Raw genomic sequence first — 144179 nt, 5'->3', positions numbered from 1 at the left:
AGGGGGTCAAATGGGATTGACTTATTTACCTTAGCAAAGGCATAGATTTAAAGTAATTGGTAGCAGGATCAGAGGGGTCATGAGGAAACCTTTCACACAGACAGTTGATAGGAACCCAGAACACTGCCTGAAAGACAGAGAGGCATAAAACTCACCATATTTAAAAAGTACTATGTCTACATGAAGAGCTGTGACCTGCAAAGCTAGGTGGGATTAGGCTGGGTAGCTCTTTGATTTTTTGATTTCTATATTGTGTTTGATATAGATTATGCATCGTAATAGATAATGTATTATTGTGTTGCTATATTTTAAAATGTTGGCAATAAAGCAATAGTAGTTAAAAGGAAACAGAAAAACAATAGAAATACAAATAGAATTTGAACAACAATGAAATGCTATACTGAAACCTTTAATATAATAGAGGATAGTGGCAAATGTGAGCTAAAATATCATTTACATGTACTGTAAACATTTCAGGATGGCGTACAACTAACAAGAGCTATCAAAGTACGAGCATATTTCAAAACATTGCATTTGTGGCACTAATAAGACTTCATTTTATTACACAGAAGTTCATTTGGCCACTTTGGAACCATTCTTCTGGTTCAATTGGTGAAAAATTGAACAAACCATAAAACACTTGTTAAATTGGATCACAAAACTGCATCACTAAATTTTCACAAGGCTACTTTAGGGAAAGACAGTTTGCAAAGAAGGGGAGTCTGGGGGGCATACAATTTTAAGTGCTATCATCAGTGAAGAAGTTGCATTGGATGGCTTGGTAATGCAAAACATTTGCTAAGACTGTGCAAAAGGGGCAGCACGATAGCACAGTGGTTAGCACTGCTGCCCTACAACACCAGGGACCTGTGTTCGTTTCCCATTTTGGGTGACTGTATGTGTGGAGTTTGCACATTCTCCCAGTAACTGTGTGGGTTTCCTCCAGGTGCTCTGACCTGGATAAGGTGCTCCTTCAGAGAGTCAGTGCAGACTCGATGGGCCCACTGGCCTCTCTGCACTGTAGGGATTCTATGTGCAAAATACTAATGCAGATATTTTTGATATTGAATGGAAAAGTGATTGCTGATGTACGTGGGTGGAAAAAGACAACATTGGGATGTATGATGGAGAGTAATGAAGAGCTGGGAAACTGCATTTAGGTGATCAGGAAAAAAGATTAGTGGGACAAGGTGCAAACAATGGCACGGCAATGGTGGGAGGGGATTTCAAGATCCGGATCTAATGGTCATGGCAAGTTGATGATGGGGTGCAATGTTTGCAGAGTTAGGCAAGAAGTTTTAGAAAGTCATAGCTTGAAATGGTTAGGTGTGGTGGCTTGGAAGAATCAGACTTGTTAAATTCTGGTACGAGTTGAATTATAGATTAATTAGAAATTCCTAACACTGAAAATTACTTCAGCATTCCACAAAGCAAACACACTAATTGATTTTTTCCCCCCCAGTCTTTCACAGTTATAGATAAAAATTGAAGAAATTGCTAATATTTTAGAAGTTTATTTATTAGTCACAAGGATGGCTTACATTAAGCCATGAAGTTACTGTGAAATCCCCCGAGTCGCCACACTCCAATGCCTGTTTGGGTCAATGCACCTAATCAGCACATCTTTTAGACTGTGGGAGGAAACCCACGCAGACACAGAAGATGTGCAAACTCCACACAGACAGTAATCCAAACTGGAGATCAAACCCTGGTCCCTGGCGCTATGAGGCAGGAGTGCTAACCACTGTACCACCCAAGACTGTCATCTTAATTCTGCAACAAAGTATTCAAGAACAAGTGTAATAGACCACTTGAAAATAGACAATTAGATAGTCAAAGGAAAAGCAGTACTGTCATTGCGGAAAGCATGTTTCCTTATGATGTTGCAACAGAAATAACATGCTAGCATTTACAAATGCTGAAAAACTGATACCTGCCAAATAAATCTGCCTCTCCACCAATATTACCCCCGCTCTCCTCCAAATGGGATTCCAGTTTGAATACCTACCCTATATAAGTATTTCTGTTGCCCTTGTTATTGTGCTTCACGCTTTGGGAATGTGAAGAAATTCCAGTCTATGGGCACTATGCTGACCGGAACCTACTCTTCTTGTTCTTAATCTCATGGCTGCGCCCAAGCCGTCTCTAACCAGAAGCTCTAAAGCATAAAACATTGAAACAAGGACCAACTCAGATATCAACAAATGTACAGATTTCTTCCTTTATAGTCTGTAGAGATTATAGAGCAATTCTGTACATAATAGTCTTAGGTACTTTTAATTCTTCCTGTTATAACCCAAATGTTTTTGGTGCTGCTGTTTCATTTGATGGAGTCAATTTTGCTACTTACCCTTTGAGCTTATACAGCTCCCCATCAATAGCTGTAAAAACAAATACATGTAACTTGTTGCCACAAATGCTCAAAGCTGAGGCAGTCATTAAGAATGTCAAAAATTAGCCTTATACTGGAGGAAGTCTGAATAAGCCATCCCTGTTCAGGTACATGAGATGCAAGTGACTATTTTAAAGGAATCACCGAAGAAAATGTAAAACAAACACTTACAAAATGATAAGCAAAAACTTTACAGAATTAAGAACGATTGGTAACTTATACACGGAAATCAGGGAGAAGTTTCACACAAGGAATCAAAATGACCACCGCTTCAAAAACACCATCTTTGCTTGCATCACAAGTAGCAAATCAAGTCTAATGAACTGAGGGACATCATTCAATTTTTGTTCAATTACGTTCAAATGAAATACACCACTCTAATGACAATAAGTAAATGGATCCCAGGGGAGTTAGGAGACTACAATTCAAACAGTTTTGATGACTGAATAATTTACAGAGCTTGGCAGATCTTGGCAATGCACAAAAAATGATAATTTCTAGTAAAATCTGAGTTCCAAAAACATAATGGGGTTGAAAATCTGCTGGGTGCCATTTTTAGTACATGAACTAAGAGTCCATGATTATTATTTTAAGCAATGAACTGGATTTAAAATTAACAAGAATTTTACACAAGTATGCTAAGCAGCATTTGAAGTTCAATGATTTAAAACACTGTCATTGACTTCATTTATCATCTTCCAGTCACAACTCAATGGAGTTTGTTTTAAACCATTCTGAGCGCAGCCTCCTATTCTCCATCAATTCAAACTTCACACCTAGGCTGTTACCTCTGATCTTGACAATGCCAATATTTTCATTATGAGTATTCCATCTTTCAGTCTGCATAAATCTAAGCTTATCCAAAGCTCTGTTGCTCAAATCAAAATTAGCAAAATCACCCATCACTACTGTACTTGCAGGGCCAATTTGGTAATACCTTGATTTAAAAGTTCTCAACTATTTTCAAAAGCCTCCATGGCCTCACCATCCTACTTCTGCAACTTGTTCCAATCCTACAATCCAACAGGATTTCTGCATTTTTCCAATTCTGGTCTATTGCCCACCTCCAGTTTTAGTTGCTCCATCACCTGCAACCATGCCTTTGGCTGGCTAGGTGCTAAACTCTGGAATTCTCTCCACCTTTCCCCTCTCCTTATCATTTGAGCAAATATCTTCATATGTAAATAATGTCAGATTTTGTTTGATAATACCTCAACACAGCACGCCTTAGGATTACTTTGTATGTTAAAGCTGCAACATAAATACAAGTTATTGCTTTTAAACACTTCCATCATGATGAGGAACATAAACATTCCAAGTTGAGTAGAGCACAAAGTTATCTCCTGAAGCATTTTTCTAATAATGCATCTCAGTTCCAATATCAGGACAGCAGCATCACTTTAGGAATATATCATTTAAGTTCCTTATATTATATTAGCCTGCGTGAATGACAATTAATGCTAAATTGAGAGCAGATGCATGCATGGATGGAACACACTACTATTAGTCACGATCCTTACATCTAGCAGAAAGGATAATTTAATTCCATCTAACTTAATTTCTACACAGTGCAACATTCTAAAGGTGGAAACACTACCTTGTAATGTCCCATATTTTACTCTGTCTCTTAAATTATTCACTTTAACCTGGTAGATTTTTAATCAATTCAATACAAAACAGGAAAGTGCAATGTACTGGGAATAAAACAATTACCAGGATGAGAAAATACAAAGTAAGGTTTCTCTTTCCAGTGCTTGACTGGAAATCTAAATATTATTCTCCCATCCCAAGTTCAAGTCAGTAGATGGGTAAAGACACCAAAAATAGTACAATAATTATTTCCATTATTAGGGAGGGGAAGGATGTTAGGTAGGAAAAAATATAAAAATTAAACACAAAAGTGAAGTTGACAAATGTCTGATGGTGAAGAGAATTCTACATAATACAACAGCTAAATATTTACCTCATTTTCCACACGCCATGCTGCTGCTCTGGACTTAGGCTGCCAATTCTGAAACATATATGGTAGGTGGTCTTAAATTTTCCAAAAACGATTCTTCATTCAGGAAAAGCGTACAAACTGGACAGAATGGCCTACTGCAATATTTAGTGTGCATCAGAGTGTCAAGCACATCAAATTGCTGCTGGAGTTATTTTTTGGGGTGGTTGTGAGATAAAACAGAACATTAGTTTACCCCAGAGATAGGTTGTTGGCCTTATCCCAAATTCTGGAGCCAGGACATTTGCATCCTAATGCACACCTGCACACCAACGACACTACAAGCTGGGTGCCCACTTTAGAGGTCAGGGAGCAGGGACAGCAATGGGATGAAGGTGATGGAGGAATGAAGAAAAAAAATAACTGAAATGAAGTTTCACTGCCAATCTCAGATGTCAAAATAGTTAAATATCTGGATGACTTCACTTAGGCCAGTTTCCAGAAATTAATCAGCTCCTCTCAAAAAGAAATCTCCCTCCCAAAAGTCCCTAGCAATACCAGATACAGAGGAATAATTTGCAGCCATACTGCTAAGAGCACAAATGATGGAAAATTATTAGATAACACATTTGTCTCATTTGAATGGTTAACTTGAACTCAAATTTTGACAAGTGAAACCAAGCTCAATTGTGTTTCACCCCAATTGAAAAGATTTTCTTCCATTTATGGGAAAATACAGAATACCAAGAAATCTTTCACCTGACTAATATTGGAAATAAATTTAAGGATAATCATTTTAAGTAATATCCCATTATATGCCTGTAAAAAAATGAATTGTCTTAAGTTTAACATTTCAATAGCACATTAAGCAAGAATCCCATCACAAGGAAAACATAATTGAATACATAAGTATGTGCCTTTCAGGACATCTACACAGTGAAGTGCAGATTTGTTTTTTTGGTTAGAAATGTATGACTTTCAAGTTGGTGATTATGCTTTGAAATTTCAAAACATGTTGAAAAGCAGGAATATCTAGAAAGACAGTAACTAAAAGAAATAAATTACAACAAAGAGTTCTCAGATGGAAGTATTAACGTCTGTGCATCCATTACTTTAAAAATCAATAACACCACTCACTTGTGACGACTGCTGCTATGGTGGTGTTTTGAGAGCTCTTTCTCTGGCAGTGAAGTTGAAGACGAGGAAGAGTGTGAGCCCAAGTTCTTTCTCTGTTCCTTTGTTTTCTGCAGAACGCGCTTATATGAAAGTGTACAGAGCCAACAGAGCAGTTTTCCATCAACCTACAAGACAAAATAAAACAGAGAAGTTAAAATCTCGGCAAAGAGGCTGAGAGAATTGTTTATTTGATTTGCATTATTCTGATTTAGAAGATACAATTTCTTAGATATCGCTTACCTGCCCCTACATTCAAACCTTATTAGTTCAATACACTTGCTGAATAATTTCCTATACTTAAAATACATTTTCTTAATCAGTTTTTATATGACATGCAGATTTTTCTGTAATTACACACAGATGTTGGATCTTTATAGTTTTTTTTCTTGTTACCAAGTTACCTCACCTTTGCAGTTCTCCCACACCAATGAGATGCTGCTATTTTTTCCAGACAGAAAAATAAAGAAAAAAACCTCCAAAATTATTCTCAGGAATGAACGAACTACAGATGTGTTAGGGATTATTCACTGATTTTAAGATTCCATGCGCACGTAATGACCCAAAATAAATCAATGGTCATACATCTCTTAGTAATTATTTCAATTGTCCATTAAAATAGCATAAGCAGCAGATACTAAACAGCTGAAAATAAAGCAACCTTGTAATATATAGTACCTGTCACAGGATGCAGTGTACTTTCAGGTCAATCGTTACAACCAGCTGCAATACCCTTCCTTAACCTTCTTCCTAAGTCATTTGGCAAAGCTTTCAAACTTCAAGGCGAACCCAAATGGCGGCGGTATTGGAAGGTAGGAACGCGAATGGCTAAACTAAAACTAAAAATATATATTACATAAAATAAATACCGGGGGATGGGGGGATTAAAGGTAACCCAATCTTAGGATTTGGTAAATTTATGATCCATCATTTTGATGGCATCAAAACCCAGGTGATTAAATTACAGCTGTACAACTTACTCCCAGATATATGTTACACTATAGATTTCGATTTTCTCCATTAAACCCAAATCTAATGAAAAATCAAGAAACAACTTAATTATCAGATGGAATATGAAATGATCAAAATTAATCAATAGACTGCAAATAGACATGAAAAGTGACTGAACTGCAGTAACAATGCATTTTACACTTTGACAAGTCCAGTTGCAATAATGTTAAAAATATTAAGAGTGACCAGATATAAAATTTAAACTACACAACACTTACAAAAAGATGCTTGGGATATTTCTTTATCATGAAGTCACATAGCTACCATGTGTATATTTAGCACTGTTTGATCTACCATGCTGTTATATACATTTCTATGTAGCAGCCAACTAAAAGCAGAAATTATATTTTAATTATAACTAATGTTGGGTGATTTTTCAGTCGTATTTTTAAAATCACTTCAGTTATCTTGTGCAAGAAATAGCACATTTTATTTAAACGCAATAAAAGTCAGAAAAAAAACTGGATGAATGCAATACTATGGAAACAGAAATACTTAAGAAGCAATGTACTATATGCCTTTTGTGGTTTAACATTCTACGTCCCAATCAGTTTTCATATGAGACTAACTTCAAAAAAATCAAATTCTAAAACAGAAGTTGACTTCAATGCTAAATAAAAAATTTTTGCTCACTTCCGTTACCTTTCGCCGACTCTCATCTTTTCGATCAAAGGCACACTGCTGTTTGCACTGCTCACATGTTTGAGGAGGTCCATACTTCTTTTCTGAATTTGTACAACGTTGACATTTGGTGCCAATGAAGGCTGCTATAATGTTGCAATATTGACAGGGTTTGGGCTGTAAGCATAAAAAAAAGCAGTTATTCAAATTATCTTACAGCATTGATAATTCATCTGTTCTTAATGTTGGGGATGCAATATTATTAGTAGATCCAATTAAGAGGTATTGATTTGGTCCTCTTAGAACCACAGCACAGCAAATGAAAGAATCAACTTGTCACCCTTATTTCACAAAATGCATTTTATCCTGAAGTGTTTTTCAAGCTCTTGCTCGGATTTAAAGACAGAGAGACACTAATTTTCCTTACCAGAGGAATTAAAAACATTGAATGATTAAGAAAATCTAAGTGTCAAATATTCATCCACACTTACATATTTAATATTTCAATAACTTAAAATTGTTTATGACAAGTAAAATTGTTCATGTAACTTTGGAACTTGCTGAATTTATAATAATTTGCTTTATAATTTCATTTAAAAAAGTGAAACAAGGCATGCCAGTGGTACAGGAAGTAAATTTAGTTCCTGCTGAACTAGTTAAGCAAGATGAGAAGGAAAAATCCCATTTTGAATTCCCTGATTTATCCAGTCATCAGGCTATAAGTGATGTGTGAAGACTATAACCAGCCTTTCCATCACAGACAGAAGATTCCTTGCCAGAAATTATATGAGGGACCAATGGAGGTTGGAGAGGGAAAGGAAGAAACAGATCCAAACTCAATCACCATGTTCAGGATAGAACTACCTAATAACTTTTGGGGCCTGAAATATAGAACATGCAATTTAAGAATTTATATTTGATACCCTGTGAAAGATATTGTGGGAACGCATAGCTTTGATACAAATCATTTCCAAAATTGCAGTTTTATTAATAGGTCACTTCCAGTGAAAAATGACGCTTCCATCTTTCTAGAGGAATTTCATCCCCTTACTGTCCAGACAATAATCCAATAGCCCCAGAATTGAAGGGTACATATGGCTATGGTAAGAAAATAAGTAAGTGATTGTTGCCAAAGCAGTGGTAAAGAAACAGGCAACAATGCGGTTGGAATAAAAAATAATTAGCGTGCAAGGAGCCCACAAAATAGAAAAGTCACCCAACCAGGATGGAATGCATCTGTGGTTAGTCAAGGATTACAACTGAGGGTGCCCTGGCCACCATCTTCCAATCCTCCTTGGTTACGAGGCAGTGCCACAGAATGAGGGGATAGTTACACATCTGTACAGAAAAAAGGGGCCAGTGTAATGTTACTGTAAGGAAAATCTATCAAAGGCCATGTGCTGACAAAATTAACAGGCATTTGGAAAAGTATGGGCTAATTAAATGAAAGACGGCATGGATTTGTTAAAGGCAAATCAAGTTCAGTAACTTGATTTGAGTTTTTTGATGAAGTAATGGAGGATAATTCACAGTAACTTCACTGCAGTGTGAACACAAGCCTACTGGTGACTAATAAATAAGCTTTACTAATGTGGCTGATGTAATTATACGCTTTGTTTTGAAATTCCTTCCTTAAACCCCTCTACCTTGCTTTCCTCCCTTAAGGCATTCCTCAAAGCCTATATCAGAACGAAAGTAAAATTGAAATGCTTTGCAGTTGTGTGTAGAAACCTGAAATTTGATGAATTCACTCCAATTTGCAAAATTTCCTGAGTAGTAAATGAATCATTCAAGTCTGATAACTTCATGCGATTGTGTTTTTAATAACAACTTGTAATTATATTAATATTTATATTAGGTCATCTTCCTACATCGTGTTGAAATTTTATAATGCTCCTGTGAAGGCCCTTGATATGCTTTGCATGTTAAATGTACTATACAAACAACTATGGTCAAGTAAAGAGCGACTTGAGTGATTCAATTATTGCCAAATTTTACAAATTAGAACAAACTTATCAAATTTCAGGTTTCCACTCAAGCTAAAAAACATTTATTTTGCTTACTAAGAAAATATGGCTTTTGTATACGTAGACATATTGGTCCAAATTTTAAAGTCAGCATCCAGCAAACAGCACTTTCCATTCATTACACTTACAGCTGCCAGACTTTTCATGGGCAACTTAGTGTCAACAGTTGTCTGAAACAGCATAGTGTCCACTATGGGAAATCTGGAACTGATGTAATAAAGCTTGGCGGGAAGCAAGGCAAAGAGATATCATTTTCCTGATTTCCACAATAACTGCACGAGGACACAGATGTTTCTGTCCGATTTACCCCATAATAACAAATCAGCATTAATAGCCTTGTTGTTATTTTACCATAAAATCTACATTATCATGCATTTCCAAATACAATAATGTTACTCAAGTGATTTCATAGAGAGGATATGAAGCATAGTAAAAGAACATTTATTCAGCCCAATCATTTAATGCCAGTATTTGTGTTTTACTCAAGCCTCCTTTTGTCTTCTTTCACCTGAATCTACTAGTTCAATGCCTTTTCCCATTATGCTGGTCTACCCTCTCCTTAAATGAGTCCATACCATTTGCTTCAACTACTCCAAAAGGCAGCCAGTTTCACTTTCACACTTCCAGCAAGGTAAAAATTGATTTCTTATGCTGGGTGCTAGTTTATTCCCACCCCCCACAAGCAAATCACTTTTTCCTGTATCTATTTTACCAACGTTTGACAATATTAAAGATCTTTAATAGGTCACGCCTCAATCTTCTCTCCAAGAGGGAAAAGATCCAGCCTGTTCATTATCTCCTGATAGGTAGCCCCTGCGTTTCAGGTATCACCCTAGTGCAGAGATGTACCCTCTCCAACGCCTCAATATCATTTATACTATGGCAACCAGGATTGTATGCAGTACAACTGGTGTGGTCTAACCAAGATTAGATGCAATTTTTCCACATCTTTGCTGTTCAGTTCTATCCTGGTTTTTTAAAAAAAAATTGTTGACCTGCATCACTACTTTTAGCGACTTAATCATTTCTGCTTCCAGACTGCTTTGCGCCTCTACGCCATTTAGATTCTTGCTATCTAAAGTTTACACAACCTACTGATTTTTCTTGCCAAAATGTAATACCTCACATTCAAGTTGAAATTTATTTGCCAAATAAATGCACATTCTAAAAGTTTGTAAGTATTTTCTTGCAATTTATTGCAGTCCTCCTCACTACACACTTAGTATCCTCAATGAGTGTCATCCACAAGTTTAGATAGCATTTTTGACTCCAAAGTCTAACGCTATTACAAATTCTAAACATTAGTTGTTCTAATGTTGATCCTGCCCATCCTCTTACCTTCCTTCACTCCAGGTAATACTGCTTACTCCATCTCACTGCTCTCTATCTGCCAGCTGGCTATCGATTCTATGACTTGCCCCAAACTCTGCATTCTCTGACTTTATTTGAGAATCTGTTGTAGCTGCTAACAAAGACCGCATTTGGAGTACTGCGTCCAGTTCTGGTCACCTTACTACTGGAAGGACGTGGAGACCCTGGAGAGAGTGCAGTGGAGGTTTACCAGGATGCTGCCTGGTATGGAAGGACTGGGTTATGAGGAAAGATTGGGTAAACTGGGGCTCTTTTCCTTAGAAAGACGGAGATTAAGGGCGGAATCTGATAGAGGTGTATAAAATAATGAAGGGTATAGATAGAGTAAACAGTGGCAGGCTTTTTCCTAGATTGGAGACAAACATCACAAGGGGCCACGAGCTTAAGGTGAGGGGGGAGAAGTATAATTTGGATGCTAGAGGGAGGTTTTTCATACAGAGGTTTGTGGGGGTATGGAATGCACTACCAAATAAGGTGGTGGAGGCAGGCACGCTGGACTTGTTTAAGGTTTACTTAGATAGGCACATGAGCGAAACAGGGATGGAGGATTATAGGAGACGGTTTTAAATAAGGGTCAGAGCCTCGGGACGTTCCTGGAAATCTAATGCTACGTGTTGATGTTTTGTCTCTTTTACTCTGCAGATGCGTCGGTCCACCTTGTTGTCTAACGAGGGGCATGCACATGGTGGGTCGTGCGTGGGCTGCTCTTGAATGTTTCGAGAGTGGCCTAGTACTTTGCGTCATTTGTGTATGCTTAAAACTGGACCAGCAGATGGGTACCACAACAGCTCAGTGACTATCACTGCTAGCTGTGCAGATACACGGATTTGGGCCAGTGTCTGTGGGAGTTTGCGCATTCTCCCTGTGGTTGCGTGGGTTTCCTCCGGGTGCTCCGGTTTCCTCCCACACCCCAAAGATGTGCTCTTAGCCTGAATGGTGTAACAAATTGTCCCTAAATTATTCTCCCCTGAATCTGGTTTCCAATGGGGGTACCATAAGCATAGATACGGGTCAAGGGAGGTGTGGGAAAAATGCATTGTTAAGATGGCAGCACGGGCTCATTGGGCCGAAGGGCCTGTATCCTGTGCTGTGTTGTTCTTTGTAAAGGCCTTTTGAGCATTTGGATAAATTACATCTACAGCATTATCTCCGTTTACCACCTTTTCAAAATATTCAATGAAGTTGATCAAGCAAAAATTACCCTTTAGAAATCCATGCTGATTATTCATGATCATATTTTTGGTTTCTAATGTTCTTCTATTTTTTCCTTTAGTAGCAATCCCATTGTTTTCCTATCACTGACATTAAATTGACAATCTGGTTTCCAAAATATGCTCAATCACCCTTACATACAAGAGAAACATGAGCTATCCACCAGTCTTCAGGCATTACATGGGAGGGTTCACAAGTGTCAAGTGTGGAATTGCCTAGCATCTGTGCCACATATAGATAATGAAACAGATATGACACATAGCATAGCACCATTGGATTCTAAACTCCAAGACCTATTAGTTTGCAAATATTACTATGAAGTGTTTTAAACTGACAACTTACATGATGTAATCTTAAATAAATAATGTGATCTTACCACTGAAGCAGCACGGCAGCAGTGGTTAGCACTGCTGCTTCACAATGCCAGGGACCCGGGTTCGATTCCCAGCTTGGGTCACTGTCTGTGTGGAGTTTGCACATTCTCCCTGTGTCTGTGTGGGTTTCCTCCAGGTGCTCCGGTTTCCCCCCACATTCTGAAAGACATCTGGTTAGGTGCATTGACTCCAACAGGTACCGGACTATGGCAACTAGGGGAAGTTCACAGCAACTTCATTGCAGTGTTAATGTAAGCCTACTTGGTGACTAATAAACAAACTTTAAAAAAACTTTAAAGATTCCTGACAATATTCCTTTTTTCTTTGCAGGAACAGAGCGCACATAATGCCGAGATATCACAGTCCTGTCGAAGTGCAGCAAAGCTGGTATTTCTGACTCCACCAGAGGTGGTAGTTTTGGAGTTGGCCAGCAACGAATGAGGCAAGACTATGGCCCAGGGTGGTGAGATTCCACGGGCCCATAACTATGTGTGGGAGAGGGGAATTGTGAACGAGTGTTGTTGTGCATTCATGTTATTGCTGGTGTTTCCTCACTAGCAGCTTTGTAGTGGAACGGGACACTTTGAGACTGATCACATGACGTCACTGATGATTTCATCGGCCATTTGTGCAGACAAACAAGCAGTCTAGTTTAGCTGCAGTAGTGTTAATATTCTTTCAATAAAGCTGTTTGTTTAAACCTTAGAGACCTGCAGCCCACCTTTTAAAACTATCACAGTTGTGGGGAGGGACCACTGATGGGATTGACTTTGGTGTCTTGCAGTGTTTGGAGAAGAATTTGTCTCAATTTTAAAGAGGTTGAGGGCAAGACCCTGGTTAGCATTTTCCATGGTGAGAGAAGAGGAAGCATGGATCTCTGAAATCAGCTCAAAATGATGGTGCCCTTCATAATTCTTGTTTCTTTCACCACAGTTGAAACCACAGCACCAACCCGGAGGGGCCCATATTAATTTCCTAGGAGGAGGAAGCCTCAAAGGGTGCACCACATCCTTGGCAACACTTCGCTGGTATGCATGAGCCAGTTAAAGGGTACGTCAAATGGTGCCAGCACGTAACAGTTATAAGACCAGCTATCAGAAGTTGAGTGTTGCAGGCCTGTGGCACGTGCAGGAGTACTAAAGCTGTCGAGACCCAGGCTGATGGGCCTCTGTACTTCAGGCGACAAACTGACAATGCAAGACTAATGGATATGTATTGGAAAAGACAGTAGTCCATCCAGACCATGTATACTCTGATCACCCTCTCCTCAGAGCACAGATGCAGTACAATGCTGGGTAGATATTCTAGAGAAATTCTATTAGTTCACATCTGCTTCAATTATTATTCAATTTCAGAAAATGTAATTGACTTATTTCAGAAACATTTTATGGTATTATCAAAAGGCAATAAAGTCTTTCATACTCCCCAGGGAATTGAGTGTGTGTGTTCATCCTGCTGAGTGGAATATGAAAGTGTGGGTATAACAGCAATTTGGGCAGTTTTCTTATTGCCTGGAGAGGGGTTTCAATTGTTTTCAAATCTAGCCAGTAAAAGAAAAAAATAGCAATTGTATCTTTGAAAAGCACATCCTCAAAGTGCATGTGCGAAAATCACACCATATTTTTTTTTTACTCAGAATGGGTTAAGTACAATAAATCTCTATCTTTGTTAAACTCAAGAAAACCTTCCCGATAATCTCTTTTATGATCATAGCATGTAAACAGTTAAACACCCACTGAATTGGCAAGGCTATCCTTTTCACAAAAAACCTGTTACAGTCAAACAAAGGAATGGAAAAAGAGGAAAGTCATTTGACCATCTCCTTCAGCCAATCGTAACACTATTAAATGGTGGTGTTCTATCTACTTGCAGATCTGGCTTCATTTGTGTGGTGTGCATTTGTATTAATCAACAGTTATCAAGAGAGTTTTTGTTCATGCAAGTCCCTCTGAACGACCTCATCCTGGGTCTCTGTTGGTACATGCACAGCCTATCTTGATGTTGAAGTGAAAGGGATATTAAAAAAAAATGGTGAGGCAAAGATGGTTCATGTTTGACGCACGACAGGCCACAACAAAGATGAGACAGGCTGCACAGCTCAATGATGGCCTTGGTAGATGTACATCCTTCGTTATATCACATCTCAGCTTCTGTCGCAAATTTCTCACCAAGTCCTAAGCCATCTCTTCAGTGGATATCCCTTGTCTCCAAGAAACCAACCATCCAATGACTCTGGTGAATAGAGCATCTGTACCATTTGGAAGTGCCCAAAGTCATAAAGGCTGCCAGGATGATGGGCACACACCTGTGAAATCTTTTGAAAATGGTCACACACAAGTCCCATACTTTCTGATTTGGACAGATCTCTGTCCTGTAATTCAAAAGGTAGGCCACCTTCTCCCTGGAGAGACGCAGTTAGTCTGCACTCTAAGGGCACAATTCCCCCTTTGCCTGTAGTCTTTTTGTAGGATAGTGTTTTGTACTTCATTTGACTAGCTGCTGTTGTTATCTATTTTATGCTGCACTTTATACATCAGCAGGTCCCTCACTTGCCTGGACTGCAGGACGCACCTCTCCTTGGACAGGTAGCCACATCTCATTTCCTCCTCCAGAATGCAAATTCCCCATGGAGACAGCAATCTCCAGTTCCTCTGCCTGGGTCCTCGCCCTCCATGATATTCCCCATTCTAGGCTTCCTTCCCTCTCATTCACTCCTTATTTTAAAGCCAGCCTAAAAGAATGAAGAAATAAACTCTACTAACAGTCAAACGCAACAAACGTCAGCAGATTTTGCAGCTATGGTGCTGTATGCAGTCCTTTGTATTTGCCTTTGTGCCACTTCCTCACACTTGGTATAAATTGCTCCCATTTTCCCCATGTGACTACCAAAAAATGGGATGAACATTAAAATTGCAGCCAACTGCTTCTTTAACAAGCGCAGTAACTTGCCAATTCTGCTCCTCCTTGAAGTATGAAGTTAAATCCAGCACTGATTGGGAGATAATCCATAAATTAAGTTTAAAAAAAATGTAATAACATGTTACCTGTACTTAGTTCTCATTTCCCGGGGTTTACTTTGAAAAAGAAACTAATTGATATAGAGGAAATCTATTTTGCAGTATCACCAAGCAATCCAACCACTAGTTTAGTTTGCTTAAGATGAAGTAGAAACATTAATCTTTAGTATAAACAATTTCCCTCCCTTACCCTATTTTATCAAAGCAACTTTTCAATACCTCCATCAGCATAAAGCTGATGGAAATGAAATTTATCTATACTCTTTAGTTGGTAAAATTGTTCTACGATTATCACAAGCTACTCTTGCTGAGCAGTACATTTAACTCTCTCATTTATGTCTTCAGGTTGTGTGAAAGGACTAGATAAATTAAAGCAAAACAAAAGAAATTTGAAACGAAGCTGGGCAAAAAATTAGTTACAGCTTGTCTAACCTGCTCAAACTCAAAAATTGGATTTTAAAATAACCACAGTGCTGCCCCACCTAAATCATTTACAAAGAGAGACTTCACTGATACTGAAATATTAATAATTGTACCAACATAAATTATATGTAATTTTTTTCAAAATCTTGGCTGTTTTCTTAGCTATTAAAATATCACATAAAAGGCCGTTTTAACTTACTGTTCCAAACTGCTTCACATTCTGTGCACATTTCTTGCATATTGTGTTGGTTTTGCTGCACAAAATAAGAAACCCATAATTCAGAGACGGTCAAGACTTCAAAAGATCACAAAATCAAATGGAAGCATGTCTTTATGACTGTACCTTTCTTGTTGGAATTCAGTTCTGCAGTATGTACACTTGACTACTGGATGCGCTATCCGGCACTCCTGTGTGTAAGGAAAACAAGACAGTCAGACAAATATAACAGATTTAAAAGCTCATTACCCACACAGTTCCTGGCCAAAAGATGCAACAGAATGAAAGTGCTATTTAATAAAGAAACCTGTTTAAAAAATGTTAATGTCTAAATAAAAACAATATACTTATACAGCACCTTTAACATAATGAAACATTTGAAGCACTTGCATCATAAAACAACTTACGAGACTGAGTAACCAAGGACTTAGGAGATCAGATGACCAAAAGCTTGTTTAAAGATGCAGATTTTATGTAGTACGTTAAATGAGGAAAGCAAGGTACAACCATGGACAGGCAATTTTGGAGCCTAGACAACTGAATGGTGGAATAATAATGATTGAGAACGCACAAGAGGCCAGAATTACAGGAGCACAGATATCGAGGATTGTGAAGTAGGAGGAGATTAGAGTGAAATGCCAAGGCCAAGACCACGGAGGAATTTGGGAACAAGGTCAAGAATTTTAAAATCAAGACATTGCTTGACCTGGAGCCACTGTAGATCAGCATGCAAAATGGTGATAGGGGAAGGTGACTGGCTGAGAGTTAAGACTCAGGCAGCAGATCTTTTGAATGACTTGAGGATTATGGACGGCAGAATATAGGGGACCAACCTGGAATGCACTGGAACAGTCTAGAGGTAATGGAGGCACGAATGACAGTTTCAGTAGCAGCTGAGTTGAGAGGGGACCAAGTCCAGCAATATTAATGATGTGAAATGGGCAGTATTATACATGCCATGAATAAGATCAAATGCAATATCAAGGTTGTCGATAGAGTGGTCTAATACAGGGAGAGGGATAGAATAAGTACGTAGAAGAAAAACATCAAGAAATGTTATTGTTCATGAAAATGGACAAATGACTCAATCAACTGTATTATCCTCCATCATCAGGTGTAGCGGACATTCTGTCCAAGTTCATTACTTTCTATTTGTCACACCAATACAGTACAGTTTGAAAAAGCAGTAACCTTGAAATAAGCAGACTATCCAGGAATATGCTGAATGATATGATACTGTACCTTATTAATGCACTAAATTAGAATTACTAGATAAACATAAACTACAAAGTAACAATTTAATTGAAAAAACAATTTAACAGAATTTGAAGTAACTTTGAATTGCAGATTGCTTAAATTGGAAATATGTTATGTTTTTCATACCAACATTGTAATATAATTAAGCAGACCAACTGGTAGCAAACTCATCAAGAAGTACCACAATCAAGTGGATCAAAAGATAACTTGGCACCTTTCATAAAAAGAGCCATACTTCAATAAGTTATTACAAAATTTCCTGTTCAAGCAGGAGTCACTGAACTGACCTAGTAAAATCATTTATCAATTTAAAACTAAAATAGGGGCTCCCAAACTGCAGATCACAATCCCCAAAGGGGCCACAAGCTCCCTCACTGCCATACACTGACTTTGGAGAGAACTGTCCAATCTGGAAGTCCTGATAGGACAGCCTTGGAACCACAGGACCAAGGCTGCAAAGCAGGCAGTGAGACCAAAGCATCCTTTAACACCAGGAATAACTTTTAACGGTGAGTTTTCAGTGGACCCAGGATGATTTTGTACTGACTTGGCAGTGGCAGAAACTGGCATGTGTAATTCAGACACTGAGTATGGGGGGGAAAAACAGGAGTGGTGACTTCAAATTTGGCCATATTTCTGCTCCTTGCTGCACACTCTTACAGGTTCCTTATCCCAGGATAGTGACTGCTTCACAGGCAACAGCAACTAGACCAAAAAAGGAAGGGGAGGGATATGCACGTGTTTGTTCTTGTCTGCATGGGGGAGGCAAAGTACGTAAGTGCTTCAAAAAGCAGTTCAAAGATATTTACAAGACTAATACCAGAAATTGATGGGTTATCTTATGAGAAAAGATTGGCGTTTAGAAGATTAAAAGCAATTTGATTGAAACCTTTAAGATCCTGAGGGGTCTTGACACAGTGGATGCAGAAAGGATGATTCCACTTGTTGGAGAATCTAAACTTAAATTTTGGGGTTGGGGGGGATGTTCACTGTTTAAAGTAAGACAGATGAGGAGAATTTTTATTGGACCTCTTTCTCAAACTTCCGTGGAAGCAGAGTCTTTGAATATTTTCAAGGTGGAGCTGGACAGATTCTTGACTAACAAGAAGGTGAAAGTTATCAGGGTAGACAGGAATGTGTTGTTGAGCTTACAATCAGGTCACCCATGGTCTAACTGAGAGGCCAAGTGGCGTACTCCTGCTCCTAATTCATGTATGTCTCCGAGGCGTATCCTTCAAAAGAGGACAGTGATGGACAAGTAAATATTTTGTGCTTTTGAGCCTGATGCTGTTAAAATATCTTGAAGCATCATCAAGCTTTCTTTGGAAAAGAATATGGAAATTGGAATGTTAAATACTTTAGATCTACAAATCTGAACAATTCATCAAGTTCTCAAAAGCAAAAGTAAAACAATGACACATAGTCTAATACAATGAAATTGAAAATTAAGATTGAAAACACCAAGGATCAAAGGATTTTTTTTTAATGGCGAAGTGAAAGCTGATAAAGCTGCTAAAATAAATGAGCTGGTAACGAAGACAGATTAAAAGAAAAATGACAAAAAGGGCATTTGATTTGAAAATAATATAGCAAATTATGATCCAAACACCTAGAACACACAGCAGAAGTAAAAAGGATATTGAATGTATACTTGAAAAGGAAACGTTTTTCCGAGGCTCTTTGAAAGGGCAGGAAATTAAGCCTAAACGGGTTAACATTTCAAAGAGCCTGCTCAAGCACAATAGCCCAAAAAGGTCTCATCTGGATTCGGAATTAGGGGAACGATCATTTAGACCAATGATCCAGATATCTGAATTTAAACAGCATAAATAGTTTCCTCCTGTCATAACATTTCAGATTTTTCAGTGCACGATACTGTCAGAAACTTCAATACTTGAGCAATTTAGATAGAACATTCAATGTCATGATTCTTCAGATCGCTTGAAGAGTTCATTTGAAATTCTGAATGAGCAACTACTACATGAAGTCCAGCTCTTCAATTGGAGCTTTTTTTCCTCTGGAGGGAAGCAGCATAATAGCTATTCGGTTAGTAGGCTTGTACACGTCTAATGTTAATCAATGGCTGAAGTGACAACAGGACACCGGTGGGGAAAGAGTACCATTAAAACTTTTGAAGCCGGGCCGAATCTCTTCCAAATGCGGTATGTAGAGGAAATGACTCAGTTGGAGGTATCGTCGGTCCAAAACACAACATTTTCCTCCCCTCTGTTTTTCATTCCGGCAACAATTTATTATCCGTGCGCCTTCCGTGTTGAGCAACGCCTGTTGGATGAGAAACAGAGTGGATTGGCAGCACCGAGCGCCCTCCCTTGTCCTTTGCCGGATTTTGGGAGCTGATTAACCTGGGCACAAATCACCACAAAAGAGGGCAGTAACTGATTCTGGGTGGGTGGGGGGAGTTGATGTCTATTACGAACCTTACACAGTTGCTGGCCCTGAGAGAGATCCTCGAACGGGTATCGCTGGTGGCATTTCGTACAAGCGTAAAGCGCGGCCATTATTTCAAATACCAATCAATAGCCGCCCGCCGTCAGGCTTCAATCCCTCGCTTGGATTCTTCACACAGATTGAGGGAAATTGAAAAAAAACTGCGGGCTTCTTGAGGAACAGGAGAATTAAGATTTTTTTTAAAAAAAACAAAAACGACGGTAATCAAAATAAAAAAAAGTGAAGGATCTGACCTCCCGGCGTCACACCGCATCGACGGGCGACATCGGAACCAGACGCAGCCCGACCGTTTAACCAATAGGAATGCGCCATAGGGCGATGTGCCATGAGGCTCGCGCCAATCGGAGACCGGCTTCATCGGCGCGCGGCTGCCAATGGAGGGTGACGGTTAGAGGCGGCGGCGCGCGCGGACAAACCCGGATTTGAAAAGGCAGCTCCAGAGCACGTGATGTTTGTACTGCCAGGCCGGGAGGGCGGGGTAAAGGAATGCGCTTCAGCTGTCACTATTGTGATCGCAGTGAACTCCCACAGCACTCTGACTAAACCCGAGGCCAGCCACAGCACATTGAAGGACACAATTAGCGTTCACCTCTTCCAATTGGACCATTAACCGTTCCTGTCAAGTGACGGCTGTCAATCAGCCGGATCCGCCAATGAGGTGACCCAGGAGCCGGCTGGCGGCCTCCGCCCCGCCTGTTGTTGTCTCCCTTGCCTGCCCCGCCCGCTCGAGCTGTCGCAAATGGGGCCACTCGGGTTGGGGCCTCGCCTCTGATGTTTCTTCTCTATCCGCTGCTGTGCTTCCCCATTCCGGCCCCTTGAGCAACTCCCTCCTATAGAACTGCGTTCAGGCGCCCCGACATGGAAGCTGATTCCCAGAATGGAAGGGTGAGGCTCTCATTCATTGTACCGAGTATGTGCGAGATGTGCCTGACTTCAGCGCACTGAGGAAAGGGCTGAGAGGAGGCACTTCACTAGCTGAGTGCGCGCCTACACTTTCTGGTAGAGTGTGCTCATGTTTTAATATTGTAAGCTCTTCGCTGCATTTCTTGGAACTAAACCGTGTGAGATTCTGATTTTAATGAACCGCTCAGTCTGTTTTACAATTTCTGAAACGTTCTTAAAGGCTGCCTGTTTCTATCTGTTTAATTCTTAGCGAATTGATAAATTTCAATAACCGCACATCTTCCCCTTTATGATGCACTTGACTATGAAATTTACTATAATTTGAGTGTGGATGGAATATTTTTTCTTTTGGAATTGTAATATTGATTGCGCAGTACTATAAAATGAGGGAATATGCAGATTACGTCGTGCAAAGTTTTTGGAAATGCTGTACTTTAATTATGCAAACGTGACTTCGTGGTAATCCTAGAGAGTCATTAGATTAGGGTTTAGGGCCCGTTTCGAGACTTGAGCACATAATTTGGGTTTGTATTCCAGTTGTGGTTGAGGGAATTGTTACATTGCTTTCAGAAGATGGTTTGAATTTGTTCACCTGTTTAGGTGGATGTAAAGGATTACAGGATTATCCTCAATTAATTTTTGGACGTGAACACTCCTTTTGCATGCTTTGTCTAACGGGCCATGTATCGAAAATTAACTACTTTGTGTAGTGATACCTATGGAGCAGCTATAAATTGTAATCGAGCAGAATACTTCAGATGCTGGAAATCTTGAATTAAAACATAATAACGTTAAAATACTCAGGTGTGGCATCATCCAAGGAGAAAAAACAAATTTATTGTTTCAGCTCAATGACCTGGAAGACTTAAACTAAAAGAATCTGTGAACGAAGGAAAGATGGAGAATGGAATAAAATACAAGGTCTGACAGGGTGAAAGAAAGGAGAGATTTAATGAGACGAATTCATTCATTTGTGTTTTACCCAAAGGCAAGTTCTTGGCTCATGCTTCATCCTGAGCCCTTTTTCTTGGACGTTTATCACTGATTTGCTATTTCCTTCTCTTGGCAAATAGATATGTCTGCACCTTTCCTCAACTGGAAGAAGAATCAAACGATTCTGGTTTTATTCAGAATCGCATGCTAGCTATCTGGTCAGCTGAACTAGCTCTGCCCAGCCATGAGATAAGTAGTGCAAAGAAACAAAAAGATGTTTCAAGGAGGTGTAAATGGCAGAATTGTTCAGAAACAAAATAGGCAGAGGTCATAATCTGAAATTGTTGAATGAACTCAAATGTTGAGTCTGAAAGGGTGTAAAGAGCCTAATTAAAAGGTGATGTTCTTGGTTTCAACTTTGAGCTTCATTAGAATATTTTTGGAGGCGAAGGACAGAGCCCAAAGTGGGAGCAAGCCACAGAATTTTAAATGACTGGTTAGTGGAAGTTTGGGCTGTTTATGGACTAACAGCAAGTCTAATAGCATCTGTGGAGAGAGAATAGATAAAGTTAAAGTTTATTAGTCACAAATAGGTTTACATTCACACCGCAGTGAAATTACTGTGAAAATCCTCTAGTCGACACATTGCAGCATCTGTTTGGGTACACTGAGGGAGAATTTAGCATGGCCAACTCAGCTAACCTGCACATCTTTTGGATTGTGGGAGGAAACCGGAGCACCCAGAAGAAAGCAGCGTAGACATAGAATGTGCAAACTCCACGCATACAGTGATCTAACCCAGGGCCCTGACGCTGAGAGGTAACAGTGTTGACCACTATGCCGCCTTAAATAACTGTGCCCAATGTAGGACTCAAACTCACGATCCAGATATTGAATTGCATGTTCTACCGACTGAGCTAGCCAGGCGCAAACAAGGTTTTGTCTGGGTGACCCTTTTGTCAGAACTCTCTGATGCTGTAAAACCTGCTGAGATTTTCCAGCTTTTTTTTTGTTTCAAATTCCAGCATACACAGTAATTTGCTTTTTAGATCAGACCATATTGTGAGAAGCTAAAACAGCATGCTAAATTGAAAAATATTATCTTAGAATGTTGCAGTGCAGGAGGAGGCCATTCAGCCCATTTGAGTCTGCACTGACCACAATCCCATCCAGGCCCTATCTCCTTGTATTTATTCTAGCTAGTCCCCCAGACACTAGGGGGCAATTTAGCATGGCCAATCAACTTAACCCACACATCTTTGGACTGTTTCCCTCGTGTCTGCGTGGGTTTCCTCCGGGTACTCCAGTTTCCCCTCCCACAGTCCAAAGATGTGTGGGCTAGGTTGATTGGCCATGCTAAGAAATTGCCCCTTAGTATCGCGGGATTAGTGGGTATAATATGTAGGCGTATGGGGCTAGGGCCTGGGTGAGATTGTTTGTTTGATGCAGACTTGATGGGCCGAAGGGCCTCTTTCTGCACTGTAGGGTTCTATGATTCTATGAAACTGGAGGAAACTCCACACAATGACCCAACGTGGGAATTGAACCTGGGTTCCCAATGCTGTGAAGCAGTAGTGCTAACCACTGAGCTACTTGTACGGTGGCAATCTGGGAGGAATATTTGGGGCTTAGGGCAATGAGAGAGAGCTGGTAAAAAGGGATGTGTTAGCATCTCTGGGGTGGTGTTGATGTACTGAATGTACAATTATGTAAATTCACAATAGCTTCAATTTTCCTTTTACGGTCTTTTCATTTAATCTGGACAACACAGGCTTGGAGCTTGTGAAAGAGGTTTGAATGTGGAAATGGCAGGAATTGTTTATTGTGTGGGGAGTATAGAAGGTGAGTTGGGGGGATTCATTGTTTTGGGAGGTAGAGTGATAGGTGAGGACAAAAATATCTGAAGTAGAGCCGATGTGTCTGAAGGCCTTGCTGACCATGGTAGGGAGAATCCTCAGCTGAGGAAAAGGAAAAACACATTGGAAGCACTGGTGTAGAAGGTTGCCATCATAATGGGTATGGTAGTGTAATCTGTATTTTGCCTGTGGCTTTTAAATTGATTGCATTAACATTAAGATGTACAATTTCCATAATCTACAAGATAGAGAGCAACTAAAGCCTACTGAACATAATATAAGAACATAACACAAGAAGTAGGAGCAGGAGTAGGCCATCTAGCCCTTCGAGCCTGCCCTGCCATTCAGTAAGATCATGGCTGATCTGATGTGGCTCAGTTCCACTTTCCTGCTTTCTCCCCATAACCCTTAATTCATAAGAACATAAGAAATAGGAGCAGGAGTAGGCCATCTAGCCCTTCGAGCCTGCCCCGCCATTCAATATGATCATGGCTGATCTGTCGTGGCTCAGTTCCACATTCCTGCCCTCTCCCCATAACCCTTAATCCCCTCGCTTATCAAAAACCCATCAACCCGCGTCTTAAAAATATTTAGCGAGGCAGCCTCCACCACCTCAATGGGCGGAGAATTCCAGAGATTCACCACCCTTTGAGTGAAGAAGATCCTCCTGAACTCCGTTCTAAACCGCCCCCCCCCCCCCTTATCTTGAGGCTGTGCCACCTAGTCCTACTGTCCTTTCTGAGTGGGGAGAGTCTCTCCACCTGTATCTATCCATCCCATTCATCATCTTATACGTCTCAATGAGATCTCCCCTCATTCTTCTAAACTCTAACGAGTACAAGCCTAGTTTATTCAGCCTCTCCTCATAGCTCAACTCTGGTATCAGCCTAGTAAACCTTCTCTGCACTCCCTCCAAGGCCAAAATATCCTTGCGTAAGTACGGCGACCAAAACTGCGCACAGTACTCCAGCTGTGGCCTCACCAATGCCCTATACAGCCGCAGCAAGACCTCCCTACTTTTATATTCAATCCCCCTCGCTATGAAGGCCAGCATCCCATTCGCCTTCCTGACCACCTGCAGGCTGGGTTTTTGCGACTCATGCACAAGGACCCCGAGGTCCCTCTGCACCGTCTCCTGCTGCAGTTTTTCGCCACGTAAGTAATAGTCTTTCCTACCACTATTCCTACCAAAGTGGACCACCTCGCACTTGCCAACATTAAATCCCTTGCCTACCGAAAACCTATCTACCCGTGACTTAAATATATTTAGCAAGGTAACCTCCACCACTTCAACGGGCAGAGAATTCCAGAGATTCACCACCCTTTAGGCCAAAGGCCAAACACCATGCAAGGTAATGTGCAGAAGTTTTGCATACAACACAAAATCTTAGCAAATGCATTGCTGTGAATTGAGTTTGTGTGATTTATCAATGTACTTGCTGTGCACATGCAACAAGGGAGAGTGATAGTTGCCTTTCACAGTTGAAAAGCTATGAAACTGCTTCACATTCTGTAGATACTAATATACATTATCAAGTTGCATAGTTCTGAACTATATGTAATGTATATGGATTGTATATAACCTAACCCCAGGCATTCAAGTGCCAGTTAATGTAAATACTTTCTGGGAAATGTGTATGTTACAATTGCATTTTCATTCTACAGCCACAGCCCAGTTTGGATGGAGGTTTTCAAGTATTACCAATATCAGACAGCCTGTCTGTACCATCATTTACAGCATATCCAACAGACAAGCCCTTCATCAATGCTGATTTGCACCGAACCCCAGATAAGCCTGTCGTTGCATATCCAGAGAGCAACAGTAGAGGTGTGTAATCAACAGATTATATTTTTTAAAAATTCAGCTGTTTGGTTTCAGCTGAGACAGGCTGCAATTCACTTATCCAGTGTTATATAACAATCTTAACTGTCTGCCTGCAGACAATTTTCATTTTTCATCTTGTTTGGCATCAGTTTGGTGTAGATGAATTTTGATAAATTATTGGGATATTCTTGTTTCACAGAACCATTCTGTGATCATCTAAAGAAATTGCCCAATGAAAAGTTTAAATTGTACCTTCGTTGGCTGGCTCAACTGGGGAGTGAATTCAGGCACCATTTCTGAATGTGAATACACTGTTTTGGCTCCAGATAGCTCAGGTATTCTGTCATAATTATAAATGTGACAGTGAGCTAGGGGTATGCCTGTTTCAGATAGATATCATACACACTTATTTTTTAAAGTCTGGAAGTCTCTACAGGACACTTTGTGTTCTACTTTATTTCTCAAGGGTTCCTCTTCACTTTACAGGTTCGACCCAAGGCTTACCACAGCTCTCAGGCATTCACTTTGATTCTTGTTAGTGTTCCCATTATTATCCAAAGGGCCTTTCCAGTAGGGTGATGCTCCAAACTTTCCTTGGGCACTTTGCAGATTGTGGGCATCCCAGCTCAAACATGGACCTCACTCCAAAACATGCCTGATTTCTGAAAGCCTGCTTCTGGTCCACAACTCCTTTACCATTTCTGACAGATTCCTTCTGCTTGTTTACAAGCTATTCTAGTTCCAGGCATAGTCTGCCTGTTACAAAGCTGCTTTCAAGCTGACTGATTTTGTGAGAACTCGCATGGATAGAAACATAGAACAGTACAGGCCCTTCAGCCCTCAATGTTGTGCCAAGCTATGTCCAAACCCAAGATCAAGCTATCCCACTCCCTGTCATTCTGGTGTGCAGATGAACCCAAAATGAAAGGTTATCCCCCTGCATGAACTGTTTCCACAGCAAGCTGGTATATGTGGGATGCACTATGTTGAGATAAATTTCACCTTAAAACACCCCTTTGATTCTGGAACACATGAGTAATTTAAATCTGATGAAGCCAACTGGAGACGTCCCTTTCCCACCAAGGGCTCAGTTATTGTTTAACATTTTCCCACTTCCAACCATCACCTTCTTAAATAAACACAGGCCACCCTTTGAATTGTCATTAACAGTTTTTTGCCAGGAGTTTTCATTTGAATTGCATTTAAAATTTCAAACACCAGATTAAAAGTTGTATTCCTAAAATATGTGAATCATGAAATTATACATTTTCACAATAAGGGTTTTTTCAATTTTTGGTGACTTGCGTAAAGCAGACAGTATAGAATCTACCCCACATTTTATACATGTTGTAGCTGAAGATATTGCATTGTGTATAAGTTAACAGTAATGTTTCCTGAAGTCTCTTGCTTACAATATAAGGAGCTTTTCTGTGTCAATTAAATGCACTTCACACCTGGGTTTTGCTGTTTAATAGTTTCCTAGTATGATAGCTTGTCAAATATAATTTGCAGCCTTTAACATTATTTTAATAGCTATTAACATATGCTATAAATGCTAAGTGAATTTGTGTTTAATTTTAATTGAAAGTGTATGTTAAATAAATTCTAATGAAACATCCCCTTGTAATGTAGCCAGGTGGTATTGGGGATATGCAACCTGTGCAATTACTCAATTCTGATCAGTAGGGTGCAGCACTCAGTTCAGGCTATAGCTCAAATATGCTTTGTGAACCAGGACTTGCAACTATGCATCCTGAGGGGAGAATACCTGACTGGTTACAGATATCACTGTCTCACCCATGCAGTACTCTACACGTTGTTGAGCCCTACTGTTTTTAGTTCGTTTCAAGTGAAATGTTCAGACATTTCACCCTTGTTCAGACAAGGGTGAGACAAATATTCCTCCTGAAGTGATCTTCTGTCCTTTTTTTTTGAAGTAAAGGTATAAAATTGAACAAATATACTAATTTATAATCCAAAAGCTGACTTTTGAGGCTCAAGCCAATTTATTATGAGTTAATATATAATGTTGCATCTTGTTCACATAGACATTTGTTACTGATGTGAAGTGGAATATTTCTACCAAGATTGACTTCCAGTATTTTTCCTTCTGATTTAATTTAGCGGTACTTTCAGCATTAAGAAATCTTCAAGAGAAGATACGCAAGTTGGAGCTTGAGCGAGCACAGGCAGAAGAAAACTTGAAACGTATCTCCAAAGATGCAGCTGAGAGCAAAACCATTTTAGAGAAGAGCCAACGAAGAGCAGGCAACGCAGAGATTAAAATGGCACAGCATAGTCAAGGTTTGTTGAAGTGGTTTGTACTTAAAACTTATTAGTTTTCATCTAAAAATTCTTGAGATATTTCATGCCTTTGAGTTTTTGCATATAGTTAGTTGAACTGTTTAGCAGTGCTGATGAAGAATTGAGATTCTCAACTTTCCTACACTGTTGACTGTGCCAGAGTTCCATAATCCTCAAAAGGGTTTGACTGGTGCTGCCAAACTATTGGGTGCCAACCCTGGCAAATATTGCAGCAGTACTTGACTGTATCCTGCCATTGCTGGCTTGAATGGATGTAACCCAAGCTCTGGAAAAGTCTTGACATAATTTAACTTCTCCCATGCCAATTACCTTTCCCTTAAGTAGAATGTAAAGGGAAGTTGTACCTATTACAAAGCCACTTCAGGTGGAATTTGAAATCTTACACATTATAGCAATGCATCATTTGTCAAGTAATCAATCTTTTGAAAGTTTGTATTTTTCAATTGTTAGGTGGTTGTGGCACTGAGTATAGCACACAGACTTAATATAATCTTAGGTATCTGTCTATTCACTTGCATTTCATGCTTTAGAGCTGCTTGTTAGAAATTGTCTGGACGCAGACGTGCAGATTTCCTCTTTGTTAGTATAATGAAATTCTGTTTTAGTGCTGAATGGGAAATTGTGACATTCAATAATCTACCAATTAGAAGCTATTTTTGTATTAGAAAAAAAATTATTATAACTTTATTTAATTTCCAGCATTGGCAACACAATTATCAGCAGCAGAGTCTCGCTGCAACATTCTGGAAAAACAGTTGGAATACATGAGAAAAATGGTGCAAAATGCTGAAATGGGGAGAGAGATGGCATTGCAGAGACAGGTAATGGCAAGGTTATTGAGCAAATTGCAAATGCAAGGAAATTTATACCCGATTGTGGAGTATACAATTTGCAGGAACTGATTGAATTTTGTACCGGACTGAAGAATTGTCACTCTGGATTTTAAATGTTTATTGAATGCTTATACATAGTAAATGGCTGCAGTATTAAAGCTCAATTTGAATCATGGACCTTGTTGATCTTGCCTTCTTGTTGAATTTCGTGTTGTAAGAAATGAAAAGTGGCTGGCTGCCAATTACAAAAACTCTGAAAATCAAAATAGTTGATATAACTTGTAAAAATTTGTAAAGTGGGGAATAGAATGAGTTTGGAAAAAAATTGAAAATATTTCACTAAGTTGTATAATGAATTTCTGCTAAATAAAACAGAATGGAATAGAATTCAGTTGTGTATTGCAAACCTTAGTCAAGTTTCATAAGTATGAATTTTCTTTCTGACCACTCGCAAAGATTGTGCTGGCACTTTTGGCTTATGAATAATTAGAACAAAGAATTTAAAAAGTGAGGTAGATCCACATATTGACTTCTAGCACGTGCAGTAATCACAACAACATGCGAACTTTCACGGGCTAACTTGTGCTCTTTCAGCCATTGGTTGAGCTTTGTCAGGGGCAGTCTTCTAAGAGGAGTCATAGATTTGAATGCACTACAGATGCAGTTTGGCTTCCTGGTGAGGCCCCATTTTATATCAATTTGTTGCACAAAGGCCAATGTTGGGGTGGCAGATTAAAGCTGAGTGGGTGGGCTTGGATCTGCGATGAGGAAATGATTTTTAATGGTGACATGGTTCCATTGTCCGTTCTACAATTCCTTGGCATGATGGTGTTAGCCATACAGGTGATGTAATAGGAGGCACACAAATAGATTGGTAAGACCTTTGTGTAGCAGTGGGCTTGAGTTGATGTGAGCTTTCTTGTTGCAATAATGCTGTCTCCTTGTGAGGGGTTGGGATGTTGCTCAGACTGGGAGCTAGAGGAGTTGAGTTGGTTGGAGGATACCCAGGATGATGTGCATTGTTGTGTTGAGCAATATGCCTGGTGTGGGGGTGAGTTGTACCATACAGGTGCACAGTGTTCTGTTGCTGAGTAGACAATGGCAAGATTTAAGACCTTAAGGTCTGAGCATGTGCATCCCATGAAGAGCCAGCAGATTTGCTGATTGTTTTGATCTATGCTGCTGTCATGGTCAGATGTTTTTGTGTCTGTGTTCAGTCAAGGTTAACACCAAGATGTTGTCTATGATTCTGTTTCTTGCCATTCAAGGAGATACTGCATTTCCCTTTGGCACTGGCATTGTGGATGTGAGATATACTGGTGTCTTTCGTTGCTGCAAGAAGGTCACAGTAGTTAGCCAGTTTCGCAACATTGTTGTTCAATGTTGCCTCTGGTTTAGAAAATGTCCAAGCCCAAGAGGCACAGCATGAACTTCCGAAACAGTTGGAAGCAGATCTTGATTAGAAAAATTGAAAATAGTTGGGGCTAGAACAGATCTCGGGGAACCTGTTGGACTGTTTCTTGCAAGTGCTTGTCTCATCACCATTGTGTACTCTAAACCCCACATCTTTGAGCGAGTTTGAGGATATCAGTAACTCACAGGGGGAGGACTCTTGACACGAGACACAATTACACGCTAATATGGAAAGTAGAAATCCTATGTTTAGAATTGAACAGAAAATAATTAGACTTTAGGAATTATTTATAGACCTCTAGACAACAGTGGTAAAGTAAGGAAATATATTAACCTGGAGGTTAGAGAAGCTTGTTACCAATGCAACATAGATGTAAGGGGAAACTTTAATTTGTGTGTCATTTGGAGAAAGCTGAACAGCTAGATCCCAAAGGCTCTCTATTTCTTGTATATATCCCTGTCAATTTTCTGGAACAATATATTAAACTGAGTATTTGATAGGAAACAAGACCTGTAATGGCCCTGAAGGAGAAGAACCCTTTGTGTATTTTAGACACCCTTGGTCAACAAGGGGAATGAGATGGAGGATTTGTAAAAAAAACAGTAGAAATTCTGTGAATTGGGAGAAATAAGGAATAAGAATGGGTACAAAGAAATTGAGAACTGCAAAATTGCTTGAGAAAAGGCCTGTAATGTATATCCAGTATGTTACTGACGTTGAAGAATAACATGGGCTACCTAATGACAGGTAAAGGTGATGTATGTGGAAGTCAAGAAATGGTGAACATGTTAAATAGTTATTTTTGTTTATCAATTTTTGCAGCAGTGGATGAGGATAACTTACCAAAGAAAAACTGTGATTTTAATTTGGGTTCGTGGAAGTTAGAAATTGAGTGATTTGGGGGACAAGTGTAAACTATTAAATACACTGATGAAGTGGTGGCTTTTATCTCAAAGAAGCTGGAGTAAAATGGTTGGAAGTTGTATTAAATCCCATCTGGAATGCAGCATTCAGTTCCTGGATGTGGCAAGCCAGAGTGGCTCGACAGGCTGAAAAACCTATTCCTATTCCTACTCCTACATTCTTAAAGAGTAATGTACAAAATTGCATTTGTTCTAAGAACATAAGAAATAGGAGCAGGAGTAGGCCATCCAGCCCTTCGAGCCTGCCCCGCCATTCAATAAGATCATGGCTGATCTGTCGTGTCTCAGTTCCACATTCCCGCCCTCTCCCCATAACCCTTAATCCCCTCGCTTATCAAAAACCCATCAACCTGCGTCTTAAAAATATTTAGCGAGGCAGCCTCCACCACCTCAACAGGCAGAGAATTCCAGAGATTCACCACCCGTTGAGTGAAGAAGTTCCTCCACGCCCCCCCCCCCACCCCAAATCTTGAGGCTGTGCCCTCTAGTCCTACTGTCCTTTCTGAGCAGGAAGAGCCTCTCCACCTCTATCCTATCCATCCCATTCATCATCTTATATGTCTCAATGAGATCTCCCCTCATTCTTCTAAACTCTAACGAGTACAAGCCTAGTTTATTCAGCCTCTCCTCATAGCTCAACTCCGGTATCAGCCTAGTAAACCTCCTCTGCACTCCCTCCAAGGCCAAAATATCCTTGCGTAAGTACAGTGCCCAAAACTGCACACACTACTCCAGCTGTGGCCTCACCAATGCCCTATACAGCTGCAGCAAGACCTCCCTACTTTTATATTCAATCCCCCTCGCTATGAAGGCCTATGAATACTGAAACATCAATTTGACCGATTCCATTGAATTTTTGCTAATTCAGGCACCTTTGGAAAAGAAAAACTTGGTGGACCAGTCGGATCTGCAGTCGAAGCTTGAAAAACTTGACCTAATTGAGCGGGAATATCTCCGACTTACAGCAACGCAGACTACCGCAGAGGTTTGTAAATTCTAACTGAACTGCAAAATTGAATGAAAAATTCTTATTGAAAGGGTAATTTTATAGACACTGCAAATATATGGACTAGGAGCAGAAGTAGGCTATTTAGCTCCTCAAGCCTGATCATTAAAATCATGGGTGATCTAATTTGGGCCTCAACTCCACATTCTGCATGCCCTAAATAAAGCTTTGATTCTTTTAGTAAAGAATCTATTCACCCCCCCGCCTTAAAAAAATATTAATTGACCCTGTCTGCATAATTTTCTGGGGAAGGGAATGCCAAAGATTCACCACCCCAAGAGAAATTTTTTTCTCCTCATTTTAAATGGGTGACTCCTTAGTTTTAAAGTGAATCCCTGAATTCTAGTATGTCCCACAGGAGAAGATGTCCTTTCAGTGTCAGACATGTTGCTGGGCAGAAGTTGTAACTCTAAAACAAATTCATTGGTACCTCAATGGACCAGCATAGAATTCCTACAAGAGCAGAAGGAGGCCATTTGGCCCATTGAGTCTGGACCGACCCTTCAAAAGAGCAATCTACCTAGGTCCACTCTCCTGACCTATCCCTGTAACCCCTCGTATTGATCATGGCCACCTCACCTATCCTGCACATCTTTGGACTGTGGGAGGAAACTGGAGCACCTGGAGGAATCCCACACAGACATGGGCAAACTGTTTGTACAGTCAGTCAGTTACCCAAGGCTAGAATTAAATCTACGTCCTGGTTTTTAACTGTATTTAACCAGCCTCCGATGTCCAATTTTCTCTAATGGTGAGTGATGATGACTGCACCTTTTAGTCTTAACATAAAATCCTGATGAATAATACTCTGAATTATTGCAATTGATTTTCTTGTTGCTGAGACTGTGGTAATAAATCAGTTTTGTCAATTATGTTTGCAATAATCTGTTTTTCACAGAAGAAAATTTATGAATTGGAGCAAAAGTTACGAGAGGAAGAACACCAACGAAAACTGGTACAAGATAAAGCTGCACAGGTTTGTGCAAACATTGTAACACTTCTTAAAGTAGTTGGGAATTTAAAATTGGTTTTTGATAAATCTGTTTAAAATATCCTTTATCTAATAGATTGTGGGATAATAGTTCCATATTTCTGCTAACATTATGAACAACAATGGCTGATTTGCAAGCGTCAATGCTTCACCGTAATGTTGTACAACTCAAATGTTCTTGCAGATACAAAGTTTATTGGAGCAATATTTATAATTGTGATGCTTGGATCTTTTATGTAGTTCAAGTGACTATATCATGAACGTTTTCACAATTCCAGCATTAAACATTTAATGAAGTCCTAATGCAGCAGTATTACATAATTCCAGTGTCTTAACAGTTTAATGCAGGATGCATTGAAAAAATAAATCTGAAGCCGTAAGGAAATGGATAGAGGAACAACAAACTTGGAGAAGTTACAGAATTTTATATAGGAGCACTTCTGATGTGGTTGTCTACCATCTACATCAGCTGTTTCCTAAACAATGTGCCATGGCACAAGCCCCAGTCATCAAATTACCTTCAGCCAGGTTGACCAGGCCTGTGTTTCTCTGTACTCACAGGAATCTCCCTTTTTAAAAATTCTCCAGTTTGCTATTCAAGACTGATCACCTTGCGCAGGCTGCATTTTAAAAAAAACTCTAAGTGAAAAACACAGTTGCCCATTTCCATCCTTTATTCAAAAAGTTAATGGGATCATTCTAGATCAGATTAAAGTATGTTTATCTCCTTTTCACATTCAATGACTGCTTCAGTTTTCTCAGCTCCCTGAGCTGTGGAACGCAATTACGTTTTGCCTCCCAATAGTGTTCACCCACTGTGGAGCAACAAGGCTAATCTACCTCCTAGGATGTCTCCTCCAATTCTATAGAGCCCATCACTAAAAGTTGCCCAGTCAGTTCGTCATTTGTGTCAGAAGAGATAAGTAACAATGTTATTTTGTATGCATGCCAATTCACACAGCAACAGTTTTTTTTCATATTTAGCAATCGTGGGGCCCTTTTTTAACTGCTAGTAGACAACAGTAGTTATCCAAATGGTGTCATCTTGGGCAAAAATAGTAATTTACCTTAAATGCAGAAATAACAAGTTGCCTTTCAATCATCTAATAATGTTGTGATTATTAATATACACGATAGAATACCTGCTGTTGCCCCCTCTTCAATTTGGTTGGTTACAAACCAGAGGTTTTAGTCTTTTTTTTCTTTATCAAATATCTGACGAATTGTGTGAAGAGTTCAGTTTAAATATTTCACCGATTTTATTTGACAGATGAATTCCTTCCTTCCAATGTCTCTCTCGATCCTTCAGGCTCTGAATCCTTGTCCATTGACTGTACCGCAACACAACTTGCTTCCTGCTTTTAGCTCAGCTGTGCTCCAGAAGTTCCTGTCCAATTCTGTCTTTCCCTTCCACTGGCCCAGAGGTAGAGGATGGAACCTTCCCTTACGGACACCAAAGCTGTTTTGTAGCCAATTCTCATCCATCTGCTCATGGGGAAATTTTGAGGACACCCCCCCAATCATTCAGTTTCATTCACACTCCATTCCAGTGAGAAATTGTCTCTTTCCCACAGGTTGTGACCTAGGAATGAAAATTCTCCTCTTCATACTGATATCTATCCAGGGAGTCTGTTGTAAAGTGTAGGTTTACAAGTGCAGACTTTGGGTGTAGATATAGAACATAAGAAGATAAGAAATAGGAGCAGGAGTAGGCCATCCAGCCCTTCGAGCCTGCCCCGCCATTCAATAAGATCATGGCTGATCTGTCGCGTCTCAGTTCCACATTCCCGCCCTCTCCCCATAACCCTTAATCCCCTCGCTTATCAAAAACCCATCAACCCGCGTCTTAAAAATATTTAGCGAGGCAGCCTCCACCACCTCAACGGGCAGAGAATTCCAGAGATTCACCACCCTTTGAGTGAAGAAGTTCCTCCTCAACTCCGTTCTAAACCCCCCCCCCTCCCCCTTATCTTGAGGCTGTGACCCCTAGTCCTAGTGTCCTTTCTGAGTGGGAAGAGCCTCTCCACCTCTCCTATCCATCCCATTCATCATCTTGTACATCTCAATGAGATCTCCCCTCATTCTTCTAAACTCTAACGAGTACAAGCCTAGTTTATTCAGCCTCTCCTCATAGCTCAACCCCCTCAACTCCAGTATCAGCCTAGTAAACCTCCTCTGCACTCCCAAGGCCAAAATATCCTTGCGTAAGTGCGGCGACCAAAACCGTGCACAGTACTCCAGCTGCAGCAAGACCTCCCTACTTTTATATTCAATCCCCCTCGCTATGAAGGCCAGCATCCCATTAGCCTTCCTGACCACCTGCTGCACCTGCAGGCTGGGTTTTTGTGACTCGTGCGCAAGGACCCCGAGGTCCCTCTGCACCGTCGCCTGCTGCAGTTTTTCGCCCCGTAAGTAATAGTCCTTCCTACCAAAGTGGACCACCTCGCACTTGCCAACATTAAATTCCATTTGCCATTTCCTGGCCCATTCGCCCAGCCTATCTAGATCCTTTTGCAGACTCTCCACACCCTCCGCGCAATTTGCCGTTCCACCAATCTTGGTGTCATCAGCAAATTTCGACACCATACACTCGGTTCCCTCCTCCAGATCATCTATATAAATGGTAAATAGCTGAGGCCCCGGCACCGACCCCTGGGGCACTCCACTAGTCATCAGCCGCCAATCCGAATAGCACCCATTAACCCCCACTCTCTGCCTCCTATTTGACAACCAATCCTCTTTCCACACTAACACCCTACCCCCAACTCCATGCCCCCTTACCTTCTGCAATAACCTCTTGTGAGGTACCTTGTTGAACGCTTCTGAAAATCAAGAAAGACCACATCCACCGGCTCTCCTCTATCCACCGCCCTAGACATATCCTCATAGAACTCCAATAAGTTTGTCAGACATGACTTCCCCTTAATGAAACTGTGCTGCGTCTGCTCTATCAAGCAATTCCCCTCAAGATGCCTCGCTATTTCCTCCTTGATGACGGATTCTAACATTTTACCTACAACAGACGAATGTTATAGGAATGACATACGATGTTATACAAATGACATAAGAATGTTAGACACACGTTTTCCCAATGAGAGTCTGTACGTGTGCTAGCTATCTTGCCTTTGTGTAGGACATATTCACCAATGTTACAATCATTCTTGCATTTGAGTATTTTAATGGCTGTTCATGCCATTTCCTACCTTTTGCCTTGAAGTGATCTTCAATATCAGAGGTGTGTCTCTGATATATTTAGTAATGTTTGAGGTATGCACACCTTAAGTTGGAATCTTTTGTCGTACTTGCAAATTTGAAGACTTTTTATATAGTTGCAGACTGGCCTGGAAAGAAATAGAATTTTGTTACAAGCAGTGTCTCCATCATCACCGAGGATGAAGAGAGTAAGGAACAAACGGAAACAGCCAGTCAAGGTAGATTTAACAGTATTGGCAATGTTATAGGCAATTAATGTCTGGTTTAACAAGGATTCATGAAATGTTTATTGTATAGTGTTCTGAAATAATATTTTGGTTTAGGTTTATGCTTGGTAAATGTGACTGATTCATGACTGTAGTTGGGAAAGTCATGATGAAATGCCTTTCTTGATTTGGTACCTTTTTAATTATCCAGAAAATTTCAAAAACAACTCTGAACATTGACTGCAGAATGGCAACAGAGATGCTTGATTTTTAAAAGTTTATGCTTGAACTGAGGGGGCAAATAAATTAAAGAATAGAAGATTAATGCAACTTTTTTAAAAGTTTAATGCTGAGTTGAAGAATAAGATTCCCAAAATCAAACGCTTGACTAAGCAACTGTCTCCTTAAATAGGTTAGCAAATTTAAATTCTGGATAAGGTGTAATACTGAACAATATGTTAAGAATGATCAGAGGCAAAGAAACACCTTACAAAGCGTAGGGACTAAACATGAATTTGAAAAAAACCTTTCACTACTGCAGTGGTAACATGATGGTCTCTTTAGAAAACCATCAAAGGTGCAGATTCACTTGAATGGAGAGCTTTAAGTGCAATGAATTGTGAAAAATGTTTTTAAAAGATAGACTTGGAAAGAGACACTGCAGCTAAGACGAAACATCACAGTAAAAAAAAAAATAGGTATTAAATGGGGTGCAAATCATTTAAATTGCAACCTGCTTGGTACGATAAGTATTCTCCAATATATGCTTCTGCCAAACAAAAATCCGAAATCCAACTTTACCATCGGAGGTTGAAGTTTTAGAGACGCTAAACAAACTCGAGCCAGAATTCCTTTGGGATTAATGGTATCTATCCTAAAATGCTGAGTTGATAAAGACTAGGAGGAAGATTGGTGAGGCACCTATTATTTCAAGTGAGGATTTTAGACTCCAGGTTGTTTGCAATCTATTGAAATGTCTTCAGTATGGTACCAGTGTTTTTCATTTCTGTTTTGAATAAGTACATTAAGGGCAAAAGGCTAATTAGGGAAAGAATCCATTAAAGACCGCAATGGTAATTTGTTGTTGGAGCCGGAGGATATAGATAGGGTTCTAAATTAATAGTTTGTGTTGGTGTTCAATAGTGAAAGAGATGATGTGGGTATAGAAATTCAGGAGAAGGGCAGTGATCCAATTAAGTAAATTATCATACACAGAAGATGTTCTGAGTGGTCTGGCAGGCTTAAAAGTAGATAAATCTCCAGGACTGAAATGTATTCCAGGATGTTGAATGAGGCAAGGGAAGAAGTAGCCAGGCCATTGGCAATTTTTTTTAATTCCTCACACCTCTGAGGTGCTGGAGAACAGCAATGTGGTACAATCTTTCAAGAAGAGAGAAAGGGATAGATCAGTCATCTAACCTCTGGTGAGGAAAGTATTGGAAGTAATCCTGAACAACAAAATTTATCTCCATTTGGAGAGGCAGGGATTAATCAAGAACAGTCAGCATGGTTTTCTTAAGGGGAGGTCATGTCCTACCAACTTGATTGAATTTTTTTGAAAAGGTGATCAGGTGTGTGTAGATGAGGACAATGCATTTGAAGTAGTCTACTTGAACTTCATGTCTTTGATAAGATCCCAGTGGCAGACTGATAGTGAAATTAAGATCCACAAAAAGTTGGTGAATTGGCTAAGTGGCGGGAAGCAGAGGGTGAAGGTGGAGGGTTTGTAGGATCCATTCATTCCTCTGAATAGACAAAGATGGCACTGATATGATTTTTTTCATTGAACAGAACGCAAAATTAAAACATTACAAAAAGCGAACAGAGAAAAGCTAGCAAGAGAAATTGGCTTGTTCTACCAGTCTTGTACTGACCAAAGCAGAACTCAAAACTGAACAGGTCTTGAAAACAGACTACTAGCTGAACAATATGTCCATCCTTATCTCATGGCCTCGCAGATGTTGTTTATGAAAAGCTTTGGCTTTTGAAAAGGCCTGTTTTTGCTTGACATTGTACTTTCAAAAAAATGCAGTCAATTTTCCAGCTAACCCAGCATTCCTTCTGAGTTTTAAAATGTAGCCAAGTTAAGTTTGTTTTTAAGCTTGGCATTTAAATGTAATTGCACTGGCAGAACTATCTTAATGAAGTCTTGTGTAAATGAAACAAATTATACAGGGGCTCAACAGGGGTGTTTTACTAACTGGAAGACTGCCCAGTGATGTCCCACAGTGGGTCAGTGTTGAGGTCTTTGCTGTTTGTGGTTAATATAAATGATTTAGACTTGAATATAGGAGGGTTTATCAGTAAATTTGTGGAAGATAGGACAATTAGTGTGGTAAATAGTGAGGAGGATAGCTTTTGAATACAGGAGGAGATAGATGGGCTAGTCAGATGGAGTCTCAGCCTGGAGATTTGCACTGCAGGTCCTGAAAAGGGTCTTGAACCTGCTACCAACTAATCTGAGATCAACAAGATTTTGACTTTAAATTTGTGACTTTTGTTATTGAAATGCTTTAGCAGTCTAGGAGAAAGTTGCTGAAGGATATGCAATCGTGAATATCTAATATGTTTGCCTGATCTATGGTTTTCAGAAAATTTGTACAAACCATTTACATGCACAACCTCATTATCGCTTCAACCTGGGTGATATACCATTTGTTGCAGGAAAGGTGAGTAGCAATTGCATCTGTGTCCAATGCAATGGTGTTGCATTATTTTTCCCCCTACACTGGCATGTCTTTATTGCTGTTGCTTATTCAAATTTTCTATGCGTGTTTGCTGGTGTGGCTGGTGGTGTCGGCTAACCTGACTGATCCTTCGTTGTTGATCTCTAGCCATAGAGAAGTACAGTGAACTTTTGCAGCCTTCAACAAAATTTAATGATTAAAGATTTTCTGTTTAAAAATAAATGAATTGACCTTATCTCACTTCTTGTATTGTCTGTCTTACTGAAAAAGTTTTGCCTGTGACCACTTCAGAAAAGATGATAAACACTTTCTGAAAGATATGGAGGGTACAGTGCATTCATATTATGTGGATCTGGTGGTGATGGTACTGGCCTGTAGGTCAAATCCAGTATTTAAAAATGCCATGTGTCATGAAACCCAGATTGAGGAATAACTGATCCATTAGTGTCCTTTGGGGAAGGAAGCTAGCTACCTCTGCCCCCTCCCTGCACAATTCCAGTCGCACACGGTTCCCTCTGAAGGTAGCTAATAAATGAGGTCTTGCCAGCATCACCCACATTCTCAAATTGAGAATTCAGTTATGATTGGCACCTCAACCACTGCCTTGAACGCTTACTTCCTCTGTCATTAACAAATCCTGACACCAATGTGCACCATTTAGAAGATGCTCTGCAGCACTTCACCATAATTCCTTCCATTAGCACCATCTGAACCTACAACCTCTTCCAGCTAGATGAACAAAGGCAGCAGGTGCATGAGATTAATACCTGCAAATTCCCCTCTTAAGCCACACATCACCCTGACTTAATTGCCATTTAGAACTTCTTGGAATCCCTACAGTGCAGGAGGCAGCCATTAAGTCTGTACCAGCCACAATCGCACCCAGGCCCTATTTCCAAAACCCTACCTATTTACCCTGCTAATCCCCTGAGACTAGGGTCAATTTAGCATGATCAGTTAACCCAGCCCACACATCTTTGGACTGTGGGAGGAAACCGGAGTACACAGATATGGGGAGAACATGCAAACTCCACGCAGTGACCTGAGGCCAGAATTGAACCCAGTCCTGGTGCTGTGAAGCAGCAGTGCTAACCACGGTGCCATTGTGCTGCCTTGTTTTCTAGTGTAATGGGGTGGGAGAATCTCAGGGCTGCACATGCGTTCCTGCTGTGTGCACTTCTCCCAGAGCTGCATTTCAGGCACTGTCAGATCCATGCTGGAAACCAATGGGAAGGCCAGGTAAATACTTCTAAAGTTATTCGTGAATCCCAGAAATAAGTCTCCGGGTCTGTTCACCTCTTCTCCACCGCCCCCCCCCCCCCCCCAATCTTTCTTTCACCCCAGTGGGGTTCACACTAGCTCCCCATTGGACTCCCCAGGGGGTGTGGTGGCTCCAGGATGGGCACCCTGGCTGTGCCAGCCTGTGCCCCTGGCACTGCAATAGAGCAAAGTACCCATGCCCAGGGGGCACCTTGACACTACCCATTGGGCACAGGGTAATGCCAAGGGGGTAGGGCTGATGGGTGAACGTGAAGGGACAGGGCCCTGAGATTGATTGTTGGAGGTGCGGGTCCTGCTACCACTCTGCATTGGAATTGATGGCAGGAGGGAGGCCAGCGATTGGCCTCTTCAGTGTTGCTGGGTCAAAAGCATGAAACAACCTTCCAAAGCAGCAGTGTGGTGTACCTAAATCACAGCAGTTAAATGTGATGGCTCACTGCCTTGCACATACTAGAACATTGGCCTGCTGGTGTGATCAATTATTTTCAAATTGCTAATTTAAGGATTCTGCACAATATCTACTGTCCGAGTCCTTGAGAGAGATGTCTGAGAATAATCCTTGTCAGCCATTCTAAAAACATCTATGAAATCATTGATTAAAGATATAAGATGAGAAGGAAGAAAGGGCAATATCCATTGACTTTTTTAAAAATTGAAATATCAAAATATTTTGAGGATCTGGTTTCTGCTGTGTGAAGAAGCTAGCATCAAGTATATTTAGTTTATCATCTTTTTACTCGAACAATCTGCTAAAGGCAATGTTCTCATAGCCTTTTTGTTTCAGTCTGCTAGCCCAAGCCATTCAGTCCGTGCTAATGTTCAGCATGTGTTGCATCTGTTGAAGCAACACAACAAGATCTTGTGCAATGACAGAGTTGTCAGTGACCAGCCAATAGTCAGGAAGAAAACATCAAGAGCCTGTAATGTAATGCCTGAAAGTTCTTCTGGATCTACCATTTCCTCCACTTCTCGGGAGGTGCTATGTGAACTATTGTTGACATTACAAGATGAGTTTGGACAAATGAGCTTGTAAGTATACGTTCCTCTGATTATCTTTGCATGTTAAATATCTACTGAGATTTTATCAACTTGTGAGCTTACAAATATACTTTATGTAGCTGCATGTGAAACATGGTGAGTATATTATGGAAATGTGGGAATTAGCATGGATATATGAAGAATAAAATATAACTATTTTAGTTGAATTTTGAAGAACATAAGGATTAGGAATGTACTTAATGTTGCCCATGTAGACTTTACAAAGGCATTTTACAACCAGTGTCCCATCTCTTTTTGAAAGAGTTGAAATGTCATAACATTGGAATAGTAAGGGCTCTCAAAACCTAATGAATTCCAGGGAGTAAGGAAGCTTTCTGTCTGGCCATACTAGAGAGAGGGACCAGGGTAGCATAATGTTGTGAAAGGGACAGTGATTTACAACCTATGTATAGAATCTACAGTACGTTTGGCCCATTGAGCTTGCAGCAACAATAACCCCACCCAGGGACTGTCTTTTCCCTGTAACCCCACATATTTAGCTTCCTGATCCCCCAACATTAAAGGGTAATTTATCGTGGCTAATCAAGCTAGCTCCGCATCTTTGGACAGTGGGAAGAAACTGGAGCACCTGGAACTCTCTCAGACACAAGGGAAATGTGCAAACTCCACACAGTCACCTTGAGGCTGGAATTGAACCCGGGTCCCTAGTGCAAAGATGGTCTCAAGATCTTAGATTGAGGTGTAGACAGCCATATGACAGAAACGCAGTAGACAGTTGCAGGAGAAGCTGAGTTACCATTCAGTCTGTTCAAGCCAGAGTTCCGTTTGAAACTAAAATTCATTGACTTTATCTCCTAAAGCACTAAATCAGCAAATTAAAGCATTTTCAAATGATTTTCGTACTTGTTTGGTAACAATTCGGACTCATTTTCAGGATATTGTCTGGATGTGGGTTGTTTCTGGCTTCACCTCGGCTGACTGACAGCTGAGTGAGAGGTGGTGTGTGATCAAGTGGCTGAAGATCATTCACTAATCAGTGACTTAGTAAGGACTAAACTGCAAGTACCCCTTGAGAGGACCCACTTGCTACTGGTTTTGTCATATGAACATACAGATTAAGAGCAGGAGTAGACCATTCAGCCCCTCGAGCCTGCTTAACCATTCAATAAGACCACTGCTGATCTGCTTGTAGCTTCAACCTTACATTACTGCCTACCCTGATGATTAATGAAATAATGAAAAGTCATAAATCTATACAGCTCGCCTTTTAAAAAAAATTAAAGACTCTGCTTCTACAGCCTTTTGAGGAGGTGTTCCAGAGACTTGCAGACCTCTGGAACAAAAAACTTATCTGCCCTAAAGATGCAATCCCTTTTTTAAACAAAAAAATTACCTCTAGTTCTAGATTCTCGAACAAGAGGCCTCTTGTCTACATCCACTCCGTCAATGCCCCTCAGAATTACATCCACTTTTTTTAAAATTCCCCCCTCACCTCTATTTTGTCTTTTGCCCAGATGTGGAGACTCCTAATATAGGAAAGGAAGGGAACTGGCAGACTACAGAACAGGAATGTTTTTTTTCCAGCCGTCACCTCCCCCTGCATCACCACTTCCTTTGAATTGTGTCTGGTACCCAAGGGAAGAAAAAATGGTGGCATAGTGATATTATTACTAATGATCCAGGGTCATGCTCTGGGCACCTGGGTTTGAATTCAAAGATGATTGTTTTAAATTAAGTATAAATGTGGCATTAAGTCTGATCACCAAGAAACCATTGATTGTCGTTAAAAACCCATCTGGTTCACTAATGTCCTTTCGGGAAGGAAATCTGTCATTACCCAGTCTGGCCTACTTGTGACTCCAGATCCACAGCAGTGTGATTGACTCAAATGCTCTGAAATGGCCTAGGAAGCTACTCAGTTGAAAGGCAATTACCGATAAGTAATAAATGATGGCCTAGCTAGTGTGCCCACAGCTTTCCTTGCCAATCTTGCATGCTGTTATATATTTTAATCCAGTGAACATCAAGAGTTGGTCAAACAAATTCATGAAGCAAATACAAACACACTGAGAGAGGATTTGGAACGCGAGTTAGAATCACTGGTGAAAAGAATGGAAGCAAAAGGAGATCAAATTGCTAAAGTCCGCAAACATCAAGCTTCGGTAAGGTTAAAAAAATTCTATTGCGTAGTCATTTGGGTTACTAAAATTGAATGTTGCTGTTGCAACCTGTTGCTGAAGGATTTTTCTTGCACTCATCAATACAAATGCAAGAATACCAAGTTTCAAACTATATTACAATGACAAAAAGTATTGTTGATTGTTTAGCAAGGTCAAAAGCTTTTGGCAACAGATTTCTCTTTTCAGTAATGTTAAAGTTGTTCAATTCCTATGATGACCCAGTAGCTAAAGGGCACAAAACCAACCTGTCCAATCTCAGCTGTTTTGCTCACTACAATAAAAATAATTATCAGGATTAATGGAAGAATGGCATTGCTTTTGATGACACTAAAAATGATTTCAGGTTCCAAGCTGGAAATTCGTTTGTATGTCTGGCTCCAGTGTCAAGTTTCTCTTTTTGTTTCAGCATCACAATATTGCAAATCTATTCTATATTGTAACAGTAACATAAATCTTGCTTGTAAATCCACAATGTTCAAATGAGTGGTGGGGGTCTAAAAATACTTGGTTATTATGGAATAGTTAACTGAAGGCACTAGCATCTTGATGCAAAATTACTCATTGTTCTGAATTTCTGGATTTTATATTTTTCTTCAACATCCAAAATAAGTCAATTGCTGCACTTCAGGATTTTCCAGGATTGAATTGCCTTGGTTGTGTTCACTGCAGAATAAAAGAAATGTGCATTAATAAAAGTATGGCACCATATGGTATATTATTTCCTTAAACCATTTTTTATTAGATTAATAAATGAGAGCAGATGGTGTTGGAGCAATTAATTCCACAGTAACTTAAACTGTTGACCATTTGTATTAGATTAGCTTACATTTCAGGTTGTCTCTTGTACATTCCTGCTCTACCATGTTATAAGGAATGCAATATCATTATTATCTCAATTAAATGTGGGAAGGGAAGGTGGCGTGTAGTGGTATTGTCACCTGATAAATACTCCAAAGACTCAGGATAATGCACTGGGGACCTGGGTTTGAATCCCACCAGATGGTGAAATTTTGAATTTGGTAAAAATGGAAGTAAATTGTGGATTGTTGTCAAAACCCACAGGAAGGACATTTGCCATCCTATGCAGTTCATTCTTAAATGCCACTCCACAAGGGCAGTTAAGGATGGGCAATAAATGCTGGCTTGGCATTCCATGAATGAATAGAAACAAATGTATAGAACATTACTGAATTCGTTGGTCAAGCCAGCCATGATTTGGAATGGAAGTAACTTGTGCCCTATGGATTTAACAAAGCTTCGTATTAAATTTACTAGAACCTTTTCCTATAAATATTTTAGATACCACCTATTCAAAATGAGTTAACAAATATGGTTTCAGATATCACTGCTGTAGAAGATCAGAAATTAATAATGCCCCTTATTGTTCTACAGTCGATACATGATATGTTGATTTCCTTTCAAGCTTAAAAAATACCAAGAAACAACGAGGAGAAAGCATCCTGTCTGTGGACGAGCAAGTCAAAAAAAGACTCTTAAGAGTGCAAACGAAGAGCAAGAGAGAACAGCAGTGACCAGGGGAAAGGTCATTTCCTCCGCTAAAGAGCGACCAGGAACTAACAGCAGAAAGAACCTTTGCTTATTAAGAGACATGCAGACTCTGCAAACTACTCTTCGAAAAGATGATGTTAGCTGGGGTTACTGAAATAATTTATTTTAAAAACTTTTTTGTGTGAATTTCAATCCACAACCTGCTTGTTTATGCTGTCTTTATTTTTCAATTAATTCCTATTCATTTGCTTAAAATGTGTGAAAAAACATCAAATTTCACAACCTGATTTTGGCAAATATTTCAAACTAATTTGTGGACTAGTACACTTCTGCAATGATGTCATGGGACTTTAATAATTGGACCTTTGCATAATTTCTCAGTTACAGGCACTGATCTTCGCACATCATCTTTTGGGGGAAAAATGCGAAAATGTTTTTTCAGGTTCACTTGTTCCAAATTGGAAAATATAGTCTTCTGCTGTTCTGATTTAGCTTTACTTAATGCTGTGGTCATGGTGGCAGTTAATGTGGTCTCCAAATTCAGGAATACTTCATAATGAAGCTTTAATGAACTTGAAGGCTTTATTAATGAATGACCTCCAGATTGGTAGAGTTACTCAGGGAAATTTATGCAACAATGTATTCAAACGATAGATTCTCATTTTAATATTTTATTGTGGCAATCCCATGTGTAACTATTTTTATTTGTTAATTCTGCAAGTGCAAATTATGGTTCTTGCATATTTTTTACAGAACAGTTGGTCAATTTTAAAACTAAACAGAAGAAATTTTTATGTTTTGATCCTAGTATTCACTAAGTTACCTTCAAGAAAGAGAAATACTTTAATCTATTTTAAATAAATAAAGATTTTGCTTTTTTATTTTTGGATGACTGCCAATCTGTTGCACCAGGACGTATGCTTGCACTTCATTATAATTAATGAATATGGTTTTGCGTACTGACTTGAAGGTCAACTCTGATCTTGGGTCATGGTTACATGAGAGGAGATGGTGGTTCAGTGGTATTGTCACTGGATTTGTAATCTAGAGCAAGATCTAGGGATCCAGTTCAACTCCTGGCATGGCAGCTGGTGAAATTTGAATTCAATAAAAATCTGGACCATGAAACTCATTGGTATTGTTGTAAAAACCCATCTGATTTGCTAATGTCACTTTAGGGAAGGTCATGGGACTGCAAATCCAATGTGGTTAACTCTCAATTGGGCAATAAATGTTGGCTTTGAGGTTTACAGATGGTGGTGAAATATGATTCCACTCTTAGGCCATTTGAGGCATTTATAGTCAATCACATCATTAAGGATCTGGAGCCATATTACATGGAGGCCAGGCCATGCTTGTCTGAAGGATGTTACTGAACCAGATGGGTCTATAACATCTCAGGTGGGTTTTAATTGTTATGGAGGCTAACTTTTTATTCTAGATTTCTAATGGATTGAATTAAATTCCCCATAGTTGTCCAGATTTACTAATTGAATTTAAATTCTCCATAGTTTGCCAGATAGAATTTGAACTTGTGGTCCAGTGCCCAGTAATCTAGGCATATAGACATTGTCACTTAGCTGCCATCTCGCTCACTCAGATTACATGGAAATATTAGTTACAGCAAATGTCATTAAACCAGCACATGAATCAGTGTTTTTTGACCATATAAATTCTAATGTTTAATATCGCCTCCATTGGTATGAACTGTTCTAAATATTACTTTTGCTATAGGTCTGATTGCTGAATCATAGGATGTTCTGGGTTAGAAAACCTATTTCTTGAACCACATCAATTAAATTGGCATTACAGATATCTTCCCTTTTTGCTTCTGTAATGAGGATGCATTCAAATTGTTTAAGATCCTGCTTCAGTTCTTTCTTGATCTCCTGTGGAGTGAATCGGATTGGCAAGGCAACCGTAGTTCTGGGGACCTTGAGAGGATGCTAAGATGGATTCGCTCAGCACCCAGAAGATTGCAAGTGTTTCAGCCTTGTCTTTTGCACTGATGTGCTGGCCTCCTCATCAATGAGGGTGAGAATGGTTTGTACAACTTACTCTTCCCATTAGTTTAATTGTCCATCACCATAACTAGATGTGACAGGATTGCAGATCTTGGATCTGATCTGTTGGTTATAGGGTCATTTGGTGCTGTTTGGTATGTAAATCCTGTGTTGCAGCTTCACCAGGTTGACACTTTTTTTTAATGTATGCTTGGTGCTGCTCCTGGCATGGGCTCCTGCACTCTTCTTTGATTCACCTGATTTGATTGTAATGGTAAAGTGGGGGATTTGCCAGACCATGACTTTACAAGTAGTAGCTGTATGCAGTTCTGGCCTGTAGTGCATGGATGTGGCTAAATCTGGTTGAAATGATCCCACTTAGCACAGTGGTAATGCCATACAAGATGAATGGTACCTTCAATATGAAGATGGGCCTTTGTGAAAGGTGAGTGTGGTCGCAGGACTTGCATCTGTGACAGGTGAGGTTGAGGTCAAGTAGATTATTCCTTGTTTCTGTCACCACCAGCTGCAGATCCATTATAATAGCACACTGCTCTAGCCAACCTGTGTCCTCCCTCTGGGTGGTGCACAACCATGGCTGAGTATGGATTCACCAGGTGAGGTGGGGCAGTAGAGGGTAACCAGCAAGAAATTTCCTTGTTCATGTTTTTCCTGATGGTAATATCTTGACACTTCTGGGTTCTGAAATTGTTGATGAGGAATCTCAAGGCAACTCCATTCTGACTACATATCACTCTGCTGTTCTTCCTAAGGATGGTGATGTCACTGATACAATATATCCATTTCCTTAAATAGGACAAGGAGGAGGCCCTTTGGGTCTTCAAGTCTGCCCCACCATTCAATAAGATTATGGCTGATCAGGTTGTGGTCTCAGCTCTACTTTCCTATCTGCCTCCTTATCCTAATAATCTGTCTAACTTAAATAAATTCAGTGACCCAGCTTCCACTATTTTCACAAGAGAATTCCATGCATCAATGACATTTAGAGAGAAATAAATACTTATCTCTGCCTTGTGGACACGGTCAGGCTTTGCTTGACTAGGCTGTGGGACAACTCCCAATTTTGTGACAAGTCCCCAGATGTTAGTAAGGAAGACTTTGGATTGTCAGGGCTAGGTTTGCTGTTGTTTTCAGGTGCCTAGGTCAATGCCATTTTTTAAGTTTGTAGCTGTTTGAAACAACTGAATTGTTACGTCACTTTGAAAAATATGTAAGAATGAAAAAACAGATTGGATTTTTAACAACTATGAGAACTGGTTTCATGGTCACCATTACCAAGCCTAGCTTTTATTTCCAGATTTGTGAATTTTAAAAATCTGCCTGCTGCTGTGGGTCAATTTGAGCACACCTCCCCAAATCATTAGCCTGGTCTTCCAGATTACATATGGAGGAGTAGGCGAATCTGATTGTAACCACAACTCTTCATTCCTACCAGCCCCTGAACCTTTCACCACCTTGCTTATCAAAAATCTATCTACCTCTGCATTAAAAATATTTAGACTTGAACTCTCCCTCAAAAGGTGATAGCAGAGAACAATGACCCTTGTAGAGAAAGGAATTCTCCAAGTCTATCTCAAATGGGTAGTCCCTTATTCTTAAACAAAGTATGGCAGATGTTGGAAATCTGAAATAAAACAAAATGCTGGAAACTCTGGCAGTTGTGGAGAGAAATGGTTAATGCTTTGTGTCTGTATGACTTCAGAGCTAAAGTGAAGGACAAAAGCAATGGATTTTTTTTTCATGTTTGAGAGGGAGCAGAGGAGAGTAAAATATCAGGGATAGGTGGGAACTAGGGCACAAGACAGCAGTAGTGTTAAAAGGCTGATAGCATAAAGGCAAGATAGCCATGTGTTAATAGCTGAACAAGTCAGCACTCTAAAAGCAAAACTTAACGAATACCAGATAGCCCTGTGGGGTATTGGGACAAAAAAATTTGATTTTAAAGGAAGTGGTCAAGATTGAGGCGAATGTTTGTGATCAAAAGTTGTTGTTGAATCCAGAAGCTTCTGCTCTATCACATCCTTTTCCTCCTCCCATCACTTTACCTGTTCCACAATCCCTCAGTTTCTGCTGAACTCTGAAGGGTCATCCAGACTCAACATTGGCTCTGTTCTCTCTCCACAGATGCTGAGATTTTCCTGTTTTTCCTTTTTGTTTCTGGCATCTGAGTAGTAACATTTAAGATAAAAAGCGAAATGCTGCAGTTAGCTTTAAAATTCAGTTGGTGTTTCTCTTAAAATTGAAGTGACCTCCTTGCTACATACTGTGGAATACGCTAGCCAGTTTTTGTAGAATACATAAACTTGCACTCCCGTTGCAAACTACTACCCAATCTCCCACTTTCTGATCCAAATCCTTAAATATGTTGTCATTTCTTGTTTGACCTCAACTGCTTTTATCAAAGTCATGAGTGACATCTAGTGTGACTATTAAGCTATGCCCCCTTGACTTTTTTGTCCTGGCTGCAACCTTTAAGATTAAACACCATCCTCCTGCAATGCTTTTCTATTCATTGACAGATTCCACTCACTGCTTCCATCTTTGGGTGTCTACTCAGTCAGAATACCACATGCAGTGACTTCTAATTCTGTTCCTTTACCTATATATCTACATGTTGTCCCTATATGACACCGTCCAAAACACAACACCCAGCTGTATCTCATGACCTCTTTTGACCAGTCTGCTGATGTAAATTATCAGACTGCTTATCTGAAATCCAGTACTGGATGGACAAATATTTCCTGCAATTAAAAAGCCAAAACCAAAGGCATTGTCTTCAGGCCCAACTTCCCTAGCTAGCAATTCCATCCCTTTGGCACCAGTCTGTTCATAAGCTTGGTGTCATGCTATGCCTTGGAATGAACTTCTGACCTTCTATTTATCCAATCAGACTACCCAATTTCACCTCTAATGTTGCTAGCTTTGTGTCTTACTGCTTATCTGTTGCTGAAATCCTTGTTCATATCTTTCTTACCACTTGACTTTTCAAACGTGGCCCTGGCTGGTTTCCCACAGTGTCATTTTTTTTTGTTTTATAATCTCCCTGTGAAGAGCTTGGGACATTTTCATTGTTAAAGGCAGGATATAAATTGTTGGAATATAATAAATTGATTCCTCCAAGTTGTACCTGGTCAGAGAACATGGCTGTGTTCTGCGTAGCTATGGCACTCATTCCCAAGGCTTTTAGGCTCATTCAAAATCAAATTCCCCTGGATCAATCCCCAAAAATTTTGGCCACACTCCTAGGACTAAATTACAAGCTTCTGCCAATTGTTGGTACAGGAAGGCTCTTCAACTTGCATGCATTTCCAAGAGTACAGGCTTTAGTTAAATATTTTCAACATTTATAGCAAAACTATTTACTAAGAAATGGATGTGTACACCAAATAAACTATTGAATTGTTCACCATAGTTTTTGTGGGTTAGCGTCCATGTTTTCAAATCCCATTAATCAAACACCAAAAATGTTTATTTTACCTGTTTTGAATATATCAAAACACTGTCCAATTAAATTTGTTTGTGAATGCATTTTAATAAAAACTCCCAGTTAACTATTGCATAACACACACTGCAGCTGTTCTAGTGTACCAATATTCAATAGATATTTGAAGTATTTACTATATTCCTTCAGGCAATGCTGAGGGAAATGTACAAATGTGCTTAAAAAAAACAAGTTACACTGTTAAATTCCTGTAATGTTTTTAGGGTAAACATACATTTGAAGGTATTAGGAGGAATCCTATGTGTTTAAAATTTATTTTCTTTTTGGGTCTGTGTTTAGACCTTATACATAAACCTGGCTTTGTTTCCAGTGCTAATGTAATGTCTGTCTTTAATCAGACTGCCAAAAATTGCATCTTCAAATGACTTGGAAGTATTGCAATCTGGGGGTGGTTATATAATCATGGAAACACCATATCTCTGTCAACAAATTACTTTTAATGTATAATCAGTTATTTTATTGGTAAGGGCAGGATGTTGCTAGCCAGATCTATTTTAGCACTACAGGACTCAATTGGAAGATGTGAGGTGTTGGAGGAATCAAACGAACAGAGTCTCCATGACCATTTAGGGCTTAAACGGTTTGCTCAACATTCATGAGGGAGAACATTGTGCTATAATTCAAGATTGCTTCTGTTGGTTCTTACATCATTCTTGTACCTTTTCACAATGCAAGATTCCAATTTAAGTCTCATTATTCTTAACGCAATGTGGCAAAAGTGGAGCTTATCTCAATTGTCCTGTGTGCTTTTATCTTTAACTATTCTCTTGCTCATATCCTGTATTGATTATGTGTACCTATCCAGAAAATGAGTAGGGCCAATTAGTGACCAAGGGGACAATCTGTGTGAACTGCAGGATAGTGGAAGTGTGTTAAATGAATGCTTCTCATTTGCCTTCACTCTGGAAAAGGCAGAACATGGGTACAGAATTCAAGAGAAAGGACTGAGGAATTTGCATAAATTGACATAAGAAATGAGGAAGTTTTGTAGGCTCTGACAGACTTGAAGGCAAATCCCCTGGTCCAGATGAACTGCATCCCAGGATGCTGTGGAGGGTGAGGCTGAAAATTGCAGGGGCTCTGACACATTTTTAAATTAATTTTCTGGCCATGCAGGAAGTGCCAGAGGGCTACAGGATAGTTAACGTAGTTCCACTTTTCCAGAAAGATGGTGGAGATGAACCAAGAAATTACAGATCAGTGACTCACTTCAGTGGTAGAGAAATTATTGGAGAAAATTCTGAAGGAGAGAATTAATATCCACTTGGAAAGGCATGAGTTAGTTATGGATAGTCAACATGGTTTTGTTAGAAAGGTCATGCCTAACAAATTTGTTAGAATTTTTTGAAACTGTGATCCAAGTGTCTGGATGAAGGAAGTTCAGATGATGTAGTTTATATGGATTTTAGTACAGCTTTTGACAAAGTCAAGACTGAGAAGGTTAAAACACATGGCATTTAGATGAACTTAATGAGGTGGATTAGAAACTGGTTTAGCAATAGGATAGTGGTGATAGTAGTCCAAGGCTATTCAAGTGACTGGAAGCTGGTGTCCAGTGATGTGCCACAAGGATCAGCACTGAGACCTGTATTGCTTGTTGTATGCATAAATAATACAGATGGAAATGCTATGGGGAAATAAGCTAGTTTGCAGATGACATTGAATGGTAGAATGGTTAATAGTTAAGGTTGTAGGTTACAGGAAAATATAGATTCTTAGGGACAGGATTTACTCACATTTGGAAAAATATAGGATTATTAGCCATAGGCAGCACAGCTTTGTGTGGGGAAAGTAGTGTCTCAAAATAGATTGTTGTCACTGCAAAAAATTCAATGAGGGTAGGGCAGTGGATGTTGTCTATATGGACTTTAGCGAGGCCTTTGATAAAAGGTGAAGTCATGTGGGATCTGCGATGAGCTGATAAAATGGATACACTTGGCTTGGTTGTAGGTAACAGTAGGGTTGGAAGGGTGTTTTTCTGACCAGAAATCGGTAGCAAGTGGTGTTCCACAAGCATCAGTGCTGGGACCCCTAGAGTTTGTAATATATTAATTTGGAGGGGAATGTAGGTATGTTGATTTAGTAACTTTGCAGATACTGAGCTGTGGATAGCAAGGAGGATTGCCAGAGGATACAGCAGGATATAGGTTGGAGACTTAGGTGGAGAAATGGCAGATGGAATTTAATATGGACAAGTGTGAGGTGATGCATTTTGGAAGGTCCAATGCAGGAAGGAGGTATACAGTAAATGGCAGAACCCTTAGAAGCTTTAACAAAGAGGGATCTAGGAGCACAGGTGCACAATTCCCTGAAAGTAGCAACACAAGTAGATAAGTTGGGCAAGAAGGCATAGGGCGTGCTTGCCATTGGCAAGTTATATAAATGTGTGTGTGTGTGTATAGAAACCTTAAAACCTTTCCCTGATGGTAATTATCATACGGAATGTACAGCAATATCATTGCTTTATTTTCTGTCAGTTTATCGCTTTATATCCCTGCAGTATATATTGTATCAGAAGATTGGTAACTGTTGCACTATTTCTGCTTCTAATACATAAATGACCGTCTCCTTGTGAAGCAGTAAAAATTACTGGTGTCTGGTCGTTTGTGACTTAAAAATCTATTGAGAGTGTGGCTAAAGGTTAACTTAAGTGCTGGAGCCTCACTTGATTTTTGTGTTGTTGCCCCCAACTACTTTTAACGCTGTTTCCTTAGTCACGTTTTTGCAATAATTTCTATCCATTTTGCATTTTTTTAAAAAATAAAATTGAATTGAAGTGCAAATTAGTTAAAATTTTATGGTTAAACACAGATGCTTTCCTGTAGTTTGTAATATTTCAGCGGTAGCAGCGTATTGGAAAATTCAGTCTGCCTCTAGTATAAATTCTGGGAAAATACTCCAAGCTGACCATTGTGAGTTTGGTTGTGGTTGTTACCACTCTGACTATCAGGGATCAGAGGGACTTTTGCAGAAGCCCTACAATGCAGAAGGAGGCCATTTGGCCTGCAGAAACAACAATCCCGCCAAGGTCTTATCCCGAAACCCCACTGTCCAGATATAGTTCTTCTCCTCTGTCTAGCATACAGCAGGAAAGAGGCTGTGTACTGGATCTTTACATGCTGGTTATTATGCTATTAATACTGTAAAGTAGCATGATAACTTAAATATGAAGGGAATTGGAGTTTCATGCAGACAAGTGTGAGGTATTGCACTTTGGAAGGACAAACCAAGGTAGAACATACAAGGTAAATGGTAGGACACTAATGAGTGCAGTAGAACAGAGATCTGGGAATACAGATACATAATTCCCTAAAAGTGGTGTCACAGGTCGATAGGGTCATAAAGAGTGCTTTTGGTACACTGACCTTTATAAATCAAAGTTGAGTACAAGAGTCGGAATGTTATGGTGAGATTGTATGATACATTGGTGAGGCCGAATTTAGAGTATTATGTGCAGTTTTGGTCACCTAGTTACAGGAAGGATATCAATAAGGTTGAAAGAGTGCAAAGAAGGTTTACAAGGATGTTGCCAGAACTTGAGAAACTGAGTTACAGAGAAAGGTTGAATAGGTTAGGATTTTATTCCCTGGAGCATAGAAGAATGAGGGGAGATTTGATAGAGGTGTATAAAATTATGATGGTTATAGATAGAGTGAATGCAAGCTGGCTTTTTCCACTGAGGCTAGGGGAGAAAAAAAACTAGAGGACATGGGTTAAGGGTGAAAGGAGAAAAGTTTAAAGGGAATATGAGAGGGGGCTTCTTCACAGAGTGTGGAATGAACTGCCAGATGAAGTGGTAAATGCAGGCTCACTTTTAACATTTAAGAAAAACTTGGACAGCTACATGGATGAGGGGGGTGTACAGGGTCCAGGTGCAGGTCAGTGGGACGAGGCAGAAAAATGGTTTGGCACAGCCAAGAAGGGCCAAAAGGCCTGTCTGAGTTGAAAAAGTCATTTGTTGCTGTATAGAACTTTAGTTAGGTCACATTTGGAATATTGCATACAGTTCTAGTCACAATACTACCAGAAGGAAGTGGAGGCTTGGTAGAGGGTACAGAAAAGGTTTACCAGGATGTTGCCTGGTTTGGAGGGCATTCTCTATGAGGAGAGATTGGACGAACTTGGTTTGTTTTCACTTGAACGTCAGAAATTTGAGGAGTGACCTAATTGAAGTTTACAAAATTTTGAGAAACCTGGGTAGTCAGGGTCTTTTTCCCTTGGATAGAAATGCCAATTACTAGGGGAAGTAGGTTTAAGGCAAAAAGGAGACAGTACCAAGACTGAGACTTGTGCATAAATTATTCAGATGGAAATGATAGTGTCATCTGCAAAGTTGCTTATTTCGCTAAGAATGGTAGGGTGGTTAATAGTTAAGAAGGTTGTAGGTTTCAGGAAGATATGTTAAAAGACACAAGTCTTTTTAAGGGTGGTAAGTACCCAGAATGTGCTGTCAGAAGAGATGGTAGAAGCAGGTGTAAGAGCAATGTTTGAGGCATCTTGACAGACACATTAATAGACAGAGAATAGAGGGATATGCCTTTATAGGAAGGGGTATAGAGTACAAGAGCTGGCGCCTAATGCTGCAGTTGTATAGAACATTGGTTAGACCGCATTTGGAGTACTGCATCCAGTTCTGGTCGCCTTACTACCGGAAGGATGTGGAGACCCTGGACAGAGTGCAGAGGAGGTTTACCAGGATGCTGCCTGCTATGGAAGGACTGGGTTATGAGGAAAGATTGGGTAAACTGGGGCTCTTTTCCTTAAAGATGGAGATTGAGGGGGATCTAATAGAGGTGTATAAGATAATGAAGGGTATAGATAAACAGTGGCAGGCTTTTTTCTAGATTGGAGACAAATCATGAGGGGCCACAGGCTTAGGGTGAAGGGGGGGCGAGGTACAATTTGGATGCTAGAGGGAGGTTTTTCACATGGGGTTGTGGGGGCATGGAATGCACTGTCAAGTAAGGTGGTGGAGGCAGGCACACTGGATTTGTTTAAGGTGTACTTAGACACGAGCGAAATAGGGATGGAGGGTTATAGGAGACTGTTTTAAATAAGGATCAGAGTCTCGGGATGTTCCTGGAAATCAACTGTTACGTGTGCTGATTTTCTCTTTTACTCCACAGGTGTGTCGGTCCACCTTGTCTAATGAGGGGTATACACATGGTGGGTCATGTGTGGGCTGCTCTTGGCTGTTTCGAGAGTAACCTAGTACTTCGCATTGTTTGTGTACGCTTAAACTGGACCAGCAGGATAGGCACCATGACAGCTTAGGGACTATCACTGTTTGCTGTGCAGATACATGGATTTGGGCCAGTATCTGTGGGAGTTTGTGCATTCTCCCTGTGGTTGCGTGGATTTCCTCTGGGTGCTCTGGTTTCCTCCCACACCCCAAAGATGTGCTCTTAGGCTGACTGGGTGGAACAAATTGTCCCTAAATTATTCTCCCCTCAATCTGGTTTCCAATGTGGGTGCCATAAGCATAGACATGGGTCAAGGGTGGAAGAGGAAAAGCATATTGTTAAAATGGCAGCATGGGCTCGTTGGGCCAAAGGGCCTGTTTCCTGTACTGTTTTGTTCTTTGTGTATGGAACATGTTGGGGCAAAAGGCCTTTTATTTAGTATCATGTGTTGGTGCAGGCTTGATGGTGCTGTGCAATTGTTTGTTCATCAGCTTAAAAATGGTACAGTTGCTTGTCCTGTTGATTCAGACTCCAGATACCATTTCTCTTCCTGAAAAACATTTTTTTTAAAAAATCAAGTCTTTTGAGTTTGCATCAGGTTTCTGGATTTTTAGACTAAAAAAAGAATTTAAGTGTTACTGTGAAGAATCAATGACATTTAAAATATAGCTGAATAACTTGAATATGAAATCAATCAAAATCAAAGGTAAATTTATTGGAGCCAAGAGGTTTGAATTACAACTTATATTAATGCAAGCAATATCAGCCAAAAAAAAAGCAAACTGAGCTTGGGCAAGAGTGACTGCATTTAAACCTGAGATCTATGTACCACTTTAAGTGGAAAGAGGATATTGGGGCTACTGATATCAGGATGGTTCAAAGATGACCCTAATATACAACAGAGAAAGGGAGAAGCAATGATTAGTGACTAGGCATTATCCACAAAGAAATATGAATTTTCTGTTTACTAGTTGAATAAATGAGGTGGTTTTGGTTTACTCTTCCATGGGATGTGCACATGCTGCTGGTATTTATTTATTACCCATTCCTAATTGTCCTTCAAGAAGATAACTCACCATCACTTCCTTAAGTGTGGTCAATGGCTGTATCTATGTTCAGTGCTGTTAGGGAGTTCCAGAATTTTGATAGAACCATATCACTATTCACTGCTGTCCAAAGTCAGAAAGGTGCGAGACCTGGAGGAAATTTACAGGTGCTGGTATATCCATGCATTTGTTGTTCTCATCCTTCTCAGTGAGTCATGGGTTTGGAAGATGTTGTCAAAGTAGCTGCAGTACATCTTGTATGTGGTGCATTGTGCTGACACTATGTATCAGTGGTAGATAGATTAATGTTTATGGTGTGAATAGAGTATCAATTCAGGATGCTTTTTGCTGGATGGTATTGAGCTTCGAGTGTTGTTGGAGTTGCACTCATCCAGGCAAGTGGACAGTATTCCATCAAGCTCTTCAATTGTATTTTGTACATCCAGGCAAGTGGACAGTATTCCATCAAACTCTTCAATTGTATTTTGTAGTCAGTATGTTTTGTAGACTTTGAGGACAGAGTAGGGGAATTACTTACCATAGAATTCCCAATTCTTGTTACCAGTGTTTGTATGGCTAGTCCAACTTCTGGGCAAGGTTACCTGCTGAGATCAGCACAAGTTTGAATGTCACTCAGGTTCTGTTGCCTGTGGACTGTTTCAGTATGTGAAGCTGTGACTGGTATTGACAATGTTCAATCAACAGCTAACACCTACATTTCTAACTTTAGAGAGAAGGTCATTGAAATAGTTGAAGGTGGTTGAGCCTAGACCACTATAACCTGAGGAATTCCTGGAGTCCAAAAACCACAACCTCTGTGCTAGGTATAATTCTGAGATGATGCACCTGATGAAGGAGCAGTACTCTGAAAACTCATGATTCCAAATAAACCTTTTGGACTTTAACCTGGTATTGTGAGATTTCTTACTGTGTCCAGGTATGATTCCAACCAGTGAAGAGTTTTTCATTTCCATTGATTTCAATTTTGCTAAGACTTAATGCTAGTCTGTCAAATGCTGTCTGGATGTCAAAGGCAGTCACTCTCACTTCAATTCTTTTGGCCCTGTTTGGACAAATACTGTATTGAGATCAGATGCTGAGTGGCTCTGGCAGAACCCAAGCTTAAGCACCAGGGTGAAACAGCACAGTGAAAGTGTCCTCTGTGCTGATCATGATATTGTCTCTATGCCACCTGCTGAGCTCCACATCAAAATCTATCAACTTGATTGATCAAGTTGAAAAAAGGTGGGAACTACAAATCATTACTTGTAACATTCACAGGAACTAGGATATTTTGACTATAAAATACCTGTTCAAAAACACAAACAATTATTTGCACAAATGTTTCAAGTGCAACTGGCTTTCATGTCTTACCAGGTGTGATTGTCAAATTGATCCTATTTAGTTCATTACAGAAAAAAAAACCTATATAGGTTTTTAATTGGCTGAAGATTTGTTGGAAGTGTAGGAAAAGACACTGCACATCATCTACCACCTGCAAGTCTTTATTGCAGTACTCAAAGATGGAAAAAATACAGTGCACATTTTAAAGTATCTTCTGTTCAGATAACTGATATTGTAAACTATCAAGAATGGTACTTTTTTAGCTTTATTATCCTTATAGCTCTTTAAAGTCAATGAAGTACATTTCAATAATTTAAGCTGTACCCAGTGGAATTCCAACTCTTATATACTCAAGGACAATAAGCAAATCAGAATAAAATAGAAAAGGTGCTTTTTTTCCTTTTAGAAGTCACAAACATGAGCACATGTTGTCTAAGTGTAAAAGAAAACACATTGCATAAAGATTTGTTTCTGTCATTCATGAGAATTTATTATTTGGCATATTAAGTGGAATTGAAGAAATTAATCCTGAGCTTTACTTCATTAAGCCATGATGGAAAGACAAGTGGGTGGCATGGTGGCACAGTGGTTAGCACTGCTGCCCAACAGCACCAGGGATCCAGGTTCAATTCCTGGCTTTAGTCACAGTCTGTGTGGTGTATGCATGTTCTCCTTGTGTTAGCATGGGTTTCCTCCAGGTACTCCAGTTTACTTCCATAGTCCAAAGATGTGGGGGTTAGTTTGTTTGGCTATGCCAAATTGACCCTAGTGTCAGGAGGATTCACAGGGTTAATATGTGAAATTACAAGAATAGGGCTGGGTGGGATGGGCAGTCTTGATGGGCCAAATGACCACCTTCTGCACTGTAGGGACACTGGCATCTCTACATCGGGATTCTATGGTAAGAGTATAGAGTATAAACTGATGAAAGGCAAGTTTGAAACTGATGAGGAAGACATGTCACGTAAACTTGTAAATGTCCACTTATGGCAGTGGAGGACTTGTGCAAAGGACAGTTAGACAAGATGATCATAGATTTTTATGGCAGTTTGAGCTAAATAGACCAAGTGGCAACTTCAAGATACTTAAATGATATTTGTGTAAAGCCCTTACTGATTTTGCTGCAGGTCAATTAAAGGATTGTTCTACTTTCACTGACAAAGATCTCAACACAGATCAAGGCCTCAGCATAACGTATTTCGTTAGAATTCAGTTGAACAACTAACGACAAGATGAGTAAACTTTAGTATATGTCAGTACTAAAAATGATAGAATTTAATGCTTCAGTTCAGGTTAGGCAATTAAGCCAGCACAGCAAATGCGTGATGAATTTGAACCTTAGTAACCCTTCACTGGTGTAGACAATGATCAAATGTCTGGGTGAAGATTATCTCTTCAAAAAGACTTTTTTTAAAAACTCTTAATAAACTCACACATTCAAGGAAAATTCAAGAAAAAATTCTAAGAGAAACATTTCTCTACATTACTTTTAATTTGCTGACAATATAATACATACCATAATGCTTGCATAGATAAAGGTCATTTCTTCTTTAAATGCATAGATAATTACCCAAGGCATTACCATGAATCATATCAATTTTACATGATATTACAATGCAAGAAAAAACTAAGATGCTATTTTATGTTCCTTCACCAATTAATGGCAGATGGGAGTTTACAGATGAGATTTTCAAACTTACTTAATGCAGCATTGTTATTTTGACAGTAAGACTGGACATGTTGCAAAATTTTGTTGATAAAGCTGGATTTTATTGTTTTTTTCAAAATTCAGCTTCTAAATTTAAAATTTTCTTCCATTCTCTGCAACCTCAATGCCCGTGTGGAAGATGTATAATCGCAATATAATTGTAACCATGCTCTTTAAAAATAAATCCATGGAATGAGTATTATTTTATATGTGGCTATGACAAACTCCAAAGATAGCTCTCTCATATCCTCAGCAATTTTCTTGCTTTCAGTAACAGCTCCAAAGACCAAAGTGATCTTTGCTCAAGAGGTCTGTATTCATTAGTGTTTGGAAATTATTTAGTCATCACAGTCAAATACAGGTTCTTAGTCAGATAACATGTATGCAGTTCCAGTATGGATGACTGGATAGCGATTAGCAGATGTGATCCTGACTGATTTAACCATCTTTAATCCAAAGTTAACTGCAATCAATTCAATGATCAGAGTCAAATCAGCCAACTCAACAAAGACTAAGAGCAGAACAAAAGATCATCTTGGTCCATATCACTCAGCTACATAAGGATGGATTTAATCAGGATTTTTTTCATAGATATATCTAATTGATTAGTAATAAAACAAGTGTATTTTGATGACTTATTATAGATTGCTTTCAGAATATAACAGAACATTAGTAAATCTCCAGTAGGGCAATGTCCTTTTATTTGAATCAAATCCAAAACTTACGAGCATTGCACATACACTTTTAATGGATACACGTTTAGGAATATTAGATAGGTCTTAATACTTGTCATATGTATTAAATCAGATCAATAGCATGAGTAGTCAGAACTATTAGTTCAAATTAATCTTAATCCTATGTAAAAGCAAAGCAAGGAAATTTGATTTGCTTTAATACCATTTGCAATGGTTAAGCTGATCCAGAATCAATACAACTAAAGTTACAAATCACTAATAAATAGCAAGTATAAACTGCAAAATTCCAAAAATGCTCAATATTGGGAACTGGATTTAAACTTGTTTTCATTTAGCCCTGCAGTCAATGAATTTCATTACGTTTGTAACCACACTCAGAGATAGAGTCATTTTAACTTCCTGAAACAGTAAACTTGTGTCAGCTGGAGCGCTAAAATGTAAAAAATCTCAAACCTGACCCCCAAAAGGCCTCAAACTATGCACTTTGGTTTTAAGAGGAAGACAACCAATCTGCTCCCAGGAGATGGGTTGCATCTTCCAATACTTTAATGGGGTTCCTTGTCTCAAGTTTCATCTGAGTTTTAACTTGGACACTTGGGCCTTAAGAAACATGAGGTGGAGATGTCAGTGTTGGATTGGGATGGGGACAGTAAGAAGTTTCACAACACCAGGTTAAAGTCCAACAGGCTTATTTGGAATTGCAAGCTTTCGGAACACTGCTCCTTCATCAGGTAAGATGAAGGTTGATGAAGAAGCAGCACTTCAAAAGCTCGTGATTCCAAATAAACCTGTTGGACTTCAACCTGGTGTTGTGAAACTTCTTACTTAAGAAACATGGCAGCTAAAGGGTGGTAAGGATTGCTGCAGACAAGAGGCAAGTGTTTTTCACACCCTTCCAGCCCACCAAACAAACCTGCCCAATTTCAACATCTCTTGAGCACACTCTTCTTTCCCATTTGCTCACTGCTTTTTTTCTGAACGCCCTATCATCCCCACTCTGACCTTTCAAATTACAATGATCCCAAGCTCTCCTCATAATCTCCACATAAATAGCAGGAAAGCTATTCTTTGGCTACAGTTACAGCCTCTTTGGGCACAATTTCTGCCCCACAGCAGCCAGGTCTGTCATCAGCCTGGCTTCCAGCTAGAGAACCTATTAAAAAGAGCACCAGCATGCTACAGAGTTAACCTCCGCACCCCCCACATCTGGAATTATTGGGGTTATATTCTCTTACACCAACTCAAACTTGATGCCAGGATTCAAGTTAGCTTTAATCTCTTCTCCCTCCATTCTTTCCTCCCATTATTTATATTGAAAATGGTTTTCACTGGAAAAAGTTGAAATATGTTGAAAAGAATAAAACTAATAAAGTCTAACGAATTGGGGCTTGTGAATCCTTGTTGCAATATTTAGGTTGTGTACTCAACAGCATGACTGTATCTCTACAAGCATCAAGCTTGCTTAATTTTTTTAAACATTGGAAGAAATGAAGTTGAAGTGTTTCATATTTGTGACTCTTCATTCAAGTACATAAATGAACTACAACAAAATAATAAAAATATTTGCAGGACGAATGGGAACAGATAGCAGAGTTAGACTAATGAGTTGCTCTTGCCTCAGGCCAGCACATATATGATGGGTCAAATAGCCTCCTTTTGTGCTGTAACCATTCAATGCTTCGTTATATTCAATCAGTAGTTTAGAACAAATCACAACTGAACTAAACACAATTCTACATTTTTATAACCATGAAATGTTCTTGTTACAGAGTATGCAGCCAAATAAGTTACTTGATACATTAAATGTAACATCTTCACAAAAAAATAGAAAACTTTGATAACTGTTAGAAAAAAACATTTTTCACTGTTTGTTAATGTTTGTTCCTACAATGTATAAATACAAAAGAACTCCAGCTTGGGCTGTCATGACCATCAGTTCATATTTTAAGACAGTTAAAATCAATTTCTGACACTATATTATTCTTCCAAATTTATAAATAAAATGTTGTAAATTTACTTGGAGAGTACTTACTCAAAAACACCAACTGCCCAGAAATTAGCTTTTGCTCTGAAAAAGTTCAATACATTTCCCCATTACTTAACAACTAATTAGCATGCAAAACAACTCAAATTATACCTTGAATATTTCCCTCTTTGAAAGTAAAAGATTGATCTAGCCAAAGTAAATAGCAATTTCATTTTTCCAATTTTAAATATGCTTTACCATCAATAAAAGGCAAAAGGAAGCCTGTGCTTCAGGTGTCTTAAGTTATTTATTTGCCATTAAGAGGCACATTACTACAGCTTTTATTAATCATCCAGATATTGACATTGAATTATATTATTAATAAGCATTTGGGATTTATTAGAAAAGCCTGTGTCCCTGAATCATTCAGCGATACTCTTGTGAGAGAGGAATGGATAATTGAACATTTTTTTCTGGTCTAATTTAGGTGAACAATTTAATTCTTTTATCCACATCAATGAAGTAAAATATTAATCTCACTAAAAAATAGGATTTAATATTCAATTTAAGTATTGTTATAGCAATTAAAATTAATCCTAAAATGTAATTACTGCCCTTCAGAGAGGGTGCAGATGGATTACAACCTACATTTATCTCATGCCTTCATAATAAAAACATCCCAAGGTGCTTCACAGTGACATTACAAACGGAAATTTGACAAGAGGCACTAAGCAGATAATATGGCAGGTAACCAAAAGCTTGGTCAAAGAGGTAGGTTTTAAGTAGTGCCGTGGAGGAAGAAAGAGGCAGCAAAGTTTAGGAAGAGAATTCTAGAACTTCCAATTGCTTGAGAGTCTTCATTACACTGCTGATGCAGCAATAATTATTAACCTAAAACATTGGTAACATATTTCACAACAGACTCATACTAGCTGACTAAATGCTGGACATAGGTGGAACAGGAGTTCCCAAACTGAGCTGCGTGGAACCCAGGAAATCCGTGGCAAGACGGACACATTTGAATATGCTGCAGATCTGCTTGTCCAATTGGAGAATGGCTTCTGGAGAAGCCAGTCTCTGCATGGACAAGTCTGAACAACAGAGTGATGGGAAGAGAGGGCCTCAGACTGGAACATAAGTTAAAGTTTATTTATTAGTCACAAGTAAGATTTACATTAATACTGCAATGAAGTTATTGTGAAATTCCCCTAGTCGCCACATTCTGGTATCTGTTTGGGTCAATGCACTTAACCAGCACATCTTTCAAACTGTGGGAGGAAACTCGAGCACCCAGAGGAAACTCACGCAGATATAGGGAGAACATGCAAACTCCACACAGACAGTGACCCAAGCCAGGAATCGAACCCAAGTCCCTAGAGCTTTCAGTCAGCAGTGCTAACCACTGTGCCAGCTGAACTTGCAGCGGGCACCAGAGTATGGGGAAAGGGAGGGGTGTGAAAGGGTCAGGGAGCAGGGGCAAGAGCATGAGGGGTGCATGTGCATGGTCGGGGGTGGGGGTGCAGGTGAGTGCCGAGGAGCAAACCCCGAAAGCTTCTGGGTTTACTATCAAATAAACTGGTTGGACTTTAACCTCGTGTTGTGAGACTTCTTCCTGTGCATGACGGAGATAGAGGTGCGCGAGTCTGATACGAGTATCAGTATTCCAGCGTCCCACTAAAAATAACTAAATTTCTGAATTTTTTAATAAAGCAACTTTTATATTAACCACTTCAGCACTACTTGCCAGGGTTAGTGTTCAGGAGCCATGGGAAGTTAATGTGAGGAGACCAGTTAGCTGGTAAATATATTTGTGACCGTGTGCCTCTTCCTCAAGCCTAATATATACATAGATATAGCTAAAAAAAACTTACTTACATTTGATTTCAGTGTTTACACCTATTTTGCAGCAAAAAGGGGTGCTGACATTATGAAAATGCTTGGGGTTCCCTGTTGCACTTGGGAGGTCACTAGGGGTCCCACTGTTCAAAATGTTTGGGAAATCCTGATATGGAATGCACAAAGAAAACTGTCCTAATCAATCTTGGACCTAAAAGTGAAATTAATGCTTTTCATGAAGTCAGCATCCATAACTTAGTATCAATTTAACCTGAAACACAAACATTTAGAGACAGGATAGTCACTTAGTAAAGCTTTCAGTTCTAACATAGACCGGTTTGATTTGAACAGTTCCAACAATTTGGTCATTCATCTATTACCAATGTTCCATTTTTTGAAGTACAGAACTGATACACACAGATTATAGTTTACATTAGATAGGTTACTAAACTGTTAATAATCCCTGAAAGTATGATTTGTGTGTGTGTGGAATTAATCTGCATAGAAGCTGCACAATGTTATGTGATCTTTTTGTCTTTGCAGTACCTGAGTACTATGTTCCTGAATTTCAGGCTTAGCTTTACGATTTTGTAGATAAGTAGTGATGAACCAGTTAGATGAAAAAAATGCAGCAGTTTACGTTCTACACTACGAGCTGCGTTTTTTCCCTTAAATTTTACTTCACCTTTTTCCAGTTTATTCAGAAAACACCAAATATTTTACCAACACACAACTGAACAATTTTTAAAATTAAAAATGTATATATGGAAAAAGACAATTTAACAAGAAAGTGCAAGTCTTTTTTAAGCCTTGCTTTAAAAGCACTTCTGTTCAAGTATGTTAAACACTCAATGCCAGATTAAATCGAGGATTCAAGGAGACTGGCAGTTAACAGAAATAAATTATGATACTAGCTGCATACCTCACGAGCACTGCAACCACGCTAAGTGGTTTACTTTGAAAATCCAACCTGCACAATATGCATACACATGTATTTGATTAGAAAAATACTATATTTGGTCTGTCATAATGTTAGCCAGATCAACCCTACCAGTGCAGATTTTTAGCAGCGCAAAATCGATGACAACATTTCATGAGAATTCTAATGTGGCAATTTGATTTAGGTAAATATAAATTTACTAAGAATGGTCATTTTAAAACAAGTTCCAGTGAAGAAGTAAATAACTCTATATAGCACATATTGGGCAAATGACCATTTCCAACCTCAATTAACTGCCCCATTTAATAGTAATTTCTGTCCTTTTTAATGACTTTTCATTCATCTTTATTGAACATAGCATCAATTTTTTCCCTCAGCAAATACTTTTGATATCCTCCTGGTTAAGAGGAGAGAGTGAGAAGAAAACTAGGGAATGCAGCTGATTGTCAGAAACTGTAGTGTCAAAGTAAAGAAAGCTAACCAGTTTAAAACACACAAGCAGACTGGTTATTTCCCTGCATGGTTTAGCGTTAGTCCTAGAACTAAGGTTAAGGGTAGTTAAAATGGGTCAGTGCAATAAATAATATCCATTTGCAAATGGACAAACTATGTTGTAGTCTATTCACTTGGAACAGTTGAATGATTTGGCTACAACTGGCAAATAAGTGTTATAATTGATTATACAAAAATGTTGTAAATACAAGTTACATTAACCTGTTTATATACGATTGCCTGTACACATGAATGAATGTTTCTTCAAGCATGAGACAATCTTTGCTAAAAATGTCTTTTAACAGTGATTAAATCCTCTATAGAATGAATTTGATTTTCAGACAACAGTCTGTACAGGTGTAACTGAACGTGAAGGTGAGCCAGCTTTTTCTGATGAGGAAGCTGACCTGTTAGAGACTTCTCGTTGTAATTCTTCCACCTTCTTCTGAAGCTCCGCTCGTTTTGCTAAAAGTTCCTTGCAACGCTGATGAATAGGCTCCTGAATTCAGGAAAAGAAGTGATTAAAATGGAACATAACTTGATTTTATAGCCACCTTTTGACAATATGCACATTGAATTTATTTATTGACTACAGCTCAGCCTCCAGCACCATTATTCCTACAAAACTCATCCCCAAACAGCTTGGCCTGGGCCTCGGCTCCTCCCTCTGTGACTGTATCCTGAACTTCCTAATGCACAGGCCCGCAATCAGTAAGGATAGGCAACAACATCTCCTCCATGATCATTCTCAACCACTGGTTCTCAGCCCCCTACTATACTCCTTATACACCCATGACTGTGTGGCCACATTCCCCTCCAACTCGACTTTCAAGTTTGCTGATGACACCAGCACAGAGGGTCGGATCTCCAACAACGATGAGACAGAGTACAGGAATGAGATAGAGAATCTGGTGAACTGGTGTGGCAACAATAAGCTCTCCCTCAATGTCAACAAAATGGGGGAAATTGTCATCGACTTCAGGAAGCGTAGTGGAGAACGCCCGTCTAATCAACAGGGTTGAAGTAGAAATAGTGGGAGCTTCAAATTTTCAGGTGTCCCGATCACCAACAACCTGTGCCTGGTTCCCCCATACCAACACTATAGTTAAGGAAACCTACCAATGCCTCTACATTCTCAGAAGACTAAGGAAATTTGGCATGTCAGCTACAACTCTCACCAACTTCTACAGGTGCACCATAGAAAGCATTCTTTCTGGTTGTACCACAGCTTGGTATGGGTCCTGCTCTGCCCAAGACCGCAAGAAACTACAAAAGGTCGTGAATGTAGCCTAATCCATCATGCAAACCAGTCTCCCATCCATTCATTCTGTCTACACTTCCTGCTGCCTCGGTAAAGCAGCCAGCATAATTAAGGACCTCACACACCCCAGACATTTTCTCTTCCACCCTTTTCCGTTGGGAAAAAGATACAAAAGTCTAAGGTCACATACTTACTGACTTAAGAACAGCTTCTTCCCTGCTGCCATTGGACTTTTGATTGGGCCTACCACCTTGCATTAAGTTGACCTTTCTCTAACCCTAGCTATGACTGTAACACTACATTCTGCATTCTCTCATTTCCTTCTCTATGAATGGTATGCTTTGTCAATACAGTGCACAAGAAACAATACTTTTCACTGTATGTTAATACATGTGGCAATAATCAAATATATACAAATACGTTAATCAATAATCAGAATGACTTCTTATCATTCCAAAATTTAGACTGATGTATTGTATACGAGAGAGAAATTTAGAACCGTTTATTTATTAAAGGTATTCCACTACTGCAATCATAGTCTTTTTGATGTAAACCATTGAGCCCAACAAACTGGTGCTCATTCTTTGTTTAATCAATCTCATTTTCCCATAGCCCTGCAAAATCTTCCCTTACAAGTAACATCCAATTCACTGGTGAATGTTAATGAATCTGCTTCTGTTATCTCATCTAGCTGTACATTCACTCCAACCACATACATGCGTGAATGTGAAAATTGCTGTAATATTTCAGGCTACAAGACATTCTAAATATTTTAATTCAGGGAACAAATTCTTGACCAAACTATATGGTTTTTCTTAAATTTAATGTTAGCTTGTTAATTTAACCAGATCTGATTAAATTAATTCATCTGTAGTTTGTTTTCAGTTTCTATTCAAAATAATTAGTGTTAATATATTCATAATCTAGTAAAATGCAAGTTCAACTTTAGCCTCAAAACTAATAACTACAAAACAAGTAGATTTGAACACAATTTATTTTTTGCCAGTATGTTCAAGATGTGATGTGAATTTAAGTAGAAGGAAACAATCTCAAGGTGCTGCACAGGAGGGCAATCTGATAAAAAATTGATGCTGAACCACTGAAGGAAGTATCAGAAAGGGACTAAAACTGTGGAAGAGGAAGTTGGTTTTAAAGGTGGAAAAGATGATTGAAAGATCATAAAATCCTTCAGTGCAGAAGAGGAAGTTCAACCCATCAACTCTCTAAAACAGCATCCCTTCTAGGCCCTCCCCTATGCCCTATCCCGTAAACCTTGTGCATTTACCACAACTAATCCACCTAAGCTACACTACTTTGGACAGTAAGGGGCAATTTACCATGGCAATACACCTAACCTGCACATTCTTGGACTGTGGGAAACAGGAGCACCCGGAGGAGACCCATGCAGACACAGGGAAAACGTGCAAACTTCACGCAGACAGTCATCCAAGGCCAGTATTGAACCCTGGTCCCTGGCACTGTGAGACATCAATGTTAACCACTGTGCTACCCATGCAGACCAAGGGAGTCTAAAGGCAATGATGAGTGAGGAGGATGGAATCAGGAGTGTGGAAATTACAGCATAGGTGAAAATTGTGGCTTTATTAATTTATACAGCTATTCAGTTATTGTTTTATATATATTAGACTTCTTAAAAGTTGAGACAATTTTAAAAAATGTAATATTTGGTATAAATTAATAAAATATAGTAAAATTTTATGATTTCCCTCCAAAAGAGAAACTTAGTTCAGTAATTAGGACACTGCTGTTTATATGTTTTTGCACATAAACTCAGTTTTCAAACCTTATGCATCTGCTTTCCAACAGCACTTTCAAAAAAGTTTTGATAAGCATTCTAGATAGAAAACGGTTCAAAGTAACTTAGAATAACCTCCACAAGAAGAACTGAAGCATTTTTGATTTGCGTTATTGATTAGTTTCAACATTCACACAATTAAACCGATAAGGCAAAATGTTTACCTGTGGTCTCATCCTTGGGTTCCAGCGAATGTAATAGCCAATCCAGAGCTCTAGGTGGCGCATGCTTGCCACTGGGTACAACACATGGTTATAGTAATTCACATAGAGGGGATTGATAAACTCCTCCAGCTGGCTGTTTACGTAAGCCCATAATGAAATAGTACTTTTTTGCAGTCCCTGTAAAATAAATTCAGGGTTGGATATTGATTTTGCAGGAAATAAATTTAATCTTGTACGCTTTCCAAGAGAATTTACATCACACATTCCTTTTGTTTCTTTATAACGATTGCTATTTCAAACGAGAACGTTGCAACACTATTGCATATATTTATCATCAAAAGAAATTTGCCCTCTGCTAACTGGCAATCTATACCTTCTCCCAAAAGTATTTTGTGGCTGTGACTCATTTTGGGATGTCTTGAACACATGATAGGAAATGTATAAATGATCATTTTCCCCCTACAATAGTCAGCTCAGTAACCAAAAATTAGCTGGACATTTTCTTGCAATTTTCTTCTCCCAGCCCAATCATATATACACCTGCCATTCAGGCACATGCACTTTCCAGCAGAGATCAATGGATGGAGATCAACAGTTATACATAATGGCAAAAGGAACAAGAGGAAAATAAAGAGAAATCTAACAAAACATTAGTTAGTTCACAGCTAATCTGCATATACTTTAGCTTAATTTACTGCATCTATTAGAGAATGAGCAATAAAGCTGTAAGTTGATGAAACACAGGAGCAGAAGTAGGCCATTCAGCTACCAAGTTTGCTCCATCATTCAATGTGATCGTGAATGATCTGACATGACAATCCTCAGCTCCACTTTCCTGCCTTATCCCCATAATTGATTCCCTTAATGATGAAAAATCTATCTCTGCCTTAAAATTACTTGTGATGTGGGTATGCCGGCGTTGGACTGGCGTAAACACAGTAAAAAGTCTGACAACACCAGGTTTTAGTCCAACCGATTTATTTGATAATAGACTCTCAAGCTTTTGGGTTAGTCCCTTCGTCAGGTGAATGGAGAGTTCTGGCCTCAGACAGAGCATATAAAGCACAGACAGTTTAGAGATTACTGATTAGAATGCGAATCCTTACACCTGACCTGCTGTTCAAGACCTGAAGTGGCTGACAATGTGAGTGGAAGGAGCACTGATCACAGGTTACAGAGATGTGTATTGTCTCCAGACAGTACAGTAAGTGAGGTTTTGCAAACCCAGGCAAGTCACTGGGGTTACGTCGCACTATCTGTAACCCCAGTGACTTGCCTGGGTTTGCAAAACCTCACTTACTGTACTGTCTGGAGACAATACACATCTCTGTAACCTGTGATCAGTGCTCCTTCCACTCACATTGTCAGCCACTTCAGGTCTTGAACAGCAGGTCAGGTGTAAGGATTCGCATTCTAATCAGTAATCTCTAAACTGTCTGTGCTTTATATGCTCTGTTTGAGGCCAGAACTCTCCATTCACCTGACGAAGGGACTAACCCGAAAGCTTGTGGAGTCTATTATCAAATAAATCGGTTGGACTAAAACCTGGTGTTGTCAGACTTTTTACTGCATTAAAATTACTTAACAACCCCGTCTCTACAGCCCTCCGTGGTAAGGAATTCCAGATTCACTACAGTTGAGAAGAAAATCTTCCTCATCTCTGTCTTAAATGGCCAACCCCTTGCTGAGTCCTAGACTCTCACGCAAGAGGAAACAACCTCTCAGCATCCACCCTGTCAAATCCCTGAGAATCCCACATGTCTCAATAAGGTCATCTCTCCTTCTTCTAAACTCCAATGAGTAGAGGCCTAATCTATTTAACCTCTTCTCATTAGAAAATTCCTTCCTACCCAAGATCAACCTAGTGAACTTCTCTGGACTGTCTCTAATGCCAGTATGTCTTTCTTTAGATAAAGGGACTATATAGAGGGTATGCAGCATAGCTGCATGGGGCGATACCACAGATCAGAAACTATAGTTATGAGAAGTGCTGTCAGATACTGGGACCATTTTCTTTGCAGCAGGCATGATGATGACATTTAAAGGCTTTCAAAGTTCTGAATGTTTTGATAAAAATGAATACTGGCCTGTTTTCTTTGGCTGGGGAATCATCAACAGGGGACAAATTAAAACCATCACTTTAAAAAGGAAAGACAGGTGAAAAATTCTTTATGCAGAGAATTTCTGAAGCATGGACTGCTTTGTCTGATGGAGTGACTACAACACACCATTGCATCTGCCAAGGTTAATCCAATGTAGCGGATGATGCAATGCTTCGGCAAGAGTAGGACTAATTTTAGACTGTTCTTTCAAAGAAACGGCTTGATGGGCCAAATAGCCACATTCTGTGTTATAAATCTTTATGAATCTATTAAAGTCAACTCATTTACAAACCAAGGTCAGCAGGAATCATAACTAAGAAATGATTCTGCAGTGGTAGTTAGCTAAAGAGAGCACAGTGATTTAAAGGAGATTAATAGGGCAATTCACGCATCCCCCCACCCAGTCTCTGCAGAGACCCCTTTTGTTGCTAGCATCTACAAATAACAGATCTATAGTCACAACACATCCTCCCAACTAGGTGGTGGTTGAGTGGAGGAAGGCTGCAAGGTCAGTGTGGAAGATACTGTAGCTGTTGTTACTAGTGACACTTTGCTGTTTCTCATTTACTATATGACTACAAACCAACTGTCTCTGCTATTCTGGTTAATTTGGAGCAAAATAAACTTCGATCCTTTAATCGATTGAGGTGAAATGGAAGGAAGGTTGCTTGATCTGTCCCAACCTTTCTCCACTTTTTCCCAGCAGGGCTGAATCCTTGAATAGGCGGAGAATGCTGGGCTGCAGTCACAAAAAAGCGACTTGCAGTGAAGATGTTGGTTGGTTGCACCTAGTATAACTTAATTGGAAATCCCTTGGATGGACTTCCTCAGGGATATGTACTACTTTGGGTCCAACAAATTATTTAATGAATCTTAGTATAGTCCTATTATTGCAAATCAAAAACCCATTTTGAAGTATTGTATCATTCAAGATAGTGAACTGTGTCAAACATTCACAGAGAAATCTAATCCAGGACAAAGCTGTCCTTATAGTGTGGAATTCCCCTCATGAGAGAGGCGACTTTGTTGGTGTTGCGAAAAGAGTAATATAGTCATGATTTCTCGAGAGCTGCCATTTCCTATTCTTGGCTTAATACATTTTAGTTAATCTAATGTCTAAATATTTTTCTCCAAGTTTATGGGTGACAGTCCAGAAATCCAGGGAAGTGGAAACACACAGAGTTATTGATTCTTGTCTCAACCAAAAGGGTGATTTTTAATTGTTTGCTATTCTATGTATGCCGGAAAAAAAGCCAGTAGAAAACTAAACAAAACTTGTTTACCTGTTGACCATACAAGGCTAGCCCACCCGCTTGAAGTAGGTAGTAACTTTATAGGATCCAATCAGTATTTGCTGTGCACTCAAAGGGAAACTGAATGGGTATTTAAGCAAATAAATATGCCCTCCAATGGGACTGACTGGATTGCTCTACAGAGAGCCAGAATGACCTCAATAGACTGAATAGCCTCCTCCTGTGCTATAATAACTCTAAGGACCAAATTAGTCATAAATGTATGCATAGTGAACTTGCATACAGTAGTTATTCAAAATATCCAAAACCCAATATAACTGTGTACACAGTACATGTAATTTTGCTTTATATTAATTAGTGTATGTTTCAACAATTTTATATATTAATTAATTATACAACTAAAGAGCCTAGCACAAGGAAGACTTACCTCTTTTACCCTTTGCTGTTCACTGTTAAAAAGGAATGTTCCAAACAAACAGCTGTACAGATGGTCAAGAATGGTTACAAGAAAGAACTCATTAAATTCAAAGGCTGTTGGGAACTGAGGAAATAAAATATGTTCAGAAATTTAATTTAAATTGGTTAATGTAATCCACAGCAAAACAAATCTATATCACACTACTATTGAATTACCTTACTGCTCCTGTTCAAGTTTTATGCTTTTAATATTTTGTTTCATTTAGTTAGATTAGTTGGACAGTTCATGGATTACAGCAAGAATCAACAGCAGGTTTTAAAAAGGGAGAATATTTTGTGTATGAATGACTTTCTTCCATCTTTTACTATTACATTATAGGTTGTAACTTTGGAGCTTCCCAATGTCGGACTTGGGTAATACCCCAAAGATGTGTTGGGGAACCTCTTTCGGAATTTCAGAAGGAAAGATTTGCACAGCAATTGTCCAGAAATGGTAACATCCTCTGATAACAATCTGAAAATGCGATTCCAATCGCAAGCTAGTCCTAACCCCTATTTCCACCAAACAGCCCCATGGGACTGCTCCCCACCACCCCATCACTCTCAGGGGACTTGCCTGACCCCTCAAAGGACCCCTCCCACATCCCGCTAGTCACATCCTGCCAACTGGAAATGACCCATTTATTCCCACTCTTGGTTTTTGGTCCATTTACCAATTCTCAACTCTTGCCAGTACCTCACCCTCAATTCCACGTGCATTAAAAACATAAGAACATAAGAAATAGGAGCAGGAGTAGGCCATCTAGCCCTTCGAGCCTGCCCCGCCATTCAATAAGATCATGGCTGATCTGTCGTGGCTCAGTTCCACATTCCCGCCCTCTCCCCATAACCCTTAATCCCCTCGCTTATCAAAAACCCATCAACCCGCGTCTTAAAAATATTTAGCGAGGTAGCCTTCACCACCTCAACGGGCAGAGAATTCCAGAGATTCACCACCCTTTGAGTGAAGAAGTTCCTCCTCAACTCCGTTCTAAACCGCCCCTCCTTTATCTTGAGGCTGTGCCCCCTAGTCCTACTGTCCTTTCTGAGCGGGAAGAGTCTCTCCACCTCTATCCTATCCATCCCATTCATCATCTTATATGTCTCAATGAGATCTCCCCTCATTCTTCTAAACTCTAACGAGTACAAGCCTAGTTTATTCAGCCTCTCCTCATAGTTCAACCCTCTCAACTCTGGCATCAGCCTAGTAAACCTCCTCTGCACTCCCTCCAAGGCCAAAATATCCTTGCGTAAGTGCGGTGACCAAAACTGCACACAGTACTCCAGCTGCGGCTTCACCAATGCCCTATACAGCTGCAGCAAGACCTCCCTGCTTTTATATTCAATCCCCCTCGCTATGAAGGCCAGCATCCCATTAGCCTTCCTGACCACCTGCTGCACCTGCAGGCTGGGTTTTTGCAACTCATGCACAAGGACCCCGAGGTCCCTCTGCACCGTCGCCTGCTGCAGTTTTTCGCCACGTAAGTAATAGTCCTTCCTACCATTATTCCTACCAAAGTGGACCACCTCGCACTTGCCAACATTAAATTCCATTTGCCAGTTCCTGGCCCATTCGCCCAGCCTATCTAGATCCTTCTGCAGACTCTCCACACCCTCCGCACAATTTGCCGTTCCACCAATCTTGGTGTCATCAGCAAATTTTGACACCATACACTCGGTTCCCTCCTCCAGATCATCTATATAAATGGTAAATAGCTGAGACCCCAGCACCGACCCCTGCGGCACTCCACTAGTCACCAACTGCTAATCCGAATAGCACCCATTAACCCCCACTCTCTGCCTCCTATTTGACAACCAATCCTCTATCCACGCTAACACCCTACCGCCAACTCCATGCCCCCTTACCTTCTGCAATAACCTCTTGTGAGGTACCTTATCAAACGCCTTCTGAAAATCAAGACAGACCACATCCACCGGCTCTCCTCTATCCACCGCCCTAGACATATCCTCATAGAACTCCAATAAATTTGTCAGACACGACTTCCCCTTAACGAAACCGTGCTGTGTCTGCTCTATCAAGCAATTCCCCTTAAGATGCCTCACTAGTTCCTCCTTGATGACGGATTCTAACATTTTACCTACAACAGACGTTAAACTAACCAGCCTATAATTCCCTGCCTTTTACTTGCCACCCTTCTTAAACAACGGCGTAACATTAGCCGTTTTCCAATCTTCCGGCACTTCCCCAGAATCCAGCGACGTTTGGAAAATAACCACCAAGGCATCCACTATCACCTCCGCCATTTCTTTCAGAACCCTCGGATGCATTCCATCCGGTCCTGGGGACTTGTCCACAATCAGTCCCTCCAGTCTGTCGAGCACCGCCTCTCTAGTAACAATAATGTCATTGAGACCCTCCAGTCCTACCACAGTTCCATCACTAACACCCGGCAAATTATTCACGTCCTCCTCTGTGAAGACCGAAACAAAAAAGTTATTCAAGACCTCAGCCATTTCCCCATCCCCTACCACTAAGTCCCCCCTCTCATCCTTTAAGGGTCCAACGTTCACCCTAGCCAGCCTCTTCCTTTTAAAAACTCTTGCTATCCTTTTTTATATTAAGCGCTAGCCTAGCTTCATAGTTTCTCCTACCCTTCTTTATCAACTTTTGTCAATCTTTGTTGACATTTAAACCTCTCCCAATCCTCCTCTCGTCCACTACTCTTAGCTACTCTAAACGCCTCCGCTTTTAATTTAACACTTTCCTTCACCTCCTTCGTTATCCACGGCTTATTCCCTCTCCTCCTACGGTCCTTTTTAACCATCTGAATAAATTTCTGCTGAGCACCAAGAAAGATCTCCTTAAAGAACCTCCATTGCTCCTCAGCAGACCTACCTTCCAACGCGCTCCCCCAGTCAGCATTCGCCAATTCTTCTCTCATCCTACCGTACTCTCCTCTATTCAAACAAAGGACGCGTGTCCGGGAACCCACTTTCTCCTCCTCCATCTGCACCAGAAACTCCACCATACAATGATCACTCTCCCCAAGAGGATCCTTCACCACAAGGTCCCTAATTCTACCCGCCTCATTACATAACACCAGATCCAAGATAGCTCGCTCCCTCGTCGGCTCCAACACACACAGTTTTGCTGACTAATCTCCTGTGTGGAAATTTATTGAAAGTCTTCTGAAAATCCAAATACAACACATCCATCAGAAACCCGTTATCTATCCTACTAGTTACATCCTCAAAAAAAAACTCCAACAGATTTGTCAAACATGATTTCTTTTTCATAAATCCATGTTATTTGGCCCAATCCTAACATTTTCTAATTATCCAGTCACATCATTTATAACAAATTTTCGAGTTTTCCCTCCTTCTGATATCAGGGTAACAGATCTGCAGTTCCCCACTTTCTTTCTCCTTCCTTTCTTAAATGTGGGGTTACATTTTCTACCTTCCAATCTGCAGGAACCATTGCAGAATTTGGGTTTTAGTTCCTCAAAGAAATGTAGATTTGTTGCAAATCATGTATTAATACTAGCCATTGCCTATCTTTCAGAGTCAGTTAACTCATTTGGCTAGATGGCTGGTTCATGATGCAGAGCTATGCCAAGAGCATAGGTTCAATTCCCATATCGGCTGAGGTTCTTCATGAAAGCCCAGCCTTCCCAACCTTGCCTCTTGCCTGAGAGGTTCAGGCAAGAGGCAAGGTTGATCACCACCAGTCAGCTTTCGCCCTCAAAGAGGAGAACAGCTTATGGTCATCTGGGACTATGGTGACCATACCATCGAACATTTTAATGCAGTTTCACAATCTACCACACCCAACTTACCCCCTTTTGTTAGATTGAAGACCCTAGTTTCAGATTGAACTACAGTACTTCCAAACTTAATGTTAAATTCTATCACATTACACGCACTCTTCCCTAAAGACTCATTTACAACAAGTTTATTAATTATCCCTGTGCATTGCATAATACTAGATCTAAAATAGCCCATTCTTTAGATGGCACCTCATCTTGCATATGTTTCAGGAATTGTCTTCCACAGCGTTATTGTTAATTAGACTTACCCAGTCTACATGTAGATTGATGTTCCCCATGATTACCCTTCTTACATGCACCTCTAATTTCATGATTTGTACCATGTCCTACATTACTACTTCTGTTCAGTGGTCTATTAACTCCTCCTAATGTTTGCTGTCCCTTGCTGTTTCTTAGTTCCACTGATTCTACACTTGACCTTCCAATCCAAGGTCTTCTCTTACTAAGAGACTGATTTCCATCCTTCATTAACAGTGATAACCAACTTCCTTTTCCTTCTTGCCTCTCCTTCTTAAATGTAAAATATCCATGAAAATTCAGTTCCCAGCCTTGGTCACTCTGTAGCCATGTCTCTGTAATGGCAACTAGATAATACCTGTTTACTTCCATTTGTGCCATCTGATTTGCTGCGAACATTCAGATAGTGACCTTAATTCTGTCTATTTTATCATTTTGGCAATCTCTAGTCTTATATGCTGGTGCACTCAAGTTCATATGCTCTGCCCATTCCAGCTACATTCTGGTTATCTTTTCCCTTATTTCTATTTTGCTATGTTGCCTTGCCATCTAATCTATCACATTTTCCTTCATTGACCCCTCACCACCACTATTTAGTTTAAAACCCTCTTTACTGCCCTAGTTTTATGACTGACCAGAACACTGGTCCCAGCACAATTCAGTTACAGCCTTCTGAACTCATATTTCCGGCTGCAGAGAACAGTGCCTATCTCCCTGACAATAATGTCCCCTACTACCACTATATTCCCATTGACTCTCCCTCCTCGAATGGCTTCCACTACCACAGTACCATGGTCAGTTTGCTTATCTACTCTGCAGCACTTGCTTTCATCCATAAAGGCTGCAAGAACCATGGACAATTGTTGCAAGGGTTGAGGCTCCTCCACTTTTTTTTCTTAATTCTTTCATGGAATGTGCCATCACTGATTTGTCACCCATCCCTGATTGCACTTATCATACTATTTCAAAGGCAATTTTGAGTCAATCACTTATACTTTCTTGATACCCATACCTGCCTGACTTGCAGTCACACCCTTCTGACCCTGATCGTGGACTAAATCAGATGAGTCTATCCAAAAGGTATGACCGCCTTCTGGAGCAAGTGTTCAGGCAATATTCCACCTCCCTGATCTATCAGTGATTATGTGGAGATGCTGGCGTTGGACTGGGGTAAGCATACTAAGAGGTCTCACAACGCCACATTAAAGTCCAACAGATTTAAACCTGTTGGACTTTAACCTGGTGTTGTGAGACTTCTTACTATCAGTGATTGCCTACAGCTCAGTGGCTCTGAGCGAAAATTCCGATTCTTTGCATAGCAACAATTATTGTTCATCAGTTGCGGGGGGCAGGCAGGCAGGCAAACTGAGGCATCGGTAGAGTTGTCTGCTGAAATATGTAGGACTATTTTTGCAATATGAAACCCATCCACCCTCCAGTACAAAATCAGCCTTTGACCTGACTTTTATAAAAAGCTAGAATTGATTTTGGGTCCAAAGTTTAACTCAGAATTGAACAGGAAATCAAGGCTACAAACGATTTGGTTCAGACAGAGACAGTAGCTTGGGAGGGAAATCAGAGGAAAGGGAGTAAAGTGTGTTATAGTGGGGGTTGCACATGATAATTTTAAGTGGAGGAAGTGATGCATCTTCCAGGACTGCGCGTCAGACAAGCAGTTTTACTAGTACTGAGATAATTGGGGTAAGAGATGTGGTAGGGTCTGTATGTTATTATCAAACATCACAATGCTGATCTGGACAAGATGTCATTAAGGAGAATTATTCAATGAGGAAGAGCAGAGGGCCTTGGGTAGATGCTTGAAGGACTTCTGAGACGACCAGTAGAAGGATAGAAATGTTTCAGTTGCACTGGTTACATTTGGATTTACAAGACTGGAACCTTGAATAGATAGTCCCATGGAGGTGGGCAATGGAGAAAAGCAATAGAGGAGGATGGTATGGTTATCCATGCCAAATTGTTGAGGAGGTTGAATACAAAGATGGATAATAAACTACAATCACAATCTTGTTCGATGTTGTTCAAGACTTATATTGATGTACATGACTTTACATTGAAAAAAAAAACTGGAGGACAAGAGACTGAATTCAGAGACAGTGGGCAAGGGGAGTTGAAATCATCAAGGTTCATAAGTCACTCATTGCAGAGACTAAGGGAAGAGCAAGGTAGGATACCTCATGGAAGACTTCAATATGGAGCCACAAGCAGGTGTTAGTAATCAAGGATTTTAAATAAAAGGCACGATGGAAAGAGTGAAGAACTCAAAAGGAGAAAGTACTGAGGAAGAGGATAAAGTGTAATTCAGAGATGCAATTCATGCTTCCATCACAGTGATTTAGAGGGGCAGTTGGTGAAATATATAACCAGTTTAGAGAGACTTCTGTAAGGGGAAGGAGTCATCAGCTGTAAATCATGTTTCTCTTGGTACCAGAATGTCAAAATATACACAAGGGTGCCAAGTATCTTGTTAGCAAGTGAATGAATACTCTGGAGAATACAATGCAAGCGGTATTGCTGAACTGGCAATAGGATCTAAAAAGAGTAGAAAATAAGCAGGATGGGGAGGAAGTTGAAGAGATTAAGTCTGAATTGGTGCAATGAGTGAGATAGATGGCACTCATGAAGTTCATTACAATTCTTTCATTATTCACTGTACTTCCAAGTTTCATGTCATCTGCAATTTTTGCTAGTGTACTCTTATCCCCAAGTTCAAAGACAGCAGTGCTTCAAGTACTGAACCCTTACAAATTGTATACCTCCCACTTGTCTCAAAAAGAGCCATTTGCCACAACTCTGTTTTCTATTCCTTAGCCACTTTTCTATCCATGCTACTATTATTCCTTTAGTTCAATGGATTTCAATTTTATTAGCAAGTGCAAAACTTTATTGGATGCTTCTGAAAGTCCATATATGCAACATCTTTCTGTTCCATGTAAAAAAACTCAAGTTGGCTAAACACAATTTTCCTTTAATCAATCAATGTTGGCCTTCCTCTATCAGTCCACACTTATCCAAGTAGTTATTAATTTTTTCCCCTGATTATTGCTTCTAAAACCTTTCCCAACATCAACAGGTCTATAATTCCCAAATTTATCCTTCACCATACTTTTGAACAAACAATGGCCACTCCTAAATCCAAGGTGGATTGGAAGATTGCGATTAACTGCTCCGTAATTTCTATCCCAACTTGGTTAAATGCCTTCCAGATCGAATAGGTTATCCATTTTAACACTGCTAGATTTTCCAGTGTCTTTCTTTTATCTATTTCCATATCATTTGGCAAAGGCCAAATTAACACAAGGAAACCCTTTGTTCTAAAGGCAATAAAGACATTGATCAGAGGGCAGAGAGAAAATAGAATACCATCAGTCCAACATTAGAGTATGATAGATAGGAAAACGTAGTAGAAGGAAGTGTACTAATAAACAAACTGGGGAGAAGGGAAGTTTAGGGTTGGCAACAACCACTCAAATTACTTAACTATTTTTAAAATTCTGCAAATATGACTTGCTAAAAATGGAAACAAAATTCAACACAATGAGGTTTTCAGGATTATGTTTTCCGCATGTCTTTCAGTGTTTAGTTAAACATGCACACTTTGACTAAATAATAACGAATAACCTAATGTCACTGGATTAGTAATCCAGAGGCCTAGGCAAATGTGCTGGAGGCATGGGTTCAAATTCCACCATGGTAGCTGATGGAATTAGAATTCAATTAATAAATATAGAGCAAAAACTAGTCTCAATAATAGTGACTGTGAAACAGCTGTGGATTACTGTAAGAACTTCTGGTTTGCTACTGCCCTTTAGGGTTTCCTCCGGTTTCCTCCCACAGTCCAAAGATGTGCGGGTTAGGTTGATTGGCCATGCTAAGAAATTGCCCCTTAGTGTCCTGGGTGGCGGAGGTTAGAGGGGTTAGCGGGTATAATATGTAGGGATATGGGGGTAAGGCCTGGGTGGGATTGTGTTTGGTGCAGACTCGATGGACCGAAGGGCCTCTTTCTGCACTGTGGGGTTCTATGATCTATGAAGAAAATCTGCCATCCTTTCCTGGTTATGCCCTACATGTGACTCCAGATCCATACTGTGTTTAACTCTTAACTGCCCTTTGAAACAGCCTAATAAGCCACTGAGCAACAACAGCTGGCCTTGCCAGTGATACCCACATCCCATGAAAGAACAAATTTTAAAAATGCATAGTTAAAGAAACAAAATGATCCAATATTGAATTATAAATAAAGGATGGAAGTTATAAAAAGATAGCACCTGTCTTGTCATTTGCCACACACAGTCAATGAACTGCAAGAAGACCGGCGACCTGTCAGCATCTGTATGGTTCTTATCTCCGTGTCCAACTCTCTGTAAAAATATTTCTTTGCTAAGCAATCATTATTTCATTATTGTAGAAACATATCGGAATACATGCTATAAAACATGATGTACAATCTACCTGGCATACAAGACAACCCTATTTTCCCAGCCTAGGCACAGTGGTACCGCGGTTAGAACTGCTACTTCACAATGCCAGGGACTCGGGTTCAATTCTGGCCTCGGGTGACTGTGTGAAGTTTACACATTCTCCTCATGTCTGCATGGGTTTCTTCCGGGTGCTCCAGTTTCCTCCCACAATCCAAAGATGTGTGGGTTAGGTTGATTGGCCATGCAAAGTTGCCCTTTAGGTGTCCCAAGACGTGTAGGTTAGGGGGATTAGCACGGTAAATACATGGGGTTATCGGGATAGGGGCTGGGTGGGATGGTTGCTGTTGCAGGCTCAATGGGCTGAATGGCCTCTTTCTGCACTGTAGGGATACTATGAATTCTAAGTCATGTTTTTGAATATTGTTATGACCATATTAGGGATTGCTAATGTGTGAAGAAAAAAATCAGATCGGTGATTAACCAACAAAACTATGCCACAAGATTCAGTTTTTCTTCCACAAAAATGAGCTTTACACATACAAAGAGAAATTATACGAAGTAAGCACCATTAACTTTACGCATAGCTTATAGAGACTTATGCTATAAACTTGCTCAAATTGTACTGACTTCAGAGTTTTTCCTATCAGCTTCCCAACTTGATAGTCCTACAGTTAAACTTTAACTCAAAGCTAATAGTTATATTCTAACACAAAATATGAAATTGATATTTGCAATAATATTCCTGATGCACATCAGTCACAACTCACATTAATAGTCAGCCTCAATTTTTCATCCCACAAATGCATGTTTTACTTACTGGACTTTATAACTAGTCGCCAGGGACCAAGCAGGTGCCAGGGACCAAGCAGCAATACAGTCAGTGTTTGAAGATGTGCAGGAGTTAATTAGACACACCCACTTTTAGCATCAGCTGGCTTTTTGAAGTGCCATTTCAAAACTGCGGCCACACAAACCCACGCCAACCATCCACTTTATACTCGTCCAATAAGTTGACCCCTGTTTTTGGAGGAATTTTGAGACTTCAAAGGTTGACTTGTATATTGCCATCTATGGTGAGTTAAATCTAGGACACTATTTCCAACAAGAAAACATGAGGACCAGAATAAATCAAATGCCAAGTAGTATTTCTTAATGTAGAAAATATTTAACAATTGCAGGGAAGATGGTTAGGGCTCAACATGGCATTTATTTAAGAGAGAGCCAAATGACCTAATGGGGAAACAAATATTTAAAGAGCACTTTTATCATAAAACATCCAAAGGCTTCTCGGATGAGTATCAAACAAAATGTGACAGCAAATTATTATAGGAAATACCAAGATACTGACCAAACGTTTTGTCAGAGAGGCAGGTTTTAAACAGTATTATAAAGGAGAAAAGAAAGGCCAGAGGGGTTTAGGAAGGGAATTCCAATACTTACTGCCTTTAAGTGAAGTTACTGAAATTGGGGATACTCAAGTGTCTGGAAATGAAGGCACACAGGTATCTCGGAGGGCTGGAAGAGATTCCAGAGATCTGGGGGAGTGCATGTGTGTGTGAGAGGGGGGGCCACGGAAGGATTTGTAAACAAGAAAGAGACATTGCTATGGTGAACGTAGTGGGAACTATAGGCTCCCCAAGCCCCCAGAAGGGTCAAAATCAAAACTTTGTTAACCAGAGCTTGTGTAGGTTAGCAAGCACACGGTAACTTGATGCAAACAAGGACAGGCAGCAGAGTTTGGAGGGCCTCAAGTTTACTAAGGGAAGAATATAGGAGACCAGCTAGGAATGCATTGGAAAAGTCAAGTCCATAGTTTGCTACGGCAATGATGGGAGGTACAACAGCAACAATGGTAATCTTAGCGATGCCATGCATATGTGGTTGGAAACTCCTCTTGGCATCAAATATGACACTGTGGCTGCAAATAGTCTGGTTCAGCCATAAGCAGTTATCAGGTAGTACAATGTAGTCAGCGGCCAGGGACCTTAGTTTGTTATCGGGACCGAAGATAATGACTTTGGTTTTCCCGATATTTAGTTGGAGGAAATTTCTCCTCATCTTATTTCTAGAGGTCAGAAAGCAATGTGGTAACCTATGTATAATAGAGGAATCAAGAGAGGTGGGAAAGTAGAACTGACGTCTTCAGCATAGAAATGGAAACTCATGCTATGTTTTCAGAGTGTCATCAAAAGACAATATGCAAATATTACATAGAAGGGGGTCCAAGAATTGATCCTTGGGGAACACCTGAAATTTTACTGCAGAAGTAGGAAGAGGAGCAATTCCAGATATTCATTGTTTAAAACTGGATAGACAGGAACAGAAGCGGATGAATACAGTCCCACCCAGCTACGTAACAAAAACTAAAGAAAATAGAACATAGGCATAAAATCTTAATTAAGCCATTTACAGATACTCCAAAAATAGTTGCAAGAACAGATGACTTAGAATGAATGCAAAACTATTTATTTCCTGTTAGACAACCATATGCATGAAGCTAGGAATATTTCTTAAAAGTTGCAAATTGAAACAAAATGTTTAAAGCTACACTAATTGATACAGTAAAGTCAACACTTGTATTTTGAAATAGATCACAAACGCATTGAAGCACTTCAGTCCTAAACTGTCCGTAAGAATAGTCACTGCTTACTTATAACTGTGTGCTAAGCAATCGCACAATCTTTATTCTGATATTGATTTCCACAGGTGAGGTGGACCAAAACTTACGCCATTTCTCTTGTGTATTCACTAAATATGAACCTTATGATAGGAGGGGTTTTTGTTTAAGCCTGAAATGGACAACGCTACTTGGCTAAAGCTTACAATACAAATATGAAAAAGTAAAGAATAGATTTTCAAAATCATTGGACAACATTTTATATGAAGTGTAGCAAATGGGACACGTTTTGTAATCCTAGTTATAAACTCATTTGCCTCCAAGCCTTGTTAGCTTGATTTAGCAGCCTTTATTTTAAGAGGTAGCACTTTCACGATAAAACTCTCCCTTCTAGTTTTAGCTGCAACTTAATGGATTTTCTTGGCGTTCATTTGGTTTCAACAGCAAGCAATTGTACGCATGCAAGATAAACTAGCATCAGTATAAATTAAGAAGAGGACCAAAATTTCTAACCTTTTGTGACACTTAAAATTAGGCAACTGAATGCACAAGGCTCTGTGCCATTATTGAAAATAGAGGACCAGGAACTGGGTAAAAAATGACACATTAATGCCCATCAATATCAATTCATAAAAACATTCAGAAATTAGCAATGTCTTGGAAATTGTTAATTGTATGTATTTTAAATGTGTTTTCTCAGCTTGTACTTGATAACATTGATGGGAATCTGAACTTTTGTTTTGGTCCTACACTAATCTCAAAGCATACAAATGACCTCAGTTAAAATGGTATCTATTTCTCTTCTGGTTGTTTATTTGATTCTAATTCACCCCTTTTTTTTATCCTCCATTATTCACTTCTTTTTTTCTCCAACCTTTCTTTTCATTGCTTAAGGATATAGATCCAGATCATTGAAATCAGATGTTCATGAGGTTCCACATGCAACTTTAACACTGTTCTTCCATTATTCATTCCTGTTAAGAATCCATGACATTGTTTTAAAGAGAAACAGGGGGGCCAATAATTATCCTTCAATCAGCATCACTGAAACTGACTGGTCATTATCACCTCGCTGTTTGTGGGATCTTGATGTATACAAATTGGCTGTCTCATTTCCTATATTAGAGCAGTAATTGCAATTCAAATATTCTTCGCTGACTATGAAGCAGTTTAGGATCTCTCAAGGTGAAAGGTATTGTATAAATACAATGTTTAGAAATGAATATATACATGGCAGCCATTGAGATGAATTCTTGTTATTTTAAATAATACTTTCAATTTACTTACAGTTGATAATTGGATGTGTTTCAAAAGTTTTTTGCTACCTTGCATCTGATAACATTTTTGGGAATCTGAACTTTTGGTCCTGGACTTATATCATCATCCACGATCAACCTCAGTTAAGACGGCATCTTCTAGCTTCCACTGTGTACAAAGCAAAATGTTCTTGTGATGTTTAGGCAAGTTTATTGCAACTTTGGGTCAGAAATTTCTGCAAAGATGTATCTCACAATTAGGCTTTTTGGTCAGAATTCATATTGCACTATATTTGCTGCAAGTTTTTTTTGAAGTGAGATTGATTGTATATTTTGAAATAAGTCCAGAACCAAAAGTTCAGATTTCCACCAATGTTATCAAGAGCAAGTGAAACAAAAATTAAAATGCAGTTATCAACTTTGCATACTCGAGAACATCATTTAAAAATTACAAGAATTCTTCTAAATGGCTGGCATAGTGACACAGTGATGGTCAGCATTATGGCACAGAGGTTAGCACTGCTGCCTCTCAATGACAGGGATTCAGGTTCAATTTTGGCCATGGGTGACTGTCCATGTGGAATTTGCATGTACTCCCGGTGTCATATCCGTGCTCTTGCTTCCTCCCTTAGTCCAAAGATGTGCAGGTTAAGTTGATTGGCCATGTTAAAGTGCCCCTTAGTGTCAGGGGGATTTGCAGGGTAAATACGTGGGATTACAGGAATAATGCTTGGGTGGGATTGTCACTGGTGCAAGCTTCATGGACCAAAAGGCCTCCTTCTACACTGTAGGGATCCTATGATTCTATATATTGATTTAAAAATAATTCCTCAGGACACAGATTGCTTTACAGTGAAGAATATTTAAACCGCAGTCACTGCTGTAATATTGGAAATGAGACAGCCAATTTGTATACATCAAGATCCCACAAACAGCGAGGTGATAATGACCAGTGCATTTTAATGATACCTATTGAAGGATAACTATTGTCCTGGACACCCAACGCCTGTTCCTCATCTAAACAGTGCCATGGATCTGTAACAGAATGAGCAGATAATATTATGCATTTCCTTCTTGTATTTCTAGTGGGGCTAGAATTAATGCTGTTTTGAGCTAATGTATAATGTATACATACTTACAAGTTGAAATCTATGGCCAAAGCTAAGCCATTCCTTTTCAATAAGTACTTCAAAGCCTCTAATTGTACGAAAATAGCTGTCCAACATAAGCATCGCAAGAGATGTCAACTGTGCTGTTCGATCCCAACCATCACTGCAGTGCACTACAACTGATGTCTTTCCAGATTCAACTTTGTCAGCAATCCTCAAAGCACCAGCAAGAATTAGCTATAGAACACAAGTATAATAGTTTATGGAATAAGTTTAAATCCAGGTGACAATAAGTTCCTCAAGTAATTTAATAGTCACAAAAATTACTTAGAAGTTTTGAATTAGAGATTATAATAAACCTAATTCAACTTAAGCTAAAAGTTGTTTCTCAAAGTATTCCATTCTATTTAGTAAGAAAATCTTTTGAAAGAGCCTATAGTGGTATTCTCTTCCATACTGATGATATAATTTGACATTATGCCAATGGAGTTCCTTCTGAAAACTTTGAGAAATTTCACGCATACATCCTTCATTATACGACTGAGCAGAGGTGCATGCGATTTGCTTTTTACAAAGTGTCAATGCACAAAATAAGGCTACTTTTGATCAATTTATAGCACTTAGCTTTAGTAGTCTTGATTGCAATAATTTGTGAATAGCAAATGTAATGAAGGTGGTTAATATACTGTGACCAAGTTATGTTGATACTATAAAGTGTTAACTCAAGGTACTAAATAAAACTGAAAAATAAAATAACATTGCTGTGTATATATGACAAAAACATTGCCTAAATGCACACTCTCTTTTAAAAACAAATAAGCTCTTACACTGTTGTTGAAAACATCTTTGTGTCACCTGAAGATGGCATATTTGAGTGGATAAAGCCCAAAGTGGGTGAGCCAGAACTTTCTCCAGCTTAAGACGGTTAGAAGCTCTGTAATGGTAACCCTCAATAGCTTCTCCCACCCTGGTCACTAGTTCAGTTGAACTGATAATGCACAAGCTCAGTGAAGAACTCAACTTACTTTTATGTGTTCCAGCCAATGTGTTGATTCTAAGTTTGACAACCAATGAGATTCTTCTATGTCAGGGTAAACTATTTCTTTCAATTTTCGTAAGGATTCCCTCATTACATGGATATTGTGGATATCAAGGAAGACCAGCTCTGCATTCTGATAGGCATCTTCACTTTCATAACCACCTCCCTTTGCCTGAACAAACCAAAATACAATAAAGCAAATCAATCTCATTTATAAAATGCAGTATTTTTAAATTTCAACTGACAACAGGAGCTTAACATGAATGCACTGGCATCTCAAGCTTCACAGCTTGAGGTGCCACAGAATCATAGAATCCAGTGTGTACAAGGAGGCCATTTGGTGCATCGAGCCTACACTGACAACAATCCCGTCCTGGACCTATCACCATTATTCTATATATTTACCGTGCTAATCTCCATGACACTAAGGGAGAATTTAGCATGGCCAATCAACCTGACTGGCACATCTTTAGATTGCGGGAGGAAACTGGAGTACCCAGAAGAAACCCAAGCAGACATGGCGAGAATGTGCAAACTCCACAGACAGTGGAGGTGAGAATTGATTCCAGGTCCTGCACTGTGAGGCAGTAGTGCTAACCACTGTGCCACCATTCTCATGATTATGCAGATGTCACCTTCTAACATTAAGTATGTCATTAAAAAAACCAAAATACCAGGGAACACCTTATACAGTTTGAAGGACAACTGGAACCCTTGTGAATCGTTCGTACAGTCCTCACAAGAATCCAGCGCCACAAGTAATGCTGTTGCTCTGAGGAGAGTAGTCATGATGTGGAGGTGACGGCGTTGGACTGGGATAGGCACGATAAGAAGTCTCAACACCAGATTAAAGTCCAACAGGTTTATTTGGCAGCACAAGCTTTCGGAGCACTGCCCCTTCATCAGGTGAGTGTAGTAACAATGACATTGGTTACATTTAATATCCCATGAGGCCATATCCATCCGTGTTAAAAGATAAAGATCACGAGGGGCTGGATTTTACGTTTTTCGAAAGGGTGGGGAAACAGAGATCAACTTATCAAATCAAGCACTGAATGGTCAATTAGAAGCTGTCTAGCAGAAAGGAGGCTAATTAAAGGCCTCTTGCTCTCAATCTTTATTTCGTACTGAGGGCTCAAAAAAGTTCTTTTTTAATTTATTTATTAGTGTCACAAGTAGGCTTACATTAACATTGCAATGAAGTTACTTCATCCCCGAGTCATCACACTTCGGCACCTGTTCGGATACACAGAGGGAGAATTTAACAGGCCAATGCATCTAATCTCCACGTCTTTCAGACTGTGGGAGGAAACCGGAGCACCCGGAGGAAACCCACGCAGACACAGGAAGAATGTGCAGTCTCCACACAGATGGTCATCAAAATCAAGAATCAAACTCAGGTCCCTGGCATGGAGGCGCAGAAGTGCTAACCACTGTGCCACCATGCTGCCCAAGCTTCAACAAAGTGAAAAACATGCAGACACTGCAACATTCAGCAGCATAATTTGCTGGGGCAAGGTTGAGAAAGCAGGCCTTCATGAATAACCTCAGCAGGTACGGGAATTGAGCCCATGAACCAGCTATCAAGCAAAGTGAACTAGGAGATTGAAGCCACAAACTTCAGTGTTTAAAGCTAACGAATTTTATAGAAAATTCAAAGAACTTGAACGTTACTAATTACATTCAACTTAAACAACCAGCCAGTTCCGTTAAAGAAAGTGTAATGAATACCGTTGCTCTAAAGCGAACATCTTAAATCAAATTTCTTTCTAACCAATTTGACTGACATCCCTACAAAATAACTCAAGTCATATACTTATCGGGAAGTGGAAGATTAACCATTTATTTCAAAGATTCATAAGAGTTAAGCTCACTTAAGGAAACCTGTTCCTTTAAATCTCTCCAACCATCACATGGTTATAAAGTCCCAGTAACCTAGGCATCACTGGTGGCTCAGAACTCTCCTGGTTTTAATGTTTTTGAGTTCTGGAGTCTTGCATCTAGAAACTCTCTTTCTCTCTGTCTTTCCTCAGTCCAACTCGGTTTGTAGAATCTTTCAATTATCAAGTATTTTTCAATCCTTTTAGCCAGTACACAATTTCAATTATATTCTGTCCCGAAAAGATTTTCCCTGCAGCCAGCTTGCTCAAAAACTAAACTGCTCACAGAATCCAGTCCTCCCTATAATTAACTTCTTGTTTACAATCAGTAACTGGGAGCAAATTGCTTTTTACAAGGTATCTAGTTCTTAAAGGGACACCACTTCAACATATAATATAGGTCCCCCTGCCATCAAAAGTACATATAACCACATAATCCCCTCAGGAAACTGAACACAGCCATTGAAATAAACTATGTACCACTCAAAAAACATTTTTATTTTGAGCAATAATCTTTGATCAATTATGCTGTCTAAAAGATGTTTTCACAATGTAGTATCCATAGAAATAGCTCTAACATGGTTTAAATGCTTCTTCTCAAATGGTATCTGAAAGCACAAGGTCAGCTTCTACATGAATGCTGATAATACCCAAACTTAGACCACTTGCTGATATTGAGCTGATTGGAAGTTAAGTCATTGATAAAACAGATTGTTGTCTACTTTAACATATGTAAAACCAATATCATATCCAGCCAAAATATAACTCCACAGTTCACTTCTTACTCTAACATGGTTAGTTGCTCAGGTGAACCTGTTGGTGTGCTGTTTTACCCAAGTTAATTTTCAAAGCCTACACCCTAACCATCACATCTACACCAACACCAATTTTCTTTAGAGCCATAGCTCATCCCCACTGCCACTTAAATTCTTCATCACTTTTAGGTCTGAATTTTTCAATGGTCTCCTTGAAGCTTCCTAGTTCCAATCTGTTTAAAATCCAACTTATCCAAAATTAAGTTTTCTCAACAAACAGCCACGCTGATCTTCTGTTATCATTGTGCACTAATTTGAAAATTTTTGTCCTAGTCTATCTACAAGGCTGCGCTGATTCTTCAAGCCACATGGCCTCTTCTGTATTCTTATGCTCCTTTCCTTCTTTGCAATCACTCTCCTTAAACTCCATTCAGTACCAGGCCATTAAGTTATCAAGTTTTTTTTAAAGAATTTTACTGCTAGACACTCTGCTTTGTTCCAATTCTTCCCATCTTCAAAATTCTCAAAATATTTCTTGGATCTTACCCTCAGTAACCTTTCTTGCTGTGTTAGTTTTCAACATCCTTTCATTCTGCCAAAAATCCATGGAACATATTACTACATTTAGACTTAACAAAGTTTTCTCCCTTTCTTCGTACTTTAACAATATTTTTCTTTGTTTGGGTTATTTTCTTTGGTACATAAATCTTTGTATTATTTCCCGTCTTACCCTTTGAACCTTCCCTTTTTTCAAAAAACGTCTTTAATTCCATCGCCTTAACTTAAAAAAAACACCTTGAGTTTCAAGTTTTACGTTTGTTCCTTGTCATCAGTTTACTCTCCCACTTAGTTTCATCTTGCTTTTGCTTCTTTGTATTTCCTTTTTACTCTTTCAACTCATTTCAAACTTTATTGTCTCACAGAAGGATTACTTTCTTCATCCTTTAAAAACTATTGAATATTTATCTAACCATCCAAAATGGTCTAATCCAGCCTCAGAGTAAATTATTCACCAGAAGATGAGAACTATTATATCCATTTGAAAGGGATTGAAAAAATTTAAAGGGTCTCTTAAAAAGACTTGCATTAAACATTCAATGGTGAAGCATCATACTGGGCAACATCTATTATGTATTTACCCAGTGGTCTTTGAGTAGATCAGCTGTTGGACCATGAGCCTCAGCCAAAAATAAAGCAAAAATACAAACAACTCTCAATTAGTAGGACCTGTTCAGAAGAAAATTAAAGTTTAAAATTACCTTGTTAGCCACAGCATTAACACTAGGCCTTGCATCAAAGATTAGGATTTTATGAGATTGTGCATTGGAATCCATAATAATTTGGAGATATTTTTCATCATCTTTGCTGCGCTTGCCGCTCATACCAACTAGCGGTTGACTGCAACGAGTGATTGTTGCCTGGCTCTCTGGGTGTATCCATGATATTACCTGTAGGGATGAAGTGATGATAGATTTTATAGATTCAAATCTGAATTTATTTATTGCTGAAGTGGCAGTCAGTCACTACAGACAAATCATCTATAGAAAGTAATTTTATGGAAGGGGTTCAGTTTGAATATTTCCAAAAGCAATTGCCTCACCTATCACAACCACTTTCATTCACAATAAAGTATTTCTCAGAGTAGTAGTAGAACTTACAACATAAACTCCACAGCACATCAGAAATACAACATTTGCTAAGAAGCACAATCTACTCATTTTCTCACAGGGAGAATTACCATGATATCTGATTACTCAATTCATTGCAAAAAATGTATCATGGCCATGGAGTATGTCTTGTACTCCAAACTGCTATTGTAAAAGAACATTCAGCTCATTATTCAACTATAGACTTGTGCCAATCTTGTAAATGGACAGAAAAAACATTAGAATATACAGAAGGTACACTCGGTTGGTTTGAGATCAGTTGTAAAAGAATGGGAATACGTCCCACAAACAGCCCAAAGGTGAAAGCAGAAATCAATTGCTAGGAATCGGAAAATCTCAAACTTGTGGCAGCTTCATGTTCAATATCAAAAGTTTAACAGTCTAATCCCATCAGCTTCAATCCACAGCCTCAGTTAATAAAAATATGGTATAACAGAGTTTTGTTATATAATTTTCTTTCTTCACCATTTTAATATTTCCAACTCCTCAGCTTTTGCTGAGGCAAATATCAATTATCAAAATGAATCAGTAGTCTATTTGACGCTCTAATTTTGCTATCTTAACCAGCAGATTGAGCTACTTCCTTCCATTCTTCTATGGAAGACTCTCACTTTAGTTCAGCTACTCTTCTTGGCTTAACTGATCTAGAACTCACCACAAAAAATTGCTTGCATAGCATTCAGATTCAGAGGGGTTGTACTGTTCAACCAGGCTACCAATATCATAGTTAGATAATACACATAATTTAAACACATGGAAGAAACAAAAGGAAACAGCTGTCCTGGCATAAAACAAAGGACTAAGGCACAAGGAAAATGCTATTCCCCAGAATTATACAACCTATTCCAGGGATTCTTATCGAACATCAAACATTTTCATCAGTAGAATGTTTGTACTTACTGGTATACGGTTTCTGGATCTGAATGCTGCTACCCTCTTCAAGTCATCTTCTGGAACATTCACTGGCACCACTAATATAGCAGGATAAGTATCACAAAGTTCATAATTATCATTTATCTTACTTAGTTTCCAGCTTTCATTGGGTAGACCCTGAAATAACAGTCAGAAATTAAAGATAATCCTTTTCAGTAAATGTAATATAATATAAAATGCATTATTACTGCATAGTTAGGCATTAGTCAAGTTCCACTTATAGAATTCTATGAGCATAAAAAATATCCAAGTTGTTTGTAGTGGCATATAATAAAAAGATCAGCAAATCAAAGAAGATGGGATGACTGAAAGATTGCATCATAGAATCCGTACATTGCAGAAGGAGGCCATTTGGCCCATCAAGTCTGCGCTGACCACAATCTCAGCCAGACCCTATTCCTGTAACCCCACATATTTACCCTGCTAATCCCCCTGATACTAGAGTCAACTTAATGTGGCCAATCAACCTAACCTGCACATTTTTGGACTGTCGGAGGAAATGGGAGCACCTGGAGGAAACCCACAGGGAGAATGTGCAAACTCCACACAGACAGTGACCTGAAGTCACAATTGAACCTGGGCCCCTGGCGCTGTGAGGCAGCCGTGCTAACCACTGTGCCACCAGTAAAAAAAAGTGGCAAGACGAAGAATAATTTTAAAATTTGGTCACATGAACATGAATTATATTTTCCCTACAAACATTGCCTGACTTGCTGAGTACTTTAAGCACTTTTGTTTTCTATTTTAGATTCCAGCACTCTTTAGTGTTTTAGTTTTGTTAAATATCAGCATTAACCTTCTAAAAATAAGTTTTGCGACAGCACAAAGCCACATAAGTAAAACATAGCAGGCAGAACAGCAGCAGTTCAGTGAGTATGAAATATGTCTAGGATTCTCTATTTCATGAGTTACTGGAAGCGTCTGCAGTGTCTTGTATATTGCAGCTCCCATTTATCCATTACTCTCCATCCACCCCATATTCATCAAATGTAGGATTGTAGATAATGTAACAATTTCCACTAGCCTGTTACAATTTAAGTAGTAACACAGAAATAACTTCAAGTTTGCAGTAAATTATAATTACATTTTAACATATCATGGTTTTCAGCAACCACAATAAAACTCAAACTCAAATAGGGCTATTTTGCCAATTTTATAACTAAAATATTTAGACTTGACTATTCCAACGCACGCCTGGCTGGTTTCCCACATCCTACATTTTGTAAACTTGAGATCATTCAAAACTCTACAGCTGTGTCCTAACTTGCAGCAAGTCCCCCTTTCCCTCTCAGAAGCAATTGCTACCTTTGTTGGCTCCCAGTCAAGCAATGTCGTAATTTCAAAATTCCTAACCCTGTAATCTCCCCCAACCTCACAGCCCTCCAAGATATCTCAGTGCCTTCAATTCTGGATTTTTGTCCATTCCCAATCATAATTGAGTTTTGATTGGAGGCTGCGCCTTCAGTTGTCCCAGCCCCAAGCTCTGGAAATCTCTTCCTACACCTCTCTGCTGCTCTAACTCGCTTTCCTTCTTTAAAACACTCCTCAAAACTTACCTCTTCAATCATGATTTTAGTCATCTGACCTGACATCACTTTTGTGGCTTAGTGTCGTATTTATTTTTATAATTTAAACAAAAGCTTTCTTAGGATGTGGCCATTGCTAGGCAAACATTTGTTGTCCATTTCTAATTGCCCTTGAGGGGACATTTAAGAGTCAACAATATTGCTGTGGATCTACGCACATGTAGACCAGATTAGGTAATGATAGCAGGAGTCGGAGCAAGGGAGGCAGCGAGTGGAACATGAGACTGCGTAGAGGCCTGACGTCAGCCAGTAGCGGGCAGAAGGTTTAAAAAGCAGGCCGCTCTATCTAGCAGGCAACGGAGTGAGAGGGAGGCAAGTGGGACTGCTTTGGCTCAAACAGGCTTCAGCGTGAACAGGCAGAGGCGAGATAGCTTCTGGTAATTTTTTTGTTTCTTCAGAGTAGAAAGAATGCCAGGCAGGATGTTGGAATGCTCCTCTTGCCGGACGTGGGAAGTCAGGAAGCTCTCCGGTGTCACTGACAACGACTCTGCAGGAGGTGCATCCAGCCGCAGCTCCTAACAAACCACGTTAGGGAACTGGAGCAGGAGCTGGATGACCTCTGGATCATTCGGGAGAATGAAGAGTTTATAGATAGTAGCTTCAGGTAGGTAGTTACACCAAAGGCGCAGAGCACAGGTAATTGGGTTACTGTCAGGTGAGGGAAGGGGAAAGGGCAGGCAGAGCAGGGTTCCCCTGTGGCCATTCCCCTCCACAACAGGTATATCGATTTGGATACTATTATGGAGGATGCCTTACCTGGGACAAGCTGCGGTAGCTGGATCTCTGGCACCAAGTCTGGTTCTGCAGCGCAGAAGGGAGGGTGGATGAAGAGGAGAGCGGTAGTGATAGGGGACTCGATAGTCAGAGGTACAGACAGGAGATTCTGTGGTCATGACAAAGACTCTCGGATGGTTTGTTGCCTCCTGGGTGCCAGGGTCAGGGATGTCTCTGATCGGGTGCACAGCATTCTGAAGTGGGAGGGTGTCAGCCAGCTGTCATGGTACACATCGGTACCAATGATGTAGGAAGGAAGAGTGAGGAGGTCCTGAAGAGTGAGTATAGAGAGCTTGGTAGAAAGTTAAAAGGAGGACCCCCAGGGTAGTAATCTCAGGATTGCTACCTGTGCCACGTGCCAGTGAAGGTAAGAGTAGGATGCTCGGGCAGATGAACACATAGCTGAGGAACCGGTGTAGGGGGCAGGGTTTCAGATTTCTAGATCATTGGGACCTCTTCTGGGGCAGGCAGACCGACCTGTACAAGAGAGACAGGTTACACCTGAACTCCAAGGGGACCAACATACTTGCAGGGAGGTTTGCTATTGTTATTGAGGAGGGTTTAAACTAGATTTGCAGGGGGATGGGAACCAGAGTGCCAGAGCTGATAGTGGAGTGGGAGTGAAAATAAATGATGTTAATAGTTCATGCAAAATCACAAATAGAAGGGTTGTGTGTGGCGGTAATAATCTTCTGAGGTGTGTCTATTTCAATGCCAGGAGTATCGTGGGGAAGGCAGACGAGTTGAGGGTGTGAATTGACACATGGAATTATGACATTATAGCCATTAATGAAACTTGGCTACAGGAGGGGCAGGATTGGCAGCTCAATGTTCCAGGGTTCCGATGTTTCAGATGCGATTGAGGCAGAGGGACGAGGGGGAGGCAGGACAGATTAGAGGGCATATGGATGGAGCTGAGAAACAGGAAAGGTATGACCACATTAATGGGGTTATATTATAGACCATCCAATAGTCAGCGAGAATTGGAGGAGCAAATCTGCAGAGAGATAGCAGACAACTGCAGGAAACTAAGCTGTGCTAATAGGGGATTTTAATTTTCCACATGTAGATTGGGATTCCCATACTGTTAAAGGTCTAGACGGGTTGGAGTTTGTAAAATGTGTTCAGGAAAATTTTCTAAATTAGTACATAGAGGTACCAACTAGAGAAAATACAATATTAGATCTCCTATTAGGAAATGAGTTAGGACAAGTGACAGAAGTGTGTATAGGGGAACACTTTGGTTCCACTTATCATAACACCATTAGTTTCAACTTGATCATGGATTAAGATAGATCTGGTCCTCGGGTTGAGGTTCTAAACTGGAAATTTGAAGAAATGAGAAATGATCTAAAAAGCATGGATTGGGACAGGCTGTTCTCTGGCAAGGACGTGATTGGTAAGTGGGAGGCCTTCAAAGGAGAAATTTTGAGAGTGCAAAGTTAGTATGTTCCTGTCAGGATTAAAGGCAAAGTGAATAAGATTAAGGAACCTTGGTTCTTGAGGGATATTGGAACTCTGATAAAGAAGAAGAGAGATGTATGACATGTATAGGCAACAGGGAATAAATAAGATGCTTGAGGAGTATAAAAAGTGCAAGAAACTGCTTAAGAAAAAAATCAGGAGGGCTAAAAGAAGACATGAGGTTGCACTGGCAGTCAAGGTAAAGGATAATCCTAAGAGGTTCTACAGGTATATTAAGAGCAAAAGGACAATAAGGGATAAAAGTGGTCCGCTATATATGGAACCAAAAGAAATGGAGGAGATATTAAATGGGTTTTTTGCATCTGTAGTGGAGGATTGCTTCTCTGAGCGGCGGCCTGTGACTAGTGGTGTGCCACAGTGATCAGTGCTGGGTCTATTGTTGTTTGTCATCTCTATCAATGAGCTGGATGATAATGTGGTAAATTAGATCAGTAAATTTGCTGATGATACAAAGATTGAAGTTGTAGTGGACAGCAAGGAAGGTTTTCAAAGCTTGCAGTAGGATTTGGACCAGCTAGAAAAATGGGCTGAAAAACAGCAGATAGAGCTTAACGCAGCCAAGTGTGACATATTGCACTTTGCAAGGACAAACCGAGGTAGAACATACAAGGTAAATGGTAGGACACTGAAGAGTGCAGTAGAACAGGGGGACCTGGGAATACAGGTACATAATTCCCTAAAAGTGGCGTCACAGGTAGATAAGGTTGTAAAGAGTGCTTTTGGTACATTGGCCTTCATAAATCAAAGTATTGAGTATAACAGTTGAAATGTTATGGTGAAGTTGTAAAAGACATTGGTGAGGCCGAATTTAGAGTATTGTGTGCAGTTTTGGTCGCCTAATTATGGGAAGGATATTAATAGGGTTGAAAGAGTGCAGAGAAGTTTTACAAGGATGTTGCTGGGACTTGAGAAACTGAATTACAAAGAAAGATTGAATAGGTTAGGACTTTATTCCCTGGAGCATAGAAGAATGAGGAGAGATTTGATAGAGGTGTATAAAATTATGATGGGTATAGATACAGTGAATGCAAGCAGGCTTTTTCCACTGAGGCTAGGGGAGTAAAAAAAACTAGAGGATATGGGTTAAGGGTGAAGAGGGAAAAGTTTAAAGGGAATTTGAGGGGGGGGGGTCTTCACACAGAGTGGTGGGAGTGTGGAATGAGCTGCTAGATGAAGTAGTGTAAGTGGGCTCACTTATAACATTTAAGAAAAACTTGGACAGGTACATGGATGAGAGGGGTGTGGAGGGATATGGTCCAGGTGCATGTCAGTGGGACTAGGCAGAAAAATAGTTTGGCACAGCCAAGAACATAAGAAATAGGAGCAGGAGTAGGGCATCTAGTCCTTTGAGCCTGCCCTGCCATTCAATAAGATCATGGCTGATCTGTCGTGGCTCAGTTCCACATTCCCGCCCTCTCCCCATAACCCTTAATCCCCTCTCTCATCAAAAACCCATCAACCCGTGTCTTAAAAATATTTAGCAAGGCAGCCTCCACCACCTCAACGGGCAGAGAATTCCAGAGATTCACCACCCTTTGAGTGAAGAAGTTCCTCCTCAACTCCATTCTAAACCGCCCCCCCTTTATCTTGAGGCTGTGCCCCCTAGTGCAGTTTTGGGCGCCATACTTACGCAAGGATATTTTGGCCTTGGAGGGAGTGCAGAGAAGGTTTACTAGGCTGATGCTGGAGTTGAGGGGGTTGAACTATGAGGAGAGGCTGAATAAACTAGGCTTGTACTCGTTAGAGTTTAGAAGAATGAGGGGAGATCTCATTGAGACATATAAGATGATGAATGGGATGGATAGGACAGAGGTGGAGAGACTCTTCCCGCTCAAAGGACAGTAGGACTAGGGGGCACAGCCTCAAGATAAAGGGGGGGCGGTTTAGAACGGAGTTGAGGAAGAACTTCTTCACTCAAAGGGTGGTGACTCTCTGGAATTCTCTGCCCATTGAAGTGGTGGAGGCTACCCCGCTAAATATTTTTAAGACGCGGGTTGATGGGTTTTTGATAAGAGAGGGGATTAAGGGTTATGGGGAGAGGGCAGGAATGTGGAACTGAGCCACAACAGATCAGCCGTGATCTTATTGAATGGCGGGGCAGGCTCGAAGGGCCAGATGGCCTACTCCTGCTCCTATTTCTTATGTTCTTAGTCCTACTGTCCTTTCTGAGTGGGAAGAGTCTCTCCACCTCTATCCTATCCATCCCATTCATCATCTTATATGTCTCAATGAGATCTCCCCTCATTCCTCTAAACTCTAACGAGTACAAGCCTAGTTTATTCAGCCTCTCCTCATAGCTCAACCCCCTCAACTCCGGTATCAGCCTAGTAAACCTCCTCTGCACTCCCTCCAAGGCCAAAATATCCTTGCGTAAGTGCGGCGACCAAAACTGCACACAGTACTCCAGCTGTGGCCTCACCAATGCCCTATACAGCTGCAGCAAGACCTCCCTACTTTTACATTCAATCCCCCTCGCTATGAAGGACAGCATCCCATTTGCCTTCCTGACCACCTGCTGCACCTGCAGGCTGGGTTTTTGCGACTCATGCACAAGGACCCCGAGGTCCCTTTGCACCGTCGCCTGCTGCAGTTTTTCAAAAGGCCAAAAGGCTTGTTTCTGTGCTGTAACGTTCTATGGTTCTATTTCCTTCTCTGAATGATATGAATTCAAATTTCACCATCTGCCGTGTGGGATTTGAAATGGGATCCGCTGAACATTTTTAAAAATTCTTTCATGAGATGAGGACGTTTCTGGTTGGGCCAGCATTTATTACCTATCCCTAATTGGCCTTGAACTGACTGGCTTGCTAGGCCATTTTACTTGGTATTTAAGAGTCAACCACATTTCTGTGGGTCTGGACTCACAGGTGGACCAGACCAGGTAAGGATGGCAGATTTTCTTCTCTAAAGGGCATTATTGATGTTTCATTGAATTTTTTTATTGAATTCAAATTTGCAACAGTGGGATTCAAATCTGGGTCCCAAGAGTGTTATCCTGGATCTCTGGAATACTAGTCCAGTGACAATACCACTAACATCACTGCCTTCCTGATAATGAAGGTTATGTAAAGGAGCACTATGTAAAGGCACTAAATGAATACAAGTTACTGCTTTAATTGTAACATGGACTAAAACATTCACCAAAATATACTCAGTTCTACAGCTGAGACCAAGAAAAATTGCCTTTGGAATTATAGATCCCATCACAAACATACATGCATGTTTTGACCTAGGTTCAAAGAGGTCATAAAAGCTTCAGTAACTTGCAAATGACAAGAGTAAAGAAAGCAATTCAACAGAACAAGGCACTTACCATTCTCTTATACTCTGCAACTGGGTCATAAACCTTCCAGCCATCCTCTGGAAATATTTCACTGTAGTCATAGGCAAATAATGGCTGAAAAACATTTTTAAAAACCTCAGTAAAAAGTAACACAGATCACAATTCGACCGGACAGTTTTAATGCGAAAACTGATAAAATTAAATTTGCCTACAAATTACTACAGTTTTGTACTGTCTGCTTATGTTTTACTGTCCTGCAATATGAACTCTGGAGAATCTTTGTGGAACACAGGCTGCTCTGTAGCTCATGCTTGAAGACCAAATATTCAGTTAAATCAGAGATGAAAGGTCACAGACCTGGAATTCTTTTTCTTTCCTCACAAGTGCTGTCAGATCCGAGTGTTTCCAACATTTTCTGTTTTTAAATCAGAGAATTGGCAGGCAAATCATTATGTTTGCTATTGTTCAAGCTTTTATTGAATAGTGGTTCACTGGTTTCAGACAGCAGTTCCATGTCAAATACAGTAAATTATTGGTAAAAAATTTTGTTTCACATCCTCTCCAGGGAACAAATGACACTAACTGGCGGCTGCAGTGATATATACAGCCAAGGCAATCTAGTGCTTCAGTTAAGAATCCTAGTGACAGACAAATAGAAGGAAAGGGACCCAAGAGAAAAGAAACAGAATGATAGTTTTCTCTACCCACTGACAAAAAAACACCAATGATCAACTTGATTCTGCAAGTGAACTGAAGCCTTTCAGTTTGAGGGGGAATTTCAATAAATTCCCCCAAAGCTGAAATTATCCATAGATTTTTGCCAAATGTTTTCCCTGTATGTCAAATAAAAACTGTGCATCCCATTACCTTGCATTGTGAAATAGCTCTAGATCTTATTGATGCGAATGTTCCTTGATGACCAACAAGATCACTGATAATAGTTGAAATCAGGTTAAGATGGGATAGGTGATAAAAATTAGAAAATAGTGCAGGATTTTGAAGGTGAATGGGATTGGAAACAAATTAAGTTGTAGTCGCATGGAAGAGCATTTTAGTCAGCAGAATTAATGGCTCTACACGCCTAATTTTCAAAATTATATACTTAAAAACTAAATAAAAAGCCATAATGTAGATTAGACAAAATTGGCTAGGGTGTAAAGGGAAATTTGGAAATTTGCACTCAATGCAAACAAATATTGGCTTGGATTTTGCAATTAGCGGTGAAGGGACAGCACTTCCATTCACTATGCTAACAGTGAGCCACAGACTTTTTCAAGCCTTTCAGTGGCAACTTGTTGCCATTGGGTGTCTAACTATGCATATCATCCTCTACAGTGATCTGTGTTGACTGCAATCAGAACAAGGAAAGGCCTGACTCTTCAACCAAATTAAAGAATCCTCACAAGACATGCAGAATCTAAAGCAGTAAGTATAAACTCGAGTATTTAATTCATCGTAAAATCATGAACAGAAATAAAAATAATTAGAAAGGAAACCCTTCTTATCAATTAATGACTCACCCCACCATGAAAACCTGATCTTTAGTCAAGTTTTCCATCATAAACAGGTGTGTGTGTCAGAAACAGACCTACTTCCTTTGGTGAAAATTCAGCCTTGAGTTTCTCAGCAGGCAGTGGTATAATGAAGCTTCTGAAGTGGCAGAGCAAATCAGACAGCAATTTCCAGACTCTATATTTAACTGTATGTACGAATGGCAGAAGTTGCTGTCTGATCTATTACATAATGCTGATCACTGATAGCTTCACAGTTACTCTTAACAGAAAATCTGGGCCATTATCACCAGAGGGGTGAAAAGGTATTACAGCATCCTATACATTAAACAGGAGAGACTGATTCAAGTTACTAGACGTTACGTGGGCTAGGATTTCTCATTGATGTTTTGACAAAGGGAATAAAGTGCAAGGTATTGGAACCAAAATGCTTATACAACTTCAAAAACAAGTCATTTCTCATCACTGTTTTAATCTAAAAGCTAGTCCAACAGCACTAAATCTCAGACTTAAGACCTGAAAGATCTAAGTATTAACAACAGTAGGTTTAGATATTAATTTAACATAGTGGGAGCTGCATTAAATCTTTCTAGCCGAAGTGTAATTTGTGCAGTCTGACATTAAAAACACTCAGCTTAATTCGTACAAGTAGATCATTTCTCTTAAATCAATGTTACTTTTGTGAGTTGAATTTGTATGCTCATCAATTTAAGGAGGGTCAACATTGACGTATTATTTTCAATTCCAAGCATTCCACGCCATTTTAAGCAAGTAAAGCTTCCTTTATTTGGCCTCCAATTTCCAATTCCAGAACAGCACCAATTGTGGATTTTTCACTTGACCATCTTTACGGTTTGAGTGACATTGCTGCATTAGTGCTGATTTGTAGGTAGTCTTCATTATTAGTTCTATTTATTGGTAATGAATATTTAATGTTGTCATTTATATACAAAGAGTAACAATGTTGGTTTAAGTCAGATTTAATTTTTTCCTGGAAAATCAGCAACTCAAAACTTTCATGAATTACCTTTCCAAATTAGTTTCTGAATCATCATTCTTCACTCATAACATTCATTACTAGTTGTATACTTCCGCTGATGCAAACTGCAACATACTTGTGCTAGTAAAGTCACATACTAAGGGCTTTGAACTTAGTAGCTACTATTCTGGAACAACAGAACAAACTTTAATGCACAATGAAATCTGTAATTCTGCTAATATATGTCCTACTTTCAATATTATTTTAATACCACAAATAATCAACACAGAGCAAATTTATTTGGAGATATGTTTAGCTACTTTTTAAAGTTCATTTATTGGACATGGATGACGCTGACTGGGTCAGCATGTATTACCCATCCCTAATTGCCCTTCAATTGACTGGCTAGGCATTTAAGAATCAACCAAGTTGCTGTGAACCTAGAGTAACAGATAGACCAGTCCAGGTAAGGATGGCAGATTTCCTTCCTTAACAGACATTAGTGAACCAGATGGGTGAACACGTCAAAATATTTTACAGCAAAACTCCTTTTCAGTAGATCACATGTACAATGTTTTTTTAAAGCAAGCTAAGTGACTACCATAGGTTAAATATGAGACGATACCAAGTTGTTGGATATGGGAAATGCATATTTCATCAAGTTCTCAAAGATAGATCGTCTTGTGTGTCCTTCTTGTTTATGAGCAAATCTGATGGTCCGAATGTCCTGCAAATACAATAACAGGTTATCGGATTTTGGAAAACTATTTTTAAAACAGTAGAAAGATTCTTTAAAAAAAAAAAGGACATTTATTCCCTGTTACTCAATAAAAATTAAAGCTATGCTCTCCTCCAATATTGTATTTACTTTTAAACTGTTAGCAAAAATACAGGTATTTTGTTAACTATATGAAGCATGTATTCACACAATAACGTAAAACATACAGTCTCACTCCATAGAAATGAGTGTATTCTTTCTTCAATCCATATTTATCATACAATTCTAATGTTTATTATCCCCAAATTACACAGCATTCTCTAAGTAACTCATTACATGCAATGTCACCCTTGAATCTATCAAAAATATATCCAGAAAATATCTCAAAGTGGCTCCTCATACATTTCTTCTTACTTCAGAAAATGCATCTCATCTTTTATTTGCCTCTCCGAGATAATGGGACCAAGAACAGGAGAGCCACCATGTTAAAAATTACATAAGTCTAAATCTTATGGGTAACTGCTTTGAATCACAATGTGACATAGAATGCCATGGCAAGCACTTTTTTAAAATGACCTTATTTAACATACTATAAAAGCAGTGGATGAGTTAGTAATTGAAATCAAAGCTGTACAGCCCTACCAACACTTTTATTGGATCAATACAAATTGGCTAGACTAAAGATTAGAATTTCAAATCAGATTAACTAATAATATGGATAGTTTAGAGAACTGAAGTTTGAAATATTATTCATAGATTAACCAAAGCATTTGTCTGCATTTTAAAATTATCAATAATTTCTTGTTATAAAAGAAAGATAATAGCAGGAACGTAGCTGTTTCCTCTTCGGTTTCCAGTTCTGGATCACTGTTCCCAGGGTTCAATTCTCCTTCTGCAAATATTTCATAGTGAGCAACAAGATATCTGGTGCTGATGCAGCAATTTCAAGAACTGCAGCAGCAGAGTATTTTCCCCTGAGAAACTTTATCCAGCCTTTCTACACAATTGATAGACACAGCAATAAAATCACACTGCCTCACAGATACACCTGCTATTTCAAAAAAGTGGATGAAAAGTAGCCTGTGCAATTCAATATTCCAGACAGTCATCATAATAGATTGGTGCAGTGTTCTGGAAAGAGATAATGCAAAGAATCAATGCTGTTTTAAAAAAAAAGGAAATAAGAACAGCTACAAAAAAAAGTTCCCAACCCAATAAATCTGCCAAGAGCAGACACAATGGGTCAAGTGGCCTCTTTCTGTACCGTTAGTACCTTTTATAATGGGACAAAATATGCATGCCAAAAAGTGTTTCCTTGTAAAATTTTGTATATTGATTAGTACTTAGACAAAGCATTCAGAGAATATTGCAGCTTTTATGATTGTTCAGCAGGCAAGGTCATGTTGGAGTACCCATCCAATAATACTTTGCCATTATAAAGCGCCTTTAATGCAATTAAATGTCCCAAAACAGCTCACTGGATCTACCCAGCATTGTAGGAGGGCCATCGTTGCCATGACTGCAGGTTCAAGATGGTCTTTCTTGACTGTTCCAGGGTAGTGAAGGATGAACACTAAATGCAACCTTATCAGCATTACCCACAGCTCAAAAAAAATTTTAAAAAATATTCTTTACAACTTAACTGGAACTTCTCAAAAGGATCAAAACATAGAATCTCTTTGGTGAAGATTAAAGAAATAGCAAAAGAAATAAATTACGGGTTGGGGAGATTTATAGGTTGCCTGACAGTGGTTACACAGTTGGAAGGAGTAGAAATAAAGAAATAATCTGTGTTTGTAAGAATGGAAGTATAATAATGGTGGGAGATATTCTTCTTCATATAGAATGTGCAAATTAGATTGGCAAACCTAACCTAGAGGATGAGTTCATGTGGTACATTTAGGACAGTTTCTTAAAACAATACATTCTGGAACCAACAAGAAACAGATTATTTTAGACCTAGTAATGTCGAAATGACGTTGTAGTGAAGGATCCTCTAGGTGAGGATGATCATAACTGTGATAGAAATTCACAATCAGTTTGAGGGTGAGAAATTTGGGTCTGAAACAGAGACAGTTGACTAAAACGTAATGAGAAATTGATTAAAAGATAAGAATGTAGAGCAACAGTGATTGACATTAAAAGAGATATTTCAAAACTCTCAACAAAAAGATACTCCATTAAGAAATACTCTTTGATGCACCATCCAAGATCACTAGAGAAAAGGTACTGGAAAAACTACTGGGACTAACAGCTGTTAAGTTCCCTGGACCAGACTGCCTGCATCCTGGAGATTTAAAGGAAGTGGTTGCGAAGATAGCGGTTACATTGGTTGCAATTTTCCAAAATTCCTTAGATTCTGAAAAGCCTGATAGACCGGAAAACCACAAATGTAGCATCTCTGCTTGAGAAAAGGAAGAGAAAGAAAAGAGGACACTATGGGCCAATTAGCCTAATATCTGTTATTGGGAAAATGTTAGAATCCATTGTTAAAGGAGATGGTGACAGAACATTTAGAAAATCATAGTATAGGGCAGGATCTAAATGGTTTTGTGAAAGGAAAATTTAATGGAGTTCTTGAAGGATGTAAGCAGCAGGATAGAAATAGAGGACACAAACAATGTAGTGTGTTTAGATTTCCAAGAGGCATTTGATAAAACGTCATATAAACTGTTACTGCACAAGAGAAGAGCCCATGGTGTTTGGGATGTTATGTTAAATGGGTAGAGAATTGGCTAACTAACAGGAATCAGAGGCCTTGTTTATACAGAGTTGTGGAGACTCCATACCTTAGCCAAAATAGCACCAGGAACCTGGATCCCAAAGATTCATCTCTATTTCTGACTGATCATATACTTGCCTAAAAGAATGGACTGTGATTCACACATAGCAACATAGAAGGTTTACAGTACAGAAAGAAGCCACTTGGTCCATTATATCTGCCCTGGACAAAAAAAATGAGTTACCCAACCTAATCTCACTTTCCATTATTCGGTCTGTAGCCCTGCAGAATGCAGTATTTCAGATGCATATCCAGATACCTTTTAAATAAGTTTATAGTTTCCACTTCTACTACCCTTTCAGATAGTGTTGCAGGCCCCTACAACCCTCTAGGTAACAAATGGCAGGGGCCGGGGCAGCGGCGGAATGGTGCATAAATTGGCATGGAGGATATGAGGGGATATGGGTGTGGGTAGAAGACCATAAGTTGGCATGGAGGTGACTCAGGGCAGGAGTTAACATGGAGGGGAAGTGATAGAGTGGACAGGGTGAAATCATTTCCTTTTGCAGAGAATTCTAGAACCAGGGGACATAGATTCAAGATAAGAGGTAGAATGTGTTGAGGGAACATGAGAAAGAACATTTTTTACGCATAAGGTAGCAGGTGTCTGGAATTCACTGCCTGAGGCAGAGACCCTAAACTCTTTACAAGAAGTACTCGGACCTGCACCAAGTGCTGTAAGCTATAGAGCTACGGGCCGGGTGCTAGAACATGGGATTAGAAAGAGCAGCTGGTGTCTTCAGGCTGGCATGAACAAAATGGGCCAAATGAACTCCTTCTACAGTGCATCTTTTCTATGGTTCTATGAATGGGCATAGAAATGTGAGATGTGAGAGCTGAATAGCCCGACTACTGTCATTACAATGGGAGCAAAGTCTCAGAGCACAGAGGCAGGCCTTTTAAGCAAACTGCCTTGGCACTTGGTATTCCCTGGCTGCCTCCACACTCTTTCCAGGGATAGAAGGTCTGACTTTAAGCATGCACCCACCTCATGGAATGAAAATCTGGTCACTCAGGGCTGTTTCTGCTGAGGCAGGTTCACAGAATGGGAATTTGACTCTGTACACCCACCTTGGGAGCAAAAATCCAGACTGGAGAGTCGGGGGGGAATTTTTCCATCTTGCTGGCCATGGGAATCGTACCATGCAAAGGTCCATTGACTTACTGTGGGATTTTCCGGTTTTGGGACGAAGCAGCCAGTAAAGTCAGGTGATTTTCAGATTGGCAAACCGACTTTTGGGAGTAAGACAGATCAGTGCTGAGCACCACTGTTTATGATCTATATTAATAACCTGAATATAGGGTCTGATTGTATCACAGCCACATTTGATAATACAAAAATCAGTAGGAATTTGACAAGTATAATATGGTAAAATATGAGGTAATCCATTTTGGCAGGAAGAATAGAAAAGCAGAATATTATTAAAATGGAGAGATATAACAGAATGTTGCAGTTTAGAGGGACTTGGTGTTCTTGTGGATTAATCACAAAATGTTAGAAAAATTGGGAATTATAATTAGGTGTAACCCACATGGCCCCTCGAGCGTCCTCCACCATTCAACTAGATCATGGCTGATCATCTATCTCAATATCACTTTCATGCACAATGTGCATGTGCCTTTGATATTTTTAACATTTCAAAAGTTATCAATCCCTGTCCTGAATATAGTCAAATGACTGAGCAGCCACAGCCCTTTACGGTAGAGAATTCCAAAAGATTCACCATGCTCTTGGTGAAGAAATCCATCCTCATCTCAGGCCTAAATGACTTTTCTCTTATTCTTTTTCTGAGACACTGTCCTCTGGTTCTAGCCCCCTCCCCTACTCCCCCTTTCCTTCTTGCATCCACTCTGTTGAGATCTGAAAGAGTTTTGTTTGCTTCAATGAGATCACTTCTAAATTCTGGAAAATACAGGCCCAGTCTCCTCAAACTCTCCAGGTCAATCTCGCTATCCCAAGGATCAGTAAGGTGAACTTCTTTGCAGTCCCTCTATGGCAAGCATATCCTTCCATAGGTAAGGAACAAAATTGTACACAATGCTCCAGGTGCGGTCTCACCAAGGCTCTATGCATTTGCACCAAGCATGACTAATCTAATTGCGGTCTTAATTCCACTTTCCAATCTGTCCTCCATATCTTTTGAGACCCTTGTCAATTAAAGGTCTGTCTAACCCAGCCTTGAACATATTACTGGGGAAAGAAGATTCAAAGGCCCTCAGAGGAGAAATTTCTCCTCGTCTGTCTTAAATGGGATCATTTTAAAACTTTAAATATTTTAAAACCACTTTTAAACTTGGCCCTTAGTTCTAGTTTCCCCCATGAGATAGCAGATATTATAGTGGGAGCATACCCCTGGTAACCACCTTGCTCATCAAGAATTTATCGATCGCAGCCTTTGAAACATTCAAAGATTCTGCTCCCACAAGTACTACTCAAAGTGATATCGTGCAACATTCAGAGGCATTCCTAAGTGTTGCCACTGATTGCAACGTTTGCATTCATTCCACTTGCTCTTAGTACCTGCACAAGTACAGCCACGCAAGAAATGTAATAAAATATGAAGGAGACTGGGTGAACCTTTGAGAAGCAAGTATAGAGAGTTGAGTCTGCTAGCCAGAGACCAGCTAACTTACTTCCTCATCTAAGGGATTCAACCTGCAAATAATAGAGCACTATTTATGGAATAACTTGAGGCTGTTCAAAGCACATTCTAAGGTATAGATCAATCTGTCAGCCTTGCCTTTATAGTAAGACTAGCTAGCACTGCGGTGCCCAATTAACTCATGCTAAATTTATTAACACTGCAATAGATTCTAAGGTACAGTGAGAGCACCTATCATGAATGCTCACATTGTTAATTTGGCAGAGCTATGCTCAAAATGTAAAATAAGCTCTCTTGTCTGGTTTAGTCATGCTGGAGGATGCTCTTTTCAACCTCATCCTTGTTTATTAAATCTAGTATACCTGCTAAGGAAGCGCTTAGAAGCTGCGCATAGACTTGAGTCAGAAATAATGGGGTTTCTGCTTTTCAACTGACTTGTCATCATTGCCGCACTCTAGCTTGAAGTTACATGCTCACGAACTTTGAGCTAATGAGGAACTATGCATCTGAACTTCATTGGAAAAGCAATCAGTATCAGATTGCCATTCTGCTCCTGTTTTACCTTAATTTCCTGTTTCACATCACCTTCCGACTCTAACCAGGTGAGATCCAAGTAGTGCAACGCATCCCCGGGGCCGAGTGTCAATGGACAGTTCTGTTGGATGCAAAGGAGGCCATGCCTTTATGCTACAACACTAGCTGCTGGAAACCAGGTAAGTCAAAGGGGGCAACACCTCTGGGATCAGGGAAGTCTGAACAACATTTACCCAGAAATTATAAGAGTCTTTAATTCCTCTAACTTTTTCTGGATAACAATTTCTGTACGACAGTTAGAGCTATCTGAAGCTTGCGATTTAAATCACATTTCTGGGTAGTCCCCAGTGCAGAGTGACTGCCATGTGAAAGTTTGCACTTCCAAGTAACTGCCATGCACACCTCACCTGTCATGGTACAGTGATTAGCACTGCTGCCTCACAGTGCCAGGGACCCACATTCGATTCCTGGCTTGGATCACTGTCTGTACAAGTCTGCACGTTTTTCCCATGTCAGCGTGGATTTCCTCTGGTTGCTCCAGTTTCTCCCACAGTCCAAAACACATGCTGGCCAGGTGCATTGGCCATGCTAAATTCTCCCTCACTGTACCTGAACAGGCACCGGAGCGTGGCGACTAAGGGATTTTCACAGTAACTTCATTGCAGTGATAACGCAAGGCTACTTGTGACACTAATAAATAAAACTAAAACTAAAAACTGAACTTCTAATCTCTGAAGGAGATTTACCCAGCGCATCTTTGAAGTGCCACTGTTCCCCCTTGGTTTCTGTTGAAATTTGTAAATGTTTACAGTTGGTTTTCCAAATTAGAGATAATGACCAAAATCTTCAGTCCTGATTCGCAGCTAGGATTTCCTGGTGTCGCTGAAAGTGAATGGAGTTTTGGCTGGAATGCCAAATATTTTGTTCGCACTGGCAAGGGTCCTGCCACAGATGAGACCAGAGAATCCCGCCCAATGATTTTGTTGCTTTAATAAGCATTTAATAACCAACTTCTAGTGAATACAGAAAATCCTTCATTGCCTTTTTATTATCTTCCTTCTGCAAAAAACTCAGCATTAATGCTCATTGTAAACTAATGCTGTGCAAAACATGCACCTTAAGACTGGAAAAATTGTTCATTACAGTTAAAGGCTCCCGCTTTCATGCAGACATTTAATGATGTTTTGCACATTTTATGCAATAACATATGTTAGTGTGAAGGCCAATCTGAGTGGTGGGAAAACGCATGGAATACCGACTTTCTCTGTTCATGTATACACAAGTCATGATAATGTGAGCCTTTCCACTGGTCAAACATTCTGCCTGAAGAAAAGAATTCAATATTAACTAATCCACTAAGTGGACTAATAAAGAGATTGCATCAATATATGTTCTATGAAATCAAAGAAGCTATTTAAATCCCAAGTACCTGTTATTTTTGCTTTTGCAAATGATTTCATAAAACTGCAAACATTTCTCAGACCAGCACTATGAAGCAAGAATGATACAAACTATGTGCCAAATACACTCACTGGTGAGGTATGAAGTAAGAGGTGGAATGATGTATGTTATGGCATAGTGAATTAGTATTGAATAAAAGCAGAAAATGTAAAAAAACAATTGTATGTTCACCAACATTATCAATACAAGTACCAACCTTACAGAAGATTTCAAGACCGTAAGAGTTTTCCCCTCGACTGGATGCCCCACCAATCTTTTCAACGCGGCTGATCACACCCAGGGGAACATCAAGAACGAAAGGTGGGTCCTATATCAATTATAAAAAAAAGTCAAAAGTACTTGAACAAAGCCACTTCAACATGAATAAACAAGTGAATATAAACACTATGCAGTACTGAAGGGCAACATTTAGATAAATTACCTCACATAAGCTCCTAATTAAATAATAACAGTATGAAACCACCACACTGTTTTTTTCATCTTCGGGATATACAAATTACTCACGAAAATAACTATAGCATACAGACATGCATACAAATATATAAACTACGAACAGGAGTAGGTCACTCACATATCACCCCTTGAGGTTCTGCTTTTTAATATAATGCCTAGCTCCTCATACAAATTATCTTTCCTAGTTCTACCTATGTTGTTGATATCTGCATGACCATGGCAACTGGACCCCCACCCTCAGCAAGTTCCTCGCCTGTCCTGAACAGATGTTCAGAACCCTGAAAGGTATCACAGCTGTTTGGACTCTTACTCTTTACTGCAGAGAAACAGCAATCCACCTTAGTATATCGTCCTCTATTACAACTATATTCCTTTATGCACCACCCCTCCCCAACATGAATCCTTTTCTGTGCCATGGTTAGTTTGCTCATCCATCCTGCCATCCCCACCTTTCATCCAAACAAGCTAAGAGAACCTCAAATCTGTTGGATAATTGCAAATGCTGAGGCTTCGGCATTCCTACCTTCTGGGTCCCCTTACCTGCCTCAGTTGCAGTCACACCTGCCCCGATCAATAACCACATCAGAAGACCCTCTCCTAAATGGCATGACTGCCTCCTGGTACAAAACATCCAGGTAACTTTCCTCCTTCCTGATGCATTGCAGCGTCTACAACTCAGCCTCCCGTTCATTGACTCTGAGTCAAAGCTCCTCAAGCCGCAAACACTTCCTGCAAGTGTTTGTCCTGGATCACACAGGCATCCCGGAGCTCCCTCATGCTGAGGCTGTGACACATCATCCGTCTTGCCATCCTTAATGTATTTTAATTAGCTACTTAGTTATATTATTCACTTATTTGTTTTCTTTTTTTCTATATATTTTGTTAATTGCACCACCGATTTGTTTTCTTTAAACCTCAGGAATAGAATACACCTTAAACCTTGTCAGACAGTCACTAAATAGTTAGCTTCTACCACTGTGGTTGAGCAAGAACCAATTCCTACAGAGTAGCAAAGCTAGAAAAGGCAAAAGCAAAATATCACCTGCTTCCCCCTCTCCCCAATTCCCTAATCATCCAACTCTCAGCACTCTGTTCAAAGTCACATATAAGTGGCTGCTTGTATACCCTGAGATCAAGCAGTTACCTGGCCCAGTTACAAAAACTGGTGTAAGCAGCTTTCTTTAATTAGCTAACTTCAACTCCTCTTGTAGTGCAGTCCTGAAAATCTTGCTTAAAGTTGGGAAATTTAGAAATTAGATAGCAAATTTCAGTTAAATGCTAAATACAAACAAAGATTTGATTTTTACAAATAGGTTAGCACTCCCTTGCTCACCCAAAACTGCCAGCAATCAATACTTCAGAATGACTAAAGTAATGTAGCATTGTTGTGCCACTCTGAAAGATATATTTCAGAGGTTATTTATAACAATGCCATTAGACTGGATTCTTAGAAGCTATGCTCAGGCTCATTTCATAGCAAATTAGCATCTGGGTAATGCATTATCCAACATACAGACTGATTATCCTTGCAATCATCCATAAAACCATTGCCATTCATGAACATAATATCTCACCAGGAATGGACAGGATATCTCCAAGGATGCTGCAAGAGGTTAGGGTGAAAACGGGGAGGTACTGACCACAATCTTCTGACCCTTCTTAGAAGCAAGAATGTGTCTAACTCTCCTTAGAAACAAGAATGTGCCAGAGGCCTGGAAAATTACAAATGTTATTCAAAAGGGCTGCAAGGATAAAGCCCTGCAACTCTAGGTTAACTTTTAGAAATGATAGCCAGGGACAAAATTCATAGTTACTCCAAAAAATTAATGAAGGAAAGCCAGCACAAATTTGTAGAAGTCAAATCATGTTTTGCCAAAGATTTTTTTTGATGAGCTAACAGAGAGGAGATTGATGAGATAAATATGGACTTTCAAAAAGTATTTGATAAAATGCCACACAATAGACTTTCCAGCAAAGCTGAAGCCCAGGGGATAAAGGGGACAGTGGCAGCATTTGCCGAAGTTGGCTGAGTCACAGGAAACAGAGGATACTGACAAACGGTTGTTTTTTTCAGATGAGAGGAAGGCATATAGTGGGGTTCTCCAGAAGTTGGTAACAGAAGCATTGCTTTTCTTGAACCATAAAACAACCTTAGCTAGTTGGTCTAGCTAAGAGCCAGCATGGACATTGTAAGACGGAACTCAGAAGAACCTGGGACTAAATGACTAACAGATCAGGATAGATTAATTTAAAGGGAAGTCATGAAGTGCCTGGAATATATTTTACAAAGGTCTGCACAGAAACAGATATAAACACTGTTAGGTAATTTAAACATGAATTTTTGAAAACAAATTATATTCTGTATTAAAAACATACATCCTGGCTAATGACATGTGTCTAAAGCATGATGGGATGTAATCAAGTAAAAAGAACCACATTCCTCAGAACAATGCAGCTGTTGAGTGAAGGGAAAAAACCTCTCATCAGCGTAGGCTCCAGTATTAGAGGTCTCAGACAGTTAATGAATAGAATATACATTCCACCCAATAGGAAAGCATCAGGTAACTGTGAAAAAGATTTCCAAAGTTCAGAAACTCATGCGGTCCCATGCTGTCAGAGGGTAAATGTACTTGGCCATGGTAAATAATCCATACTAATAATGATTCTGAAAATTGCATAATTGTAATACTGAGTGTGATGTAATTTCAGAGTAGATTTGGACTGCCCAAAACCTCTCTCCCATGTGTGTGAACGAAGCTTGGGAAATAAAGAAATGTCTTTAATCAGAATACTGTCTCCACGAGACATGATAGACCGATTGGCCTCTATCTGTGCTGTAACCATTCTATGATTAGAATAACAATTAATAGAACCTGTTACATCTTATCAGCTGTGGATGGGCAAGGTAAGCAGCTCAGTTTCCTTTCAACCTGCTACACACAAAGATTTTGTGCCAAGCTGAAAAACAGTTGTTTCCAAATTTGAGATGTATGCCCTATTACAGTAAAGCATAGTCTATTATTTCAACTTCAAATTGCAACAGCTAAATTTCATCTTGGTGGCTGTCCCTTTAAACCAGTCGTAATACAAAGTAGCTCAAAATCTAGCTCCAGCTAGAATCTTGAACTAAGCTCGCATTTTTAGAACTTTAGCACACAGTGTCTGTAGGACTTTCCATAGTTCATGTGATGCCACTTTCTCAAAAGAATTACAGGAAGATTGGTCAGGCAGAACATTCCCTTTCTGAAAGGGTGATTACTGGGATATTGGACAGGTAATATCAAACTTCATTCCTGACAACATAAATCATTATTTTACCAGTATGTAAGACTAAATGACTGTAGATGCCTACACCAACTTTGCCACTTTGAGAACAGGCACCACATAAGCCAGTTTCCAATAAACTGGGAACACTGTGCCTAGAGCAACTACGTCAGATTAGCATTAGCGATAATGGAAACCTCTATGTACACTGATGCTTTCTTGCCTCAGTTAAGACTGACAGTACCCACAAATCTCGGAGTAAGAAGGTAGGACGTAGTTAATGAATTGGACATATCTGAGATCTGAGAGACAACTGGACTGACATTTAAATGCAACACTGAAAAATGCAAGATATTCTATATTGGGCAAAAAATATAGATGACCTGGGAGCAAAACCAAATATGTCACTTTCAATACCAAGCCAATGTCGAGAAGCAATCAGATAAAGCACAAAAATGTTGGAATTTGTAGCCAAAACACAGTTATGCTGAGGATTTTTAAAACTGTAATCAGAGTACTATGTACAATTTTGGGTACCACACTTTAAAATGGGCATGCATGCACTAATAAAGCACCTATTTAAGTTACACAATCCTGAAGTAAAGGTAAGGGATGAGTGAGTTTCTTCTGATATTTGTACCTTGTCTTTAGTTGATGATAAAGAATTTTTAGTCACTTGGTGTTACAGAACAGGAGTACTGTTGAAAATATGGTTTTCAAAGCTTTTCATCTTGCCTACATCAGGACAAACACAAAAATACCAAATCTTAAAGGGAACAAAAAATGAAACTGCACGAGAAGAGGGAGGAAGAGCAAGATTGGTTGGCAAGTATACCCTGACTGGTGGAGGCTTTGCCATAGAGAACATATCAGGGAACTGTTCACTGCCAAGCTTTTGGTTAAATTTAAACCAAACAAGTGGATAATTACATAGGCATTGCCTTGAGGAATTAACTAGGATTGAACCAGAAAATGGCTGCCCTGTTTAGATGAAAAAGATGCAATGCATGGACATACTCTGCAAACAAGGCCGTGTAGTGAGGCACTTTTTTTCTCATTAATTTAAAGGGTCCCTGGATCTGCATCTGAAGTTGTAACCAGCAAGACTATGGGCTAGGTGCTGTAAAGCAAGTTTAAAATAAGTGGCTGGTTTCATTTTCTTTTCTCTTTTTTGGCCAGCTCAGACACAATGGCCCCTTTCTGCGCCATAACCTTTCTATGATTCTGTGATTCTAAGTAGACACCTTCACCAGAGTCCATTTGCCCAAAAATTTTGCTTCTATCTTGATGAATGTAAAATGAAAAGCTTTGATAGCATTTTGCTTTTTTTCCAGTAACGATTAATTTAATTTGTAATTGTCATGTCTATTTAGTATATTTTACATGGAATTTAGGTATAGCATCTCAAATCCAGCTGTCCAAAAACCAGAGTTGTTTGAAAACCAGACGTTTTAAGAATGTGTCATGCATACTTATCTGGACGATGCAGCTACATGTTGCATTGGCGCGGCGAGGAACAGCATCTGTTCACCATTCTATTCCTGTGCTCCAAGCGACCCTTCATCCCACCCAACACAGCTTGGCCCCAACCAACTGATCTAAAATCAGGCAAGATTCAAAATCTGGCATGGCCTCAGTATTGAAGTTGCCCGTTTTAAGATACTGTACCTGCATATTTTGCCCATAGACAGATCATTCCATCCCCTTGAGCCTCCTCACATCCTTCCTCATTCAACTATTGGCATAACCCTCCCCACTTCACTCTCCATCACATGCTTATCTAGTTTTTCCCTTAAATACATCTATGCCATTTGACTCAATCACTTCATCACTCTCTGGATGAAGAAGTTTCTCTGGAATTCCACATTTCTTTTGCTAACTACTTTTTCTAATTGGCCTCTCATTTTGTTCTTCCCCACAAGTGGAAACATTGTCTACTGTATCAAATTCCGTTCATAACTGTAAATATCTCCAGTTTTAGTATCATCCCTGTAAATCCTTTTAATATCCTTTATATTTTTACATTTTTTCTATAATATGTTGAACAAAACTGTTACACAGAACTCAGGATCTGGACTAACAAATGCCCAATACAGGTTGATTACAACATGTCAATTTTTCAATTCTATCCTTCTCGAAGTGAAGCTTCATGGTTTCATTATGGCATACAGAGCAGTCTTGCATCTTGTAATCTAACTGTTTTCCTATATCTGTTTGCTCCTTCATTCCCTTTAGATTATTTTCTAAGCAATATATGACATATGAGGAGGACAGTGGGGAGGCTGCAGAATGACTTGGACAGGTGAGGAGAATGGGCAAAGAAGTGGCAGATGGAATACAACATGGGAAAGTGTGAGGTTATGCATTTTGGTAGGACAACAGGGACATAGACTATTTTCTAAATGGTGAAACTCTTCAGAAATCTGAAGCCTAAAAGGACTTACGAGTCCTGATTCAGGACTCTCAAGATTAACATGCAGGTTCAGTTGGCCGTTAGGAAGACAAAATCAATGTTAGCATTCATTCCTAGAGGGCTAGAAATCAACAGTAGGGGTGTACTGCTGAGGCCTTATAAGACTCTGGTCAGACCCCATTTGGAATATTATGAGCAATTTTGGGCCTCTTACTTAAGGAAGAATGTGCAGGCTTTAGAGGGGTCCAGAGGAAGTTCACAAGAATGATCCCAGGAATGAAGGGTTTGTCATATGAAGAGCAATTGTGGAGCCTGGGTCTATACTCAATGGAGTCATTAGCACAAAGGACTCTGGAGGCCAGGTCATTGAGTGTCTTTAAGACAAAAATAGATAGATTCTTAATGAATATGGGGATCAAGAGTTATGGGGAGAAGAGAGGAGAATGAGGATGAGAATGATATCAGCTATGACCGAATGGCGGAGAAGACTCAATGGGCCGAATGGTCTAATTCTGCTTCTGTATCTTGTCTTATATGAGCACAAGAGGAGGAATAGGCCATTCAACCCACTGAGCTTATTCCATCATTCAATACAATTATGGCTGGTCATTTAATTCAATGCTTTTTCCTTCATTGGCAAATCTGCGGTTATCCACTTTGGAAGAAATAATAGTAAAATGGAATATTATTTCAACGGTGAAAAATTACAACATGCTCCTGTGCAGAGGGGCCTGAGGGTCCTTGTGCATGAATCGCAAAAAACTCAGTCTGCAGGTGATCAAGAAGGCGAATGGAATGTTGGCCTTTATCGTGAGGGGGATAGAATATAAAAGCAGGGAAGTCTTGCTGCAACTGTACAAGGCACTGGTGAGGCCGCAACTAGAGTACTATGTGCAATTTTGGTCCCCTTATTTGTGAAAGGATATATTGGCCTAGGAGGGAATACAGCGAAGGTTCACCAGGTTGATACCGGAGTTGAAGGGGTTAGCTTATGAGGAGCGATTGAGTAGCTTGGGCCTGTACTCGTTGGAGTTTAGAAGGCTGAGGGGTGATCTTACAGAGACATATAAGATAATGAAGGGGTTAGATAGGATAGAGGTAGAGAGATTCTTTCCACTTCGAAAGGAAACCAGAACTAGAGGGCACAGCCTCAAAATAAGGGGGGGGGGGTCAGTTTAGAACAGAGTTGAGGAGGAACTTCTTCTCTCAGAGGGTAGTGAATCTCTGGAATTCTCTGCCCATTGAAGTGGTGGAGGTTACCTCCTTGAATATGTCAAAGTCACGGGTGGATAGATTTCTGTTCAATAAGGGAATTAAGCGTTATGAGGAGCAGGCAGGTAAGTGGAACTGATCCACTTCAGATCAGCCAGGATCTTATTGAATGGTGGGGCAGGCTCGAGGGGCTAGATGGCCTATTCCTGCTCCTATTTCTTATGTTCACACAATCCCCATATTCCTTTATGTCATTGATAGTTAGAAATCTGTAAGTGTCAATGACTGGCCTTCCAAAACCCTCAGATATAGAGAATTTCAATGACTCTCAACTCTGAGTAAAAATAAATTCTCCTCCTCTTAGTCCTAAATGGCTTCCCCCCTTTTTTAAATTGTGTCCCCTGGTTCTCGACTCCCCAACTTGTGGTAACATTTTACTGTGTTTATTCCGTCCATTCCTTTAAGTACTTTATAGGTTTCAATGAGATCACCTATCGGTCTTCAAAACTCTGGAGAATACAGGCCCTTTTTCTCCCCAGTGTCTTTACATACACCTCCTTACTTTTCTTACTACAAGGTAATATCTCATTTATCTGCACTGAAATTGATTTACTAATATGCCCATTCTGCAAGCTTACTAATGGGCTTGTACTGACTATCCCATACTACAAATCTCAATTTGATATTATTTAGAATTTTTACATTTTGATTCCAAAATATTGTTAACATAAATTGCAAAGAAAAATGGTCCCAAAAATGGTCCTCTAGTTCTGGTTTCCTTTCTAAGTGGAAAGAATCTCTACCTTTATCCTATCTAACCCCTTCATTATCTTATATGTCTCTATAAGATCACCCCTCAGCCTTCTAAACTCCAATGAGTACAGGCCCAAGCTACTCAATCTCTCCTCAGAAGCTAACCCCTTCAACTCTGGATTGGAACCCCAATTTTGACCATTTTACCCCATTCTCAGTTTTACAACCAGTTAGTTATTCATTCTGTTACTTGTCCTCTGATTTTGCATGCACTGAGTTTATTTATTATGCCGTATCTTATCAAAAGTCTTTTGGAAATCTAGATATTCAACATCTACTGTATCATCCTTGCCGACTCTCTCGCTAACCTCTTCAAATAATTCCATGAGGTTGGTAAAACTAGACTTTTTCTTTTGTAATCCATGCCAATGACTCACAGAATATTTCGGATTTCTGGATGTTTCTTATTTTCTCTTTTAGTTAAGATTCCACTTTTAGTTAAAATGTCCTACTACTGATAATAAGCTGACTGCATTAGTCCCCTAGAAAGGAATTTTACCACATTAATTCATCGACTTTCATTATACAACAAAGGAGCTATTCAATTTATGCATATTAACAGAAATTCTATTGTGACAAAAAAATCATATTTCCTCTAAGTTTTATTTTTTATTCCTGAATATTTCCATCCAGCTAAAGCCTTTGTAAAAAGTGACAATTCCCCCAAGTTTAAAAAAAACCTGGAAAGAAATACTGACCATTCCCAACTTGTCTAACATAACATATTTTTAACATATTACCCGTTCCAAGCTTTTGAAATAGAGTCTGTAGTTTGTAACAGTCAGTGTTCCTCTTATAGTGCCAGTGAAAGGGCAAATGTAAGTAACATCCTTGGCTGTTAAGACAAAATAAGTGGGTTATTGTTAAAAAAACTGCATGCAAATGTAACTACATTGAAAAATTAACACAGTAGATTACTTTTCACTATGCATAATACATCACAAAGCATTACCACAAGCTATTCACGATAAAGTAACCTTCATTTTATTATAATTCAAATTACAAATTAGCCAATAGCTAGTGAAATGAAGCCACAGGATTAATTAGTCTAACAGTACACTGGCAAATTCACAGTGTTATAGGGCAGGGCAACATTTTACTGCGCAACATTGTTTCAAACTGGCAGTTGCAATCATGCCCTCAACTTTATGACTAACAAGTCTACAGTAAGCTGCTTTGGATTCCTTTTCAGTATTACGTTCTTTTACAGTGATTATTGAGCCTTTGGCTTGAATGCATATGACATTGCTTTTTTGGCACACAGTCTTCTACACACTTACTGATGAAGTCAGTTACTGTAGTGGCACGCTTGTTCAGGCTGGTTGCAGAGATTTTAAACACTGAACAGTCCACTAACTCTAAGCAGTCCCATAGGAGATCATTCGATTCCTCAGAACATCATTACACAATTTTCTTTGATAGATTCTCCCACTTCCGTTTTTGCTTGTAAGCTGGGGGCAGGAAGACAGCCTTGTGGTCTGATTTGCCAAAATGTGGGTGGGCAATAGAGCGGTAGACATGTTTGATATTTGTGTAGCAGTGGTCTAAGTAGTTTGGGCCTTTGGTGGAACAGGAATTGTTGGTATCTTGGTAGGACGCTCAAGTTTCACCTGATTGAAGTCCCCGGCTATGACAAACAAAGCTTTGGGATGTTTCATCTCAAGGATGATCATTTCCAACCATCCAAACTCAAATGATCAGACTTCCTCAATGTATGAAGTATGCCTTGCGGTGTCATATCCAGAAGTGTACTCAACCCTCCCAGAAGTTCCAGATCCTGGGATCCTGGCAGTGCGCAGTGGGGAAAGGGGACACGATTGATCAGGCAGGCATGAGGGGAGGTGATATCAAGGGGGAGGTGGGGTGGGAGGGCTGATAATCTCCCAGTGCACTGACTGTGTACTTTTGTACAGCTAGTGCTTTAGACGCATGCACAGTGACGCACTCCAGTTGTCACAACTGGTTTCCCGGCATGAAAAAACTCCATCCACTTCCCCTACCAGTGAAAATCACACTTTGCCTCATTCTGTTTGCTAAGTGCGATAATATTTAAATTTTTCTCTCACCAAAAAAAATTGGGTCTGAAACTCTCCCGTATTCAAACTTGCTCGGTACTTAGAATATTTTGGTAAGACTGTCTCCTGTTTGTCTTTTCCACCAAAACCATTGTGACTTCTCTTAGGTTGTTTCTTATTTATAGAGTACTCTCGAAGTTTGTTTCCTTTCCTCATTTTCAAGAATTTTGACTGCGCTATGTTTAACATCTTCCCCTAAAAGTAATCAACATCTTCCTACTGTTTACTACCTGTCAAAGTTGGATATCATCTGCCAACATAAGCTTTATTAACATCCCTTCAAATTATTCATATATATATATCTAATCAATTCTGGTGTTTCATGCTGAACATCTCTTTCATTGTCTCCTTAACTCACTTCAGCCATTTGAAAAGCACGTTCTTTAATTTGTGTCACACAACTGCATGAGGTAAATTCCAAAAATACAATGTTGAATACTTTAATTCATCTATAATATATTTTCCAAATTTCCCCTGTTAACTGACTCAGTTATACTTTCAAAGAACTCTGACAGATCTGTCAAGCAAAATCAACCACTCATCAAGCCATGTTAACAATTAATGTCAGTGTTTTTTCTATCTTTATTCACTTCCAGAGCGCTTTATATTTTGACCACAACCAACAAGTCAACATATCCCTGGATTATTCTCCTGTTTCTTCTGAAGAGGCACCATATTCTCGTCTCTCCGGTTCCTTTTCACAACTCCTTTATTCAGTAAATTCCTTAAGATATTGAATGTCTTACAAATTCTGCAAGAGATCACAGCCTCAAATGAGGAGAGTGTGTCCTTCATGCAGGGAGCTTAAATGAATGGAATTGACTGATTACTTCAGCAAATCCAAAAGCAGACTGAAAAAAAATTATTGAAGGATAGATAAGGTATATCTGGGTGATATTTCTGGTTAGATGGACTCAACCTGTATGTATTGGCTGAATTGCTTGGGTGATGGATTTGGGTTACACTGAAATGCTTGAAAAAGATTCCATTCAGCCAAAGCTTATGAACAAATCTAAAACCTCAGGTTTTCACTTAAGCATCTATGTGATGATCTTTTCTGGTACTGTAAGTGCCAATGTAGTCTTCAATTAAATATTAGGAAGTTGAAAGTGAGCTAAAAATTATGAAAGTGTCAAATAAAAATTTAAAAAGATATATATATATATATACATACATACATACACACACACACACACATACACTTTCAAAAGTGTTTTAATTTGGCTTTTGAAAATTGTTGTAAATTGTTTTGAAAATAATTTGGAAAAACTAAACAGAAACCAAGTAGAATATAAATGTTTCATTGGTACAGCTAACTAAACATTAAGGACACAAGAACAGAAGAAATAGCAGGAATCAACCACATAGCCCCTCAGCCTCTACGGATATTCGGTAAGATCATAGTTGATCTGATCTTGGCCTCAAATCCACTTTTTTGTCTGATCTCCATAACTCTTAACTCCCCTCATTATAAAAGTATCTATCTCAGCCTTGAGAATATTCAATGACTCAGCCTTCACAGCCCTCCAGGTAGAGAATTTCAAAGATTTATTACCCTCTAGGAAATAAATTTCTCCTCATCTTCATCTCTAATGAGAGACCCTTCATCCTGAAATTATGCCCCCTAATTCCAGATTCCCTGATGAAGGGAAACTTTCTCTCAACATCTAACCTAAGTCATCTCAGTACTTGTAATCTGTAACTTAACTGCCATCTCAGTACCTTATGTTTCAATATGATGTCATTCTTCCAAACTCAAGTAAAGACCGAACCCACTCCATCTTTGCTCATAGGCCATCACTTTATCCCAAGAATCAGCCTAATGAACCTCCACTAAATTGCAATGTTAACGCAAGCCTATTGTCACACCAATAAACTTAAAAAAAATACAATATCCCTTCTTAAACAAGACAAAAATCTATACATAATACTCTAGGTGTCTCAATGTCCTGCATCGTTGTAGCAAGACCACCCTACTTTAATACTCCACCCTCTCAAAATAAAGGACAACATTCATTTGTCTCCCTAATTAGTTGCTGTCCATGCACCCAAATTTCTACTTCATTTATAATATAGATCCCTCTGTACTCCAGCATTTTCTAGTCTCTCTCAATTTAAATATGTTGTTTTCTATTCTTCCTATCAAAGTGGATATTGAACTCTACCAATATTTTTCCCCACTCAACTTACCTACTTTTTTGCAGATTGTGTCTTCCCCAAACTTGCTTTCCTACCTAAATTTATAACAACAAGAAGTTTGGCTACAATGCACTCAGCCAGCTTCTTCAACAAAGTCACTCATACAATATAGACTGTATACAGTTGAGGCCCTGTAATGGAGATCTGTGGCACAACAGTGGTGATAGCTTGCCAATTTGAAAAGTATTAATTTATCCAAATTCTTTTCTGTTAGTTAGCCAATTCTCTCCCATGCTAATAGATTATCCCCAACATCATGAGTAAATAATTTTTCACCTGGCACCTTATCCAAAGCCTTCTGGAGTTTCAAATACACTGGTTACTGGTTTCCTTTTGTCTAACCAGCTTGTTATATCCTCAAATAACTTAATAAATTTGACAAACATGATTTCCATTTCATAAAACCATGCTGACTTAATGTTCTGCCTGCTACCTCCCTAATTCATTCTAGCATTTTCCAATGCCAGATGTTATGTTAACTGGCTCTAGTTTCCTGTTTTCTGACATTCTCCTTCCTTGAATAGCAGAATTACACCAGTGGATTCCCAATGCACTGGGATCGGGCCACAATCTAGGAAATTTTGAAAGATTATAACCAATGAACCCACTTTCTCTATAGTCCCTTGTTTTGACCCTAGGCTGCAGGCCATCAGCCCCAGGCGACTTGTCAGCATTTAGTCTCGTTATTTGTCGACACTTTTTCTTTAGTGGTCATGATTATTATACGTTCCTCCGCTTTTCTACTATTACTGGGACATATTGATTGCCTTTTGTGAAATACTTGCTCAGAGTCCCTCTCATTTTCTATTTCCCAGTGTTAATTACCCAATTCTAAAATACCAATGTTGACTTTAACTATCCTCTTCCTTTTTACATGCATATAGAAGCTCTTACTGTGTTTTTATATTTCTTTACTTAAATTTATAAACCTTGAGAAATTAGGTGCATTGCACATGCTCAAATTGCTTAGAAGTACAGAATTAAGGGCAGTTTTGAGCTGTAGGTCCACGTCAGAAACAACTGGATTAAAACTGTCCAATCTCATTTTACATAAGAACCTGAAATAAAAGCAAACCACTGCAGATGTTGGAGAACTGGAATAATAACAGAACGTGCTGGAAAAGCTCAGCAGAATTGGCAGCATCAGTGGAGAGAGAAACAGAGTTTACATTTTAAGTCCAATATAACTCTTCCTCGATTTTTCCAGCACTTTTTGTTTTAATTACATAGGAACCAAATAACTGAGACAGAGAAGGCCTTCATGCAGTCTTGTTTAGATTGGAACTGAACCCAGGTTTCAGATGTGGACAGTGTTTAACCAACTGCACAACTTGTTCCCCATACCTATTATATCTCATCAATATTCTGAGTTAACATTCGGACAAACATTCGACCACGTGACTCTCGTGTTTCTAAATTTTGTTCTGCTAAGTTTCAATCAACAGTTTGCTTTATAAGTCACTGCGAGTGTACTTTACTGTTGACAGCCACTCATTCAAGTTATCAATCTCTATTCAATATTACACTAGCTTCCACATTAACTTGATTAGCATATAAATGTTTTATTTTGTTAATCCACAGGATGAGTGTGTCACTGGCAAATGCCTTGGAAAAGGTACCACCTTCTTGATTACAACAAAACAGTTCAGAGCCAACCACAAATGGAAGTGGAGTCATGCATTAGACAAGTTAAGGACAACAATTTCCTTCCAGAAATGACATTAGTGGCCCAAATGTGTTTTTACTTCATTCTGGTAGCTCCATGTCACCATTACTCTTATTAGTTTCTTATTCCGGATCTTATCAAATTATTTTTTGTGAGCTTCCACAGTGGGGTTTGTACTGGTGTCCAGATCATTTGTCAAAGCTTCTAGCCCAGCAACTAACAACTGTGCCACTACTTACCTGTTTATAAGAATAAATATGGATGAAAGGCACAGGCAGGATTTTTTGTCTCGGATTTGTTTGAAAAACTCTGCAATCCTGTTACTTTATAACAGTGCATCAACTTTAAATATTGTGAATCAGAGTTAGATAAATTTGGCAAAAAATGATTTAAGACTTTGAGGGGTTGACATATTATGTCCCAAATATCAAAGGCTAAATATATTCAATCTTTTCTGCAACAATCATATCTATATACTTCTTACTCAAAATTTTTATCAAGGTTTTTGTTCTTTAAAGCTTTTAAGAGCTCTGTAATTAAATATATCAATTATCTTCCTGCTGGTTAATTACAACATTAATAAGTTTAAGAAAAGCTCTAACCCAAGTCAATTTTCCTTTCCACAACAGCGTGCTTAAGAAACACATTCAGTTTGCACTATTGAGCTATATAATCGGAATTGTTCAGACATACCCATATCTTTCATGGATTCTCCTGGTAGCAATGGTGGTTCTTCCATTTGAGCCAGCTTATTGCCATCCCTTAAAACCTTAAAGCAGAACATGCAAACAAATGAGCTGACAGAATAGAAAGAATATTTTTGCTTCTTAATATTAGCACAAATTTTATAACCTACATATCCAACTTTTCTAAAATGAAAAGCATTTTATATTATTACGAGGAGCATCGAAATGAACTAGAAACACATATATTGAATGAAAAATATGATGTTAAATCATAATATTAAATTACCAGGATACAAATTCAAGACAAAAAAAAGTAAAGAATATAAGGCACAGCCACAACGTAAGCTAGAGAGTCAAAGCACTCTCAGAAAGAAATAATTAGGTGTCTTGGCATAGAGTTTCAGACAAAAGTCTTGGATAGCATCGGGAAGATGGTAATTGTTAGTTATTATGGTAGGTCCTGTTTTAAAAAATTGTAAAATAGGACAACAAATCACAACCTTAACCAGAGAACTTCAATTAACCAGGATAGGGGGTTTATGGCAAAAGCCAGAAACAACGATCTTACCAATATTTACCTTGACATAACTGCAGCTCACCAAAGACTGGCTGGGGCATGAAGTATATAGAACTTGAATTTAAGATCTTTTGGAAGCCCAGATACATAATTTGTATGGCTTCCCCATATCAATTTGAAAAGTTCTAGATTTTGTGGGATTTCTGCATTGCCCATGTTGCAGATTGGAACAACTTTACTGAAACATGTTTGTCTGCTAGATGCTTTCTTGGAATGCTAACACACCACGGTATTGGCAGGGCAAACTCCAATGGCCAGCACCTTCTCTCAAGTGCAGTGAGTTTAACATAATATCAGTTTTCTGGTAAACCGACAAACTGAAAGCAAAATGGATATAGCCTAGATACAAACAACGGTACATGATCAACTACGATATTGTATGACAGAGAGATCTCAAGGACACGTGCCCCATCCGTTCCCTTAGAGATGCTGAATGCTAGCCTGACCTTTGGCTTGTCAGGAGTATTGTCTTTGAAAATATAATCTAAGGGTTTTGGCACAGTGAAGCCGCAAAGCATGATGTGGCTGTTACTAAGGGTAAGGCCAAGTGATAAAAACTGGAAAACAAACTAGCCACAACAAATGCTGATATTTCACAGAACAATATCGCCATTGAAGGCTCTTGGACAAAGTTAAAGGATGGTACTTATACCATGGCATCTGAGGGTCTAGGATTCATCAAACAGAAGTACCAAGACAGATTCAACAACCATGACCAAAAGACAGACAAAGTTCTAGACGAAATGTGCGACACTCACAGAACTTACAAACCTGACAAGAAGTCAACAGCAAGGAGCACCAGATGCTCCTCACAAAATACATCCTGCAGGCCAAACTAAAAGAGAACAACGAATGGTGGGAAAACAAGGCTGATGAGCTTCAAGCAGCTGCTGATAAAAACCTGAAAACTCCACATGTAGGTCTGTTAATAGTCTATGGACCCAAAACCGACAGTCACCTCCTAACAAATAGGCATGAGATTCTTTCATTAGGCAGAGCACTTCAGCAATCTCCTAAACCAATAATTCACAGTGTATAATGACACCACTGAGTGACTTCCACAGCACCAGACTCTGGAAGAGTTTGTTCTCCATCCCCTTAAGTAGAAGTCAGAAAGGCCACAGAACAGCTTCCTATGGTTGTCAACAAGATCAAATGGTATCCCACCAACGTATTCAACTACCCAGGGTCTTACATGATTTGGTAACTCAATTTTGTCTAATTTGGAACAAGGGCACTGTGTGCTGAGACTACATAACTCAATCAGTGTGGCTTTCAAGCAGCTTGGCGAACAATGGATATGATCTTTACTGCATGTCAAATTCAAGAGGGTCCCAAGAACAGAATAAGAATCTCTGTATGGCATACATTAACCAGGCCAAGACCTTCGACACAGTAAACTGGGAAGCCCTGTGGAAAGTTCTATATAAATATGGCTGTCCTGAAAAAATGATCAACATCATTTGTTGGTTTTGACCAGCTTTATGTGAAATGGTACAACTCATCACATGCCTTTCCTATTACCAGTGGCAGCAAACAAGGCTGTTCATTAGTTCCAACTCTGTTTTCCATAAAATTCTAGGCCTATACATTCAAAGATCTTCACACAAAACAGCACATTCAATTCAGGACATATGACAACTTCTTCAGCTCGCAAAGGGTCAAGGCTTGTACAAAGGTTACCAAAAAGTGACTAGTGAACCTTTGGTCATTGACAAATATGATCTTGCAGCACAAACTCTTGAAGACATTCAGCTGCTTATTGATCACTTTGCCCTAGCCTCAGAACACTTTGGCTTGGTAATAGGTCTGACGAAGACAGCGATCTTGTATCAACCCATCCCTGGCCAAACACTCAAAGGCCCCACAATCACTATCAACAACACACCCTTTGTTCGGTGCAGATGTGTTGCTATCTTGGGAGTGTCCTCTTCAATAACACTATGCTGGATATGGAAACAATCCATTGCCTGGAAATGGAAAGTTCAGCATTTGGTAGGCTCACTCACAGATTTCATTAAAAATACAGATTTTGTCTCAGAACAAAGATCAAACTTTATCAGGCAGTGGTTCTTACATCACATGTTTATGCGTATGGGACTCGGTTAATCAACAGCATCACAAAGAAGCAGTCCATCTTTGCTGTTTGAGATCTGTACACCTGACACAGAGCATGATCATCAGAGTTCAGCTTCACTAGCTGATCGTTTCGTTCACATGGAAGATTCTCGCCTACCAAAGGCAGTACTCTACAGCTATCTGAGCACGGTAATCCACAACACAGAACATCCTAAAGACAATCATAAGACAATAAGACATAGGAGCAGAATTAGGCAACTCAGCCCATTGAGTTGCTCTGCCATTCAATCATGGCTGATATTTTTCTCATTCCCTTCTCCTGCCTTTTCCCCATAACCTCTGATTGCCTTATTAATCAAGAACCTATCTATCTGTCTTAAAGGAACTCAATGACCTGGCCTTCATAGCCTTCTGGGGCCAAGAGTTCCACAGATCTCTGGCTGAAGAAATTCTCTTCATCTCTGTTTTAAAGCACTGTCCCTTTAGCCTGAGGTTGTGCCCTGTGGTTGTAGTTTTTCCTACTAGTGGAAACGTTCTCTCCATGTCCACTCTATCCAGGCTTTGTAGTATCCTGTAAGTTTCAACAAGATCCCCCGTCATCCTTCTAAAGTCCAACGAGTACAGGCCCAGAGTCCTCAACTGTTCCTCATATACAAGTCCTTTATTCCAGGGGTCATTCTTGTGAACTTCCTCTGGACTCTTTCCAAGGCCAGCACATTCTTCCTTAGATACAGGGCCTATAACTGCTCACAAGACTCCAAATGGGGTCTGATCAGAGCCTTATACAGCCTCAGAAGTACATTTCTGCTCTTGTATCCTAGCCCTTTCAACATGAAAGGGCTTCTGGGGGTCCTTGTGCATAAGTTGCAAAAACCCAGTCTGCAGGTGCAGCAGGTGATCAAGAAGGCTGGCCTTTATAGCGAGGGGGATAGAATATAAAAGCAGGGAGGTCTTGCTGCAACTGTACAGGGCACTGGTGAGGCCACAGCTGGAGTACTGTGTGCAGTTTTGGTCGCTGCACTTGCGCAAGGATATTTTGGCCTTGCAGGGAGTGCAGAGGAGGTTCACTAGGCTGATACCGGAGATGAGGGGGTTAGACTATGAAGAGAGACTAAATAGACTGGGTCTGTACTCGGAGTTTAGAAGGATGAGAGGGGACCTTATAGAGACGTATAAGATAATGAAGGGAATGGATAGGGTAGAGGTGGAGAGATTCTTCCTGCTCAGAAAGGACAGCAGGACTAGAGGGCACAGCCTCAAGATAAGGGGGGTGCAGTTTAGAACGGAGTTGAGGAGGAACTTCTTCACTCAAAGGGTGGTGAATCTCTGGAATTCTCTGCCCATTGAAGTGGTGGAGGCTACCTCGCTAAATATATTTAAGTCACGGGTAGATAGGTTTTTGACAGACAAAGGAATTAAGGGTTATGGGGAGAAAGCAGGAAAGTGGAACTGATCCACTTCAGATCAGCCATGATCTTACTGAATGGCAGGGCAGGCTCGAAGGGCTAGATGGCCTACTCCTGCTCCTATTTCTTATGTTCTTATGAATGTTACCATTGCTTTTGCCTTCCTAACTGCCGACTGAACCTGCATGTTGACCTTAAAAGAATCTTGAACACTGACTCCCAAGTCTTTTTGTGGTTCTGATTTCCTATGCATTTTCCCATTTAGAAAATAATCTATGCCTCCATTCCTCCTTCGAAAGTGCATAATCTCATACTTTTCCACATTGTATTCCATCTGTCACTTCTTGGCCCATTTTCCTAACCTGTCCAAGTCCGTCTGCAGCCCCACCTGATTCCTCAATACTACCTGTCCCTCTATATAACTTTTGTGTCACCTGCAAACTTAGCAACAGTGCCTTCAGTTCCTTCCTCCAAATCGTTAATGTATATTGTGAGAAGTTGTGGTCCCAGCACTGGCCCCTGAGGCACACCAAAAGTCACTAGTTGCCATTCTGAAAAAGACCTCTTTATCACCCCTCTCTCCCTTCTGCCAGTCAGCCAATCCTCTATCTATGTCAGGATCTTACCCTTAACACCATGGGCACTTATTTAACAGTCTCCTATGCGGCGCTTGTCAAAGGCCTGCCAGAAATCTAAATAAATCACATCCACTGTTTCTCCTTTATCTAACTTCCTTTTTACCTCCTCAAAGAACTCCAACAGATTTGTCACACATGACCTCTCCTTGACAAAGCCATGCTGACTTAGTCCTACTTTATCATGCACTTCCAAGTACTGTTATCTTATTTTTAATAACGGACTCTAAAAATCTTGCCAATGACCGAAGTCAGGTTAAGCAGCCTATAATTTTCTGCCTGCTGCTTCACTCTCTTCTTAAACAGCGGTGTTACATTAGCTACTTTCCTATCCTCTGGTATCCTCCCTGCCTCCAGTGATTCCTGAAAGATCCTCACCAATGCCTCCACAATTTCCTTTGCTATTAGGGTGTAGTCCATCCAGTTTAGGTGATTTATCCACCTTTGGACCTTTCAGTCCCCAGAACCTTCTCCTTAGTGATGGCCACTACACTGACCTGTGTCCCTTGACTTCCTGGAGTTCTGGTATCCCACTGGAGTCTTCCACCGTGAAGACTGATGCAAAGTAACTATTCAGTTCCTCTGCCATTGCTTTGTTTCCTATTATTACTTCTCCAGCCTCATTTCCCAGTGGTCCAATGACTACTTTTGCCTCTCTCTCATCTTTTATATATTGAAAAAAACTTCCTATTTTCTTTTATATTACTAGCTTGCTTACCTTCATATTTCATCTTCTCCCCCTCCCCCCCTTAATCTGAAAGCTCACAGCTTGCAAACTGGATCCCAATCCATTGGAAAAAAATAACCCTAGCAAAGCCAATGCCTCCAGCCATCCCTCCAATACTGATTGCATAGACAATATTTGCAAACGGCTATGCAAATCAAGATTTAACCTAATGTCACACGAAACAAAATAACCTAATCTGTAAACTAGGCTTTTTTGATGAACATTCATCTGTCAAAGCAACAGGAGAATCCATCATTTTCTTGGTTATAGTTTCACAAATAACTCCTAGAAGAGGAGTTCATCATTCCTACAATCTTTTCTGTCCAATGTCTAGATAAAAAATAGTAAAGCCTAGAAATACTATAGATTTCTTATTCTGTACTCTGGAGTAAGTTACATGCCATTGTCTGAATTTTCCTATAACAGACTATGTATTATATATATTTCAAACTAAATTTAGGCAATTGGTTTTATTTTAAAAGACTAATTAATAAACAGTAATACTACAATGAAATATATAATCCCCTTCTTCAAATTCAATAATAAATCTGCAACTCTCATAAGCTCTTGGTAGAAGCTCAATTTTTGCATACATTGCCCACCGGAAGTTTAAGCTTCCCAGGTAATTCTCACAGAGGTCAGGGCATCAGGACTTCCGCAAAGGCCCAATGAGCATCTTCATTCCCATATCCAGTCACCAACAATCCAGCGACTGGAAGGTTTCGGCCAATAATACATCCATAGCGACAACTTCCCCTCTCTTTTTTAAAAATGAGCCTTTACAAGTGCAAATAGAAAGTACAAACACTTCATCAAAAAGAGTATGCACTCAAAGTTTTATCCTGCATCTAGGATACAGAGATGAGTCTGTAAATTGAAGCAGGCATCAAGTAAAATCACATTGTTCTATTTTGCACATTTGTCAACAAGAACCAAGTCTCCTTCAAAGCTTTGGCAAATGCCACTATCTTGCAAGCAATTAGAAAGGGATCACCCACAGTGGTTTGTGTAATAAGAATCCAATTAAATAGAACTGGATGTGTTGTTTTCCATTACAATTATATAGGAAAATATCACATTTATCTAGGAAAATGTTACTTTTTTTCTCAAGGCTAACAGTAAGAATGTGCTGTCAGAAGCCGCAGATTGAAAGTACAATCCAATTTCTTAGCCAGCAAGTTTACAAGTACTGTAATTTAAAAGGAACAATCAATGCTTGCACTAGCTTTGGATTATAGTTTCTTTCCTATAAAAAGACCAAAGGAAATTGACAATTGGTAGCAATAGTACATATTTTATCTCAAAACTATTTTATGCCAAAGCCTTTAACTTCTGCAAGATGAAGAAATCTATTGTACATTTCCCGCAATACTTCACAATTAATGAGTGGTTCTAAAAGTCAAACTCTACTTGTTAAATTAAGTTGAAATCACATATAAAAAATACTTTTTGTTCAAATCTTAGCAATATAATTTTTCTCCATAGCTCCATTCATACACATGGATTCCTGTATTTCTCAGAGCCTAGTCAACCATTATAGGTCTGATTTAAGACTGCAACATGGCTCACCTAGTTAATATTCTTTAAACAGGAGGATTTTGCACATATTTTGATGCCTGCTTAAAAGAGGACTAAGCTATGCAGCTTCTAGAAAAAATAATTGCTAGATATGTAAACGTACTCTGACTGGGCATAAATCCAGTATAACACTTAGTTGACAGTCACAGTATCTAAGTTCTCAATTGCTACTAACCATGCAGACAGTACTGAACAATAATAAATAAAATTCTGTGGTCCCTTATTAAATGCTCCAAATGAATTGTGATCATTTAATTGCTAGGCTACTACAAATAACAGTCAATCCAACATTTAAAATGAGTTTGTTGTCATGTACGTGAATATATAAATCAACATGACAGAAAAACACATTTTAATATACGGTTACCTACCCTGAAATCTGTAGAAAAATCTGTAGGACAAATAGAATCAGAAGACATAACGGCAGTAGTCTTGTACACAGTTTGCTCAGATACAGAGGAGGAGGTACTGTGGAAAGAAAGGACAAAAATAGTTAAAGTGCACTCAATACCAAGGTGTCCAAATTCATATAGTATTCACTTGTATAAAATATATCTCAGTTCCAACTGATGTTGATTCAATGGCATATAAACCAGTTGCAGTATATCATAACTGCTTTCAATATAGACCAGCAATGATCAACTGTCTCAACATTATGTGCATGCTGAATATCAGAAGCAGTGTGCTATTAGACAACACTAAAGAAACCTATAACCAACAATTCATGATTTATCTATTCAGCAAATGTTCAAAGGTTTGCAGTCCTTCCATATTTGGCAGCAAATGGTCAGGGGCAATTAAGCAATGAATCGATAGAAGGTTCCATGAATATTTTCATCTTCAATGATGGTAGTGCCCAGCATGTGTGCACAAAAGACAAGGGTAAGGTATTGACAACCACCTTCATTCAGAAGTGTTGAATTCTTATTCCTTCTTTGTCTCCTCCTTAGGACCCCAACATTACAGAAGCCAGTGTTAAGTCAATTTAATTCATTGCATGTGACATCAAGAAAGGGCTGGTCACAGAGGACCTAGCAAGATTATAGCCCCTAACAACATCCCTACTGATAAAGATTTAAAACTCCAGAAATAGCTGTGCTTCTAAATAGACTGTCATAATACATCAGGAACAGTGCCATCTACCCAATGTGGAAAGTATGTATCAAACCCACAGAAAGTAGAACAAATCCAACCCAGTCTATTATCATCTAATAAACCAATTCTTAATTAGCTAAAAGTTGAAGGAGTCAAACCAATGCCATCAAGTAGCATTCACTCACCACTAAATTGCTCACTGATGCTCTTTTCGGTTCTGTCAGGATCACTCCACTTCAGAGGTCACTATAGCCTTGACTCAAACATGGTCAATAGAGCTGAAAGTCCAAGATCAATGTAGCATTCAACCAAGTTTGGAACCAAGGGCAACCATTCCCCGCTAGTAAAACTGAAGTCAATGCTGGTCAGGGGATTCCATTCCGAACACAAAGAAAGATGTTCCTTGGAGGCCATTACCTTAGAACATTAGGTGGTGTCACAGGCCCAACCATTTTCAAAGACCTCAATGATCTACTTATAATGTCCCAAAGGTGAGAAATGACGATGTTTGCTGATGACTTCAGAGTTCAGTTCTATCTGCAATTCCTTTGTTAGTGCAGCAATCCAGGCTTGCATATTACAGCATCTAGTAACTACCAAGCTTAGGCCGATAAGTGACAAGGGACACTTGTACTGTACGAGCGCCAATGACCATCTCCAAATGGGTCTAATTAACATGTCTAATGACTTCCCCGTGATGTTCAATGACATTCCCATTGCAGAATTACCCACTAACCTCCTGAGGGAGGGGCAGGGGCACCAATGACCAGAAACTCCAATCACACAATACTGTGGCTACAGGAACATAACAGAATTAGGTATTCATCTCCAGAGTCTATAATTGCTTACCACTAACAAGACCCAAGTCAAGAATATGATAAAATGCTCTCCATTTACATTGCTGGTGCAGCTGCAATACAAGTAGTTCAACACTATGACAAAGCAGTCCACCTGATCAGCAATCTATTCATTAGCTTGTACAGCCACTCCCTCTACCAGTACACCATGACTACAATGTGTGCTACCTACTGAATGCAACTCATCAAGACTTTGACGACTAATAAACCCAAAGAAAAAGGACTAAGACAGCAGGTACATGGAGCTACCATTAACTCAATGTAGTGATTATAGAGCTGTGAAGGTCAAAATCCTTGAACTCCCTGCCAAAGAGGGCTATGAGAAAACGCTCAATACATGAACTGAAATGATTCAAAAAAAAAGACAGCTCACCATCACTTTCTTATGATCAAGAAGGACTGATAAAAATGTTGATTGTGCAAATCCAAATGGGAGAAATAACCTAAAAAGATCCAAGTAACTTCACAAAAATTGATCCCTCTCAACACAGGAAATCATACTTACTACAACTTAACAAAGAAGCAAATAGAATAATTTCTGCTCAATAAAATATGACCTGTTTGTTACAGTTCCACAAACATGGGGCACCTTTCAACCTCTTGCTCAAGTGGCCATTCTTCATGTTTGTGTCTACAAACTATGATTCGAAGTGAAGTGGACATCAAAATTGGGCCAGTGTCCACTTACATGCTTTCTAGCATGCATCCCCAAATTAGTCAAGTAACTTTCACCTTCTTCTGACCATGAAGGCTAACTGCAGAATTGCAACTGCTGCTTCACATTTAATCAACTAAATCAGGAGGGAGTTAGAATCAAAGTAGGTGATCAAGGAATCCGTTTAGGTGTTCTGCATCTTCTTTTCCTCAACCTAGGAGATAGATCAAAGGAAATTCCGAACATTTAGACCCAATACTTTGGAGTCGTACAAAAAATATTTACAATATTCTTGTCAAATTTCAGTCTTATTGTCTTGCGTTGGAATTTAATATTGGTAGCATCATGCGACATGCTTTTGTATTTACAGTCATTCTATCCAGATGATATTTAAGCTTCACTTTTGTAATAATTTTTGCTTGTTCACCTCTTATTTTTTCTACTTAAACACGCATTTCTTAGTCAGCATATACATGTGTGCTCATCTTAACAAACTTGCTGTTCACCTTATTTCATGAATTTCCCAACTTCAACCTTCAACATCAAAAATTATCTCTCTTACTCTACCAAATTGATCTTCTGTCTATGTTATTTTGAATCTTCATAATTGGAACTAGAGCCCTAGAATCCCTACAGGAGGCCATTTGGCCCAACGAGTTTGTAGTGATCAAAATCCCGCTTAGGCCCTATTCATGTAATCCCACACATTTACTCTGCTAATCCCCCTGACAATAGAGTCAACTTGGCATGGCCAAACAACCTAACCCACACATCTTTGGACTGAGAGGGGAAATCAGGGCACCTGGAAGAAAACCTAAGCAGACACGCTCTTTAACTTTGTCTTGCCAAAATAAAATCCAAGATCAATTCTACACTAATTCCCGTACTGAAATCAGTATTCTTAACTTCAATATTCACCATCAGCACTGCTTTCATTTCAACTCTTTCTAATCCCAGCCAATACTAACATATTAAATCCTTTGATACACCATATAACCTTGGACAGTGTGTTAATCAGCCTAGTATTTTAGTTAACCAACCTAGATCTTCTTACTTTGAATTTTAATTCTTCAATTTTAACCAAGTATGTTAGTTGAGGCCACGGAGAATTTTTGCTGCTCCTTGGTCAATCTGTCATTACTCTTCACATCTGATAATCAGTGTTGTTATAATGGATTATATCATAAGATTTCTACAGCAAGGTTTAGCTTTAGAGCAAGATTAATCATAACTGCCATTGTACTATCTTATAGCTTACTTAGAAATTTTACTTGATTAATTTAGTTTGCAAAAGTACATTGCATAAGTTAAATGTGATGTTGCAGAGAATGCAATACAGTTCAATTTCTTTTGATACAGAATACGTATTAGTAGTGGTGTCTCATTACACTTACAAATACAGATTAGATTTATAATTTACATTTCAAGTCATACATTCTCCGGTACATATAGCCCAAGGGACTTTGCATGAGTTCCAGCCACTCAGCGTACTATGGCAAAAGGGCTTTAGTGCATCTCTCACCACGTAGCCCTGGACCTTGGAATGAGAGTCTGCAACATTCAGACGTGGACAGCTCCTGGCACTGCAAGACCAACACATTTAAGACAGGCCAACTGAGGGAGTTGGCAGCATGAAAGCCAGTTCGATGGAACACAGCTTCATCAGAGTACTTATGAATTTGATGAGTGATGAAATTCTAAGTGATTTAAGGGTCCTCTTTTCTAAAATATAGTCAAGCTTTGCACTTAACATTAACTTGTGATTTATTTCAGAGTTAACCAATGGTAAACAAGCTGCCTGCCAGTGGAAGCTACATAATTCATCAGATGACTAGTTAGAACTGGGTACCTGGTCAGCTAGGGCTGACCTGCTACTAATAGAAACAGGAGGCTTTATCCAATGCTCTGAGTAAGCAGCATGGAGGCCAGCTTAATGAGTATAGCTTCGACAGAGTACTTGATTCAGAACTGAATGAGGGAATTCAGTGCTGTGAGGGAGAGTGTGCTGCTCTGGTCTTTTAATAGACAAGGAGTAGTCAGAGAGGGAACAAGAGACCCGAGATCAAGAATATTATATAGCTGAATGGGTAGATAATTGGTTGGTGAGTTTTATGGGTTTTTTCCCCTCAAAATTAGGGTAGCACACACAAGAACACAAGAAATAGAAGCAGGAGTCGGCCATTACAGGCCCTTCAAGTCTGCCCCACCATTCAATTCAATCATGGTTTTTCTATGTTGGCCTCAGCTGCTTTCTGTGCCATTTCCTCAATCTATCAAATCTTTATCCACCTTGACTTTGAATATTTCTAATGATCCAGCCTTCACTACCCTTTGGAGTAAAGATTCCCAGAGATTCACCACCCTCTGCGAAAAGAAATTTCTGTACACCTTAGTTTTAAATACCAGCTCTTTACCTTGTAGTTATGTCCTCTTGTTCGACATTCTCCCACTAATGAAAACACATCACCATCCACCTGTCAAGTCCCCTCAGGATCGTGTATGTTTGAATAAGGTCACTTCTCACTCTTCTAAACTCCAAAAAATACAGGCCCAGGCTATTTAGTCTCCCTTGACAGGACAACCCTTTCATCCCAGGAATTAGCCTGATAAATCTCTTTTGGACTGCCTCCAATGTTCCTATATCCTTTTTGGGTAAGGGGACCAGAACTGTACACAATATCCCAGGTGAGGCCTCATCAATACCCTGTACAATTGCAACAAAGTCTCCCGATTTTTAAACTCAAACCCCTTTGCAATAAAGGCCAAAATGCCATTTGCCTTCTTGCCTGCTAGGTTTTTGTGATTCATACACTAGAACACCTAGGTCCTCTATACTTTATTACCTAAATGGAGCGAGACTGCAGATGAACGATCTGTCTTTTGATTCCTCCTACTGAAGTGCATGACCGCACACTTCCCCACATTAAACTCCACTGGCCAGGTTTTCACCCGGTCACCCAATCTATCTATATCCTGTTGCAAAATCACAATATCCTCATCACAACATGCCTTTCCACTATTTTTGTCTCATCGTCAAATTTAGAAACCTTACATTCCTTAAGGTAGTTTAAACTAGGACTAGGCAGAAAAATTCATAGCTGGACTAGTTTAAGTAGTTAAACTACTTAACATAACTACAAATTCAATTGCAACTCATATTTCAAAACTTGAAATCTAATTAGTTAAAGAAATTGCAATAGTGATGGCAGGACAGATGATATGTTGCAGCTATATTATGTAGGTTCTGATGGATAACAATGTAATCCACGACAACCATAGCTGTGATAAAGTCTGCAGCTCAAGAAACCTCAGCTCAGAGTTGATCAGCTGGAACCTAGGTTTGGGACACTGCAATGCATCAGGGACAGAAATGTTGTCTGCACACTTTGTTCCAGGAGGCAGTCACATTCTTAAGTTAATACTTCAGATTTGGTTTATGATCAGGGAGAGGAGGATGTTACAATGTGTGAAGCAGGTGATGAGATCCAGGGAGAAAGACTGGAGGAATCTCGGTCCTTGCACTTTCCCAACAGGTATGAGGCCCTTCCAGCCTGTGTGCACAAGAGCAAGGTTGGCAGGGAAAATGAGCAACCTGACCACAGAATGCCTGGGCGTTGTCAAATTTGGGATGAAATCGTTCTTTTAAAAATACCGATCTACTAACCAAAACAAAAAGTGGTTCAATAATCCCAAATTAGAGGCATTGACTCTCCATCTAGATTTGCCAACAAGTATTTTGATTGATGCCTTTTGGGTAAACTGAAATGTAGCTAAATGATGCACCAAGTTGGTGGCATAAACCTTTCACCAATTGTTTGACGATGCAAATACAGTACCATGCTACTGACAATGGCACCAACTTGACAGGACCCAGTGCAGCACGGAATGCAATGGCATACAAAAAGCAATTCTGGAGATCTGGATTTATATCTCCAGTCGTCTGGCTTGAAGAATGAACCATTCCCTGTCATATATTGCTGAAGTAATTTTCTGTTCCTATAATGATGCATGACATTTGAAATTACACTTGCCTGACATTTCTTTTCAAAAGACTGATTGTTTCCTGTCGGGGGGGGGGGGGGAGAGAAGAGGAGAGAGAGATTGTGGCAGCCTATTCAACATGATTTTTTTCTCTTGTGGTTCCAATTTGGAGAATTTTATAATTCACTTATTTATCTTCATACTGAAAGTATCTATATGTTCAGATGAAATCTGTTATGGTCCCAGGCCAAATTGCTAAGTCTTTGTTACAATCCAGGCTAGGGATCAGTAACTTCTTGTTTAAAGTAGGCAAAGTTTGAAATCCCACTGCTAAGAGAATAAAGCAATAAGTAATGAAAAGTTGATTGGGGTGTGGCAACTTCCTTGGTTATTAAATTTACTCAGATTGCTCAAGAATATGGATATAAATACATCAAAAATACATCACCACAGCTACACCTTTGGCTAGTAAGTGATTTCCCATGGGCAACAATGGTTTCAAGGTTTAGCAATACTGTCACACTATCTTGGTTCGGTAGCAAGATATAGGTATGAACATCACGTACTGAATAGGGCCAACTAAACAGCTCACAAGCTCAAAGACCTTTGTGGAAATAAATGTGTTAAATCAACTTCATAAACACAATCTATGAAATCAGAAATATCTGTAACAGTAATGAAATTGGGTGTGAAATACAGAATAGTTCAAAATAAAGTTATATTTTAGACAAGACGTTATGGAGAACAAGAAATTACTTGAGAAAGTACCAACCCGTGACAAGTACACTATTAAACAAACACAAATAATGAAATAACTTATGTAAAACAGCGCAAATCTATTTGACAGCACAAGAGAATGCAAACTAGCAAGAAAGCTGATAAGGACTTGTAACTGGAATGCAATTGATTAATAGATAAGTGGGGGATGATAAATAAAAAGCAGGTTTAAAATCACACCAACTCACATGAGGGTTATTTATTTCTCCCCAGTCACTTGTTCAGTTACAAACATTCACACTGTAGTAGGCACTAAGATGTAGCATTACCAACATCTTGACAACAGCCTTCCACTGAATGCATGAGTTTGAGAACTGTGCAAAATACAGATTATTGTTTTTATGTTCTAGTATCACAACAGAAAGCTTCTATTATTGACCATTCCTGATATGACAATAAAAAGATGTCTCAGATGCCACCAAAACCAATGAAGATACCTCACACAATTTGAAGCCTTCCACTGCCTTTCAAAAGACAGTTAACATTTCAATCAATTCAAAGTTTAAACAAATGATAGACTAATCTTGTGAAGATGTAATAAAACTGCTCCAGCTTCTTGCATATGAAAGGATTCACATTTGAACTTCTTATGCTGGGAAACCAAGACACTTCAACACAACTATTATTCTATGCAAAATACCAATTCAGGTATAAACAACAACCAGCCACATTCAATGAGTACATCAAAACTGAATCATGAGTAAATCACAGGATTCAAATAATATTTCAAGAGAACTTTGGTTTGTACATCAGTTTATATGCAAAGGTAAACTTGGATAGCTAATCAAACCATTCTTTACTGTTTCAGGTTATAAACCAAGAAACATTGACTTTAAATGAGTTGATATTTGACCAATTGAGAGGGTAAACTTGTCCGGCCATACCATAAACCTAGATAGTTCCATGCTTCACTGTTGCTTTCATCTGAAAGCTTATCTCAGCCAGGCCAAATAAATTTACATTACAATGAGCTCTTACATCACGAGAACCAGCAGAGTGGACAAAAGTTACCTAAATAAGGATAAGACAATAAGGAGTATTGAGAAAGGGTTTATATTTAATTAAAGCACGATTGATGTGGTGATTTCATTCACCCCAACCTCCTTTCCCACAGTTAGCTCCCCCCTCTTAACCACCCCCCCTCCCCCGGCCCATAACCCCCCACCTCGGCTCCCGCCCTTCCCACCTACCATCCATCCCCACTTCCTCAGCTCCCGGGCCCCCACCCCCCTCAACTGCCTGCCTCCCCCTTGGCTCCTCACCCCCCCCCCTCGACTCCCCAACCCACTCTGTTCCCCTCTCCTCGGCTCCCCCCTCCGACCACCCCCCACTTCCTCAGCTCCCCACCTGCACCTCCGTCCCCTCTCCTCACTCCATCCGCCCCTCATTTCCTTCTCCCCCTTATTCCTCCTCCCCGCCTCACTCTCCCACACCCCCCACATCCCCACCCTCCACCCCACCATCTCCCTCTATCCCCATCTCTCCCCCCATCACCCACCTCTGCCCCCGATCCCCATCTCTCCCTCCATCTCAGACTCGGATATTTTTCTCTCCGAAACCGCTCCGGGTCTCTCACCTGCTGATGGATCCAGCGCTGGGCGGCCTCGAGTTGGACCCGCTCCCCTGAAGCGACCGCTTGGATCCGATACTGTCATAACTGGCACTTTTCTCCATGGCTGAGGCAGAGCCGCCGTTCCCAGGGCTGAAGAGAGAAGCTTACCGACACAGGCAGCTCAGCAACCAGCCATCTCCACCCAGTCTGCACCGCGAGAAAACACACCTCCGTCTGCCGGGGGGCGCTGTCGGGGGCAGGGCCGGGGCTGGCAGAGGGCGGGAAAATGGGCGGGGCTAGATCCCCGGAGAGATGTAGGTCCAGAAGGAGCGGGGCCGGGCCCAGCAGAGGGCGGGGTCAGGTCGGACAGCGGCGGGGAATATCCCCAGGGGGCGGGGAAGGCCCAGGAGGGGCGGGGCCAGGGCAGGCAGAGGGCGGGACCAGGTCGGACAGGGGCGTGGAAATGGGCGGGGCTGGATTACCAGGGGGCGGGGGAAGTCCAGCAGGGGCGGGGCCAGGTGGGACAGGGGCGCGGAAATGGGCGGGGCTTGATCCCAGGGGGCGGGGAAGGTGCAGCTGGAGTGGGCCGGGGGCTGTCAGGGGGCGGGGCCTCGGGGGGGGGGCTGCCAGGGGGTGGGGCCTCGGGGGGGGGGGGCTGTCAGGGGGTGGGGCCTCGGGGGGGGGGCTGTCAGGGGGTGGGGCCTCGGGGGGTGGGGCTGTCAGGGGGTGGGGCCTCGGGGGGTGGGGCTGGCAGGGGGTGGGGCCTCGGGGGGGGCTGGCAGGGGGTGGGGCCTCGGGGGGGGGGGCTGGCAGGGGGTGGGGCCTCGGGGGGGGGGGGCTGGCAGGGGGTGGGGCCTCGGGGGGGCCGGGGCAGCAGGTTGCGTTGCTGGGTGCAGAAGTAACTGCTGTGTCAATGCCCGAACCAGCCGGGAGCGCTGCTTGCTCAGTGCAGGAACTGCTGCAAGTTTGAATGTTGTCTCATGAAGAGGTCAGAGGCTTATATCTTTGGCATAATATCTCTACAGTGCAGAGGAATGACTGCACTCTGTCAAAGTAAAAAGTCTGACAACACCAGGTTTTAGTCCAACCGATTTATTTGATAATACTCAAGCTTTCGAGGGGACTGCCTCTTCGTCAGGTGAATGGAGAGTAACTTATCCAGGCTTTATTCCCCCACCATATCCATGTAACCCCGTACATTCACCATGGTTAATCCATCTAACCCACACATTTTAGGACACTAAGAAGCAACTTTCCAAGGCCAATCCACTTAACCTCCACATTTTGGACTGTGGGGGGAATCTGGAGCATCTGGAAGAAACTCACACAGACCCAGGGAGAATGTGCAGACTCCACACTGACAGTGACCCAAGCAGGGAATGGAACCCGGGTCCCTGACATTATGAGACAACACCAGGTTAAAGTCCAACAGGTTTATTTGGTAGTAAATGCCACTGGGGTAAATGCCAGTCCAACTCCGGCATCTCCACATCAGAAATTGATAGCCAAATTACACATACATGAGGACGGCTTCAACCGGGATCTTGGATTCCTGTCACACTATCTGTAACCCCCACAACTTGCCTAAGCTTGCAAAATCTCACTAACTGGCCTGGCTGGAGACAATACACATCTCTTTAACCTGTGCTTAACCCTCTCTCCACTAACATTATCTGTACCTTTAAGATTTGATTACCTGTAAAGACTCACATTCCAACCATTATCTTGTAAAATGAGTTTGTGTCTATATATGCCCTGTCTGTAAACACAGGTCTTCACTCACCTGAAGGAGTAACACTCTGAAAGCTCGTGGCTACCAAATAAACCTGTTTGGCTTTAACCTGGTGTTGTGAGCCTTCTTACTGTGTTTACCCCAGTCCAACGCCAGCATCTCCACATCATTGTTCCTTCCATGCAGATGCTATACTTGGAGTACTGTGTGCGGTTCTGGTCACCTCACTACAAGAAGGATGTGGAGGCTATTGAAAAGGTGCAGGGGAGATTTACAAGGATGTTGCCTGGATCCTTGCTGGGGAGGGAGCTAGGTCTTTTCTCTCTGGAGAGACAAAGGATGAGAGGTGACCTGATAGAGGTTTATAAGATGTTGAGAGGTATAGATAGGTTGGATTCTCAGAGGCTATTTCCCAGGGCTGAAATGGTCGCTATGAGAGGACACCGGTTTAAGGTGCTGGGGAGTAGGTACAGAGGAGATGTCAGGGGTAAGTTTTTCACTCAGAGGGTGGTGAGTGAGTGGAATTGGCTGCTTTCAGTGGTGGTGGAGGTGAACTCGCTGGGGTCTTTTAAGAGACTTCTGGATGAGTACATGGGATTTAATGGGATTGAGGGTTATAGATAGGCCTGGTAGGTTGGGATTTGATCAGCGCAACTTGTGGGCTGAAGGGCCTGTTTGTGCTGTAGTGTTCTTTGTTCTATTATTAAGAAAGCCCAACAATTCCTCTACTTTCTCCGGAGACTAAGAAAATTTGGCACGTCTGCCATAACTTTCACCAACTTCTACAGATGCACCACAGAAAGAATTTTTTCTGGTTATATCACAGTTCAGTATGACTCCTGTTTTGTCCAAGACCGCAAGAAACTACAAAGGATCATGAATGAAGCCCAGTCCGTCACTCAAACCAGCCTCCCATCCATTGACATTGTCAACACTTCCTGCTGTCTTGGAAAAGCAACCAGCGTAATTAGGGACCCTGCACACCCCAGACATTCTCTCTTCCACTTTCTTCTGTCAAGAAAAAGAAACAAAAGTCTGAGATCACTTACCAACTAACTCGTAAACAGCTTCTTTCCTGCTGCCATCAGACTTTTGAATGGGTCTACCTCGCATTCAGCTGATCTTTCTCTACATCCTAGCTGTGACTGTAACACTACATTCTGCACTCTCTCCTTTTCTTCCCTATGAACAGTATGCTTTGTATTGTGTACAAGAAACAATATGTACACTAATACATGTAACAACAATAAATCAAATCAAACCAAATAGTTTCCAGAGAAATCAATGTTAAAGCCATAGTCAGGTTCCTAAGGAGAAGTATAGCTTGGAAAAATCAATGTAAAACTTGAAATACTGCACCAATGTGCAGCACTCTGCTATCCTAGCTGAAATAACTTACAAAGTAAAATAAATTACTGAATATAACAAATAATGTACACATTTTAAATTGTTGCATTGACTGCAGGCTTCTTCCTTGCAGAGACTTCTTTAAAACACTAAGTTTACAGCAGGTTCCTCAAACACAGGTACAGTATAGTACATACCAATACCCCTGTAAATGAAGTAACTCCTTTAACAAAATTTCACAGCAGTTCCTCAGGATTGTACAAGAAACTTGAAGCACAAAACTTACAGAACAGAAACTGCACAGTTCACCAGAAGAAAGTCCATGGAGTTTCTGAACTGATAGAGGGTACAGTGCAAAAACAATTCCAAATATGAAGTCCAGTTTAATACGGGGTGGAGAGAGGTAGGTAGGTTACCTGAAAATGCAGCAAAATGTCAATGTTCCTTGAATGTGCAGAAAGGTGCCAACACAATCACAAGCTACACCCCACTCAGAACTCTGGGCCTGATTGTGTGGTGGTGTCATCATGTCAAAGTTGTGATGATGTCATCGCACTGCTCCCACCCATTAAAATGGGAAACCTTG

At 39.9% G+C, this 144179-nt stretch overlaps 3 protein-coding genes across 9 annotated transcripts in view; 1 reads left to right on the top strand and 2 right to left on the bottom strand.

Moving 5' to 3' along the window:
• fam76b (family with sequence similarity 76 member B) overlaps nt 1-19772 on the bottom strand; it is a 35641-nt gene extending 15869 nt beyond the window's left edge. For 2 of the 5 annotated variants that reach the window (XM_080196969.1, XM_080196970.1), the window contains exons 1-6: nt 19473-19772; nt 15904-15968; nt 15760-15814; nt 7149-7313; nt 5469-5632; nt 4356-4403 (exon numbers count right to left, since the gene is read on the bottom strand). In XM_080196969.1, coding sequence (XP_080053095.1) covers nt 4356-4403; nt 5469-5632; nt 7149-7313; nt 15760-15814; nt 15904-15968; nt 19473-19553 — 578 coding nt within the window. In that variant the 5' untranslated portion in view covers nt 19554-19772. Of the gene's footprint in view, nt 1-4355; nt 4404-5468; nt 5633-7148; nt 7314-15759; nt 15815-15903; nt 15969-19154; nt 19254-19472 lie in introns of those variants that run through there. The other 3 variants (XM_080196971.1, XM_080196972.1, XM_080196973.1) reach the window with 2 other exon arrangements.
• Nucleotides 19773-19927: 155 nt separating this feature from the next.
• Nucleotides 19928-46764, top strand: LOC145348907 (centrosomal protein of 57 kDa-like). The gene is made up of 11 exons (XM_080196968.1): nt 19928-20388; nt 24861-25023; nt 27145-27324; nt 28045-28166; nt 31384-31500; nt 32420-32497; nt 35842-35943; nt 38523-38600; nt 40684-40928; nt 42916-43060; nt 44502-46764. The coding sequence occupies exons 1-11, from the start codon at nt 20362-20364 to the stop codon at nt 44739-44741; spliced, it is 1497 nt and encodes a 498-aa protein (XP_080053094.1). The 5' UTR covers nt 19928-20361; the 3' UTR covers nt 44742-46764.
• Nucleotides 46765-60865: 14101 nt separating this feature from the next.
• mtmr2 (myotubularin related protein 2) lies at nt 60866-140711 on the bottom strand. 3 transcript variants are annotated; one of them, XM_080196964.1, is made up of 15 exons: nt 140539-140711; nt 131969-132065; nt 124603-124678; nt 118710-118804; nt 110011-110121; nt 102342-102443; nt 99257-99340; nt 92066-92215; nt 90758-90946; nt 86850-87035; nt 85855-86061; nt 80690-80782; nt 72347-72460; nt 68565-68741; nt 60866-65822 (listed from the first exon to the last, which is right to left on the bottom strand). In XM_080196964.1, the coding sequence occupies exons 1-15, from the start codon at nt 140634-140636 to the stop codon at nt 65661-65663; spliced, it is 1941 nt and encodes a 646-aa protein (XP_080053090.1). In that variant the 5' UTR covers nt 140637-140711; the 3' UTR covers nt 60866-65660. The 3 variants fall into 3 exon arrangements, with proteins under 3 accessions (XP_080053090.1, XP_080053091.1, XP_080053092.1); XM_080196965.1 differs by lacking the exon at nt 80690-80782; XM_080196966.1 differs by lacking the exons at nt 60866-65822; nt 68565-68741; nt 72347-72460; nt 80690-80782 and adding an exon at nt 85704-85750.
• Between the last annotated feature and the right edge of the window lie 3468 nt (nt 140712-144179).

This window comes from Carcharhinus amblyrhynchos, chromosome 10, assembly GCF_965287045.1.
Source record: "Carcharhinus amblyrhynchos chromosome 10, sCarAmb.v2.hapA, whole genome shotgun sequence".
In the NCBI taxonomy this organism is placed as follows: Eukaryota; Metazoa; Chordata; class Chondrichthyes; order Carcharhiniformes; family Carcharhinidae; genus Carcharhinus; species Carcharhinus amblyrhynchos.
Note: the sequence above shows the minus strand (reverse complement) of the source record. Positions and strands in the feature narration are given on the sequence as shown.

Excerpts from the sequence above, each read along its gene's own strand:
- LOC145348907 (XM_080196968.1), top strand. The coding sequence starts at position 20,362 with ATGGAAGCTGATTCCCAGAATGGAAGG. Across the intron at positions 27,325-28,044 it reads AATGGCACAGCATAGTCAAG|CATTGGCAACACAATTATCA; the intron begins GTTTGTTGAAGT and ends TTTAATTTCCAG. Across the intron at positions 38,601-40,683 it reads TACCATTTGTTGCAGGAAAG|TCTGCTAGCCCAAGCCATTC; the intron begins GTGAGTAGCAAT and ends TTTTTGTTTCAG.
- mtmr2 (XM_080196964.1), bottom strand. The coding sequence starts at position 140,636 with ATGGAGAAAAGTGCCAGTTATGACAGTATCGGATCCAAGCGGTCGCTT. Across the intron at positions 132,066-140,538 it reads AGCGCTGGATCCATCAGCAG|TACCTCCTCCTCTGTATCTG; the intron begins GTGAGAGACCCG and ends TTCTTTCCACAG. Across the intron at positions 124,679-131,968 it reads ATTTTTCTACAGATTTCAGG|GTTTTAAGGGATGGCAATAA; the intron begins GTAGGTAACCGT and ends TTCTGCTTTAAG.